The sequence below is a fragment of the Thamnophis sirtalis genome, unplaced genomic scaffold (assembly GCF_051295495.1).
Source record: "Thamnophis sirtalis isolate CommonGarterSnake01/CBP01778 unplaced genomic scaffold, rThaSir2_p1.2 scaffold_5, whole genome shotgun sequence".
NCBI classification, from domain to species: domain Eukaryota; kingdom Metazoa; phylum Chordata; class Lepidosauria; order Squamata; family Natricidae; genus Thamnophis; species Thamnophis sirtalis.
In genome coordinates this window covers 51859348-51975788 of record NW_028261385.1, presented here as the reverse complement: position 1 = coordinate 51975788, position 116441 = coordinate 51859348, and the positions used below count along the sequence as shown (strand labels likewise).

At 36.9% G+C, this 116441-nt stretch overlaps 2 protein-coding genes and 1 long non-coding RNA gene across 3 annotated transcripts; 1 reads left to right on the top strand and 2 right to left on the bottom strand.

Moving 5' to 3' along the window:
- The first annotated feature begins 5616 nt into the window (after window positions 1–5616).
- Window positions 5617–46790, top strand: LOC148045366 (uncharacterized). The gene is made up of 3 exons (XR_015696693.1): window positions 5617–5837; window positions 43792–43906; window positions 46531–46790. It is a non-coding gene; the product is annotated as an uncharacterized LOC148045366 (long non-coding RNA).
- On the bottom strand, window positions 36311–99437 carry COMMD10 (COMM domain containing 10). The gene is made up of 7 exons (XM_087715825.1): window positions 99193–99437; window positions 97077–97167; window positions 94170–94280; window positions 92778–92933; window positions 84005–84115; window positions 40566–40625; window positions 36311–39450 (listed from the first exon to the last, which is right to left on the bottom strand). The coding sequence occupies exons 1-7, from the start codon at window positions 99225–99227 to the stop codon at window positions 39412–39414; spliced, it is 603 nt and encodes a 200-aa protein (XP_087571951.1). The 5' UTR covers window positions 99228–99437; the 3' UTR covers window positions 36311–39411.
- Window positions 99438–107364: 7927 nt separating this feature from the next.
- ARL14EPL (ARF like GTPase 14 effector protein like) lies at window positions 107365–115156 on the bottom strand. Its single transcript, XM_014056986.2, has 3 exons — window positions 115043–115156; window positions 110660–110802; window positions 107365–108223 (listed from the first exon to the last, which is right to left on the bottom strand). The coding sequence occupies exons 1-3, from the start codon at window positions 115154–115156 to the stop codon at window positions 108007–108009; spliced, it is 474 nt and encodes a 157-aa protein (XP_013912461.2). The 3' UTR covers window positions 107365–108006.
- Window positions 115157–116441: the final 1285 nt, after the last annotated feature.

Sequence of the window (116441 nt, the reverse complement as noted above, 5' to 3'; positions counted from 1 at the left end):
AGGAAACCTGCTTATTTGGGATTTATACAGATATAAATACAGATTCCCTTGTAATAAAAGATGCCAACACTAATGCAGCAAAATGAAAAAAACATTCTCAACATAATGAATCTTTCTGAGCCAAACCGAGGGAGGCATTCTTTAAAAATGGTACTTAGTGATGATAAATATATGCAAATAACCATAATTGGGCACACCTTGTAATAAAATTCTACAATCCACATAAGTTATATTAATGAAAATCAATGTGGTTTTAATTTATCCTGCCACTACCAAAGAAAGGAGCACAGTTAATATTTTTTTTGTTTCCCAATTATAGCATTTTTAAAGAATCCCATTTTAGGGTATACTAGTGAGGTATAAAAAAATCCATGCAATTTTTATACTTTCCCAATAACCCTTGCAACCCATGTCATCCCATCACAATTCATTCCAAGAGCAAGATCACAGCTTAATATTGTTTCCACATATCTTGGTTTTCCTTATCAGTTAGGGTTTTATAATAATAAAAAACTGAAAGATGATTTTGTAATTGTACTTATATTTTCTGCATAGAAAATTGGAAGCTTCTCTTTCTTTTATTCAGAGAGAGTGGCGGGGGGCAGGAGCAACATAGTTAACATTTCCCAGGAATGTCTGGAACTAAAATTTAGCTACTTTTAAAGAATCAGAGAGAAGTACATATGTTTATGTATGTTTGTTTGTATGTACGTACATACATACATATATACATATATACATACACTGTATTGCATCTTTCATTTTGTCTTTACAATTGCCATATGTCAAACATTTCAGAAGATTGGACCATATATTTATATATTTGAGATTTGAAAATCTGTGGTTTCTTTTATACTTTTAAGGCATTGTATAAAATAATGAATAACTTTTAGCCCATGGAAAATAAAGAAAAACTTCTGTTCTCTTTCTCTCTTTCATACAAGATGATGAAGAATGATATTCCCCAGCAAGTATCAATAATCTTTTAGGTTTGTAATTAAAACACTATCAAGCAATTACTAATGTTTAAGTCAAATATACTGCACAAAATCAACTTTCCAGTTTCTATATAGTTTAGAAAAGAGAAAGCTGGGTAACATATTTCTTTCTGTAACTATCAAACTCTGAATATTTGGGACACATTGTCAGGGCATATCTAAAGAACTGGACAAAATGTCAAAATTATTTTCATTAAATAAATAATTTACATACTGAGATGGTAAAATTGTCAAGGCTTATAAGACAAATCAACTGAAAATTTTAATTTCTTAAATCTTCTTTAATGTCACCCAAACAATGCAAAATTTTAAATTGCTTCTAGAAATCCAGCTTCACTATAAAATCAAAATTCTTTCCTTCTGCATTCTGAAAATTAGTTGGGACATGTAATTCATTTTTTTTGCCTTATTAGTCAGGCCTCTGAGATGGACGGAGATGCCAGTTGAATGAATGAATAAGTAGATATGTAAGTAAGTAAGAGGTAAGTAAGAAAGTAAGTAAGAAAGTAATCATAACCCATTTAATTGGCAATCAAATTTAGAAAGATAGGCAAACAGATTGCCCAGGATGGAACTGGACAGAAGACTATCTGAGGTAAGAATGAGATAAAGGAATGGATGACTGCAATCATGATAAAATTGACCACCGCCACAAAAACTTGTCTCAAATATCACTAATCACTTTCCTTCTCCCATTAATAAAGAGAGTCAATTTCACACAGGACTTTTCGGAGAACAAAACTACTGAATTTCCCTTTACCTGTTTTATGATAATGTTACAAAAACCAGCTCTCCTACAGGGCAACCTTTTTCCTTTCTCTCCCCTTCCCTTCATTATTTTTATGTTCAAACCTAAAAGAAGTGTTTGCTCTTGCTAATTTATATTTTTTGCTACTTTGTTTTGTTTTATTATTTTTTATTGAGTCAAACAGAACAATCAAACAGCAATTTTAAAAATGCAGATTACAAAAGAAAAAATATGAATTTTACGTAACAATTGTTATAGAAGTCCCCTATATTTTCTTTCTTTCTTCTCACAAAATAACAGTCCTTATTCCTGAAGTGTTGCCACTGTTCTTTTTGAATTCATCCTGACAATCCACTAAACCTACCTTAACAAAAAAGCATGATGATGTATGTATCTGCTGTTTCCTATGTAGTAGATACATAACACTCAAGAAAAAATGAACAGTGTGATGCATGTCTAAAGAAAAATATAAACCATTAGATTCTTTGTGAATAAATATAAGAGTATCTTTACTATGGTATCTGAAGGCTAAGAATTGTCCAGAAATTTATTACCAGCCATGAATTAATAGTCAAGACAAGAATTAATAGACATTACACCTATGACATGTATTTGACACAATATGTTTATACGATTCTCAGTTATCCAGGTCATGGTTGTTCCAAGGTGCTTTTTCGAGAGGCAACTTAACTTTCTGATTTTTCTTTGAAGATGTTTCGCTTCTCATCCAAGAAGAAGCTGAAGCACCTTGGGATTTGACACAATACATTGTGTTAACCTCATTGACCTAGTTGTCAATATAGTTGTCCTACCTTGTTTCATTTTCAAAGTGATCAAACTACATTCTTTATGAATTCACTATTTTTGCAGTGATGGTTATGTTGAATATAATAGTGAAGATGATGGAAAAGAAAGAGAAAGACAATGTGAGAGAACCAGATTCACTGGCACTACATTGATTTGCAAAATTGCATCTAAAGTAAAACTGGATTATTTAGTTCACGCTAAGCTTGAGTTCTAGGTCCAGTTTACCTGAGGGTGCCATTTCATGCTTTAATAAAATTTACAAAACATCTCCTAACCTATTAGAAGTGCACAAGCATGAAAGCAAAGATTGGAGGCATCTTAGACACAATAGAAACCAACAAAGCTTTAGGTTATAGGACATTGTATAAAGGACAGATATAACGATGTAATGGTTAAAGTGAAGAACAAAAATTCAAACTAAAATTCAGTTACATCATATGCTTTCAGAACAAATTTAGAACAAAATTATATCTTACCCAATGTATTTCAGTTTCATTTCTTGGAGGATAGTTTGGATGTATCTGCAATAAATAAATAGGAAAAAATATATTAACCACAATATTTATAATACATATGACAATTTAACCTACAAAAATGTTTCTAATTCAAGATAATCGTATACAAGCTCAAAAGAAAGTCCTGGTTCAGAAAAGGAGAAGCATGTGATAGCATTTGGGATGACTCATGCTTGTCATAGTAGCTTGTAATAAGGTGAGAAGATGTGGATGACATAATCAAAAAGTGGATTAATGAATTCAGAACATTTTCCATTACCTTCCTTTGTAATAAGATTTTTTAATTTATTTATTACTTGCATTTCTACCATCTTTTCTAATGACAGCAGTGGTGGGTTGCAGGTGATACGCCCCGGTACAGGCATACTGGATCCTGCCTGGAGCACTGGGTACCGTTCCGGTATGGTGCTCAGGAGGGCCCGCCCACCCGCCTGCACTCCTTACCTGTGCTTTCTGCATTTGGCACTTCCGCACATGCGCATGGTGCGTACAGCACCTGTGTGACACTCTGCAGAGCAGCTGGAGCGTTGCGGAGGCCTGCAGAAGTGTCATTTGATACTAGAATGCATGTGTGCACCGCACGCATTTTCGCGCGCGCTGCACACGTGCAGGTGGGTAACTCTGGGGCGGTTCCAACTATACTCATTGAAACTGAATCCGGAAACCACCACTGTATGACAGTAACACTTTTTGCTTCAGCTGGGCTTTAATAGCAGGAATATAAACATATAAAGGGGATTTTGGTTTGAGTTTTACTTGATCGTTATGACTGCTCCCAGCTCTTATGGCAGAGTGAGTTAGAATAAATAACTAAAATAATGAATTGCCACCCTTTTTACTATTTATCTAAACATCTGTCATCACATCACACAAGATTGAAAGCAACTTTTTGCAGGAAAGCTTGCGCTTCATTGTCTTTATTTATAAAGAAGATATATAAATATTCCTTTGAGTCCATGAGTTCCATGATACAGGACAGACTTAGAGTTTCGTTAAAACAGCAATCATCTGATACATTTCCCAGGACAAGTTCCAAAGCTTTTTGGGCCAATGGGCACATTCAGAAGTTTGTATGCAGATGATGGCTTTCACAAATGGTTACCATGGTAAATGTGGCCAATCACAAAATATCCACACAACATAAGGCAAACAAAGCACTGGACTGCACTTCCTTCACCATATAAGAATGTCTCTGAAATTGCTATGGGACCCCAGTGACATTGCTGGAAAGCTAGGTTAGGTGGGAGGGGAACGTTTTAATTGCAACATTCTAACTTTCCTTTTATTTATTTTTTAATTAAAATAATCTGGAAAAAATGTTTTAGAGATTTGCATATTGCACTAATTCACAGATGTGGTTTGTTAGGTTTCGGCTGTGTAAAGTCAGCCATTGTGGACTTGGTTAAAAAAGTATGACCAAGTAAGATTTATGAAGAACATATTCCAAGGAAATTAAAGAGCTTAAACCTATATCTAGAAGTATTGATATATGTTATACTTTATGAAACTTGCAGCAACTTTGAGCAATCATTCAAGCCTTGGTCTCTTGGATAAATTTCCAATAATCTGATTGGTACACAATTATCAATTTGTCTTTTATAATTATAAGATCCCCAACTGGTCAATCAAGAGTGTCAGTGAACCCGGAGACAATTCCCTTGGCATATTCAATTCTTCTTGAGTTTCATTAATAATTTTTAAAATATTAAGAATGAGGGGAAGCAATAGAACAAAACAAAATGGCAATATTACCTTTCTTTCCATAAAAACGTATCTGCTTCCAAATGTGTCCTGCCAAGTATGACGAATGGTTTGTTGTTGTCTGAAAATGTACAAAACGGCCTTGAACAAAACCTAAAGTAATCAAAGGAATAAATCTGTAGAGAGGGATTACACTGAATTAGGCTGAGATAGCATTATGGTAAACATTGTAACTGATTCTGTCCATTATGGATAATTGCTTACCATCATCGAGAGCATACTGCTAAAATTCGCACTACGGTAATTTCTCAGATACTCTATATTCAACTGGAGAGTTAGCAATTGGTTAACGAGTTTTTAGCATGTCCCCCCCATGTGTATAAGAAAAAAATCATGGATACTCATAAAAAGAGAATTTGTGGCTTAAAACTGGTCTCTCAAATTATTTACTTCTGTAAGAACTCAATCAGCTAGCAAGTTATCAAGGACAAAATATCAGACCTAGGCTGCAAAAACAATGACTAGATGCCAAAAAGTCTGAGATCTGCAGCTTTAGTCAAAGTTATGTAATGCTCAGAAATTGAAAGTGAAGCATTCTGAGAAGCTGCTATTTATAATATGGTTGCTGCTGACTTTAAAAGCAACTGCGGTATATCTTGTCCTAAAAAGATGGCTATAATTCTTTTTCGCTACATATATATGGAGTATGTGTCCTATAACTTCAAAATATATCAAAATGTAATCATGTCATCTGAAAGCCATTATGATATTAAGTCCTAACCTATGATGAATTTATTGTGCTTCTGCAGGATACTTGTCCTCAGTGATGGCACAACAATAACTTCAAACCACCCAGGGACTTCTGATGAGGACATGGTAAAATGATATTGTCCCTGAAAATAGAGGGATGACATTATGGCTAAAATCAGCAGCCGGATACAGTATTCAGACCCATGAAATTTCTTAGGAAAAAGGATTAGGATTTCTGGGCAGCTGCCTCTTATGAGTAAACTGCAGGAGCAAAATTTTTGAAGTCGACTAATGAGTTGAGCAGCTGGAAATCTACAGGTAATTCTTGCCTTATGACCACAATTGAGCCCCAAATTTCCATTGTTAAGATATTTGTTGTGAGTTTTGTCCCATTTTATGACCTTTCTTGCCCAAGTTGTTAAGTGAATCCAGAGGTGGGTTCCTACCAGTTCGCACCAGTTCGGTAGAACCGGTTCATCAAATCTACCGAATCAGTTAGAAGAGATTCCACCAGTGGACCCGGAAAGCAGGCCACATCTACAGAAGAGGTTCCAAAAAAATTTGAAACCCACCACTGAGTGAATCACTGCAGGTGATAAATTAGTAAACCAGTTGTTAAATGGATCTGGCTTTCCCATTGATTTTGCTTGTCAAAAGGTTTCAAAAGATGATTGCATGACTGGGACACAGCAACAAGCATCTGAATTTTGATCACATGATTACAGGTTGTAAGTGTGAAAAAAGGGTCCTAAATTCCTTTTTTTCAGTGCTGTTGTAACTTTGAATGGTCACTAAATGAACTGTTTTGTAAGTCAAGGATTACCTTACATCTAAGTTCATAGCCATAGTGTAGCATTTAAGGCAGGGTGTCAAACTGGCAGCCCACAGGCCAGATACATTACATGCAGGCCACACCCACCCTAGTTCCGTGAATGGAAAAAAAACGTCATGAAATGTCACGTAATGGCAATGTGACATGGTTAGTTTGACACCCATACTTTAAGGACTCAATGTCTGTGGAGTTTCTCAGTCATCCAGGTCATAATTGTCTCAAAGTTACTTTTTCAAAAGGCAATTGGGACTGTTTTTTTCTTGAAGATGCTTCGCTTCTCATCCAAAATTTTTCATCAGTTCCAAGAGGATTAGTTCTGACAGAATGGGAAATTGTGTTGGAAGAATCATCTGATCATTATCACTCTTCCTGAAAGCTATTGAGGCCACTTGCACCTTTATCTCTGCCCTCAGAGTCACCTGAATCAAAGTGCAAATAGAGGTGGAATCTTCTACAACTGCTGCATTGCTGCTTTGTAGACAGCAGTTCCCCTTCCCCTCTGCTTAGTGTTAACATAAATCGCCTCTTTTACCCCTCTTTCAAACCAATGGTCTCCTCTATCCAGAAGTTCAGCCAATTCTCATTTCTTAATCACTTTGGAATTAATTTTAATTGCTTCCAGAATAGCATATTGTATGGAGTTCACTGGTTATGTTGCCTTCAATTCATTACAAAAGTACATATCAGGATTTATTTATGTATTTATTGGAATTAACAGCAAAGAGAGTGATTATCATTTTAATTTTTAAAAGTTATAAATGACTAAGGTTCATATAAATTTAATAAAATATGGATATTTGTTACCATGTGAAACTATTCCCACTAAATAGTATATTTGCACAAGTATATCTCCACACTACATCAAGCAATGATTAGAGGGGTTTTAATTGAAAGAGGCTTAATTATAAATAATGCTTTCATTTTCTGCTTAAAATGAACAGGGGGATAATATTGCAGTATAGTTGGCTTGTAAACTAGAATCTGATTTTCTTTAATGAAGATAAGAACACAATTCACTATTTTCAAAATAGTAGCTTGGAGCTTCTATCATATCATCTACAGAATAAACATGGAGAAGCTACTGAATGCCAACATTCTTACATTCTTAAATTTATACATACTGTACTTTGCATTCAAGTTCTATAGTACATTTAATAAACTAACAGTAAAGGTTTCCCTGTCCAGTCATGTCCGACTTTAGGGTGCAGCGCTCATCTCTATTTCTTGGCTTAGGGAGCCAGTGTTATCCGAAGACATTTTCCATGGTCATGTGGTCAGCATAACTATATGCCAAAGGTGCATGGAATACTGTTACCTTCCCACTGAAGTGGTACCTATTAATCTACATGCATTTGCATGCTTTCAAACTACTAGATGGGTAGGAGCTGGAGCCAAAATGGGAGCTCATTCACATTGCACGGTGCTTGAGTCTCGAACCTGAACTCTCAGCTTTCCAGTTGACAAGCTCAGTGTCTTTAATCGCAGAGGCATTGTGCACTTAGTAGTAACTTCTAATTTGTAAGTATACTAACTTCTAAGTATAAAAGGCTTCAGCAACTGTAACTTTCCCAAAAAATAAAATGGAGAATACAATCATCATTATTTGCTAATACCGTTGAAATTCGTACAGATGGTCCTTGACTTATGGCCACAATTGATACAATTTTTGTTGTTAAGTGAGACATTTCTTAAGTGTCTTAAGACCTTTCTTGCCACAGTTTTTAAGTTAGTAACCTAATTCTTAAGTGAATCTGGCTTCCCCAGTGACTTTGTTTGTCACAAGGTTGCAAAAGGTGATCACATGACCTTGGGGCACAGCAAAATTCATAAGTATGAACCAGTTCATGAGTATGAAGCATCTGATCACAGGATCATGGGGATGCTGCAAAGATCATAACTGTGAAAAATAGTCATGTCCCTTCTTTCAGTACCGTTGTAACTTTGAACATCACCTAATAAACTGTTGTAAGTCGAGGATTACTGTAATTAGTGAAGATGAAGTGTGAATTAAATCAGCAGATTTTGTAATGAATCTATTCAAAACTAAATATAAATGTCTAAACCCCAAACTATAGATTAATTTGATTACCTTTATAAACTATAGATTATTTTAAGGTGATACACATTATCAGCTAAATGTACAGTATATTTGCATTGTTCCTTCACATAAACCAAATTCAAAAATTTTAGCTAGGTAGATGAGGACTGAAGAAATCCTGCCTTACTTTTCCATATGAAGCTTAACCTTAAGCTTTATAATAGGTGTATGTTTTTCCTAAAGTAGAATATTTCTTCATTAAATAAATCTTAAATTAATTAGGAATCTAATTTACTCTTTAAAAAAAACTATACAGAAAGAAAAAATAGGCATCAGCCTTTTATCTCTGATAAATAAAGGCAACCTGAGAGGTTCATATGGCCAGGCACTATCACTGGTCACTCACACACAGCTTGTGGTAGGAACATAAATCTTTGTTTCTCCGAAGAAAATCCATGTTCTTGGTTTATCATTATTTTAATTCTTCACATTAATGGGCTATTGATCTCGTATATATGAATAAGATCAAGGATTTAAGAACTTCTAAATCAAGTATTGACTAAGACACCCAATTATACATTTCTGTCACAAGCAATTGAGAGTCCAAAATAAAAATGTGTGTGTTCAGTCTTGTGTTAGATATTTGTGGTGCAGATAATGTACTGAGAACCCATCCAAGCTCAATGAACTTAACAACAGCAAATATAAATTCACCACACTGTGGGCTACTTCATATAGCTTGAAGGGTTGGGGTGGGAAAAATGAAATGAGAATTCTTGATTCATCCTGATAACCTTTATGTAGCCTTTGTGCCAGCAGTGGGATTCACTTACCTTCCCTACTGGTTCACAAATGTGAGTGCACAGGCCATGTCTGTGCATGCACAGTGCTTGTGCATTACGTCGGGGCGGGAGGCGGAGTGTCCCGCAGCTGCTGCTACCAGTTCGCCCAAACCGGAGAGAACCAGCTGAATACCACCTCTGCTTTGTGCCTTTGAGTCATTGTTGACTCTTGGCAACTCCTTGGACTAGTCCCTGCAGTGATCTTGACAAGGTTTTTGAGAAGTGGTTTTGAGAAGTGGATCTGAGAGTGATTTCCCCAAGATCACCAGCTGGCAGAAGATAGTGTCACTATCTCACAGTCTCTCAGTTTCTAGCCTGGTACTTTAACCATTATACCTAGCTGGCTTAATAACCTTTTGGTGCACCTACATATATAATAAATGTACTAATTGTAGATTAAGGAACGTATATAGTCTGCAGGGTTTGGGGGGGTTACTTCTTTTATATGGGTAGTGGTATAACATTTTATTAAATAGTAGTAGGATAATGCAAAACAATAGTGACCTGGTACAGTAAGTGAAGCAGCAATTGTGAATTCCTTGGTGCTTTCTGTACTTAATTGTTTTTGTAGATGTTCACCACAAAACTAGTAAACATCATCAGGGCTAGTGAGTGTGGGGTTTGTTTCCTATTTATATACAGTAACTTGCTCTGCCAGTATTACTCAGGATATGATGGACAGATTCAAAGTATGGTAGAGTCTCTCAAAAAAATGGCAGGGAATTGGAAGTTTGGCATTGAGACAACTCAATCATCAGTAGACAGCTAGAGATAAGCTACATGTGTACAACATTAAAAAAACAATAAAAAACTAGGAGGGGGGGACAAAAAAATCAGAGCCCATTTTGTTCAGCAGCCTACACCAGATAAGCAGGAATTAATACCAGACAAACAATCAAGTAGAAAAACAATACGCTAATCAACGAATTGTTAAGGAGAAAAGTGTACCCTACCAATTCTGGGTGGGCAAGGTACTGAAGATAAACAATGAACATTCACTCACTGATACTGATGATGTTACCTAACTAGTTAATAATGTAAAAGTACCTAGGAACTATTGAATTGCATACAGACCCATAACCAAGGAATACGTTTTATTGAACTTAAATTCACAATGGAAATTAAGCAAGTTTAATTTTTTTTTAAAAAAACGTTTACACACTAATAAAATGAATCAAAAAATTGTATTCAAAGGAAAACATGAAGACACCTGTGGCCACAATGCTTGCATATATCTGATCCTTCCCATGAACCATTTTATACAGAAGCAGCCAGCAATTAAGGCATACCCAGATATCTGCAGATATTAAAAAGTGTGGCTAAATAAGCTATCAAAAATGATTAAATTGCTGACAGATAATAGTTTTGTAAGGGAAAAGCAAATTTAAAATAAAACCTGTTCTTGTCTCCATCTTTCTTTGGCCTCTAGTTCATTTTTTAAAATGTTTTATCAAACATTTTTTACATTTATTTGAATAAGATGCAATGATTGTATAATAGAAATGTGTGAGTTCATTAACTTTTCATAACCTGATACCCCCTAGATGTGTCAGTCCATAATATCCATAATCCCAGCAAGCACCATTGATAGTCTTGTATATAGGAGCCCTGATGATGCAGTGATTAGGATGTAGTATTGCAGGCTAACTCTGCCCACATCCTGGAGATTGATCCTGACTGGCTCACGGTTGACTCAGCTTTCCATCTTTCAGAGGTCAGTAAAATGAGGATCCAGATTGCTGGGGACAAAATGTTGACTCTGTAAAAAAGTGCTGTAAAGTGCTATAAGATAGTATACAAGTCTAAGTGCTATTGCTATTGTTGTATCATGAGCAGCAAACAAAATTTCTTAAGAACCACTTTTATTCTTTAAAGCAACTATCTCTACCAGTTCTAATGAATCTTTTGCAAGCTCAAATAGCAGCTTATTCAGCATGTGCCATTATTATACATCATCCCTGACCTGAAAAGAAATAAGCAGACCATTAAAAAGCACTAACTGAATCCAAAGAATATGATTAAGTGGTGGTTTCAAATGTTCTAGAAAATGCTGTGCAATAGTTTGTCCTCAGCTCATTTCTATTCACATATAACCTAGTATGGTCAGCCCGCAGATCAGACGCTTCACATGCAGGCCACACCCACCCCAGCTCCATGAAGGGGGGGGGACCATTGTGAAACATGACAGCAACGTGATAGCAATGTGACACTGCAAGTTTGACACTCATGACCTAGTACAACACAGCTTCACAGCACAAATTCCTAAGCACAATCAGTGTTCTAGATTCCCATCTCTTGGTCCATCAATTACAGGAAAAAGATGGAAGCCAGAATTCAGATAAGAATTTACAACCTGATTTCAGGTTTTGTACAAATCAAGAGTAAGGTTCTACATTTAGGCAACAAAAATGAAATGCACAGGTACAGTATAGGTGGTACCTTGCTCAACAGTAGTAACTGTAAGAGGGATCTTGGAGTCCTAGTAGACAAACATTTCAATATGAGCCAGCAGTGTGCAGCAGCTGCCAAAAAAGCCAACACAATTCTAGGCTGCATAAACAGAGGGATAGAATCAAGATCACATGAAGTGTTAATACCACTTAATAATGCCTTGGTAAGGCCACACTTGGAATACTGCATTCAGTTTTGGTCACCACGATATAGAAAATATGTGGAGACTCTAGAAAGAGTGCAGAGAAAAGCAACAAGGATGATTAGGGGACTGGAGACTAAAACATATGAAGAACGGTTGCAAGAACTGGGTATGTCTCGTTTAATAGAAAAAAGGACTAGCGGAGACATGATAGCAGTGTTCCAATATCTCAGGGGTTGCTACAAAGAAGAGGGAGTCCAACTATTTTCCAAGGTACCTGAGGGTAGAACAAGAAGCAATGGGTGGAAACTAATCAAGGAGAGAAGCAACTTAGAACTGAGGAGAAATTTCCTGACAGAACAATTAATCAGTGGAACAGCTTGTTTCCAGAAGTTGTGAATGCACCAACATTGAAAGTCTTTAAGAAGATGTTGGATAGCCATTTGTCTGGAATGGTATAGGGTTTCCTGCCTAGGCAGGGGGTTGGACTAGAAGACCTCCAAGGTCCCTTCCAACTCTGTTATTGCATTATTCTTTAAGTGGATTAGCTGAGCGGGTAATGATACAGAGTTCCTGAAGCGGAATTGCAATTATGGAGAAAAAAAAGAGAGCTTATGCAAATTGTTGAATGAACATACATGATACTTAATGGTAGGAACAATTTATAAAGACAAAGGAAATTTTTCTTTTATGACTAGATTAGTGGTCATTGGCTGGATTGCCTTGGGAAACTGGATGTTGCAAATCCTCCATATGAAACAAAGATCACAAAAGTAGATTCATGGAAGATACTTCTTAGTTATCCTTTCTTCTGATGACTGAGTGGCTGATCCAATGAATTTGGATCATTGCTAATTTGAATGCTAATTTATCACATTGAATGAGTGATCTAGTGCTAATTTATTCAAATGCCAGCTGAAAAGCTTTCTGGTCCACTAGTGATTCCTGGTTTAGGATAATGTCTTGTGCTGAAAAAAATCCCTGTGGCATAATACAACAGCTGCAGCATGGCACAAGTCCCACTGGTCTTATATCTCTTATATGCATACATACATAATAGCAGACAGGGGGCAGAAAGATGACAAAATTGTTTACTGAAGAGGAACACTGCAATCACCCAGTTTTTATTTCATTGTTTACTAATTTCCAATTAGTAACATATGTAAAGCAGGTTCCTGCCTAAAGCTTTGCATTCTCTAAGGTTTCCTCAGGAGGCTGAGACCAGGGAGGAAAAAGGAGAGAGAGAATAGGTGGAGTGATGTTCGTCTTGCTCCTATTTCCCAATTCAATTAAATTACCCTGACTCCCTGCACAAAAGCTAATGCAATGTCAGGAGCTAACTGTGATCAAGAATGACACAAACTGCACTGGCGTCACTAGGCCATAAATACGCCGGCAATGAATTAGGAGAAGTTGAACATTTATTCCCTTCAGCACACAGGCAACGTCTGGGAAACAGCAAGTTCTGAAAGTGCAACTGTTAGGAAAGTGAGGCTTTTGAAGGAGACAGAGAATTGTGGCTTAGAGGCTGCCTTTTACAGAGAAAACAGCAGCATGAAAGGCCAGGAGGCCCTGTGGCTGGGGAAGGAAGGTGAAAAGGGGATTAATGAGGAAATGTCAAGGCCGAGCCTGCCACTAGACAGACTGAGGCAACTGCCTCGGGCCATTGACTTTGAGTGTCATGAAAAGGCAACAAATTGTTGATTATGAATTTATTATAGTTAAAGTAGGCCAACTTTGGTGGCAGTTTACTTAAGCTCTGTATTTAACCAATCCAACCAACTGATTTTTTTCTGCTGGAAGGTGAGAAGAGGTGCTTATGAGAATTTATGCCTCAGGTACCAAAATACATTAGTTAGGTGTCTGTCCCAAGTACTAATGTGGGCAGAGAAGGACAGGGCAAGAAGAATGCCATTTACTGGTCTGCTTCATGCAGTAAATTGTCCTGAGATGGCCCCTGGGAAAATACGTTAAGTTGTAGTAGATGATGCAATTGATGGGCAGTCTTGCTTTAATTTTTATTCTGGAAAGAAATTATTTTTGTAGAAAAAAGTAGTATAAAACATAACAGATTTATTTTCAGATGTTTTATTTTTCATCTGTGTAAATAGGAGAAGAAAGCTGAAAGAGTTAAGTTTGAGCAGATTGATCTTTTTGGTCAGTTTGGACCAATAATATTGTAAAACAGAAGCTGAGGGTTTACGCCCACACAGAGGGACAGATGCAGTGAGGTATTTCAGGATTCTGTCTTGAGCCCAATAATCTTGAACATCTTCATAAATGACAAAGAGGAGGGAATAGAAGATGTGCAGATGACACATTTTATTTATTTATTTATTTATTTGTCAATTGTTTACAAGATAATAGGTATAAGAATAAACATGAGTATTAATGAAATCGGCACAAATAAGTGGGGATAGTAGGACAGGAACAGTAGGCACAATAGAGTGCTTAAGGCTAAAAAGAGACATGATAGCAGTCTTTCAATACATAAAAGGATGCCACAGGACAGTGTGTGGGGATTTATTCTCCATAACTCCGAGGGTAAGATCAAAAACCAATGAGAAAACCAGAGAAAGATTCAAACTTGAAATAAGGAGGAATTTTCTGACTATGAGAGTTTTTAAGAATGTAATTGTCTATCTCCCAAAATCATGTGTGCTCCATCACTGGAGGTTTTCAAGAAAAAATATTTCTATTTCTGCTGTGGACCAAGAAATCCTGGGCAGAGGAGTGGACTTGGGTACCTTGCGACCTATGACTAGATAATTCTATGAAATAAAGAAGCTGAAAGCAAAGCACTTTGTCTTGCAACCAATATAACATCTTCTGTGGATTGATACAAGTTTCAAGAATACAGTGAAGATATGGATCTTGATACATCCTGAATAACTTTTTAAAAACTTATCAATACAGTAGAACCTTTGGTCACGAACACTTCTTACCATGACCAAATTGGGTTCCGACCGAAAAATTCACTTTTTTTTTTCACGGTCGATTTCCCCCTCCACACCATTTTTTTTGTAAGTACCAAATTTCTAAAATTAGATTCAAGTCATGACCAACTCAGTTTGTGACCAAAGTTATGGAATGAATTATGGTCATGACCAGAGGTTCTACTGTACTGCAAAGTTGGGGAAATCAACATATGGACATCTTGGTTCCATTCTGTCAATGACTGAAATATTTAGACAACTCTCTGATACTTAAGATCATGGTGAAGTCCTAGCTAAGACTGACACCAGAAAATTCTTGAAGAATACTTGCCTGATTTCTATCAGACCTTTATCACAAAATGAAAATGGCATCTAGACTATCTGGGGTAAACATAATGGAGCTAATGCAAATATGGAAGTCATTGAACTGAGGCAACTTGAATCATTTCTGGTACAACTAGCTGACCAGCATTATGATCAACAACCCATGTCTATGGGGAAGACAAAGGGGGTGGCCTAGAAACTGGAAAGATATCACCCCAGGGGACTTTTAAAGTAGGAGGAAACCTGGCAGAAGTAACCAGCAAGCTCTATATAACTCCATTACCAAGGAGACACATTCTAACATAAGACAATCAAATACATGTATCAGGTCTCAAAAACCCTCCAGAAAAGTTGTTGTCAACTTCTTCCAGAAGCAGACAATATTAGAGCTAGACAAACCTCCAATGGGAAGCCATTCTAGAGGACTGACCCCATTGTCAAAAAATCAAAAACCTTCTGAGTTTTGACCTCCCAAACCTCCCAGAAATTGGGATAACCAACTGCTTTCCCTGGCATGACTGAAGTAGTTGGGTTATCTCTAGTAGTGACATGTAGTCTTCAAGTAACTTGGCATCAGCCCATAAAGAAGTATCAGCTCCTTTGCTCTTACTATTTTGACAATTTTTCTTAGCATTCAGCTGGAATCTGCCTTCCTCTAACTTAAATTCATTATTTCATGTCCTGCTTGACCTTCTTCAAGTGTTACTTCCTTTTCATGTTTTAAAAGTGTCATTATATTATCACATCGTCTCTGTCTTCTCAAAGATAAATATTCCCAACTATTTCAGTTTCTCTTCATAAGACTTTTTCTTTTCCTTTGATCATGTTGCTGCCCTGCTCTGAACTTTTCACAAGTTGTCTGAATCCTTTGTAAAGTGTGGTGCCCAGAGAAGCATTCATTTCACAACGTGGGATGAGGCCACATAATTATTTCCTATAATTTGGAAACTAGAATTCAATGGAAAGTGTTTTGATATGAACAGATATAGAAATCAGATACATTTGTCAAAATTAATGGGTAACCCAGTGCTAGACCACATTCTATAGCCTCCTGTTAATACAGCATTTATCCCTGGCAGAGATTAATGGTTCTTGGAATAGCACATCTCTTGGTGTTAAATGTTTCAGACAGTTCAACAATGTGCTCAATAAAAAGAAAAAGAAAAAACACTCTAACCCCCTTTAAAAAGAATTGTGTTTTCTTGCATGATGGCGGCAAAAGTTCGCAATTTCAGCAGAGAGGTTTAAGAAAAACTGCAGGAAAGTTTTTTTTGCAAATTGAAAATGAGCATTTATAAGTTAAGGCAAAAAAATGTAGTTTGAGCTGAACAAAGAAGAGGTCAGGGTGGGTCATACATTCTCAATTAAAGCCAATATAATTTACTGAAGGAATATGGTGTAGGCTTTCTGTTGGGCTGAATTGACAACCAATTTTTTGATGTGTTGTTGATCACCCTGGTTGGCATCTTTAGAAGTAAGATGGTCTGATATATGGACCACAAGCAACTGAGATGGATGTCTGGGCTCCTGTCTTTATAGGCAGATAGATGGTCTGGTTACTGATTGGTCTTAAACCGAATTGAGCTACAATTGGTGTAGGAACCAGCCATCACCAATCTGTACTCAGAAAGTAGGCTACCCAGCCTCTGAAGTTGCCAGGAAATCCAAAAGTTTGAAACCCAACATTGCCCAATAGGGAATCTTGTTGCCTTTTAAAAAGGCATACAGAACTAAATCAAGAGTGCAGACCAGATTAAATCCCTTCATTTCTCCCGGTGGGCCAGATGAAAGAAAGTAGAATGTAGCCAAAGTAGAGTAATACACATTTTGAGCTTTTTGAATCAGAAGGATTATAGATCATTCGTTTAAAAGACAGGCAAACTGCTTCATGTTTCTTTTCTGCAGGGATATATCACAGGCATTTGTCAATGTTAGATGTAATCAAATCACAACTAGGCAACCAGAAACCCAAGAAGAAATAGTTGATAAGGGATTTTTGCAAAGATTTACCCAGAATAAAGTATATGTAATTTGATTGTGGATATACAGGATTAAAGTTGAAGGAATTACTCATTGATGATAAAGTGCCTATTGACTTCTTCTATAATCGTGTCCACCTGTTGTCAATTGTGCAGATTTTATAATATACAAGATTTAAACAATGGCTCAAAGTTATCCATCTATGTTTTTTCCTCAACCAAAAAACAAGTATTGACAGTAACTTGGACAGTTATCAGTGTAAAAGCTGTATGTTACATCAGACTTTTAAATAGATTTTAAATTCATGCAGAATGATTGAAGAAAGTCTGTCAGAACATTTGTACACTGACTGCTTTGTGTATTTCATTAAATTTTTAAAAATTATAATACAGTATAAAATATTATACATTCTATTATTATACAGTACAAATACAATAGTCTTCCATTATTTATTTATTTGTTTGTTTGTTCAATTTCCATTGGCCATCCATTTCAGTTATGACTTGCATTATGGGATTCAAGTGGGATATTAGAACAGTTTTTAAAAAAAAAAATCAGTGCATATATATTTGAAGTGTATTGTAAGGTAAAGGTAAAGATTCCCCTCGCACATACATGCTAGTCGTTCCCAACTCTATGGGATGGTACCCATCTTTGTTTCAAAGCCAAAGAGCCAGCGCTGTCCGAAGATGTTTCCGTGGTCATGTGGCCGGCATGACTAAACGCCAAAGGTGCACAGAATGCTGTTACCTTCCCAACAAAGATGGTTGCTATTTTTCTACTTGCATTTTTTATGTGCTTTCAAACTGCTAGGTTGGGAGAAGCTGGGACAAGCAACAGGAGCCCACTCCATTATGCGGCACTAGGGATTCGAACCGCCGAACTGGTACCCTTTGAGCCAAGGTGGCGCAGTGGTTAAATGCAGCACTGCAGGCTACTGCTAGATCAGCAGGTCAGCGGTTCAAATCTCACCGGCTCAGGGTTGACTCAGCCTTCCATCCTTCCGAGGTGGGTAAAATGAGGACCCAGATTGTTGGGGGCAATATGCTGACTCTCTGTAAACCGCTTAGAGAGGCCTGAAAGGCCTATGAAGCGGTATATAAGTCCACTGCTATTGCTATTGCTATTTCTGATCGACAAGCTCAGTGTCTTAGCCACTGCATCCCCTGAAGCAGGGGTGAAATTCAGCATGTTCTGACAGGTTCTGGAGAACCGACAGTGGAAAATTTGAGTAGTTTGGATAACAGGCAAATACCACCTCTGACTGGCCCCAGAGTGGGGTGAAAATGGAGATTTTGTAGTATCCTTCCCCTACCATGCCCACCAAGTGATGCCCACAGAACCAGTAGTAAAAAACTTTGAATTTCACCACTGCCCTAAAGTGCAATGTAGTAAATTTAAAATGCTAATGGGAAGGTGACTGTATACAATGATGATACGGAATATTAATGTGCTACTACCAATGCCTAAAATTCCTAAATGTGGCTTTATGGTATCAAATCCATCTAAGAGGTTGGGTTTGCCCTGCTGCATCTATTACAGAATAAACTGAAAGGGCACATTAAGAAAATAGCCCTCTCTATTTTAATTAGATCTGCCATATGTTTCTTCTTCTCTGTCTTATTCCTATTCCTATTTATAAAGCTATATATATTTTGCAGTTCACTTAGTAAAGGTTAATCCAACATTGGAATCAATTATCTTCCATATGATCACAAATGAATATTCAGGAGCCTCACTTTCTTCCATCACTAACTTTTATATACTGGTAGCTGTTTTTCATCTGCCTTCTGAGATCCATATATTACATTATTGAGGAAGAATCATTATTTATGCATACTATTTACATTTAGTACCTTTCATGATGGAATTACAGCTTTATTTCTATCCTTATACTCCTTCAAAACAACTTAAGGGAAATGACATTTTCTAATTGCTGGTAATAATATTAGTATTCTCAAATGTAACATGCTTGCGAGCACAATACTTTCTGTGCTATCACTGGGCTAAAAATTAAGATATCCATCTCAGAATTACTTATTTTCAGTATGCTCACATTAATGGTACAGTAATCCTAAATTAATAAGAATTGGTACTTATTTCTTTCAAACAATAACTGGAGGACATGCACATAATTAGGCATATGTGCACATCAAGAAAGCAGAGTGCATATGTTCATCATATTCTTTAGGGATATTTACAGGAGAAACAGAGTAGGTGAAATGCAGCACAAGTTGAATTTCAGACACAGATTAAAACCACTAAAACACAGATTAATGAATATAATGGAGCTCAAGCTTGATCATATTTTAATTATGTTCTTTTTAAAGTGCTTTGAACGTTCTTTGGACAGAACAATATGATATGGATGAATATATGAATGGTACTTATATGATTTTATAGTATAAAGATGTGGTATGATTATCCCACATTTTCCCATGTTGCTTTGATTTTCATTTTAAACATCTGAAATAACCAAATGGAAATAGCAGCCCTCTCTAAAGCATACAATACTTTGGCTCTTAGAAACACGTGTCTAAATGCAAGTCCCATATTTTTGTTGTTGCTGTTTATATGTGATTCCATTTTTTCTATAATAGCTTCAGGAGTAATTTGCCCTTGGTCTCCCTACCCTCCCTGCTCCAGTTTCTACAAAAAGCTTGAGAAGCATAGACAGTGTCAGCCAATTGCCTGCATGAAGCTAATAGCTTTTCCTTGTAAACTCTTGAAAAATGAGTGTTCCTCATCTAATTATAAGCATAGAGGCGGCAGGAGGAGTAGGCAATTCTATAGCAACAAAATTAATTACAGCTAATGAAGGCATGTTGAGGCACATCATATGTCCTTCATTCCATAATATAATCCACAGTTCCCCACACACTAAGGTAGTTGGACCCTGCATAATAGCTGCTTATTTTTTTTAAAATGAGTTGTTTTGCTAAGCTTTATATATCCCTTATATCTCTAAGCTCCATATAGCCCTTATTTTGTCTTCTGTTGAATAATAGAAAGACAACTATTGTTGGTATTCAACAGAGCCTTTTTCAAAGACCTTCCATACCTCTTTTTTTTTAATTAATGTTGCTAAGAGGAAAAAATAATTTTCATAGAAAATAGAGGGGACCAAAGACCCTTAGCACAGACTTTTCTAGAACCAGCAGTGTCAAAGCAACAATTTTGCCTCATTGCTTTTAAAGTCTGGTTCTCGGCATGTGGAATTTAATTTAAAATGAATCTCTCTCCTGCTGTGTGGATCAGCAGCTTGAAGTTTGGAATGAAGAGATATCATGCTGCTCTGTGGTCATAAGTGGTAAATTTACCTCAGTTTCTATTTCTGGATGAAGAGCAGAGCATTGAGGATCTTAACCCAATGAACCATTATAAAGTCTGACTTTTCTGTTTAAACAGTTTAATTATATCAAAATGCAGACACATACTGTATGCAAAAAGATAAAGTACCAATTAAGCAAGATAAATCTTGTGTCTGATTATTTTTGTTGTCTTTGATGTGATAGAGCTAAAGTGTTATTTTTCAAGAACAAATGAATTTAAAGCTACATGACTGAGTATTTTCCCCATATATGTATGAAATTTCCTTATTCCAAAGGAAATAGTCCTTGAATTTATTCCCAGTTGTTCTTCAGGATTATTTCATAGATTAAAATAAAACAAAACTTCCATTTCAAAACTCTTTAATAGATTATAAGACCTCATGTGCAGAAACCAACATTTGCCAGGGAAAGAATAGAATTGTCTTTTGTACCTTAATGTCAACTATTCTAGCATGTAAAAATCGTCTGATGGATGCATGCTGGAAATCCCAATTAATGCTAAATTGTTAATCTTACTATAATTGACTGGTATTGATGTCAGATGAATGCAGACATATTTAGAGATTATATATTTCTTTGTATGGTCAACTAGTATATATTCAGGTATTTGTTTTCAGTTTCAAATGTTTAGATTATTGCATGAGGTAAGACAATCTATCCAAAAAATATTTGAGGGAGAAGCAAGTTTAATTTACTGTAATATCAAGCAATTAAGTCACGTTATACTTAAAGGTTAATTTATGATATTAACTGATAGATCTACTGTACCAAAAATGAAAATATAATGTATGCATACTTTCAAATAACTATGAAAGTTTTCTTGAGAATGAATAATTTCTTTGTCTTTCTCTTTGAATTCATGAAGTTATTACATAATTGGGTTATACTTTTTATTTTCTATTTAAGGATATAAACACTACAATGCTATTAATACAATGTGCATTCACAAATTTAAAATAAAGTTTTGCTGGCATTATTGTTACATTTACAATAATGGTATCCTAGAAGTGCTGTGGAACTGTAATTATGAGAAATTCTAACCAATGTATCCAAAGATCATCTGGAAAGCAGCAGATTAAGGAGGTCTCAAGTACATATGAGTTTTAAAATCATCCAATAGGTTTCCAATAGGTTTTCAGTAAAGCTCTAAAACAGTAAAAGCTAATGTTCATACTGGGTTAACTATTGCCTACTCTCTGTTGCATACAATCACACTATCTCTATGAATGGCCAGTAAGTCAATGGCATCACTGTGTGACTTAGAGAAGACAAGGAGTGCTAACATGCTAAGTCTTAACAAGTAAGGATATCATCTGAGCAGTCCTTATTAAGAAGCAGATTTACATCCACCCCCAAATTCCTCCCCGTCTGTTCCATACTGTAAAAATTCATTTAGAATTCTATCTCAGGTAATCTTCATAGTTCCAAAGAGCAGCTATTATAAGAGGGGGATATATAAAGATGCTGCTGTTACTGTATGTCAGGAATTAAAGCACACCTCTGCTCTAGGGAAAACAAGAGATAGCACCTCCTTATATAACAGCCTCATTTTTTTCCTTTAGTCAGAACTGCTGCTGTTACTGATTTTGGTTTTTAAATAGACTGGTACACTTACTAAACACAAATAATTAGGGACATAACACTGATTGTTCTTCCTTTTCTTTATCACCAGTTATTTAATAGGTTATTGTAAGCAGCATATACTGAGGTTTAAAATGGTACATCATTAAACCTCCAGTATCTTGAATATGACTGAAAGATATTCGCACAGAAATTGTAGCAACACAAGATATGGCTGTGCTGCCTTGGAAAATGATCTCAGATATGTTTTTGAGAGCTGATGTGCAAGAAAGCACAGGACCTCTCTGTTGTTCAGACTGTTGTTCAACAATCTGACTTTTCAAAGTCCATGTGAGCCTGGGGGGACGGGTGGTGGTGGTAAGGTCCTTCTGCTTTTTTTTAAAAAAATGGAGATTATATATATAATATTTTATATACAAAGAGCCTTCAATTCCAAGGCCTAGAAAAAACCTGAAAATTGGTTTAGACTAGGCCCTATTGATGCAGTGAAATATAATCATAGGGCTGATACAAGTCTATTCAGTAAATTTCATTCTTCTAAAATGTTGGTATTTTTTTAATCTGGATAAAGCTTTTGTCTGATAATAATTTTATTAAACTTATCAAAGTATAAAATAGGTGTGTAAATTGTGAAGAGAAAGAGTAGGAAACGAAGTTTAGGGTAAAGAGGAAAAAAGAAATAAAAGCATTGACTTCTGATTCCTTTTAGCACAATAGAATAAAATAATTACATTGCAGCCTCAACTTTTTAGTTTTACATACTTAATTTGTACTAGCCATTTCTATAATAGCAAACTTATCAGAAAAATTGAATGCCAAAGTTTCATTTTTTGTCCATCTCAAGCAGCAAAATCAAGAAGTGCATTCCAAGTAGAAACAAAGTTGGATGTATTCTTTTCTCTGCCATCTCTGCTAATTCTACCAGTTTTTCTAGAAGGTCATGCCCAGCATTCGAGCATTTTCAGGTGCTGTTGGATCGATGGGGCTATACATTTGGTAGGCTTCCAGCAGCCTACTTTAAAAGGCTTCCGGGCTCTCAGTGGCTTCCTGCATCACTAAGGAAGGTTTAGACATATTAACGGCTGGTTTTCCTGCCACCTGTACTGCCCCACTACGAGTTGCTAATAGCCCTCAATTGCTCAGAGATTATCATAAGGACTCCAAGAGGGGTCCTTTGAGGGGAAGCATTCCTCAACATAGTTTTCGAGATTTCATCCCAGAGACAATGGGACTTCACAATCTTTGACACTGCGATTCTAATCTTTTCCCTTTCTTCGGGATTAAACAAAGTCCCCATCAACTGTTGAAGATCCATCCACGTGGGTTTGTGGTCTTCACCAGGTCAGCCACTTCATCTGGCTTCTCACTAAAGGGGCCGTAATGAAATTTCCAATTAAGGAGGTCTGATGTAGTAAAAGGCACATGCTGGAATAAGGGAGCAGTAGCCGTACTGATGGGATCATCTTGATCAACAACCAGTTGGTCAATCTGTCTGAGGGGGGGGGGGGCAGTCAAAGATGTGTGTTCGGTCTTTGCCCTAGTTCGCTTCACTATTGGTCCCTCTTCTTCTCTGCTCTCTATTGATGTACACCACCACCACCCCCCATCGCTCCAAGTAAGTCGTCCTCCTGTTCCCTTTCTTCCTCTGCTTCTAATAAAGCAGTTTGCGGGGATAGACTCGCCTGGACCAACCGATCCAGGGCCTCTGGACAATCTATGACTTGACTTCAGCTCTTCCTATCTTCGGAGGTTTTCAACATGGGGAACAGCATATCTAGGTGCCACATGGCCCCTGAGGATGTTGAAGGGCTCCCCCTGTCTGTTGAAGCTCATGACAGGGGGGGCTCTTAATCTGTAGGAGGGTACATACAGCAGTGGATGAGGTAGTTCCTTCGAGTAGCTGGATAGGACTGGAAGGGCCCCTTTTCCTTTCCAGGGTGCTAAAATTCGTGATGCAAAGAGTCAGCATTGCTCTATTTTGCATTTTTGGATCCAGGGTGGAGGTATCTGAGCTAGGTTGAGCCACACATCAATATAGGGGGCTTGGTCAGGGTGCCCTAGCAGGGGTGAAACACTATCTGATGTACCCTTACAGCAATGGAGGATTTAACATTCTTTTTGCGTGCCAGCCTATTTTAAAATCTGGCCAGTCTTTCTCACAAAATGTTCTCAACGTATACCTACTCCACTTAATACCATAGTCCTGAGACACATAAGGTACCTTAAAATTCTTTAACATGCAATCCAGCAGAGTAACAGGCACACTGCCACCCCCTCCCATGATCCTCCCAGGGCACCAGGCAAGACAAACAGGGAAAAGGGTTTTGAGATGAAGGTAGAGGGCTCCTTCCTCTCGAGATAACACTAGGATTTGTACTTACTCTTGCCGAGTCAGGTGTCCTCCAGCTGACTGGAGAATTTGCCTGGTCTCCTTTCCCTTCACAGGTGGTTCTTGGAGGTGTCAACTGCCACCGCCGGAGTCCTGTGTCATTGGGAAGTCCCTTGGAATGAAACCTCCGATGGCGCATGGGAGGTTTCCATTAACTCGACAGGGCCCCGGCACCGGGGTGGCCCTCTAGAGAGCCCCAAGGCTCCTTCTGTCCTGCCACAGTCTCCAGAAATGTTGAAGCCAATCTTGTTACCAATTCAGGACACAAGACCATGAAGGGTTGGAGAACTCAGGTTTATTTGCGCAGTGGTTCAAAGCATTAACATGACAGATTCTGAACCCCGGGTTATGCCCAGGATGTTACTTTTATATATTTCGCAAACCCGGCACTGCCCAGACATAGGCTATGCCACCTTCTTTATCAGTACAAAACCCAAGAAAGAAGAAGCGCAACTAAAAAGAGGAAATTTAATAAGTGATGAATTTGCTATACTTCTATATGTGGGTGGGTTATATGGGTAGGTCTTATCTTACACTATCTGTTACTTTTGATCTACATCCCTTTGCACAAGTCCTATGGTCAGTTACAGGAATTATTTAGTACATAGGTTATTCAAGTATGGGTTACATTAAACAAGTTCTTTTTTCTGTAAGCAGGATTTAAGTAAGTTCTCCTTTTTATGAGTAAGAAGTAAATTTCCACCTGCTCAACCACTTGACCTCTGTTTTATATAGTATGGTTCTTGAAGTATTAGATACCTTTCTTTTATACTACCTTTCTCTCCTGCCTCACAGCCATTAGATGAAATAGAGTATCTTTGTATTTTTGTACATAAAGCATACTTGCTATTGTCAACAATAGCAAAGTTTCACCTTTTTCTCTAAGTTCTTTATCCATTAAAAGACTCTAAAAGAAAAGACTTACTTTTTTAAGTTTAATTTTTATATTCACTTTAAGAATCTTATAAAATATTGGTATTTTTATTTATAATATTAGAAGGTCAAGCCTGATATTAAAAGGAAAGTATATCAATAAAAATATAGCTAGCTAGATATGCTCAGGCCATCTGACCTCATTACACAAAGATCATGAGCTACAACTGGAAGTTTATCTTGGGTCTGTGATATCGTTTGAATCCCAAATGGTCGTCATTTTGTATTTCCAAAAACTGGATTTTGAAGCTTATAGCATTATTTATTTATTTGTTTGTGTTTTTTTAGAACATTTATATAGCCGCCCATCTAATATCAAACTCTGGGTGTCTTCCAATCAACAAGTAAAACAACTTCAATAATTAAAGAAAACAATACATATATCTATTTAAACCATACACATTAAAAACCTGGCACCAAAGTTAAACTTCCACATGCAGCCCTTTGTTAAATTATCTCATCCACCTCACTCTACTATCTGTCTATCTGAGGAAAAACGAGGTCATTTTAGAAGGCTAGGAGGCTAGAGCTCAACCAAATTTGAAGGAGAGGGGAATTCCATAGCAGCTGTCAATGGAAAAAGCACGCTTCCTAGATTGCACAAGATGGTGACGCTTAAGGGAAAGGACTAGGAGCATGCCCACCTTATCTGATGTGGTAGAATAGGTAGCTGTCCTTAGGGAGAAGGAGGCCCATAGATAACTTGGCCCAGTGCCATATTTTGAGCCCCAGAACCCTACGCAAAAACATTCCAAGTTCATAGTCAACCAGTTCTTTCCTGCAGTTTATTCAAGTCCTGTTTCACACCTGCATCCAGGTTTGGCTGAATATGACGTCACCCCCGAAAACTGCAGAAACCCTTCTAAGAAACATATTTTCTATTGACCTTTAAAAGGCCACAGAAGCATTTATGGCTTCAAATGGCACTTCTTTTTTCAATGTGAAAGACTTTTTGTGAAATGCTCCTACCCCAACCCCTACCCCCCCCCCCCCAATAGTAGCCTATAGCCTTTCCACCCCATGAAATTTATATGTTTCAAGTTCTGGATTCCAAAAGTTCCAAATGGCAGCTGCCCCTGATCCAGACAGCACAATAAATCTGAAGATAGCTCCAATTCTGCCCAAGAAGTCACATAGGAGAAGGAAAATATGGCAGCATCTCTAGCTTGAATAATTTGCAGGCCAGGACATACAAATTAAATAGGCAGAATAATTAATTTACAGCCGGGGAGCGGGGCTGGTATGATATTTTTTTTTTTTGAGTTGTATTACTTAGACAGGGATGCAGTGGCTCAGTGGCTAAGATGCTGAGCTTGTCAATCAGAAAGATCGGTAGTTCAGCGGTTCAAATTCCTAATGCCGCATAATGGAGTAAGCTCCCATTATTTGTCCCAGCTTCTGCCAACCTAGCAGTTTGAAAGCATGTTAAATAGAAACCACCTTTGGTGGGAAGATAACAGCGTCTCGTGTGCCTTTGGCATTTAGTCATGCGGGCCACATAACCATGGAGATGTCTTCGGACAACGCTGGCTCTTTGGCTTTGAAACAGAGATGAGCACCGCACCCTAGAGTTGGGAATGCCTAGCATATAGGCACGAGGGGAACCTTTATCTTTATCACTTAGACATATTGAATTTGATTAACTTATGCTAATGATGCATTATTCCTAGCTTTAAGGAGCCCATCCTTCCTTAGACAGAATTTCCTGCATTGAACAGCTCCTTCCGGCTCTCAGCTATCCTGAAACAGGAAAATGAAAGGCAATTTAGGAAGTCAAATTAATAAGGCTTTTTGCAGGATGAAAATATAGGCCTGTTTTTTTAAAAAAAACCACATTCATATTTTGCTACATTGTGCATTTAGTATCAAAGGAGCTATAGTATCAAAGTAAGAAACAAGGCCTTTATGTGTTGAATTGCTGTTCATATAAAGTGTGAAAAAAAAGATAACACAGACTCTCATTCTTTCTTTATATGGGTGCTTGGAAACAGAATACATTGCCAATTGTATCCTATGTGCTATACCCAGAGCTCAGCAATTTTGGGTTTGGTTTTTTTGTTTCGTTATTAACCACACAACCTTCACCTCTCAGCAACAAATTCAGCAAATGTGTATGTACAATCTGACAATTTCCCCCTTGTATCTTTCCTTTAAACAGTATTGATATTTGATTTTTAAAAAACTTATTTGAAATAACGCTGATGGATAAGACAAGGCTCTTTTCCCAGATGCATTTTACAGACTATTGAAGTGAAGTGTTAGAAAGAAAATGAAACACTTTGTCAGTTCAAGAAGTGCTAAACAAACTAGCCCACTAAAAGTGGGGGGAGAGTGGGGCTAGGGAAAATGGCAAGTCCTTTAAGCAGGGATCTCGGGAGACAAATAAGAGATTAATATGGAGCTGAATCCACTGAGCAATTTTCTCAGGCAATCGAGCAAAATTAATACTGTTCTTCTGAAAGGCCCATTCAGTTCAAGAGATGGGTGATGCAAAATGTTCACTGGATTTCATCCACTATATTATAGGCAGAGGAAATTGTTTTCAGAAATCCAGGAAAGTGGGGACATGGTCAGTTCCACTACTGAAAGATATTATTCAGCAGCTTATTATTAGAGTGGTATTATCACTCTGCCTGCTCTTTTCCCAAGAAGCTCTGTAAATGGCAATCTTGTTCGGAAGGTTTCACTCAGAAATAATATGTTTTCCCCCTTGAAACCATTAAAATTCATAGATGATTAAGGTATTTGAACCAGCACTTCACTCATGACAGCTTAGTCTTGATGACAACATTCCCAAACCTTCCTTGCTTTTTCATGTTTTACAGACTTTTAAAAACTACATGAAAGTGGAAAAATGTAATCTTGTGGTACAGTTGTTACAGGTGCATTAAAGGCAGCATCCCTTAGTGAGAGAGGTACATAAGGAGGTTGTGGTTTTGGTCACAGAACTACTGACGACAGGAGAAACATCAGTAGAAAATTTCATCTCTCTCAGGATGAGAGATTAACTCATCTCAAATGTTTAAAGCTCAACATTATTTAACTGGGTGTAATAAGGCACAGCATCTATTTTCACTTCATATCATATTTTTCCGAGTATAAGACACAGGAGTATAAGACGCACCAAGATTTTTTTTTAATTAAGTTTTTTTTTTCAAAACAAACACAACACAAAAAATCCTCTTTCTTTACATACTGTAGAAAGTGTATCAGTTGGTTACAAAAAAATTTCATGCATTTCTTTCACAGTCATCCATGATTCATATTAATTCTATTAATTTCAAATCAAATACTGTATATTTGTGCATATTACCATCATGCTACCCCCATTCTCATTTGACTATAATTGTTTAAACATCCTTCATCATAAAACATACCAAAACTCAAGACATACTGGCATCTCATTTGCTATTTCTAGTATCCCAATAACACTATTCCTTATAGCCTATTCTAGCTAAACATCAATAACATTCAGTAACAAAGGTTTCTAATCTTCATTTCCAAATCACTGTTTACAATTTACATCCAATTTCCCCATGTTTTACCCATACCTATATATACATTGTTATCATTATCTCTCCTTTATTTGACTATATCCATTATCATAATTTAGTTCTTTTTTATTAATCTTTATATGTAACCAAAGCATTTCTCATCCTCCTTTCATAGGTACCCTTCAATATTCATATTCAATTACTACTTGTTATACCAATACATATGTATACACTATTATCATTTTCAGTTGTTTATTTAACCATATCTATTGTCACTAAATTTCACTGTCCAACTAGTTTTAAATTAAACACTTTCATCTATCAGCCTGTATCTTTCCAGTAGCGAAACAGTTTCATGTCTTCTGCCGTTTGTGGCATCAGTCCTCTAATCGCCTCCTTAATCAAGTTTGTATGGACTCTTCTTTGCAACTCATTGTTTATTGATTTTCTCATGTAATTTCGATGTCCTTCTTCTTTTTCCTTAATCAGCTTGTCTTTAATTGTCAGTGTTGTTATCGATGGTGTTACTAATAAAATTTCTCCCTTTAAGTCCATAAGTTCTTTTATTTTTTCTTCTTCTTCTGTGTCTTGCTATCTAGGGTAGGGTTCCCATCCATCTAGTTCCCCTTTCCATATTCCACCTTTTCCATTTCCAGACAGAAATCATTTACCATAGATGTCAGCAGATTTGATTTCTTTGTAGTCATTTTTCTCTTTATTGCTTAGGACTCTACCCTCTATTTTTCCCATTTGATAACCCTTTATCCTTTTAATCATATTTCTCTGTTAAGTGCTCTAATTTTTTCAAACATTTTCTCAAATGTATTGCTAATATTATCTCTTGCAAGCTGACAGTTTATGTTATTGGAAATAAGCCATTGTTTCCAGCTGTTAAAACACTGCTGCTCTGACTTGGAAGATTTTTACAAGGTTAAACCTTGGTTCACCATGAGATCTCTGGTTAAGGATATACTTCAAAGAAACATTTGTATAAACAAATGGTGCTTTACTTCTTATCACTTTCTATAAAGAAACTGTGAGACTTTAAAGTTCCAGACCAAGATAATCAGTAGTGAAAGTAAAAGTATTTTATTTTCAGTACTCAAGTTTCCAGTCTTCAAGCAGCAGTTATCTCTCCCTTCATTGTTACAATTGTTGCAATTCTCTTTGTATCTTTTAATATTTCAATTTTTTAAAAAAAGGCAAATTCTTACATGAAATAGAGAAGAAAGAGTAAAAGACACATGTAGTGATGAATAAACGGTTTGCATAAATTCAATCCATGAAAATGTTTAAAAATTAAGATAACACACAGGCCAAAACCATCCAAACTTTAATTCCGTCACTTATTTCTTTTATTCTTAGATTTAAATTAGCTTTAAGTTGTTTATAGCAGACTCTTTTAAAACAGGTAAAAATTCCTCACCAGCTGTAAACACTTCCTCTTCTATTTCCTTCCATTTTGGAACCGTCCCTACTTCATCAGCCTGGGGGCTTAATTTTTAATGCCAGCTGAGAGACCTTCTCCTGCATCAATCAGGGACTTTGTGATGTACCTGTGATCAGCAGAACATAGTCTTCCTGTCCACTGTCTTTACAGGACGGTTTAGGTCCGATTGGACCACCCAGCAAAAAAAGTATTGGTGGCGATCTCGGAGCATCGAGATTGGGCGACCATTTCGTAGCGACGTAGGGTCCTCCAAGATGCATCAAGATTTTGAAGAGGCAAATTTTTTAAAAAAGGTTTTGCACTCTGCAGACCTCCTAAAATGACCCATTTTTGTCAAAAAAAAGAGCATGCATATTCTTTAGGAGGCTTGTAGAGTGCTCCTGGAGGCTGTGGGGGACAAGCAAAAAATGCCCCATTTTTCATCCAAAAAAAAAGGCATACATAGCCTTTAGGAGGTTTATAGAGTGCTCTGGGGGCCGGAGGGCCCAAAAATGAACAAAACTCAGCCCATTTTCGCTTATTTTTGCCCTCCCCAAAATGCATGGCCATTTTTGGAAAGGAGGTGGGGGTTCAGGAGGCCAAAAATGCTGTATTCAGTGTATAAGATGCACCCAGATTTTCATCCTCTTTTTTGAGGGAAAATAGTGCGTCTTATACTCCGAAAAATATAGTATCTATCTCAAAAATCATTCTGTCAATATAATGGATTCCCACCAACATTTAGGGTTGGGGGAATGGAATTGGAACCAGAGAATTGCAAGCAGCCTATAGGCCACTGTTATATATATGTGAATGTAGAATCGCAAATTAATAATTATGAAGGAATAATGTGCTTGTGTAGAAATAACTATCATCTAATATTGAAACAGACAAAACTGTGCTATATAGAGCCTGGCTCACTGGATAGTTTTCAGTACTGTTTGTGAAGAGATCAAGACATATGAACATGATATTTAATATGCATTTAATTCTCAGTATGTATATTAAAATTATTATAGTTCCAGTGTGCACACTAAAAATCATTTGTAAAAAAGCATGACCATTATGCATATTTCTGTTTCATCTACAAAATTTTTGAAACACTAATATTTTGTTCTAAAGTACTGTATGAGGAACTGAATAAACCTGTATTCCCCACAATTTTTGCACACACACACACACTCTCTGAGAGAGAGAGAGAGAGGGAGGGAGGGAGGGAGGGAGGGAGGGAGGGAGAGGGAGAGAGAGAGAGTTTTAAAACCAATAGAGGCCACAATTTTAATGCATTAGTAAAACAGTACGGATGCAAAACTTTTGTTTGTTTGTTTGATTGATTGATTTGGTCACTGGGACTTTTTTCTTCCTCCTGATTATATTTCTCAACACTCCCAATGAACTTCTCTCCATGAAGTTTTATTCCACATTAAGCAGAATTTAATAAATCACAGATCTCATCACCCAATCAGCAAAATTCTCATCCATGCTTAGTTTCAATTCCACAGGCAGCAGATCAGAGAAAAAGAACTGCAAGCAAAGTAGCCTATGAGGCCCAAGATACAATATGCCAGCATTTCATGCTTCATTATCCTAAGCTGTTTCCTCTTGGTTATCATGATCATCAGAACAGGAAATCTTATTCCAAAATGATGGGCTTCTGTTCTTTCATTACTGAATCCTCTACTGAAGCATCATATAGCTGCATGTGTTCTTTACCTGCCATTCCCATATCTTACATTTCCCCAAAGGAACTCAGTGTGACATATATGGGGACCTACTGTTTTATTCATACCACTCTCCTCTTAAATAAATTAGGCTGAAAGTGATGAAGTTTTGCTTGAGGCTTTTGTTAGTTTCTTGGTTGAGAAGAATTTAAGCACAAAAAATGTTCTTCAGATAATAAACATCTGCAGTTACGCATTATTGGAGATAACAATACAGAGAAATAAACAGAGCAAAAAGCTAAGTGCCACCAGTGGCTATAATCTAATAAAAAGATTTAAATGTTTTGCTGATGGATAAAAAGGCCTATTTAGTTGAACCTGAAAATTACAATATGCAACAACACAAACAATTGGGGGGCAGGGGAATCTCTAAAAAAGGGGGGAAACCCAATTCATTTTAAAATTGGCCCTGAAACCTATTTAAATAGAAATGGCTATTTTGAATTATTAGGTTTCTCATAGGTGAATGCACCTGGGGGAAAAACTCAATTCCTTTTGAGTTTTTTATGCATTGCTTCTTAAATTACAACTCAACTCTGAAGAAAGAGTGCTGTGTTATCAAATAACAATAAAAACACTGAAAAAGTTTCATTTTGCAAAATTAACTACAGTAACTAGTTAATTGTCTAAATAACTACACAACATATACCTGCTTTGTGCAAGCTCTGATCGTGCTGATTGCTTCTCTAATTATAGACGAACTTACAGCCAGAAAGTGCAAAGTAATAAAAATTATGTCAACCTTTTAATTGAGTTAATGCAAGATTCTGACACAATGTACATTTCCTTGTTTCATTTGGAAGATGCTGCTGGCGCGCCACCCAGATAATTGTGAATGTCAACAAATTCTAGAGATTTCACTGACAAATGGTATACTGTGGCCAAACTAGACAGAGCATTGTTTACAGAAATAGAACCCAACTGAAGCACAATAAGCAAGGGGTCCCAATTTATGTAAAATGGGGTGTGGATTGATAAGAGATTTAATTTGTGGTCTCCTTCCTTCCAATTTGATCTGCTTCAGAAGACTTTCTATATGCATGAACAGAATATCCTTTTCCAGTAGATAGCAAGTGGATATGCAGGTCAGTGAAAATGGACTAGGACTATTAAAACAATCAAAGCCTGCCTTCCCCTTTGCAGATCACACAATTAGCACTTACTTTTTGTTTTTATTTTCAAGTATTTATAGCTTGCTCCAATCCTGATGGATTCCAAGTGGATAGCAAGATGAAGCATACAATATTTTAAAAAAAGAAGGCAAAAAGAGTGAGGTTAAAAAGGCTCTAATCACAGCAAAGGATCAAAAGCAGGCTTTTAAAAAGCCATATAATAATTGCTGAGTGAATCAAGTATCCTCCAGGTTTGCCCCAGTCAAGCTGATAGTAATAAGAGCAATAATTAAGTGATCTCTGTAAAAGTGTAGATCTAGGTCTAATGTGGCCTTCCAGCAGATAGAAAATTCTTCTTTTCAGAATCCACTCATGCTAAAAACATTTATGCTTAATCATCTGGTTAAAAGTCAATTTCTTGTGCTTTTAGAGGTTTGCTTCAATAAAACTCCTTAAAAATTATTCTTTTTTTCCTCAGACTTATCACGTTAATAGTGACATAATGACAAAACACTTTTAGTGAATATCTCAGATAAATTCCAAATGCTCTTCAGTTCTCGGGTACACATACTATTTAGAATCATGAAGAATAATCCTGTAATATGTTCAATACCATTTTGATTTTGATGATCAATACAATACAATAGCAGAGTTGGAAGGGACATTGGAAGTCTTCTAGTCCAACCCCCTGCCTAGGCAGGAACCCCTATACCGTTTCAGACAAATGGCTATCCAACATCTTCTTAAAGACTTCCAGTGTTGGGGCATTCACAACTTCTGGAGGCAAGCTGTTCCACTGATTAATTGTTCTAACTGTCAGGAAATTTCTCCTCAGTTGCTTCTCTCATTAATTACTTTCCACCCATTGCTTCTTGTTCTACCCTCAGGTGCTTTGAAGAATAGTTTGACTCCCTCTTCTTTGTGGCTCAGTTATAGCTATCTAAGCTTAGCAAAAATAAAACAAAAATAAAAAGAAACAAAGTATCTAGTATCTTAAGATTTTATATTATATTGCTTAATGCAAAAATGCTCCCACTTCCCTTTTATCTTTCAGCATAAATTATCACAAATTCTGGAGATAATTCATATTTTTAAGCTAGGTAGACGTTTTGCTTTAGTCACTTCAGAAATTCTACAGAACTATAGAATACAATTATCTGTTGTATTTATTCCATTTTAGTCTTGCTTAAACAAAAGTGGCATTTAGCTCCTTAAAAATGATAGCTGTGCTTTTACCATTAGCATTTCTGTACAGAATTATGTTGTTTCATTTGGCTTGCAGTGGATGGGAACTTATGTCTTGATAAAGAACATGAACAAATTCTTGGCCAGCAAATCCAGTTTTTCTTACTCTAGCAGCAGCTCTCCAAGATTTCAGACCAACCAACAAACCAAATTTAATTTGTTAATAAGCAACATAAAGCAAAAACAACCTGGAAAATTAATAAAATGATGAAAAGCAGAAAACACCATATTTTCAGATCTTCAACATCCTCTTGTTAAGTAGATCTTGTTTGCTAGCTACTGGAAGTGAACACGATGTGTTTTGCATGAAAATCATGTCTAGTGTTTGGGGTTTTTTTACTAGTTTAATCTAGTGCAGGGTTCTCAACCTCTGGTTTGCAGACCCCTGGGGAAGGTGGCAATGTTGTCACAGTGGGTCCATGAAAGCTAGAAATGTTATGATTTAAATTTTGTATTATGTCTTGGGGGTCCATGGCCACAGTCAGTGGCCACAGAAGGTATTTAAAGGGGGGGTCCATGGTGTAGAAAAGCTTGAAAACCACTGACCTAGACGTTAAGAAACCAGGCTATAAACCAGGAGACTCTGACTTGCAGGCCTGCCTTAGGCATAAAAGCCAGCTGGGTGACCATGTACCAGTCACTCTCTCAGTCCAACTCATCTCACAAGGTTGTTATTGTATGCTGGGAAAATAGGAGGAAGGAATATTAACCATGTTCTCTTTGAGTTATTTATTAAAACATAATAAAGTCAAGAGACAATAAACAAACAAACAAGTTCAGTAAAGACAATTGTGCAGTAAAATCTTTATTGACTTGTTTTATTTTAACATTCAAGCAGTATAAATGCTGCAACATATAAGAGCCTCTGGAAATCTGAAATTGTTTTAGCCCCTTATTCCTCAGTAACGTTATAGTCATGCTAAAACATGGAATATGGAAGTACCGTATTTTCACGACCATAAGCCGCACTAAAAATCCTAAATTTTGATCCAAAATCGGCAGTGCGGCTTATAACCCGGTGCGCTTTATATGTGGAAAAAGATCTCCCAGCTGCTTTGCTCCTCGCGACTGCAATAGATGTCCAGAGGCGGCTTTTGGGGCTGGTGGGGATTGGATTTCCGGCTCGGTGGCCCCTGTCGCTTCTGGACGTCTGTTGCGGTTGTGGGGAGCCGAGGAGAGTGTGGGGGGGAGCGCGCGGCGGTTCTTGGCGCTCCGGGAGGCGGGAGAGGCGCGCGGTTTGGTTTCTCCTCCCTGGGCGTCGCGGCGGCGGCCCCGGGCGCGCCGATCCCTGTGTTTTTCGCATCGGGGTGTGCTGCAAGAGCATGCCCCGATGCGAGGGGCACAGGGATCGGTGCGCTTGGGGCTGCTGCTGCGGCGTCCAGGGAGGAGAGACCGGGCCGCGCGCCTCTCCCGCTTCCCGGAGCGCCGGGGGCCGCCGCGCGCTCTTCTCCGCACTCTCCTCGGCTCCTCACAACTGCGGTGGACGTCCAGGGGCGACAGGGGCTGTCGAGCTGGAGGTCCGGTCCCCATTGGCCCCAGGAGCCGCTTCTGGACATCTGTTGCAGTCGCGAGGAGCGGCGCGGGGGTTCTTGGCGCTCCGGGGGGCCCCGGGGGCAGTTGGGAGAGGCGCGCGGTTTGGTTTCTCCTCCCTGGATGTCGCAGTGGCGGCCCCGGGCTCACCGATCTCGGTGTTTTTCGCATCGGGGTGTGCTGCAAGAGCATGCCCCGATGCGAAAAACGCGGAGATCGGTGCGCTTGGGGCTGCTGCTGCGGCGTCCAGGGAGGGGGGGGGCGGGCCGTGCGCCTCTCCCAGCCGCCCCCGGGGCCCCCTGGAGCGCCAAGAACCCTCGCGCCGCTCCTCGCGACTGCAACAGATGTCCAGAAGCGTCGGGAAACGTGCGGCTTATAACCCGGTGCGCTTTATATGTGGAAAAAGTTTGAAAAATTAACGTTAATTGATACTGCGGCTTATAATCCGGTGCGGCTTTTGGTCGTGAAAATACGGTATTTATTTTTCCCAATCCTCACCATCTAAAATATTTACAACTTAAGTTATTTAAAGACTCCCATCCATACATCCATTGCTTTTTAAAAAAATATTAACCATGTTAACAGAATTTAGTATGTTGAGTTGCAATACTCTTAAGTATATTAGCCTAAATGTACATGAACTGAAAGACTTTAATCCTTACTGCTTGGAAATTATATATATGGATAATTTGGAAAGGTAGAGAATTGTATAGCTTTAATAATCTGATAAATTTATCAGTTTATCATAGCCTCCAAGCTAAATGAAACTAGATGAATCAACACGTTTTGTGCTTGTTTCCAACTGTGCCTCAAAATTAATTTTTGCTTACTGATTATATATATCCATACTGTCTACAAAATAGGTAGAGCAAAACTGAAGGTTAGTCCTAATTGAATTTGAAGTGAGTTTAAGAGTTTGCACAAATAATTATTTAGACTGGTTTTAATGTAAGAAAAAAAGTCCTTCTGCAATGCATGTGTGGATATTTTTCAATAAAAATAGGAAAGTTGCAGAAATATTAATGCAGTATCTTGCAGAAAGTTCCATAAGTGTTAATGTGCCAATCAATAATTGCTTGACTTGAACATTGCAAACTAATTTCTCTCTGAATCATATTTTTAAGTGACAATAATTTGATATTACTTTCCCCCTATAAATACAGCCTTTAAAAGTTTTAGAATGTAAACATATTTCAATTACCATACATTGCTTTACACTGACCTATATTGTTTATTTATAGAATAAATTTGCAAAGAAAAATAAAATTTTGGGGTTAATTCAATTGCCCTCCTATCTATTAATAGGACCAAAGGCATTTATGTCCCAAAAGCCTTTCCAGTTTTGTACAAATGGCTAAATCATCCACAGGCAATGTCAATCATGGCTATGCCATTAGGGAAGTACTGCTCACTCAAGTATCAATACAGCCACTTCTGCCCAGTTTTGTGCTGCCTCTTTTATGATCTTCCCATATCAACTGTGTATATATAAACACCTAAGACAGTGGTGGTGAAGAGGTTGCTACTTCATTCTCTTAGAGTTGAAGACATCATTTTCCTTTGGGTCCACATTGTTAGGCTCCCTCTTCAGACAAGGTTCAAGTCCATGATCCATAATTTTACATTCACCATAACAATAACAGAAAGCATGAGATTCACTTACAGAACCACTTATAATCTCCTTGCAGGGTTGAAAAAAGCTGGAAGATTTCTGTGGCAGAAATCATCCACCTTAGTCCATCAGTTACTATCTGTCTGCATGGCCCTGTCTGGAAGGCCACCTGGATGAAAGATCAGAACTGTTTCAAAACCTTGGCCTCAGACCCTTCTGAACCCTTTGTCAAGAGAAGAAGGACACCTGCCCTAAAATATAATTAAGACATCTGCTGCCTCAACTTGCCTATCCTTCACTAATATAATGATTGCAAACTTTAAAACAAAGATAGATGTGTCACTCTGAAATCTATGTAGTTTCTCTATGTTGCTACTCTCTCTCCAATGGGCTCTGCCATGTACTGTGATGGCTAAAGAAAGGACCAGAAGAAAATAGCTCACTGCACTGAAGTGAAAAAATACTTCTTAGCTTTCATGACTCCTTGTTCTTGTGCTAGAAGCCTGATCACTGCAGCTGGGAAGCTTCTCCACTGGCTTTGATTGTCTGCTTGTGTGTATGCCAAAGCTCTTTGTTCACAGGGAGAGCCTTCAATTCCTAGTACAAAGCATTCTGCTGTATTTGTTACCATCACTCTGTCACTGATCTGGAGGGAGTTTCCTCCACATGATGGCAAAACCTCTACCTTTTGTAACAAAGAGGTGAAGTTAATCCTTCTGTTGGGTCCACTTTATACTGGAATGGCATTTTGTTTCTGGCATTGTTCAATTAAGCATCTCTCCAAGTAAACTGCACAACCATAATAAACTACTTGAGTTTGTGGGTAAAAAAAATTTTTAAAAGTATTTTCCTTTTACTGGTTTAGTTAAGGGATGCATGAAAAAGTGGGTCCCCTAAATGAATACCAGAAAAGTGCTGCTGTGTTCACCTGAGGCCCAATATATTTCCATATTATTTCTGAGACTTGCTCAATCCTATTCGAAGTATGTTATCCCAGATGTACCACAGCAAAATCAATTAATTATTACACCAAGGACACTTGGCAGAGACTTTTAACCTTCTGCCAGGTTAATTGGCATTGTTAAATGCACTTATTTGTGCACCCAGCAGGTAGTTTTTGAATGAAAACGAGACCTAGGGAAAGCTAGGAAACGTAAAAGATTATCCATAGTTTTTCCAATTAGTAATGTAATGTATGCATTATAACTCATCGGCTTCTTACCATTAAGGTACCACTGGACCTTGTCCTTGCTGCTTTGGATTGACTAAAAAGGGCCTTGTTTTTTTAATTTTAATTTAATTTTAATTTCTTTCCAGCAGGGAATCTATAAAATCAAACCTTGGTGGTAAAATGTTCATCCAGTAAACAACTGAATTTGTTAAGAAATTCTCATTATTCTCTTTTTGATGCATGTGAGGGCAATTGTCCTTTAAAGTGTTTTAGCATCACTGAAGCATTCAAAAACAAGAAGACCTTGCTATTTGTCATAGTTGGAAAATCTGGCAGCAAATATAAAAGCATTAAGTAATAAACTAAAATAGTCCAAAGTTAAGAGTATTTGTAGTGTTGTTTTTATAGGTAAAATACATCAGTATTGGAGCCAATGTTTTAGCAATTTAATTATCTTTTTTACTGTTTAAGCATACTTTGGATAATGATTACATGCAGTTTATTATGCTATAGTATTACATAAACTGCCATCCACAATGCAAATGCAAAACAAAAACTGCAGACTTCATAATTCAAAAGTCTGCACAATAATATAGTACATTGCTTCACTTAAAGTTGAATACCATGGAGCCAAAACTTTCTTAACAGTTATTTCATTTACCTAATGTGAATGATCAAAGAAACTTAAATCATTTATTGAGAACCAGCCATTGAGTATTTCAGCAAATATATTCAGCCATTTTATCTTCAGTATCAAAACAGTTGGAATGTAATGGAGAAATTAGTCTTCAGATAGTATCATGTCAGCGAATCCAGCTGCATTTGTATTGTTTCTAACTATTTGATCAAAATAAAACAAAAAAGGTATTTAGGAACATAAAAATGGAAGAGAAATAATAAAAAAATATGCAAATTAAATATAGCCACACATTGATGAGATAATTCATTAATAAAGGAAAAAACCTAATTTCCACAATTATTAAAGCTAACTGTTTAAAAAATGTCAGTGACCACTTATAATATATAGATATATGTTTTCAATTTGGAAACCTATGGGTGAATTCATCACTTGCATAATGTAAATAAATGTTTTATTGATATATGTTTGCAAGTTGGAAACCTATGGATATGAGTGGATGAATTCATCACCTATATCAGTGATCCCCAACCCCCGGTCCGCGGACCGGTGCCGGGCTGTGGAGTACCTGGCACCGGGCCGCGCAGCGGCTGGGGGCCATGATTGCTGCAGCGGCCGGGGGCCATAGTTTCTTTCTGTATGCAAATTAGGGCTAACTGGCACAAGGGGTGTTACTGGACCGCTGGTGGCACTCTGACGTCACCAGCGGCCCACCGCCCCCCTGTGTCCAGCGCCGCCCTTCTCATTCCTTTTCAGCGCTTCAGCGCTGGCCGATTCCTGAAAAAAACCTAAGAGCGCCTGCGCAGCTACGTAGGGCTAGCGTAGACAGCGCTAGTAGCGTAGCCTTGCGTAGGCGCAGTTTGTGCTACGCTATCTACGCTAGCCATACTGAACTGCGCCTGCGCAAGGCTACGCTACTAGCGCTGGTCATCGACGCGCTCATCAACGGTAAAATTATCAAAGGCTGACTGGTCCGCGGCGATAAAAAGGTTGGGGACCACTGACCTATATAATGTAAATAAGTATGTTTTATAGATTTAAGCTTTTCAGAATTTCTTGTATTTTTGGTTCTTGTTAGAACTTGCTGGTTCAAGTTATAGCAAATACCACTTTGTTCAAAGCCATTTGAAACATTAAATGTAAACCCTGTATATACAAGATATAATCCAGAAGAGCTTTGCTTCGGGGGAGGAAGTCATTGTGTGTTTACAAGCAAGAACAAGTCAGAACTATCGAGTTGATTAAATAAAGTCTACCTAAAGGAAATGAAATGTTATCAAATGCTGGAAAAATCTATTAAAACACCAATACAGACCTTGTTATAGAACTCAAACAGTTCTTTATGATTGAATTCCACAAATATTTTCTCCACATTCTGTGAAAGACAAAAAGATGAGTAATAAATTAGTCCACATAATATAGTGCTGTCTGTGCCTTCAGCTTATGGCAAACCATTACTGTAATTATGTAATTCCCTTTAAGGGTTAATTTAATCTTCATAGAATATGTAAAAATAGCAACTTTTTTCCAAACACTATATATATATATATATGTGTGTGTGTGTGTGTGTGTGTGTGTGTGTGTGTGTGTGTATATATATATATATATATATATATATATATATATATATATACACACACAAAAAAAAAAGGACTGGACTTTTTACCTGTTTCTTTGTAAATTATCCTCTATGTTGTAACAAAATAAATGGCTGGAAAAAATATAACTTTATTATCTTTTTTGAGGAACATCTAAATAAAATGATACTTCCATCTCTGCCAGATGTTCTCTGGCAATCAGTAAATGTCATTATAACAAGAGGCTGTGCATGTGACTGAACTCACTGATTCATTTCGGTGGTATGCAAGCATTGACTTAACATTTCACCTTGATTTAACTGTTAGTATCTTACCATGCTGAAATCTCGGTAGACATTTGCCCAGACCTCCAAACCAAAGTTTAACACAAAAAGGTTCTTTAAAACTATTTTTAAATATTAAAGACAAAAGCAGCTCATGATGGGAAACACGGTGGATGAGGCAAATGGTAGATAATAACTTTCTACACCAATAAATCTTTCCTGATTTGCTGGCTAATGGCTACGCAAACACTGTGTTTTGCATTTCTAAATCTGTATTTATTTTATTTTCTATATCTTTTGCCTATGTCATATTTCACTTGAGATGAAGAAGAATGTTTCAAATTACTATGTTTCTATGAACACAGTAATTCTGTACTAACTATACAATACTCTTCATAACTGCTCAGGAACTTCTAAAGCACTCCTATCTTAGTATCTCAAAAACTCCATCAGTAGGTTAGACAGTAATTTACCTGAATTCGTACAGTAGCCATATGTCCTCTCACTCAGATCCAACACTCTAACTTTATATAAAGTTAGATCTTCTATTCCTAATGTATTTTTTGTTAGTCAAGTTTTCCTGGTCAAGTAACCTTTTGGACATCTGTTAATCTTAGACTTCTGATATTACTTCAACGTTTTCCATTTATTTTTCATTTTTGATTTCCTTAAATATGTTCATTTTTCATTTTAATTGTACGGTTTTATGGATTTTGATTTTACTTAGAAGTTTGGGTAAGTTAAGGGTCACTTCATTCAATCAGCCTAAAATGTCTATTCACATAACCTTTATCCCAAGGTTTGTAAAAAGATTAGGAACTTAGAACTACACATAATAGATTTTAGATTTATTTATAATCCTCAAATTATGACCAAAATTGGGAGCAGAACTTTTGTTGCTAAGCCAAGAAGGTTGTTAAGTAACTTGTACCAAATTTTACAACTTGCCAGGGTTGTTAATTAAATCTACCTACTCTCATTGACTTTGCTTTTTGGAAGCATCTGGAAAGTCACAAATGATGATCATGTGAGGGATGCTGCAACCATCATAAATACATGCTGGTTGCCAAGCTCCCAAATTATTTCAAGTGACTGCAGGAATGCTGCAACAATTGTTAATGAAGGATCAGTGAAGAGGTGGGTTGCTAATTTTTTTTAACTACCAGTTCGGGCGCGCTCCTGTGCACATGCAATGCTTCTGCACCTGCACAGAAGTGTCTGGGTGGGTGGATGGAGCCTCCCACTGCCAATACTACCAGTTCAGCCAATCTGGGCCAAACCGGCAGCAACTCACCTCTGGACCAGTGGTAAATCACTTTTTTCAGCAGCATCATAACTTTGAACAGTGAGTATATGAAAGGTCGTAAATTGAGAATACTAAAATATCAAGTCCATTGTGTAGATATGAAAGACTGAAGGACGAAACTAAAGCAATTCCTTTAGTTGGCATTTTGTTCATTGCAAGAAAATAAAATGGATTCTATGGATTCAGTTCTGCCACTAGACCAATGATTTCCAGATAATGGGATAAGCAAAAAAATATATACTTTGAAATTGATATTAAGAAGCATAAAATCACTGGGACCAGCACATTCACCTCACTGCCTTCTCCTCTCTTCTCTAGAAAAATGTCCCATTCTAGTAATTAAAGAAAACTTATGTCTATATGAAAATCTAGCCTTACTATAAAGGAAGGAAATAAAGCATTATGCTCAAAATGGGGTACAGAATAAAAAATAGAAATGCTAGAAAAGAGTTGCAGTCTTAATGGCTCCTGCTGATCCTCTATATAAAGAACATAAAATGTTTTTTGAAAAGGAAAAATGTAAAAGGTTCTGATAGCGCACAAAATGAAAATAAGTTTATGTTGGCCTACTATGACATAATAAACTGTTCGTTTATTCCCAAAATAAGTTAACAAGTGCTACTTGAAGGAAATAGCAATAGCAATAGCAGTAGACTTATATACCGCTTCATAGGCCTTTCAGGCCTCTCTAAGCGGTTTACAGAGAGTCAGCATATTGCCCCCAACAATCTGGGTCCTCATTTTACCCACCTCGGAAGGATGGAAGGCTGAGTCAACCCTGAGCCAGTGAGATTTGAACCGCTGACCTGCTGATCTAGCAGTAGCCTGCAGTGCTGCATTTAACCACTGCGCCACCTTGGCTCTTCCAAGGGGAATACATTTCTAAAAAAATACTAGTGGTGCAATGCCATAGATTGTCATCTCCATCTGAGTAAATATTTATCTAATTCAAAAAAAAAACACTTGCATCTCTATTTTGGGAAATATTGCTATTTATTCACAATAAAAGAGTAACCAGTTTGCTTAACTGTCAATTGAATTTTGGTGCTGGATTAGTATATGCTCCTAAGCTGCCAAAAGTTGAGAATTTATAAATATAAAATTTATAAAAGAAAATAACTTGAATCTATACATTTAACAAATGAAAAGAAAAATCTCAGACAAGTCATTTTTATACAACAGAAATACTATTATTTGAATGGCTAACATAAAGGTTTGCTTTATATTTCAAATTAAAAGTAGGTGGGATCCACTGACAATTAGAAATTTAAAATTTCTCATACATGCCTCTAAATCTGGCTGATCCAACAGTGAATTGGGGAGAACATTCTTGGATGAAATTGATTTTCTATATCCATTTCTATTTGGTTTCAGGAGTGCTTATGGAACAGAAACCATCCTGAAAGTTGTGTGAGGATGACCAGGGCCAGAAGAAAGATGGAGAAGTACCATCCTGTTACTCTTTGTGGATCTCTTTCTATACCATCAAGTAGGTCTCTCTAGGTTAGACTATCAGAGTTGGGATATGAGGGTACAATATACTACAATGTACTATAATGCTTCCATACTTTCTACTTGGGTGACCATTTCCAAAAGCTAGTGCTGGGAGATTATTCTTCTGCCTCAAAGTTATAGCGTTCCTCAGGGTTCCATTTTATTCCCTCTGCTGTACATCTCTATAAAGCTGCTGGAGAGGTTATCTGGAAGTTGTCTTAGGTGCTATCAATAGAAGGATGATACCTAGCTCTGTATCTCCTCCTAATCCAATACAAGTGAGATGATTGGTGTCCCAAGTCAATTCCTCAGCTGTGGAACGGTCTGGGTGAAGGGTAATAAGTGGAGAGTTAATTTAGACAAGATGGAAATACTGTTTGTAGATAGTATATCAATCCAGTTGAATGGTGCCCTGCTTGTCACAGAGAGATTTCCAATTATTTTAAAGCAGGGTTGTCAAACTGTGGCAGTCCACAGGCCAGATGTGTCACACGCAGACCACACCCACACTAGCTCTGCAAAGGAAAAACCGTCACTATGTCATGTGATGGCAACATGACATGGTGAGTTTGACACCCATGTTCTAAAGGAACAGTTGTATGTTTGAGGTTGCTGTAATAACAGAATATTAAATGTCTGATTGTGCTGCACCTCTTTACCTTTCTTATACTCCTGTGAAATAGGAAAGTATCTGTCGAAGCCTTTTCTGAATATGATCCGTCTATTGTGCATTAAGTTATACTTCATTCATCATCACCTTAATTATGGAAAAATCAAGATCATCTTCCTTATTCTCTGCATAAGAACAGTATTTTGTCATTTACAGTGGCTGACAGCCCATTTCCAGATCCAATTCAAAATGCTGGTCTGACCTTTAAAGCCCTAAACAGATAAAAAGGCTCTCTCCCTTGTAGAGTCTTAACTTGTCTCCTTTGGTGGGGACTAGAGGAGAGCCTCATTAGATGACCTTAAGGTCTAGGTTGATACATACAGGAGAAGATGCTCCTTCAGATAACCTGCCTAGCTAGGTTTCATCTAGCAATAATTAACTCGATAATTTCTCTTTTGCATATTACTCATTCATACTGCATACTCAGTTTTCTGAATGACTGATTGATTGACATTATTTTAAAAAGCACTCGGCTGGGAAGGCTGATTTTGTAGAATAGGTGCAGACTTGAAGCAGAAAAATCTCAGCTGAAATCCCAACTCAGCTATGAAGTTGACGACTTCAGCATCTCTTAGGCATCCATTTCATCATAGGAATCTGGGCAACATGTAGATCTAATTTTTTTATTTAGCATTTTGTGAAACCTTCTTATCTACACTACTTCTTCAATTAGTGCCATCTCTTTTTTCCAGTTGGTCCATAACATACTTTGAAGATAAACGATTCAAATTATTATGAGCCAGGACTTCTATCATAATCTCTACAATTACAGGAGAGAGGAGGATGGGAGGGAGGAGGGGGAAGAGAACTGGGAGGGGGAGGAGGAGGAGGAGGAGGAGAGGAGGAGGAGCTCTCTGTTTAAATTCAGAAGGAACACAGGGATCAAATAGCTATTTCAAAGCGTTCAAGAACACATTGCACTTTTCCCCAATTATTCTCCATGTGATCATAGATATCTGGGTTAAACTCCTTTGTGCATAACCAGGTTGAGGGTGAAGGTTCAGAGAACCTACACCCAAGCTACAGGTATTTGCCACTATTGCAAATCATGCAGGTGTTCCATGACTCCCCTGAATGTGTCAAATATCAAAGAAATAATAACTTGGTATGCAGATGTATAAAATTGGGATGCCTAGTAGAATGCTTTCTCTGTTATAAAGGGCATGAACATTGTGCAGAGAGGTCTTGCTATGACTGTCATAAGTTGTGAATACCATCATGCAGTCACTTACAGATGGGGTTTCCAAGTGGCGACTACTACACTTCGAAATTAAATCATTCTTTTCATCCAGGACTTTTTGTGTGAAGGGTAGAAATAAATGTTTTCCTGTTTTCTTTTAATGCAATTTCTGAAAGTAACTATTTTATTGTTTTCAAATATGATTATAAATTGCCACAAGAGATTTTATGGGAAACTGTACAAAGATTTAAGTAAATAAATACTTAAGGTTTAAGTAAATAAGTATTACTGTGTTTATAAGATTATAATACTACTAAATGGGATCTTATACTGTGAACAAAATACATGAACATTTTACAGATATTTTCAACAAAAGCAAAACAATGAGCCAATTTACTTTTTTAACCAGGCCCTTCAAATGGCATCATTTTTCTTTCTTTCTTTTCATATTCTTAGAACACAAAGAACGAATCAGGTTACTACTTACTTTATTTGAATTTGAATAAAAGACTCATTAGTAGCAAAATATAACAATATCGTTTTAAAAATCACTAGGAAAAAGCTTAGCTGTGGGTATCCTGTAAAATATATTGATTAGAACTGCTTCTGAAACTCATTAAGGCTTGTCGTTGTTCTATAATACTGATTCTTTCAACTAAGTAAAAAAAAGTGATTAAAGTATACTTGTATCAGCATTCATCTTCTCCAATGATATGTTACAGATTAAAAACTGAACTTTTTAATGGACTGTATTTTTTCTCTCTCCAAGCATCTTGAATCAACTATAAAAGCATGGAAACTTAATTGCATTACCTAGAAATCTGAGAGAGAGAAAGGAATCAAACAGCAAACTGCCTACTTCAGCAATGTTCTATTTGTCTGGAACAGTAATATTTTAATTAGAAGAATGAATTAAGGTACCACTTCATCTTTTAAAGGACATTACTGCTTAAACTCTAGAGTAATGAAGGAATTTATAGTAAAAAGGCAAGACAATGCTTTTCAACAATGTTGTCATTATATATATTAAACTAATCTCTCTCTCTCCCCCCTCCCTCTTTCCATCCATATATATACACTATACAGTTTAGTTTAGTTTAGTTTAGTTTAGTTTAGTTTAGTTTAGTTTAGTTTAGTTTAGTTTAGTTTAGTTAAGCAGCTTGGGCCACGTCTCATTTCCTTCATTTCTAACTGGCATGAAATTATAACACTGTATTTCAGAAATATTCATTTGGGAATTGTGAGTTGTAGGTTGCCCACATCAATAATATTTATCAGTTCTAATATTTCTGTCCATCATGTTGTAAATGCTCTTCAATCTTCAAGTGATATTTTGAAAACTGAATATAAATATACTGCCTCCCTAAAGTACAACTAGCGGTCCAAGGTTAGCTTACTTTGGAATAGTCATGAACATTCTATGATGATGTCAATTAGGCAAAAAAAATCAATGCATATCCTATTTCTAAAGCAGGGCATAAAATAAGTGTAGATCAAAATCAATTGAAAGTATGTGACTCAGCTTTAAAATACAGTATTTGCCAAAGCACTGACAGAAATTGATGTGAAATTTGGACTAAAATAGATCAGCTCGCCTCTTTTTGGAAACTGCCAGGAAAGGTATTGCACAATTACTAGATTATACTGGATTTGATCTGTATCCAAGTGGAATCAGAAACTTCCCATGTTATTTCATCATATTTAAGAGACATGTCTACTAGGCTCTTCACTGTTGTGTTTTTTCAGTGTGCTGGACTGATTAAGGTGCTGGACTGGGACTCTACGCTCAACCACAGAAGAACATCGGTGCTTTTGGAGCAGTCATGTTCTCTTACTTCAAGCCATCTCACAAAACTATTATCTTTCAAGGGGTTAAGAAATAAGATTATTAAAAATTCAGGGAAGGAATACAATTAAGTACATCTGTTTTCTCTCACCAGGTCCTGGCTGAATATAAAGAATAATGGATGAGGACTTTTTTTTTTTTTAGTTAAGAGAGTTATGGGGAGAAGAAAGTTTATGTTGTATTTAGAAATGGCAATAAGCTATTTAAATTGCTTTTACTTGCTGGAATGAAGAGGAACTTTCTTTTCTTTTTTTCCTTTCTTTTGTATTTTTATTTTTGTGTTTTTGGTAGTTTGGATTAGTTTTTATTCATTTGTAATTCTTTATTAAAATTATTTGAAAAGAAAACTGCTGTGGGAGCAGATTCTTTGATGAAAGGTATGTATCTAACAAATGAAACAATATAATAAATGTATCATATGGCAGCAAGCCCCCTATGAATTAAAATTCAAAATGTTATGACAACATTGTAAATTAGTTGAAAATCAGTGAAAGAAGTATTCACTCAGACAAAATATGCAGTTCTATTTATTTACTCAATTTATATTATTTCAGCTCCAGAAGAAAAGAGCAGTTTCCAGTAATCAAAACTCTTTCAAACAGCAGCAGTCAAGACTGCTAGACGCAAACAGGAATTTTAGGAAGTAGCCACTAATAATATGTCACTCAAAAAGACTGCAATAATAAAAGAAGCTAAAGTTTAATTTCCAGGAAAAACATGGGGCAAAGCAGTGCTCAAACGGGACAACAAAAATTCTATCTAAACAGCGGAGTCTCCTTGTAAACTGTGATGAAGGCAAAGCTAACCTGTGGGACCAATAAATGTCAATTTATGACCTAGAAATATCTAGAGAGCCAAAAATTAAGAAGAAATGCTCCCAAAACTTTGATTGAAGGTGGGAGTACATGACCATCAGTTATATCATTTCAAGCATTGCTGGAGAAGTGAACTGGAGAAATATCTCCCCTCTGAAGTTAAAAACAAAAAAAAGTGGTAGGCAAGCTATCATGGTTGTTTATTTTAAGGTATGCTAGTTCAATTCATGGATTCTGTTATTTTTAATGTCTCTGATCTTTGCATCATAAGTTTACTGTCTTTGTGCTAACTTCATTTTTGTATGCTTTGTTGCACCAAAGCTATTTGAACGTCAATCTTTCCCATGTGGGTCTGTGCATAATTTTTCCATAACGTTCTGTGAAGACTGATAGTCTAAGATGATGTTATGATATATAATGCTAAATATAGTATTTCATTTAACTGTATAATTTTTATACAATCTTATAATTTTTCAATTACAAGATTACCATTTCTGTTTCATCTTTTTAAAAGGACGCAAGTCTTTTGTTCACTGGCCAAATGCCTCAAGCTTATCGGACTCAGGAAGTGATAGCATGAATTATTATTATTGTTGTTGTTGTTGTTATCATCATAATGATTCACAAATGGATTCCCAATTTACTGGTGAATAATTTGGTCAGACTGTAAACAACCCAAGAGTCTGACCATGGGCAAAGGTAGTGGGAAAGTCCTATGTGACCCATCACTAGAAGTTTGGACAAGTCCAGCAGGGACCAAAGGACATGGTTGAAAGAAGCCCTTGCTAACCAGCTTTTCACAGTGCCTGGTTCTGGTTCCAGATTCTTCCTTATCTTTCTATATTGTAGCAGCTATGTCAAACACTGACCTATGCTGATTGTCAGCTCTGGCAGTGAAAAGCCTTTGAACAATCTAAATTTCCCTCTTTGAAGGAAGAAGAGGAAGCAATTCCTACAATCGCTTGCATCTGCTCCATTGTTCTACAACAGCTTTGTTAAAAAATAGATCAAATGTGGAAACAGGCATGCGATGCATATGTTATTGTATTTACCATCTTTGTTCAGTGGCTGCTATGAAGTTGGCATAAACTCATCTACTCACTGTTACAGAGTTATATACTCAAGTAACATTGCATTTATTCAAAGAAATGGAACTTCATTTACAGGTTCAGAATAACTGCATCGTTTTTTAAAGGCAGTAACCTATCTTCTCTATTGAAAGACTAATAAATGCAAATTGATGAAGTCTTAACCACTGGTTGCAGCAAGATCTATGAAGTTAAATGGGACTTGACATGAAAAAAAACAAAACAGAAAGTCCAAAGAAGAAAACATAGATGACAAACTAAACTCTGGCATCAGCAACTGTGTCTCCTGAATCATTTCTAGTAAATCATGGAGTATGACATACATCTTAGGTTAAGGAACTAATGGAATCCTTGAAAGTCTTAAGTGCAAGGCTAATGAGCAGGTGTGCCATGAAGTCTGCAAATGGAATCAGAAAGGCTATCACTGGAATGATAACTTAGCTGCAATGTTCACAACAAGAAATGGAAAAAGCTGCAAAGGCTGAATGTATCTACTAAAAATTAGAAAACCCATCTATTAAATATTATTTATGTTAAGCATTCATAAAATACATCACTGTCTACCAAGTCTTTTAAAGAACTATAGATGTAAAAGTAAAATAATATAGTACAATCAAGTAATCACAGATTAAAAGCCAAAGTAAAATATTATTTAAAAACTAGCCAGAATTATGTTTACATTCAGAAACTAAATAGCTCTGGCTAGTATTTGGATAGAATAGAGACACTGGGTAGAATTTATGGTAAATGTGATACATGGATTTTTTTTACACATTAAAAATATTTAATCTAAGCCAATATTTAACCTCAATGTAGCTTTTTATTTTTGCTATAACAATCACAATAAGGTTTATAGAAAGGAAAAAGGTATTGTAATTTTATTATAAATAAAAAGTGAACAAAGAAGTTTTCTTAATTACATTGATGACATTATTTTGACATCATACTAATGTGATACAGCTAGCCTAATGCTACAAGTGTTAATAACACCTGATACTGGAACAAATGCTATGACAGTTTGGTATGCATGTGTTATTTTGTTGCATCCTAAAATAAATAAAAAACAAAACGTTGTTAAAAAAACCAAAGAGAAAATAAGTGTTATCCCTAATCATCAAATGGCTTATGTTTTTTACAGTTCAAGTAATGATTACGTTTCAGGATAAAAATTATTAAATCTGTTTTCCTGTTTTATCAGTATGGAACACCAGGTATAAAACACATTTTTAAAAGTACATGTGACACAAAACTTAGCAATAGCAATAGCAATAGCAGTTAGACTTATATACCGCTTCATAGGGATTTCAGCCCTCTCTAAGCGGTTTACAGAGTCAGCATATTGCCCCCACAGTCTGGGTCCTCATTTCACCTACCTCGGAAGGATGGAAGGCTGAGTCAACCTTGAGCTGGTGAGATTTGAACCGCTGAACTGCAGATAACAGTCAGATGAAGTGGCCTGCAGTACTGCACCCTAACCACTGTGCCACCTCGGCTCTTTTAACTTAATGCAGATGAAGGCTAACAGAATGTTTCATACAGCAAATTCAAAATTCAAAGTATTTTTAAAGCAGAATCTACAGTCTTATTTGAATTTTTTTCTTTCCCTTTCAGAAATGGAGTCAAATCAGCAAACCCATCTGTCCATTCTAAGAAAGTTAATTTCAGTGACCAAGTATTAATTCCTCTGTATAAAAATAAGAAAACTGGCATTTCATGCAATACATTTAGCTAGTTCTTGAAAACAAGATGTTAGCTTTATTCTATAAGCTTTATTAAAATATATGTTAGGCATACATGATTTCAAATTAATTTTTTAATCAAAACACTTATGATACTTCGTAGTCAATATATATTTTAAACAAAATGGGCCAGTAGCAGACAACAGATATTAAAAATAATGTTAATATTCTCTGTAGAAGATATTGCAAACTTATAAAACAAAGGGGCTGCCAATCGTTTTCTTCAAACTGTCTGTTTGAATTTTCCTCAGATGAACTCAGCTCAAATTATTATTTCAAATTAATTGTGATTATACTACTATTATTTTATACATTGAGGCTATAATACATCAAAGGTCTTCCTAGCAATATGGGAAAATAAAAAGATACTAAAAATACTGTATTATTTTCTTGGGCATTTAAATCATATGCAGCAATTGCCATGAAATATGCAACACCACAAATATCTGATGAGTATTCTAGTCTTCAAAGAAAAGGAAGGCAAAGGAGAGAAGAAAAGACATCCCAAAAGCCAGAGGGGAAAACCTGTATTAAGCAAAATGACTTAATGGTTTCAGAGCAATCAATCTGCAGTATGCTCTTGAAAAAGGTGCCTATCTCAAATGGGTTGGACCTCATTAACATTTTTCTTTCTTCACTAGCACTTTACATTTCAACAAGTAGTAATGACATATCCTGTTAAAAAAACACAAGAAAGATTCTAGAGCCTTTTGAGTGTTTAGTGCTAAAATAACATATCTTTTAAGTCAAAGTTATTTTTCAACAACTTCACCAACCTATCTGTATAGCTTCCTTAGTAGCCATACAAAAATGGTTTGCTAATGTCTTCTCTTGGCATTTTAAAAAACTTTCTAAACTAATAATCTGAAAACTGCAGTTCCTATCCAAATGCTAACTACAGGTAGTCCTTGCTTAATGACCATACGTTCAGTGACCACTTGCAATTACAACAACACTGAATAAGTGGTATTTGCAACCAGTATTCAGAGTTGCAGCTATTGCAATGTTCCTACATCCACGTGATTGTAATTTGGATGCTAAATATGGATGCTAAATAACAAGCCGGCAATTAGAGGCTGCAGCATCTGTCACACATGTGATCACCAACTTTCTACTTGCAAAATCAATAGGGAAGCTGGAAGGGGCTCACAGGTGATGACCACATGACATCATGCTTAATGTGCGTGGTTAACTTAACAATAGCAACAAGAAGTGTTGGAACTATCATCAAGCAACATGGTCATATGTATCACACTTAACAAGCATATCATTTAGTGTCGGAACGTCCAGTTCCAATTGTTAAGTAATAATTACATGTATGTACAGCCCTGTTTGGTTTTCAAGATCAGTAAAGACTGACCAGCTGCATTTCTATTTCATTTCAAGGCATCATTCAAAGTATTAGCCGTGCTAACTATAAAATCCTAGACCAATGTTTTTCAAATTTCGCCATTTTAAAATGTGTGTACTTCAACTCCCAGAATTCCCCAGCCAACATGCTGGGAGATTCTGGGAGTTGAAAGTGCTCTAGATAGATTGATGCAAAACTTTTATGAATTGTCTTTTTCTTCACAAGAGATTACCAATACATTTTATTTTGTCGTTCAGAGACTATGTTCTGTATACTACTGCCTTCCATGCACAACTAATGGGAATGAAAAACAGAAACTAATCAGTTATGTCAGAATTGCAAAAGTTCCTCCTTTAGATCTTTTTGCCTTTGGACGAATAGTAAATATGTTTTTTCTCCAAGAATTCGGATTGTTATAACAATATTTCTTTTCTCTGCTGCCTTGATGGTTTTAATATGGAGACAATTTTAATTCTTCCTTTTTACATTGTTCAGTAAACATGTTTTTTTAAACATTCCAAACTTCCTAAAGGGCGTTCACAACCAAAGGGTAAAATGGAAATCTCTAAACCAAATAAACATAAAATACATTAAAATACATTAAAGAAACGAGGAATAGTGGAAGATCTCTGAAAAAACTATATCATGTTTAACACGATTTTGAATTTAGGAAAGACATTTTGAGCCTCCCCTTTCACGACTCAACTCAAGAGGTTAAAAAAACTTTCCTTTGAGGTTGATTTAGTGAAGGAATTTGGCTTCATGCTCCTCTTTAAAGGGCAATCTCTTATACAAATATTTATACAGACATCCAAGCATTAAATCTATGCCAATAGTCAGCTATACAAAGTGTATGCATTTATTATTCAGCCCTTACTCCTTTAACACATACAAAACAGAAAACTAGGATAAAATGAACTTCCCTTTGAATATGTGATAAATCACTTGCTGCTCAAAATACATAATTGGCTTCCACATCTGAGGAGACATACAAGTGCTTCAGATGGCCCAATAAATCATAATATATCATGACAAGAAATGAACCAGAGTATTTCATAGGCTTCTCTGCATATTCTCTTGTTTTCAGATGCAGCCCTGGGATCGCTTCTGGTTTTGATTGTTATTTGATTGAACTTTACAATATACTTAATCTTAACTAAGATTTATCTCTAATAAGGCAATTTTAGACTATAAGTCTAAACTGATACAGTAAAAATATATCCAATACAATTGTGCAATGCACTACTTCTTCCAACTGAGGCTTTTTTTTTAATGACCAAAAATTCTATGAAATGTTTGGTGGGCTGATTTCTCTAATATCTAACAGGCATTTAATGAAATTACATCTGCCTCCTTCTTCCCACTGCATTCTACTGTACTGTGAAAATAACAGCAGTTTAGTACTATAATCAAAATACTGCCACACAAGTAACTATAAAAATAATACACACTGTTTGTTGATGAAAATGGCATTTATTCTTTACTTGCCACTGTTTCATCTATTAGGATTTGTGATAAGAATAGTGATACCAAAATCCTGTACCAACAGAAATGCAAAGGCATTTTAAAAAGGTCAGGTAAAATGTGAGCAATTGCTCAAGCCATTTTTTTCTTCTAAACATCCTTGAAAGCCTTTCACAGGTCTACAATGTTAGGTTTTATAACAAGAACTTCTCCCAGAGATAACAGAAAAAAAAAGTTTTAAATGAATTTTTGGAGGAGTGCCTCCTAACAAAACACCCCCCCTAGTATAATACATAAAATCAGTATGTAGAATAATCTTTATCCACAGATAAATTATGCTTACTTTTCATAAATAAAAAGCCTGTTTGTTGCTGTATTATTAAGGAAATACTTGGAAAAAGTAACTATACATCATCAAAAAAGGAAAGGAGAGCGTTCTTTAAATTACATACTCTAATTGTAGTCTGTATGTTTTGGAGTCACTGGACATATGTGGACCCATAACAGTGATGGGTTGCAGGCGGTACGCCCCAGTACAGGCGCACCGGAGCCTACCTGGAGCACCAGATATCGTTCCAGTATGGTGCTCCGGAGGGCCCACCCACCTGAGCTCCTTATTGGTCTTTTAAGTCTTCAGCGCTTCTGCGCACAGCGCCTGCACGACACTCCGCTGACCTGTTGGAGCATTGCGAAGGCATGCGGAAGCTGTAAGACACATGCGTGCACAACACAGGGCCTGTTCCAACTGATACAGTTAGAACGGGATCCGGAACCCACCACTGACTCATAAGATCATGCCAGAGACTCTCACAAAATGGCTGCTATAAAGCTAGGCCGCAAACTTCCATTTACAAGAAAGTGAACTGATGAGGAATGTTTTCATTCTCCTCTTCTAGTCTGCAGAATGCTTCTTATCATCTCCAGCTTATCTTTGCCTCTTTTCTTAGCAGGTGAATAAACTTTCAAGACAACAACAACATTCACATCCAACCTAGGCTTTCTACTTTTATTTTCTAAGATTTCTGAAATGGTTTCAGGGAGCCATTCCTGCAAATAATAATAATGCTAGAAGCTGGAATTTTGTTTTCAATATGCCAACTCTGCATTTAAAATGAAAATAATCTAAATAAAATTAATATGTGCAGCAAAGGACCTGGCAAATGCAGATATCACATTACGGAGTTAACTACTAAAGTTATTATACTAATACTAACCACTCAAATTTTTATTTCCAATTTTGCATCTAGCTTTGTTACTTCATTACAAATATTTCTCAACTTACGATCACAATTGAACCCAAAATTTATGTTGCTAATCAGAGAGTTAAGTGAATTTTGCCCCATTTTACGACCGTTCTTGCCAGTTGTTAAATGAATCTCTGCAGTTGTTAAGTTAGTAACATGATTGTTAAGTGAATCAGGCGTTCCCACTGACTTTTCCTGTCAGAACATCGCAAAAGGTGATCATATGACCCCAGGGCACTGCATCATATATATGAGTCAATTGCCAAACATCTGAATTTTGTTCATGTGACCATGGAGATGCTGCAATGGTTGTAAGTGTGAAAAATGGTCGTAAGTCACTTTTTTCAATGCTGTTGTAACTTCAAATAGCTGTTGTACGTCAAGGACTACCTTTTGACTTTGGAAATGGCTTTGATTTAAATTTAGCATCAAGCATGACCAAAAAGGAACACTGCAAAACCTGACCTTGGCTAAACAGTGTATCATCTACCTTGTTATATTATTCTACTATCAGTTCCAGCATAATAGCCATCTCTCCCTGCAAAGTATTTCATATAAAGACTCTTTCAGTATCTTCTAGTATTTCCAGTTGCTAAAACGACTCTATACTATTAAAATTACACCCATACATTAACTTAGATTTCTAGAGGGAACCACACAGAGTTAAAAACCCTAGCCTACTGTGGGCTGGGAAGAAAAAGTGCTATAATATAAGCAATAGTGCTTTTAAGTAGGTTACCTATATCACATCTTCATGATCTCATACAGAGAACTGGACAAATGCACATTATATTTTAACACATCAGTTGAAATTAACAATATGCAGAACAGTACAGTTAAAAATCTCCTAATAATTTAAGTCTTTCTCTGTTGTACTTTTATAGCATATTGAAGGATTTTCTTTTTAAAAAATTCCCAGTTGAACAGGTGGAAAGAATGTTTAAGAAGTTTCAATAATGCTTTTAAATCATTATAATTCATGTCTTGGAATAAAAAAGATAAAGGTATAAAAGATGAACTAATTATTTAGTTTGGATACATAAGTTAATGGCACAAAGGAACATACCTAGAATTTCATTCTCACAGCAAGAGCTTACATTCACTAATATGTCTTAGGAAGGACTCCTACAGTTAATTCTTTTATTTTCCACACAGGACTCCATCATTATGAATATAGGACCACAGTTTGAAGCTGCATGAACTCTTGAACAGATTTCAAATCAGCCAAACAATAATTACCTACTGCTCTGATATTGAGGTTTCTGCTGGTAGGTTTAAAAAATGTAAAAACTGGAATTAATAACTTGGAATAGCAACTTTAAAACAAATTGGGCTAACTTTTGCCTATAAAAGCCTGAGATCAAACTCAACTATTTCTTATATATTATATTAGCATCCATGTTTGTAAATGCACATACAAAATTACACAAATGTACACACTACACTAATATTTTCAACAAACACAGGCAGTTTTGCCAGGCAGAGTAATCAATAACTTAGAGATCAAAAGTTGGTAATGCCTAAGCCAAATATGTTTTTTTGAGGAATATCATGTGGCTCCCACTTGACAAAGCAGAAGACAAAAAAAAAACGGAGTCAAATAGGGAGCAGCTTTACATACAGACAAGCTGCTTTTGGAAAACAATACTGTCTCTCATACTGTCCTTCTCCAGCCAATCTTCCATCTGCTATTGTAAAGAAATGGCCTTCAAGGGATGCAGGTGAAAGGAGGACCTTGGGGAAAATAATATACTGTTTTAAGGAATCAGGAAGCATGGGGGAAATAAAAAAAAATTCTGCTGCAGATTTTTTAACAACTACAGAGAAGCCGCCATAAACAAGGAGATTGGAGAGCTGCACATGGCCTTGTGTATGAATTGGTGCTTCAGACAGTCCACTTATATCTTCTTTCATAATCTCCTGTGCTATTTTCACAAGGCTGCTGCTGAGAAAAGGAGGCAAATAAGCTCTAATTCAGTTCATAGTTCTAAATCTCAGTTCATAGATTTTTGGGAACAATTTAAAAAAAAGGTAATATATGTTTTAAATAGTAAAAGCAAGGAGGAGAACGATTTGAAATAACTTGCTTTAGATTTAATAATTTGCCTTTAAAAATAAAGTGCAATGATGTAACTATAGTTTGTTTTACAGTATTCATGAGAAGCTTTATCACTGGGAACTGAATTCAGTAAAATGTCCATATGAACATTTTGCTTGTATGTATGTATGTATGTATGTATGTATGTATGTATGTATGTATGTATATTTCAGTTAAAGAATGGTTCTTAGTTTCTGTATGGATATGTCTCAGTAGGGGCTTTGGAGGAGGGCAAAAATCTATTGCTGGTTTTCATCTTCTTCCACAATTATATTTTTTTTTAAAAATTCCTACAGCTTTAGAAGTTATTGGTTGTCTAACAAATGGGTACTAATGAGGTCTGACCTTGTTACCTTTTTCAGATTAACCAAGGTTAGTTAGAAATCTTTGGTTTTCCTATCCACATATTTCAGAATAGCATTTTTATGTGGTGCTGCATCTTTGCACTATGCTTATTATATTTATAAACTCATAAAAATCACTGAAACCAATAAGTCTAACTTTCCTTTTCACAAGCAACAGTATTTGTAACAAAAAGAGAAAGATACTCAGTTTGGTATAACCTGGAGACTGTGATGGCTAACTTTGGGCCAGTCACTCTCTATCAGCCCAGGGAAGGAATCAATAGCCAAACACTCCTATAAAGCTTGCTGAGAAAGTTGCAGAGACTTGTCAAGGCAGTCACCAGGAGTCAACAGGGATTTAAAGGCATAAAAAATAAAATACACACACATACACACACAAAATGGGGGATGGGGGAGGGGAGAAGACAGAAAAGGAGAAAATATATATCAAATTCAGATTTCAAAAGCTTTTAGGGACTGAAAATATTGGACTTTGCTTCCTCTCAAAAGTTTCCATCTCAGAGAGTCATTGTAATTTTAAGAAGTTATGCCTAAAGCTTCTTTCCTCCTCCATTCTGGTTATCTTTTGATTTGATAATTCACATATTAAATCTTCTGGCAAGAAATACTCTAACATGAGACACTCTAAGCTGAAAAGCAGGATAAATATGTGTTCAATAAACAATTGCAGATGGCACAGAAGTCTGCTGGAAGTGTCCTTGAAAAGTTAGTTTATTTTGACCACTTTCATAGTTTTTTGGGGGAAGGAGGAGGGAATCCCATCTGCTTATGGAACTGGATGCTAACTTTTCTAACAAACAGACTACCATTGTAAGAAAGTTCCTTTGTTTGCTTGTTTTGTTTGTTTGTGAAGGAATTGCACTAATAGTTCAATACAGGTAGTCCTCGATTTACTGCCACAACTAGGACTGGAATTTCTCAAGTTGATATGGTCCTAAAGCAAGTACATCTGATTTTATGACCATTTTATGGCAAGTACATCTGATTTTATGACCATGCAATTGTTAAATGACTCCAGCTTCCCTAATTGACTTTCCTTGTGGCAATACATCTGGGAAGGTCACAAATCATCACATGATCACGAGATGCAGCAACTATCATAAATGCGACGTTATGACTCTTATCAAGGCAGGCATTGATAAGTGTCCTTTACTGCTCTGATTAAAGGATACAACAAATGGCCCTACTCTGTTTGGAGTTCTTTATGCCTTACTGACTTTTGTTTGGGGGACTGGGGGTGGCTGCCTTCAGGGTATTGTGGAGTTGAGCCTTTACCGGCCATTATAGGGCCATTTGTTGTGCCCTTTAATCAGAGCAGTAAAGGACACTTATCGATGCCTGCCTTGATAAGGGTCATAATGTCACATTTGTGATAGTTGCTGCATCTTGTGGTCATGTGATGATTTGTGACCTTCTCGGTCGATCACCTCCCCCAATGCCTGAGGAGTCTGGGACAGCATCTTCCTTAACCACTGGCCTCTCCAAACATTCCAAAGGAGACATGCAATCCCTATCGAATGGTCTTGCTTTCAATTCTTCCTCTTCCAAACTGGGTTCCAATGTGGCGTGACATACGAGCTGGTTGCCAAGTGTGCCAAGTGTGATCACAGGTAAGGTGCAATGATCATAATGAGGAGGGGTCATAAGTCACTTTTTCCAAAGCCATTGTAATTTTGAACTGTTGTTAAATAAAGTGTTGTAAGTCAAGGATTACTTGTATAATTTTTTCTGCTAACAAGCATAGTGGTGGATTGTTATCACCCTTTGTCTCAAAAGATTTTTTTTAAAAAAAAAACGTAGACATTAAACATTTAATACTCCACATATAAATCCCTTCTATCTATGCCTTCAGGAAAGTACAGAATGGAAGCAATATAATATTTGTTTTTACAAAATAATGTTGACAAGGGTTGTGACATTTCTCCTCAGCTCCTTAAGCAAATGTTATCTTTCTCTTCTATTTTTATACTATTTAGTGAGCTATTTCAAGGTACCAATATTAGTAAGTTTAGCTGATTAGATTTAATTGATTTAATTAGAACTTTAAATAAGCCATTACACACATTGAAATGTTTTATATATATACGTTTAACACAATGCCCCTTTTGAACAACCACTAACTGTAAAGGAACAGAGTGCTATCGTTTCTTCAAAAATGGTTGCATAAAATAGTATCAAACAAATGTAGCACAAAGCTAGATTCCAGACCAACTGTAATTAAATAAGCCTATGCTGTCTAACATTATTAAAAATCAAGTAATACTAGGCTCATCATGATATTATCATTGTGCTTGTCATTATTAGAATCTCAGTGTGACAGATACATTTATTTTGTATTCTGCTTTTATTACATCAAGGCAGCAAACATATTCCACACATCCTCTTCCTCCTATTTTAACAATAATCTTGTGAGGGGAGTTGGGCTGAGAGAGAGTGGCAGGAATCACTCAACTGATTCTTATGGCTAAGGCAAATCTTGAACTCACACTCTTCTGCTTCCCAGCCTTAACCCAGCCTTAACCACTAGACCACACTGGCTCTTATCAAATCAGGTCATCTTCTCTCTCTTTCTCTAGGACCTAGGAAGCACGGCCTGAAAAAAGGAGATTTAAAAATGTATGCCAAGTTGCTGTATAGCTTAAAGACATGCTTTTCCTGTTTTCATAGATTTGTCAATTAGAAGTCACCCAACCAAGAAATAAGTACAAAATATAGTAATCGCTAGCTGCTCAGCAGGATGCAGCATTCTTAAACTTTCCATTGCAGATTCCTTAATATTAAGAGATATTGAAGAATATCTGCAATAATATTTGTAAAAACATTTTTACTTAGATGTGAAACACACATGGGGGACATTTTTGCATTTATTACTGTTTTATTACAGATTTATCAGTTCCTTTCTTTGCCAGTGTGGCATAATTTCCTCTAAGGTTATAAACAGATATGTATTTTAAAAAATGAGTTTGAACTCTTTGGACCTGAGGAAATGGACATGAAACTTGTGACTGTGAGGTTGGCCACATGCTTAAATCCATTCCACTCCTAGCTGGTGAAGGTTTCCTGGGTGGTTGGGTTTTGACAATGGTAAATTATTCTTAAAGAGAGGGACGAGTTCCATTTTCCCTTAAAGAGGTGTTGGTCAGCCTTCTCTTCAAGAAGCCATTATTAGACTAACCACAAGACTCAATCATACCAGACAATTTTTGTACAGTATCCAACATTCCCATTTTAGGGATGTTTGTGGAGGAGATGATTGTACAACTGTTTCAAATGATCCTGATTGAAATAGTCCTTTTCAGGCCTGGGTATGGGACTAAAACAACATTGGTCACACTTTTAGATTATCTTTGACAGGAATAGAATGGAGGTAGAGATAGTCTTTGTTCAACAGCCACTCATTCAGCAACTGTTCAAAAGTTAGGAAGGTGCCAAACATGAGGTACTTAAGACCATTTCTCAAAGTTCTGGCCATCTCAACATCTCCATATTTATGTGATTGTGATCTGGGTCTTGGCAATCAGGTTGCACTTATAATGAATGCAGTGTCCCGTGCTTACATGATCACCATTTGAAACATGTCCTGCTAGTTTTCCACAAGCAAACTCAGTGGGGAAGTTGACAGGGGAAGTTGCAAGTCACCTTGATAAGTCACTTGCAGTCTTCTCCACATTTCAACAACCACCCCACCCCTGCTGCACTCATTTCCTCCTCGCAGGCCCCATGCAGACCCTCCTATAGCCAGTAGCAACCATCCCCAGCCCTGGCCCACTTGCAGCAAATGGAGAAATAGGAATGGATAAATCTCAAATGTCACTATCCTACAGAGATTAGCAAGATAGTATTTGATATAGCCTAGAGCTGCATCTTGTGTGTGTGTGTGTGTGTGTGTGTGTGTGTGTGTGTGTGTGTGTGTGTGTGAACGCACGTGAGCATGTGTGTGTGTGTCAGAGGTGGTATTCAGCAGGTCCTGACCAGTTCTGGAGAAACGGTAGTGGAAATTTTGAGTAGTTTGGAGAACCAGTAGATACCACCTCTGACTGGCCCCGCCTCCATCTATTCTTTGCCTCGCGAGTCCCAGCTGATCAGGAGGAAATGGGGATTTTACAATATCCTTCCCCTGCCATGCTCACCAAGCCATGCCCACAGTACCGGTAGTAAAAAAGATCGAATCCCATCAGTGGTATGTATGTGTATGTGTATATATGCATATGTTTAGTGTTTGTGTGCATATATTGTATATGTATACGATGCCGATCTAGGACATATCAGATCTATCTATCTATCTATCTATCTATCTATCTATCTATCTATCTATCTATCTATCTATCTATCTATCTATCATCTACATCTATCTATCTATCTATCTATCTATCTATCTATCTATCTATCTATCTATCTATCTATCTATCTATCTATCTATATACACACACACACGCGCGCACACAAACAAACTCAATGGTATTTTCCACCTTTGTTTCAGGAGCATAAACCACTATGCTTACATATTTTTCTTTGTAATAATTTGTATAAATCTCGGTGAGTGAACAGTAGCTAACCTAACAATAGAGAACGAATTTCCTGGTTCCTAGCCTAAGAATTTAACAGTATAGCACACAGATACAGTAAATCCATTTAGGTCCACAGTATAAAAAGAAACAACATATTTTGATTTTCCTTAAGCCTAATATTTCACTTTGAAGCTTGCGTTACAATATGTTAAGTTATAAATATTAGGGGGCTAATAATTTTGAATTATAACTTTTATTTTTATTAAGCATTTATTTAGCCTCAATGGCTTTCATTTCAGAAAAGGGCAGCACCCAGCTAATTTTGGTGGATCTATGAGTCAAGGAGAATCAGCTCAGGTTCGGAATTGAATGTGAGTGCTAAGGTAATTGGTTGAACTAGAAAACCCCAAAAAAGTCACCAAAGGGAATAACAATCATTTCTGACAGGTTATCAAAAAACTGCATTGAAGTAATCATCATGACTCAAGCTCAACTCAACAGTTTCTTTATCTTACTGCACCTTGCTTGGGCTCCTGTGTATTGCTATCCTACTGTATCTTCTTGGCTTTCATGTTTTGAAATATTATAGGCACCAGACATACCAACATAGGGCATCATGAATTTATTTCAGCTGAAACTAATCCTTTGGTTCCAAAACATTTTCCTTGTTTTCTTTAAGAAAAAGTTAGAAATGTAAATTATTTGACAGCAAAGATCAACAATTCTTTTAAGACAAAATAAACTCTATTCTTTTCTACATAATAGCAAAGATCTTACCGTGTTTCCATGAAATTATGGTATGTCCTGAAAATAAGACCATGCCATATTTTTCAGGTAGGCAAAAATATAAGCCCTAACCCAAAAATAAGCTCCTTGGACAACCCCCCCTCCGGCCAGGCAGAGTGCCACTCATCGACCTAGCGGTATCCTAAAGGTGCCAAGCCACAGGAACTAGGGGGAGGGGTAAAGTCACTTGTGTTGCTTGGCGCCTTTAGGATACCGCTAGGTTGGTGAGTGGCACTGTGCCCAGATGGAGAGGGGGGGTTGCCGGGCGGCTGCTCTCTTGCCACTGCTGGCCCACAAACATAACACAAACAAGCACTCCCAGAGCGACCACTGCCAGAAGACTCGGCAGCCGATATCCAGAGTTTGGAAGCCGGAGAAAAAGCCATGCTGGGATGGCAGCAGCGGCGGTGCCCTGGCCCTTCAGGGAGAGCAGGGCCAGGGCATGGTGACGCTGGGAGGCACACGAGCAGCGAGCAGAGCATCTCCAGGCATGCAGAACTCCATTCACTAATCTAGGGGTATTCCGAAGGCACCAAGCCGGGGGAGGGGAACAGGCGCTCCTGCGGCTTGGTGCATTCGGGAGCGTGGTCACCTCATGGCTGCTGTCGCAGCAGCGCAACACAGCTATTCACCCCTGAGGCTGTGCCCGGCTCTTCGGGAGCCCATTCACAAGACAGCAGCCACCCAACAACCCCAAAACAATAAGCCTTCCCCCAATAATAAAGCCCAAGCCATATTTTGGGGGGGTCAAAAGAAAATAAGACCTTGTCTTATTTTCGTGGAAACACGGTACCTATCCAAATACTTCCATGTGCCCAAAACTGTTTAGTAAACAGCTGTCCCACATCTCAGATTGCAAAAAAAATTGCTTGAAATGAAAACAAAAAGGACTATTTGGGGCAGGGGGAAGATCCATTTGCTTTTGAAATCCCACTGGATGAGAGTATGTACTTGTGCAAGACTAAAATGTTTCTTTGCACTGTGCCCAAAGCAGCATTAAAATAATGCTTTGTAATATACTGTTTTACAGCTATCATTATTCCAACAGCTATGTGCTTATTTTACTACATGACAGTCAATAAAATGTTTATCTGTCTATTCAGCAAAGTATAAAAAACTTGAAAATACTTAAAATACTTAGTTATCCAAAATTATAACATACACCACCATTATCTGATCTTTCGCACATGCTATTGAAAAGATAACTTTTCTAAAGTAGGAGTTTTAAAACATTAGGAGGCAAAAAAAAATTTTTTTTGGCTTAGCATGATATACTGATCCAGCCCCTGCAGTCTGTAATTTAAAGTAAATTATAGCTTAATTTTATGCAGACCATGCAACTATGACTTGTTCAGCAAACCATATTTAAAATAAATCATGGCTTGGTATAATGCGTGAACCTAGCCAAACTAATCGCTTGATAGGCACTCCATTCTAAATTATGGGTAAGTAGGGATTTTTAAAGGAGACTAATTAAAAGTGGAGACAATCCAAGAACACAGATGTAACACTTTTGCATCTCTCATGTATTTATTCCAATCAGGCATATTTAGAAAGCTGTTCTCAAGAGACTTGTTTTACATTGTAATGGCTCCTTAATATAGAAATACATTAAGCCTTCGATTGGTAATAGGTTGTTTTGCATAAACATTAACAAAATACATAGCCATATATATCTTGCGCTATACGGTACCCAATCTGTTACACAGCATCTCTGGTGGAACACGCTATTTTTGCTTGAGTTTCTGCTAAAAGAATCTTTGTCTTCATAAGCATCTAATCAAGACGTCTGGGAGCTACAAGACTCTGCTATGAATGAACAGGCCTGAATACCAAGTTAAAAGAGAAAAGGGGTAATAATCAAACTTATTCAAACGCCATTGGTCTGTGTTTTGTTATCATTTTTTTGTCCTGAATCATTTAAAAAAAGGTTTGTAATTGAGAAAATCTTACTCCCACAATCAGTAGCATAGTATCCAGGAGAATATACATTTCTTAATTATTTTGTTTCGCCACCGATAAAGAGAAGATGGTGTCAATAAAGACTTAAAGAGGCAAGGGGTCAGAAATAGGAATTGATGGCTTCCCTTAACAAACTGATGGGAGTTACAGTGGGATTCTCCTAACATTTACAATGTTTAACTTATACAATATTTTTTTAATTTAAATATAAAGTATAGCTATATAATAAATATTTATTTTATAATTTATAAAATATTTTATAAATAAAATTTTATTTCATAAAGATGCATATAAAATATAAACATAAAGTATTTAATATTTATGTTATAATTATTTATTAAAAAAATAAAATAACACTTAACTTATAAAGTAACAAAGTGGCAGGGGAAGAAGTCAAATTAAAAAAAACATGCTCTCATCGTCCAAAAACAAATGTCTTAGCCGTGATTCCTTTCCCTATCACTTTCTATACATTGAATTATTGGATCTTAATCAAAACAGGTGCTGTGCAAATATTACAAACTTCAAATCTTGGATTTCAAATTTTGTTACCTATAACTAAGGCGAAATAAGGTACAGCAATACCATGGAAAAAGGAGTAGTTTTGTTTGAACAATTCCTAGATTCTCAGTTTAGATACCTAAAAGCTGGTTAAAATGTTTATCAAAAACCTGAACAGCGCACATTTTTAATATTAGTGAATGCTAAAATACTATCTAAAATGCCAAATTATGGACCTAGTCCAAAATTCTAAATAGAAAACCATAGTCTATTCATAGAAAACTACAGATATCTATGAATTTGATGTCAGCCTTTCTCTGGTACTTTCCTCTTTTTGATCCTTACTCTTGACAACTTTCATGGATTCAATTGAAAGATCTGAAAGAGGGACCTAGGATTCATAACCAAGCAGAATTCTCTTTCAGCTCACCTCATGCAAGCTTAGTAAGTAAAGGATATATGCAAATGAAATTATTGCCAACCTGAATCATACATTTTATACTTAAAGCAATGTATTTTCTAAATAGCAACATTTTTTCTTCACTAGAAATACTTTGTTATATTTTCCAAATAAATATGTATGAAGGAGAGATGGAGTTCAAGTATCAAGTGTTTGTTTATAAAACTTATGCCCAAGATTTGATTAGATATGTGCATATTGAAATAAAGCCAAACTTTTTTACATTATGACAAGAATATGGCACAAATTCAGAGATGACAGTGTGAAACTGGTTAGACTTTATACAGAAAGAATTAAAAAACAAAAACAAAACCCCTTAAATATTGAGTTGCATTTAATAAACTAGTAAGAATTATGATAACCTACCTGGAGACCTTTGAAAATTTAGTTACCTTTTTAAAAAGACAAGACACCTCTTTTCTTCCAGTATTCATAATTATGAAATTTCTGAATACAAGCAAGTAGGCAACAAAGTAAACCTCTAGATTATTTAATGCAATCATTCATTCATCCATCATTAAAAACCAATGGAATAAAAAGATCTTTAGCCACGTTACCTATAAAAGCTTTTAGAGTACCTCACAAATTTATGCATAGATGGCTCTTTCAAGTGACATTTAACTTATTTTTCTGCCTTACTGACATTTATTGAATGACCTACTTTGGCTGAAATTATTAGAGTGAAAAACTATCTTCAGTATTATAAATAATGTTGACCAGACATAATGTCTTATTTGAACAATATGAAAGCACTGATGTCCCTGGTTGGAGAAGGTTAGTTGTTCCAACATGACTCTCAGAAATGGCAGTGATGAGCAATTCAATTAGAAAAGGTTCAGAAGGACATTTTAAAACAAAACTGAAAAGCCAAAGTTGTAAAATCTCTACCATTATAAATCAGACACTGAAATATATCCTTACATAATGACCAATATGATGCTAACATGCTAACTCATTTGATACCGAAGAAAAGCTTTAGCTTATTTATTTTTTTAAGTTCACTTTTCTTCAAAAGTTCAAGGTTATATACATGAATGGCACTCTTTCTCCTTTCATAACAGCGGTTTGAGATAGTTGAAACTGAGAAATAGAGGTCAGCTGCTTCCTGGCCCAGTTAAAATTTTTAATTTGCATCTTTCCTTTTCTATTTCAACACCCTGACTGAGCTTTTCCCATCTGCATACCCTGCAGATATGTAGACTTTGTCCAGAATGACCCAATTGTTTCTGAAGAATTCTCGAACCCATATTGCAAAAATCCACTTATCTGAATGTGGGGAAACATTTTGGAGAATTCCTCTAATCGCTGCACAAATCTAACTGTGGCTCTAATTTACAAAGAATTCCATACATCCTTATAATGATGTTTTTCACAGTGCTTGTTACCTAAATAATATACATAATGGTATGTATTGTTAATTTACATTTTTAATTTTACTTTTTTTCTTACAAACAAAGCACAATTCCTTTATTTTCGTAATCATTTCCTTCACCCTGTTGTAAAGCAATACAAATTTAATGCAACACAGTACAGGAATTCAATAAACATCATGGAGATTATCTGCATGGTTCCTAAGAGTTAACAATGATTTGTTAGCATAATCACTCAATGGAAGAGAGAATAAGGTTTTATAGGTAAAAACCAACACTTTTAATTTTTCTCCAAAGTGGCAACCAATCAAATACTCATAATATTGATGTAGCACTGCTGCAGTACTGCTTTAATAGCTCTTGCCTGCCAAAATAAGAGTTGAATTTGCACCAATTAAAGATTTTAAGTAGTTTTCAAAGACAAGCCCAGAAAAAGAGGGGAAGATTGATGTTGACCAATTTTAAAGTAAGAAGGGCTAAGTAATAGTACTAACAAGTCTAGTTTAGAAAGCTGAAGTCTTCTTTTAAAAAGAATATTTAAAAAAATATATGTATTATCGAGGTAATTAACATAAAGCCACAAACAAGCAACTTTGTTAATAAATTAGGCTGTGATTCATCTTTAAGCACATTCTTATGAAAATTGCCCTGTATCATGTCTAATACAGGGTAATTGACAAAAGCATTAAAGTTCCTATTGACATACTATAGAACTGAAAACAACTCTTTTCTTGGCTATTAACACTGAAATCTATAGGCTGAGTTTTATATTAACTGAAATAAAAAAATAATTTTTACAAATGTGTCAATTTAATAGCACAGCAACATGTATTCTCTAAAAAGCAATAGCTGTTAAGTGCTGGAGGACAGAGTTGGCATCCTGTCCTGATGGTTAATGTTTCTTGAGATTTATATAAAATCATTGCATCCCTCAAGAATCTGGTTTTCAACAAAATTGTGCATCTTAACAAATTCTTTAAATAGGAAGAAACTTAGTTTTTAATTATGGAATTGAAGTAAAAATTGATTTTTAATAGAATTGACTCATCATCATCATCATCATCATCATCATCATCATCATCATCATCATTATTATTATTATTATTATTGCTCTCATTTTATCCAGTTCAAGATTTAAAGCTGAACATGTAAATGATGTTCAGGTCATGTAAACAAGCCATCTGTTTTTTACATGAAGTCTCTCTGTCATCCTTGGTTTCTGGAAATGAGATAGCCCACAGATCCTGAAGATCAATTTACACATGATGCAACTTGCAGTACTATTAATATTAATGATTAATACTAATAAAAAATATTGATCACAACATAGTTGCTCCTAAAATAATGTGGACTGAAAAACAAGAGAATACACTTATTAAAACAAATTGTCAATGACTAATTAAATACATGGGGCTGTTCTTAAAATGTTGGCCTAGGATTGGGAAGATGCAGATTGGGTTTGAATTTCATTCATGGAAGATCACTGGATAAAATTGGCCACTCACTATCTCCTAATCTAACCTACATTTATAGGTTATTGTTGTGGAAAATACTAGAGAAACGCTATTTGAACGCTATGTAATAGAATTATGAAAACAATCCAAAAAGGTGCTTCACAAAGCTTGTTTATGAATCCAGAGACATTAAAGCAACTACCTCCTTTGGGATGCTTAGGTGACTGCTTCAAGCCTATCCCTGGCTGTCTTTGTATTAACACAGCAACATGTTGGAATTGTCAGAAATGAAATGGTTGCGTATGTGTGCACCAACTGTCAACAAAGGGCTAAGAACCAGCCACAGAAAAAAATCAAAGAATGCAGCTACTTTAATGCCTCAAGGAAAAAGATTTTACTTGTGGTAATTTATTTACATTCCTGGAAAAAAAGTTGATATACGTAACTATTGAATAATTAATAAAAGAGAACAATATTAGAAATTAAACCTGTCCTTGAATAAACAAATCAGTATTAAATTAAACATTGAAGGCAAAACAATTATTTTATGAGATTGGGATTTAGGGGAACTAAAACATCACTGGGTATAATCTTCTACTCAGAGATCAGCCACATACTCTTCAATTTGTAATCTATCTCAGATTTTTACAGATACAATTCAATCTGAAAAGTCACAGCTGATAAGACCAAGATCAATGGAGAGTTTAATTAAGAAGCCAAGTACTGATCTAATAAAAGTCTATGATTACAATATATAATGCTTTAAAAATGCTTAAAAATGCCTTCTTAAAGTTTCAAAATCATATCTCAGGGATAGCTTTTAAAAAATTCTTTTTTAATTAGAATCTGAAATCAGTTAAGAGAAGATGATAAAGAAATAGAAAGATATCTTCTTCCCTTTAAAAAAAAAGCTTGTTTAGCTTACATTCAAACCTAATTAAAACTACTCTTTACATTTTAAAAAGCCTGCTGAGAGAATTTATCCTCTTAGTACATTTTTTTACCTGGGTGGTCATTATGTCATCACTTAAATGCTTTACAAAAGGACCTTATTTACTTCAAGCAGTGCAGAACAAGTTCCCATGAATGTGAATGGACAAGGAAGTCTTTAGGGAGGAAAAACTGCTTCAAAAGAATAAACATTGTTACAATGGCCCACTATTCCAACAGGATACAAACTTCATCTGAGCACATAATTCAACATAATTCTCCTTTGTTTACATAGCAATTTTATGTCCAATACTGTAATAAATGTTGCGATCATAATGCAGTTATAATCATAGACATTTCATAGCAGGATTATCACTCGTAAATGACTTTTCAGTTGAGATTTTGTATGAATAGGCAGGCATCCAAGGTCTTCCCCCTGGATGATCATGATTTCAGACGATACTATTTTAGACACAACTGAGAAAGGACCGCTGGCCTAATTATCACAGAAAATGATTTTGAAACACTCAGAAGACTTGTCCATGTTTGCTCATTTATTTCTAATCCCATCAACAACCCCATAGAGCAAAATGATGAAACCCAATCTCTCTCAATCTCTCTCTCTCTCTCTCCCCCCCAATATATTTCAAAATACTGTACTTGTCCCCATTGTTTAGTCACAACTGAATACAGATAGTTATCAAAAACTAACCAGTTCAAAATTATGATAGACCCCAGCCTCCAAATGTTACACACAATCCTATTTCAACTTTACAGCAGCTGCAAACTGTTCATGATCATTCATCTTTATGACCAAACACAGGGACACTACAGGGCCATCCCCTCCACTCTCCCCTCAAGCCCCTCCCCAGGTCTTATTCCTGTTTACCACCCCATCTCTACCACTTTGCCCCTCAGTAGATGTGAGCTCCTGAGTTTTATCCCAGAATGGGCATCATTTTCCAAGCAGCTGCAATGCGGCTAGCAGTTAGTTTCATAAAGAAAGAAAAAGGCTGTCCCCACTTTTCTAAGATTCATCTGTGGGTGGCACTGCAAAGCCTGATAGTTTAAAAATGTTTCAGCTTGTCTTCTGTGGGTTAAAGCAGGGATGTCAAACTGCGGGCCAGATGCGTAATACGTAGGCCACACCCACCCAGGCTCCACAAAGGCAAAAAATGTTGTGATACATCATGTGACATCAACATGACGCAGTGAGTTTGACACCCATGGGTTAAAGCCATCAAGCACAATTCATAATTTTAAGGAGATCGGCTTTAATGGAAGTAGTCATTTCACTGAAAGTAGCCACGCCCAGAGAAGAATTTGCACAGAAGAATGCTAATTTTTGCTTTTCGAATTGAGGCTTCTCTGCAGTTTTGGGAGGCTGTGCAGAGGAACATATATATAACTTCACACAGTTCACCATGCTTTCTGCCCTACCATGTGCCTACAAAATGTATTTTTTTACCCATAGACATTGTTGCAAAACCTCAACCTACTTTAATAAATTATTTCCATGCCCATTTTATCCTCTGAATTAATTAGAGTGGATTGAGTTGGATTGTCCACATTCTTCTTATCCTGTAACACGTTTTTTCTCCTATTTCTACAAGAATACTATTCTTCAGAAAGTTTTAAACAAGATCAACATTAATTTTCATGCCATTCACATATGAGCTAAACTAAAAGAGAATGCCCTTATAGTGAAGTTTTCCACTCTACATTGGTATTTTATTTTCTTATTTCCCAAGTTAAACATCATGCTGTTTAGATTACCTGTCCTGCTGATGAAAAATGTAAGAACTTGCTGCTTTGGAAAATGTGGTTATGCATGAGGATATATTAGTCCATATTAATCAGTTTGAAAAAGAAAACAGAAGTTCATGTAAATGCTATCTACTTCAGATTGGAAAAAATTTATTGCTGTTGACATGAGTATAATATATTCATATACGACCTGTACACAGATTGTGAGTCTTGAAGCCAGAACATCTACCTAAAGAAAAAACTAAGTTAGTTAGTTGGTAAGTGAAATAGAAAAGTTTTGAAATGGTATAAGAAATAAGAGGGTTTCTAGAGATGTATAAATTCTAGACTACAAAAACTATATTCTTCATGTATGTGGACTTTATTCAGAATGCAAAGTGTTTCACCTAGTACTCCAGCAACCATTTTAAGGTTTGATATTTGTGTCAGAAATTCTCAAACTGCTAGAGCAACTACTGAGAAATCATTTTGTTGTTTACTTTATCACTATAAATCACAATGCAATATAAATTGTTGAGATTTGAAATTGCATTAAGAATCAGAGCTTTAAAAGAAAATACACATCATATTAAATCTACCATGAGAAGTGTCTGCAGTTTCTTTGTTCTTTGAGATTATGATAAATGGCCTGAAATGAATAAACTTTGATGCAACCAGATAGAGTGAGTGATTGTGTGTGTGTGTCTGTGTGTGTGTTTTGAAATAGTTACTGTGTTATTGATATAGCACTTTGATATCCAGATAGAATATCTGAATAATTAAAACAACAAATTGTTTTCATTAGAAACATAAGATTAATAGAACATTTTACACATATTTCTGCAGAAATCAATGCTCATTGCAGGTTTTCTTCTCATTAAGAATATCATATATTGAACCATTAAACAACTTAAAATTCTGTATATACATTTCTTTTTCTTATAACGTTCTCCTATTATACACATTTTTGTATAATATTTTTGAAAAAGTATTATTTCAAAGAAAATGCCTACGATTGCCAGTAATTATATGCTTGCTTGTAAGACGAATTCTTTTGCATGAATTATAGGATTTCATTTGAAAAGAAACCCATGCTAGATTTCTGATATTCTTAAATTTTAGTTATCAAACTAGCATGATAATGTTAATAAGAAAAATCTGTTAATTTATCTGGAATAAGACTTTCAATTGAAGAGAAAAATAAACTATTTGAAACAAAAAGAATGAAATATTCTAAACAGGGCCATAACATATTATATATGTGTTTGCACACTTTTTAAAGTTAATGTGATGTATAAATCCTGCTTCTTTCTTGGGGTGGAGCCAGATATAATTCTAAGCTAAGCATAAACAAATCATTTGGTGGCTTAGGGTTATCCATATCAAGCTCACAAAGACCATGTAACAACAATTAGAGAAAAGCAGAATGAATACATAGTTGCTGTTCTGAGTTCTGCATATTCCAGGACAAAAGACCAAATATTTTGTTTGTTCTAAATTTATAATTTTCTCCAACAAATCGAATCGCTGCTTGCTGCAATATGGGATTGGCCCATTTTATTGAACTATTTATTATACTGTTGTTCTAATTACTCTGGTCTTATACTTTAGTTTTCTTCATTAGTCAGAAATCAACTATCATGTTTTCCCCAAAATAAGACCTAGTCTTATTTTCTTTTGGGCCCTAAAATATTTGAGGGGAATGTCTTTTTTCACACATGCAGCTGCACAAAGCATCCAGCAGGCTGGTGCCATCACCACAGGATGAAGCAGGAGGCAGGGCGGGGATAGTGCTATGCCACAGTCACTGCATGCTCCATCCTCGCGGTCCTACGTCGTCTTCCAGCACTCGTCTAGCTTTGCCCATCCATGTTTATTCGCTGCTGCTGCAAGAAAGACGCAAGAAACTCATTCAAGGGTTAGGGTTAGAGTTAGGGTTAGGATTCTAAGACTCTGTCCATTGCTGTGCCAAAATGCCAACTCAACAAGAGGGGATTGATTGTTCTGCAGATGATTTCAGGAGGGTGCACCGAATCCACTTAGGGCAGTAAATATGCTGCAGTGCTGCCACCGAACAATCAGGCAAGGAATACACGCCCCTGCCCCATACCTCACCTGATTATTCAGTGGCAATGCTGCAGCAATTTGCTGCCCTGAATAAATCCCCTCTCCTTGAGTTGGCATTAACGAATAGAACCTTGAGAGTCTTGAGTGTGTTTCTTGCCTCTTTTCCACTGCAGGAGTAGCAGAGCTATCTTGGCCAGCTAGGCACTAAAGAGACACCACCACAACCACAGCAGAGTCTGTATGCATACCTGCCACCTGCTCATCCTGCGTCATCCTTGCTCTCCACTGCAACTGATCTGATGCACGAAGGCTGATGCCTCTCCTGTTGCAACCTGGTGTGGGGATGACCTGCTGGCTCCTGCCTCGCATCCTGTGCCTCTTCCCAGCTCTCCAGCCGTGGCCATGCCAGCTTTCCCTTCTAAAGATGAAGCAATCTGGCATGGGGGAAAGAAGGCTGCTGGATGTGCCACATGGCCACTTGCCTTATGATGGTTGTGGCCACAGGCAAACAAAAACATATGGTGGGTGGGCTCTTAACTAGGGCTTATTTTTTGCCTATATTAGGCATAGATTTAAAAATCAGGCTAGGGCTTATTTTGGGATAGGTTTTATTTTCAGAAAAACATGGTATAAGCTCTAATGATTGCTACTATACATTTCTGTAGCACTTGCATCTAAAGCCTTACAAATGTGTTAAAATATTTTAAGATATAAAACATAGGAAAATGTTCTTTGTATCTTTGCAAAAGTGACAAGAAACTATAATGGAAAGAAATATGAAATTATTGTACTTATTTGAAGTTAATATATTCGTTCTGATAACTCTTAATGGATTTTTGCTGAATAACACTGAATGATGAGCCTCTCTTATTTGCTAATAGATAAAAGATGAGATATAGAATGAAAAGATTTCTGGATGAAATATTAGAGGTGTTAAGTTATTGAAAATGTTTGTACTTGTCTTGATGAAAAGGGAAATCTTTTCTTTCTATATTTTTCTTTAATATATTTTCCCTCTTTCCCTTTTAATTTTTGTCTCTGTATTTTTACTTTTCCTTACTTTTATATATTTCTCATTTTTTTATTAATTTTGTGCTTTGTATTTTTAAACTTGAAATAAAAATTATTGTAAAAAATAGACCCAATAAATATTGAAATAAATAAATAAATATGGCCATCCAATCAGAACCTCAGTCTTTCCAAAGTACTGTAACTACTTTTCAAAGTAAAGCAACTAAAAATAAAATAGTATCTTTACTGTCTTACATAAGATCAATAAAAAAGATGTTGTCAGGCATTGCTTATCGTAGACCCCCTTACAGAGAAAAATTGTCTTTGGGCATATATCTCTTTTATTTCTCATTGGGACCATAAGCCTTCCCTATTGTATTCACAAGCACAAGGGAGTTGGCACTGAACCTAAGCTACACAAGGCTCTCTAGGTCAAAATTACAAAGACTCATTAAACTTCTCAGTAACTGATACAAAGACGATAAAAAGGAGTTACAAACTTAGGGAAACATAATTTTCATTTAAAATATCATTGGCATGTTTCTTATCAAATTCAGCTAGTGTTTAATCTTATAAATCATTACTACTATATTTCAAATAGTTTTTTGGCTATTTAAAATGAAATATTTATCAGTAGAGAAAATGACAATAAATTTACAGCAATCTCCCACCAAAAGGTGGGCCATATTCTCATTGATTATAAAATGTGTTTTAAAGGTAAGCTATTTATAAATTTTAATTTCTGGTAAATATGATTATTTAGATTTTATCAGGCAATAACTTAAAAAAAAAGAACTGACCAAACATACTGCTTCTTTGTATTTACACTGTAATATTATCTGATTTTATTTTATTTTATTTTAATCAAAACCATCCAGAAGACTATATAACATATTTAGCTGATCTTTAATGAGTTGTTCATTCTGCATTGCAATTCTCTGTCTAGTAACATATTGTTACTCTCTTTATCATTCAGATAAAGGAATCTTGTACCAATTCCACTGAAATAAATCAAATTACTTAGCATAATGGATTTAACCTTCTAGCACATATTATCAAGTACAAATAAAGGCAGTCAGATCAATGGGATCCATGAGATGGGGCTTGTGATGTGACTATTATTGTCTTCAGCTGCTTCTGGATATGTATTCATTATTATTTTAGTTGCTTTCTTGAGTTTTTAATTTTGACTAGCCACCCAGAGTCAGTATTGATTACAATTAACTACTATAATATCTCAGCAACAAAAGTTATGCCAACATGTTTATGATAGAGGCATTGGGAGAAAAGCAAAAGACCTTGTAATTTTTTTGGCTAATTGCTTAAAACAAAAGAAATATAGGACAATGATTCAATTATTAGAGGTGAAAAATGAAATATATAAAACTTCAATGAAATAATAAACTCTCTATTTTCAAATTTTATTCAGAATTATAAGCCAGAGAATGTATCAAATGAAGCTATATAGGACTTTGAAATTTTTGACTAAAACTTGAGTTTTTAACTTCAACTAACCATCCAGGGTCACTTAACACCCAGAGTTAAGAGATGGACAGCCGTAACTAGAGCGCATCTCTTTTGTGGCACATATTTACTACTTTTCACATTTTCTGAAGAACTGAAGTGATCCCATTAGAAGAGATTATCTATAGCTCAGGAATGAACTGTGGAGGTCTTGATGGTCTCTGAGCTTGAATGTTTGCTTGTAGACATTTTATTACCAATTAGGCACAGTAATTGCTGTATACTGACGTTACCTAGTTGAGTAATGAAACATCAACAGAACCCAACAGAAATGAAATGAGGTTAAGAGGTGAACAACATGTACTTCAATGATAAATTTAATTTGGTCATGATTTACATTTAAAAGCATGTTTTCATTGTTCAATATGGTTGAAATACAAAAATACCATAATATCAGGGCTTTGGAATCAATGAAGGAATAACATCATTGTTAGATATCCACTGTCATTGCGGCATTACAGCATGGTCCAACAATTGTGAAACAAGTTTTTCAATTATCTTGAAACTCTTTTGACCTTGAAACATTTCCAAAGTAATACGACAAACTGCCTCATTCTCCAATTTTCATTTCAAACTAAAAAAATAGTGTTCTGTAATTCAAAATGTATATAAATTGTTTGCACATGTCTATTACCAAATTATTCCAAAGTTTTCTAAAATAGAATTTCATTTCATAACATAAAAATTATATTAATAAAGTCATGTCCATTTACTTTAAATTTGACACAGAGAGATTCCAAGTAAACATATCTATAATTGAACTGGAAGTTAACAATACTTTTACATTAAAAATAAAGAAATATTTAAAAAAAACTAGAAGCTATGCAGATGAAAACAACAATCCTGAACACAGAAAACTGATTATTTATTCTTTTATTTATTTGTTCCACATCCTGGCTTTCTGTTCTGGAAAACCTTATAGTGACCAGTTTGTCTTCTGTTTAAAATTCTTCCCACAAATAAAGACTCCTGTAATATCATTATTTAATACAACTTTCAGAAAACTAAATTATATTTTGTCATTAAGATGATTTCATGGAAGCATCTTGGGGAAAGGTAGATTAAATACAAAATAGAACATTTTATCATGTTTATTTCTACCAGAAGGTATTAGATCTGAATTTAAATTGCTATTCATCATTTCATCAGTGCTAGTTTTACAGTTAATTTTTACATGGATTCTGGCCTTGTGACACAAATATAATAATACTGACAATATTAAGCTCCAGATACGTACAAACAAACTCCTGGAGAGGATCATGTTGGCAAAGAACTACAGTCCATATATATCTGATTATATTATTGTATTAGTGCTAATCAACTAAGCCAGTTCTTTCATAACTGCCGCTCAATCAGTCAATTTCTGTGTTGTTTTTTTTTAAAGATCATTATTTTCCACTAGTAGAATATATCAAAACGTAGCAAATTCCCACATCACAGTAAGGGTTATTATTTCTATTTTCAACCAATCCCATTTTAAATAAAAAGGCCAATTTTAGGAGTTTAACTATGGGTCAGTTTGGTGTAATGATGGAAGCATCAAACTAGAAGCCAAGGAAACTATGTGTTCTAGTCCTGACTTAGATACAAAGCCAGTAGGATAACCTAGGCCAATCACTCTCTCAACTCTAAGAAGCAGGAAATGGTAAAGCACTTCCAAAATCTTGCCAAGAAAACTGCAGGCAGTCACCCAGGCTCAACACTGGCCTAAAGCCCCCCCATAGTTAGTTTCTACTTTTGTGGTCATAATGTGAAGTGGAACACCAGGAGAGACAACCCACCATGGAGTTAGTTTCCTCATTTGGATCCCTATTAATAATTATTACCAATAGAGTCATGATAGATTGTCACACAACTATTCAAATTCATGTTTTCTAAACAGGAAGATTATTGACAGGGGGGCCATGAAGAGACAATGCTGGATTTTAGAATATTATTATTATTATAATTATATACTTTATTCATTAAACATGAAACTCAGCCAACTGAACATTCAAAAATGCATTACAAATACCAGTGACTGGTGCTAATGGTTGATACGGTTTGCTGCCAGCGTCCTAGGTATCAACCAAGTACCTTCTTAAAATATAAGATGTTCCGAATAACACAGTTGTTTGTTTATTCAACTTGTATGCCGCCCTATTCCCGAGGGACTGTTTTTTGCAGTTCCGCTGATGTTATTGCAGGAAGCTGCATGTTGATGTATCTTGTAAAATTCTTGGACATGGTGCCAAGTGCCCTGATGACAATGGGCATCATTGTTACATGCTTCATCCATAGCCGTGTAGTTTCGATGGCCAGGTCGCGATATTTTATTATTTTTTCTAGTTCTTTTTCTTCGACTCTGGGATCTCCAGCAACAGTGATATCAATAAACTGTACACTTCGGCCCTCTACAACCGTGATATCCGTTTGTATTCGGAAGTCCCACAAGATCTTCACCTTCTCATTTTCGATAACTTTTTCCACTTTATGTTCCCATGACTTTCTGGATACAGGTAAATCATATTTTTACATAATGACCAGTGGATTAATTTATCAACTCGGTCATGTCTAGCTTTGTAATCAGTTTGTGTAATTTTGCTGCATTTACATATTAAATGTGAAACAGTATCGACTTTGTTATTGCAAAGTCAGCAGTTTGGTTTGTCAGTGGATTTTTGTATCTTCGTTTTCATGGCATTAGTTTGTAGTGCTTGTTCTTGAGCAGCCAGTATTAAACCTTCCGTTTCCTTCTTGATAGTTCCCATCTTAAGCCATGTCCATGTCAAGTTGTCATCACATTTTCCTTCAATGTTTTTCAAGTGCTGTCCATGCAAACTTTGGTTTTCCATCTATTTAATCTGTCATCCAGCTGTTTTTCCTTATATTCTGCCTTTGTTTCTGTTGTTTTTATGCTGTTCTCCGTTTTCACAGCCTGTAGCAATTTTTCTGTACTTTGGTTCACATAATCACTCAAACTTCATTTTTCTACAGTTTGATGCATTTGCAATAGCCCCCTGCCCCGTATTTTTCTTGGCAGTTACAACCTGTCGATGTCACTTCGTGGATGTAAAGCGTGGTACATATTCAAAAGTTTGCGTGTTTTCCGGTCCAAGTTTTCCAGTTCAACCAGAGTCCAGTTGATGATTCCAGTTGAGTAGCGTATCACTGGAACTGCCCATGTATTAATGGCTTTTATTATATTTCCAGCATTCAGCTTTGATTTTAATATTTTGCGGACCCTCCTGATGTATTGTTGTGGACCCTCCTGATGTATTCCTGATGTATTATCATCATCATCATCATCATCATCATTATGTGGTTAATATTTGGTGAGATTCACAGCCTTTGGGGCTGGTTGGTAGCTCAACAGCTCGAGTCCTAACCAAGGACTTAGGAACTGTTAAGGTAACGTCAGAGGATATAAGCTGTTCCAAGTAGGGTGGCTTTTTTTATAGAACCAGAATGTTCAAGTCTGATAAATTTAAAATTTCCAAATAACGAGGTAGCTATTTATATATTGCTCCAAGGGCTCCAATTACAATCGGGACAACACACAATTTCTTTTTCCACAGTCGCTCAACTTCAATTTGCAAGTCCCAGTACTTTGTGATTTTTTCTTGCTGTTTATCTTCAATTCGTGCATCTCCAGGTATTGCAATGTCAATGAACCATACTATTATTATTATTATTATTAGTAGTAGTAGTAGTAGTAGTAGTAGTATTAGTATTACTACTATTACTATTATTATTATTAGACATCTGAGGAGAAAACTCTGAAATCAGACTATTCATTTTAGTAGCAGCCCACTAATGGAATAGAAAAGATACCAAAACAAACAATAGCAGTAGCACTTAAACTTATACATCACTTCACAGTGCTTTATAGCCCTCTCTAAGAGCTTTACAGTCAGCATATTGTCCCCAACAATCTGGGTCCTCATCAAATGAGGACCCAGACTGTGGGGGCGATATGCTGACTCTGTAAACCGCTTAGAGAGGGCTGAAAGCCCTATGAAGTGGTATATAAGTCTAACTGCTATTGCTATTGCTATTTTACTGACCTTGGAAGGCTGAATCAACCTTAAGCCTGGTGAGATTCGATCTGCCAAACTGCTGGCAGCTGGTGATTAGCAAAAGTAGCCTGAAGTACTGCATTCTAACCACTGCGTCATCACGGCTCAATCATATATAAATACTGTGAACTACAACCATCACATCCCAAAAATTCTGCTCCACTGATGTGATTTAATAAAATGTTGCTCACTAACATTTTCAAAAATGTTGATTTTCAAAAGATCGAAGTATCTTAGGATGAGAATAGCTTATCCCTCCTAACCTGGAAACACAGAGGCCAAAAGGGCACAGTACAAAGATTTAGAGTACTCACTGTCTTTGCCTGATGCACGGTCCTTCCTTTCATTCCCATCCAGCAATAATAATCTAAAATGGTTTTATTAGATTAACTATGACATTTTTTAAAAGAAGAAATCTAAGCTAATAAAAACATTTGTAAATTTGCAATCTCTTGATATTCCTTCAGTTAGAGAGTTAATTCCTTTTACAAATATAATTCACACACTAAAATGCTTTTGCCTTTCAGACATTAATTTTAAATATCTCTTGAAGTATTTATTAGATTTCAAATAGAAATAAAAATTGAACCAATATTTACTATTTCAATTTCATGTAAACTAAAGACATTAGATCTGAATAGTATCAACTGTTCTATTTTATGCAGATTACAAAAGTAAACACAGTTTCCCTCAGCTACTTAAATCCACAACTGAGTCAATATTATTGGGGGGGGAACACACCCACAACATCAAAGAAACTTTAAAGAGCTCTATCGCCCTCTAGTGAACCAATGCAATGAATTTAGGTCAAGGAGTATTGAAACAAAAGTTAGTTAGTTAACCCATGCCTTTTAGAATTCATAATATATCCTTGAGCTAGAATTAATCTTAATTAGAGAAAGGCAAGAATAAAATCAAAGAAAGAATTTATTTCCAAAGGGAATCATCTCTTTATTCCAAAAAGCAACATACTTTTGCAAAAAGCTTTCTACTGTACAATTTTGTTCCAGTTCGTCTTCTTATAATTTAAGCTGCAAATTTACATGAAGTGCTACTAACACTTGCAAACAAAATGCTTGCAGTAAGTGACACTCTTAGGGAAAGGGAAGATTTGTCAATGCTGATAAATCCACTTATTTAGGATGTTTATACTTTACTTTTCAATACAAAGTACCTCATCATTTTTAAAAAATTGGTATTTGCAGAGTTCCTTTCAAGTAGCCAATATGTGAGTTCAAAACGAAGCACTTCTATTTGCTTATCATCAGCATCTGTGTCAATAAGGCATAGATCAACTAAGCAAAGTCACAGCCTATAATATAAACACCATATTTTGATCCAAGTATGCATAATGAAGAAATCTGCTTTAGGGTTTAGACCAAAATTGCTATCACTGTCCATTTATCTTAAGATTTTGCCTGGAGATATTTCCATAGTACAAGTTAGTAAAAACAAAATATTTTTCCCTGAATACAATATCTCAATTTGCACAATTTCTCTACCACCTCAGCCTCTTGATTCTGGAAGTATAAATCAATCTCAATAAACAATCCCAAAATCAAATTATTTATTTAATCAATCAATCACAATAACAAATAAAGCTCTCCACCTTCACTATTAGACCTTCAGTCAGGAGTTTAGGATACGCACTAACAGCTTTTGCTGTGATTGATTTCTTTCTATATGTATCATTAATCTTTAGTACCTGCACGGTTGCATCATGCCATTGGTTATCAGATTCTTAGTCCACAGATGTTTTTTAATCCACAGATGTTTTATGTGTTCAAGTTACAATAGTAGCCACATATAAGTGCAATTTCTTCCAACCTATGAGGAAAAACCCTACAATATAGTAAGAAGGCACATGTGCAGCTGTTCTTTGTAATTTCCAATAAGCTCCATAACACAATTGTTCATTTCTTCAAATAGCTAAACGGTATAGGGACCATTACGCCATCGATCCACTATTGGCACAAGTTTCTGTCTGTCACAGGCATAATCTAAAATGCTTTCACTTACAAAGCTTTTAAAAATTTGGACTACATATAACACTTTGATACTGAGTCACTTCTAAATTCTTCGATTACCTTTAAGACCAACTGCAGCCATACCCTTATTATAATAGTCAGATTCTCGATTTAGCTGTGTGCCAAATTCAAATAGGTAAATATGGAGCAGGTGTTCTTACTGGTTCCTCTACATCAGCTAATTCTGCCAACTGCAAGGAGTTCAATTTTGACTAGTTCAAGGTTGACTCATCGTTCCAAGATCAGTAAAATGAGGATCCAGATTGTTGGGGAAAATATGCTGACTCTGTAAATGGCTTAGACGATTGTAAAGCACTTTGAAGTGATATGTAAATCTAAATGCCATTGCTTATTGCTACATCTGCAGATTTCTTTTTTTTTTTTTTGCATAAACTTCAAAGTTTAAATCAAATTACTTTCCTAAAGCACTGAATTCTCAACTCAACACTCAATAGGGTGGAACAGTACAAAATAATCTTCATTATGTTATATAATTTTACTAATATTCTGAACAATTGTTGCCTGCTCTTAAAAAAGAGGGGAGAAAATTGGGGGAAATTGTACAATGAAATCCATCTTTACAATGACAAGATTAATTGTGGGCACTTTTCATAAATCACTGTTTCCATCTCCAATCTGTCAAAAAATATGAAGCTGATCCACAATCATTCTCATTTCTGCTGACCTCATATCACCCAAAACACAAAAGAGAATATGATGAGCTTATCAACACTCACATGCTAATAAGTGAGTGCAAATAAATGTTACTCTACCCACAATCTTTCATCCCTACTGTACACAAAAGGCAAATCAATTCCTAGCAGTATATATGGTTTCCATTATATTTTTTTCTAATAGCTGGGGGGAGGGGGGAGTTAGCAAAAGGGAAAGGGAAGTTTTAAAATTTTCCAGTCAGAATTTCATTGTATTTAAAAACTCCAAAGGTTTATGAAAGTAAAATAAAGCATGTCAGCAATTTTATTAACAAATATAATAAAAACTTGTAACACCGTATGGTGGCATCCCAGACGGGCATGGATATAAATTTCTCAATACAGTATTGCAAGTTACTAAGGTGGCAAAACAATGGATAACAGACCAGTTTCAGGAAAAAGACACTGAATTTCAGTGTGGTGAGAAGTTAAAAGAGGGGAACAAATGAGTAGCGTAAGTCCAGGGACAAGGAGACAAAATAAGGGGAAAGTTCTACCAATGAGAAAAAAGACCACACAAAATTGTGCAAAGAAAGAAACACTTCAAAAGAAAACACCACCTTTGATATAATTTCCAATGAATCAGAAATAAATCATCTTAGCTTCCCAAAATGAACCAACATCTAAGATTAGACCAAATAGTGTAAATCTTTTGTTTAGAAGTATCCTCAGCTGTCCATCATTCAATGTCCCATTTAAATTTACATCTTGTTTCTAATACCTGAAGCATAAAGGCTGACTTAGTGTTGCCCACAACCACCTCTAGCTGAGAAACACACACTATACTGAGAAAGGGTTGATAGGTAAGCAAAGGTTGCAGATGGCCACAGACTGGCTGATGAAAACACCTCCCAAAGCCCAAATGCACGTTGTGTAGAGATGCACATCTTGCATGCTGATTGCTTGATCCAACTTCCTGTTCTGGGCTTTGCTGTTTGAGTGTTCCCTGGCCAGAATGTTAAAATTCAGAGACTCATGAATGTAACAACTAAGCAACCATCTACAAACAACAGACATGTATGTTCCCTCAGGTGCAGTGCTCGATCCTTAAATCATTCGTTATCTGCAAAGCTGCTAGAACACAACTGGGGGAAAAACGTGACAAAGAGCTCTTACCTTCGAATCTTCGCTGCTTACTCCAAGTTCTAATACAGCTTGAGGAGATTTCTGTTTTGCCTGCATGGACTGACCCATCTGAAGGTTAAGTTGCCATCCAACTGTCTCAAGCTACAAAACATATATCATATTGATTACTAATTTGGTAAATAAAGTATGGGGGTATCAACACTGCTTAGGAACAATTGTCAGCCAATATGAAGCACAGAGACTGAAAGAAAAAGAATTCTACCATCTTTCTTCATTTATCTATACCATCTGCTAGGGTACTTTTATAATTAGGTTAAAGAATAAATATTACTTATGGTTGTGATAACAACCCCAGAATTAAGTAAACTACAATTCTCGTTGTTATTAAAACCCACAAACCACAAATATTTCTTAAAATCCCAGTTACCACTGACATTAACTCCCAAGGCCATAAAATGTGAATAGAGTGAAGCTATTGCTGAATAAAGAATGATCTTATTAAATCAGAAGATTTTGTTCTTTAACAGTGCTCCTGTTCCTTGCCTATTTGTGACAGTATTAAATAAATAGAAAGGGGTGTGATTTCTTAGCCCTAAAACGGAGTTGGACCTTTGTATTATGCAGATTATATTGAAATATTTTTAGAAGTATTTTTAGAAGATAACATCTCAAAAACATTCATTACTATTGTATGATCTGAATCACTTCTTCTGATAAACTGAATTTTTAAAGCAATTACAAGAATACACAATTTATAATAAACAGGAAAGAAAGACATGTTATAAACTAAGGCTAAAATCAACAGCTGTGAAAAGGCTAGTGAAAGAAATGCATCTTGACATATCTTCGAAAGGCAGAGCAAAAGCTTTTGAAAATATTAGGAGTAATACAGAAGAAGACATTTTCCTAACCATTTTGCATTACAGAAGGGACAGTACAACTTCGTATTAGGAGAGGCAGTCCTCTTTGTCAGTTGAACCCTAAGACTTTAAAAGTTAATCTGATATTATGCCTAGAACAAGTTTCCAACAAGTCTTTCAAGATGAGCAAAACATACACTGCATTTTACATCAATTGGCATTTCCATATGTTTTTAAAGAGTATCAATACATAGAATACAACATGTAAGCATGGCATGGATAAATGTGCTGATGCATAGAATGGGCCAAAGGGTCAGACACAACTGAATGGCTGCTAATGATGAAGCAGACCAGAAAACGTTCCACAGTCAAAAAAACTTTTAGACAAATTCCACTTTTTCAGTGCTATGATATTTCTTTTAAAATGGTTATTCTAAAAACTTGAGAAGTCCAGATTTTAGGTCTCTCCCTTTTTAATATACAACCCAAATAGTTGGGCAGACTATGGCTGAGATGAATAAATCAATTGGAATCATATCCATTTGCACAGAAAAAAAATGTTCTATCTGGGTAATCTAATACCATGTTTGACAACATTGTTTACTTCCTTAACATAGGATAGCAAAAAACTATGTGTGATAAGGTTTCCAAAGACCCAGATGAGCAATTCCATCAGTTTTGCATAGCAACTGAACAGCATAATGGATAAGAGAGCACAGTTTAACATCAGAGAATATTTCATTTTACCAACTTCTGCACAAATAATCTTCATAATCAGAAAATCCAGCATCAGTTTTTTTAAAAGAAAATCTTACATTCTGTGCAATATTGAAAAGCAAGTTATTTCTATTTTTTCATATATATTTTCAACATATTTCTAATGCTGCATTTACATTTCTCAGTGAATTACTAATGCAGTCTTGTACCTGTTGATATAAAAATTTTAAATATCATTTTAATCCATAGCTAAATAGATACTGATGGCAGATAGTATATAATTTGTACAAGCTAAAATACATTAATTTGCTTATAACCATACTGGAACATCACTTTCCAAGCTATCTGCTTAATCCATGTCATGCTGAAATAGTTTGCTATTATTTCCCTCACAGCTGAATATTCTTTATGATAGATTATTTCATCATTTCTTTTAGCTGAGAACAAATAATATACAACATTTATATTTAATTCATACTGAACTGAAAAAGTACTGGAACAATTACATAACTGATTAAGCAGTCAGAGAAAAGGCTTTCAGAAATTTAATAGTCTTACTTTTTAATGCTTGCTTCCCACACATCCCAACCTCCCGCACCGGGTTCTGGAACTAAGCTATGCTTTCAGAATCTTTGATTAATGAACCCTTTGCAACCTGAGGTAGATAGAATGGGTTATCTATTTATTTTATTGAAGGGAAAATTGAATATAATAGACCAATTCAGACCACTTAAGGTTCAAGATATATGGCCACAGTAAAATTGGACAAGGGGTAGCAAAAAAAATATGCAAAGAATTAAGCCTCCCAAATAAGAAGTGTTTTCTTAGATAACAATCATAAATTGACATATGTACTAACTACTTATCAGAATCAAGTTTGAAAGATAAGTTTTTTTAGAAATGTATTATTTCTCCTTCTAAGCATAATTACAAAACATCAATTGCTTTCCAGAAATGAGTACTTGATAATATAGAATGGAAGAGTGACGTACTGTAGGCAGAGTTTAACTTTAAGAAGCATATGTTTTTCCTCCTTTAAAGAATCTGCATACTGCACCACTGGTTAAAAATAGTAGTGTGTATACACTTTATTTATTGTTTAGTTATTTGTTTTATTAAAATCTAAGTGGTGTGCTAAGGCATAAAGTATTAGGCCATAAAGTATGTATGCAGTTTGTCTGTCTGTTTATGTATCTACGAATGTATGTACTATGAACAATGCTCCACAAGAAATAAATGAGAAAGTAGCATAGAATCTTAGTATCTGAGGGATTATGAAACATATTGTCACTTATAAATAAACTTGTGGGTAGTCATAAAAATAAATGATAGCAAAACAAACATCACTTCTCCCAAGCCCTAACATTTTAATTGCTCTAGTATTTTCTTATATTTAGCAAAGAATGGCTTGTCTCTAACAAAAACAAATTAAGCAATATAAGTACAGTAGGATGAACTATGAATCAGGAAGTTCAAATCTTGTCTCTCTGAAAAATTTTCTATAAGGCTTTAAGTAAATTTGATAACTTCAGGATCATCTTATAGAACATGCAGATCATATCCAATTCCAATTTTAAAATAATAAAAATCAGCTTTAAAAATTGAATTAAAAAGTAATGATTTATTAAAGCTGTAGAATCTATGTTTTCTGACTATTTATTTTTCTGGGCCAAATGATTTAACGGATGATTAATTGGCAAGATTAGCGTCTTTGGAAATAATACATTATATTCTGCCTGTGGAACTAAATGTGTAACTAACTAAAAAAAACTGAGCAGTATATGTAGCATCATTATTGTTTATTCAATATACCATAATGGAAATAAATAATCTGCATTAGTCTAACAGCAGGTGCACTTCTCATAACAATTCATGCCTTGAAGAAAACTCAGAACTAAATCAAGACACATGCAGATAGAGAACAGAAAATATTAAAAAATAATTGTGGCAAGGATAAGGATAAAAAAATATGTAAGGCAGAGGCTCACATACAAAACAAAAAACAAAAAAAAAACCACCCCAAAAACCCAAAAGCAGAACGAACCACTGTACAAGATATGGTGCTGATAAAATTAATCAAGCAATTACTTTAAATTACTGGAGAATCAATCTTACCATTCAGGCCCTACACTCTTCTTAGATTGGCCTAAATAGTAGTCCTTTGGTTATGACCCTAATTGGAATCAGAATTTTAAGCAAGCAGTTGTTAAGCAAAACATGTGACCATACCACTTAGCGATGGCAGTCCCAGAAAATCAGATTGTACAGGGCGGGGCATAACCTTTTCCTAGGGGGTCACAGCAACACTTGTAATAACAACACAAATAATTCATACACCATTCGAAAGCCCATCAAAAACTGAGTTTATTGACACGATTTAATAGTCAGTATGACCACCATTAGCCCTTCGAACAGCATTCAAACGAGGTGGATAAGAACACAACAAATCTTCAAACAGTTCCGTTCGATTTTCCAGATTTTTCAACACAGTTTCCAAATTCATTCTCAAAGTTTCAACCGAAACAAATTTAACATTTAATAGCTCATTCAATTCAGTTTTTTATGGGCTTTAAAATGAGGTGTCGCGGAAGTTGTAAACTGCTGTCGATCTTGCTGTGACCCCCTAGGAAAAGGTTATGCCCCGCCCTGGAAAATCTGGAAAATCGAACGGAACTGTTTGAAGATTTGTTGTGTTCTTATCCACCTCGTTTGAATGCTGTTCGAAGGGCTAATGGTGGTCATACTGACTATTAAATCGTGTCAATAAACTCAGTTTTTGATGGGCTTTCGAATGGTGTATGAATTATTTGTGTTGTTATTACAAGTGTTGCTGTGATCCCCTAGGAAAAGGTTATGCCCCGCCCTGTAGTTGTTAGGCCAGGAACACATGGTCATTAAGTTAGGGACCCACGTTTTTTCTGCCCTGCATGAATTGCCTCTGCTTCAACTCTCCCCATGTGCCTATCTCGCATTTCAGTTTTGACACTATTCCACCACCTAACCCTGCTGCCACCACCAAAGCCCCCAACTGAAAGTCATCTTCTTCCTTCTTCAGGATTCAGGCAACAATCAAGGGACCATCCCTGCAATATGTGCGGCAAGTACTGCTGAACAGGCGAAGGCTTTGTAGGAGAATGGGTGGGTCAAGTGAACAGATGGCCTCTGGATAGCCTCTGTTGGCTCTATCTTTTGCTGAACCCCCTTTGCTCTGGATAGCCTTTGCTTTGGATTGCCTCTGTTGGTGCTCCACCCTTTGCTAACAGCCCCCAACCCCAAGGCCAATTCTCCAGAAGCACTTCCAAAATAAACCGCAGAGCATACATTGCACCTCCAAGAACACTTGTCCCTCCACTTTGTCCAATTCTGTGGTCAGACTCTTGGAGAACACCAGATAACATGATGAGCATATTGTACCTCAACATCCCATTGTGCTCTCCATGGCCTGTGGGCTATCGCTTCTGGCCAGGTCCGGCAAATTGCTTTTAGCAGGCAAGGTTCCCCACCCCCATCATCTCACCAAGTTCACCAAGCAGTCATTGAATTGTAACTTTAGCCAATGCCCAGAACACAGGTCCACAGGAAAGGGAAGAAGACAGCAAAATTAACTGGTGGCTGCCATGGCAGGAGGAGGTAGAGGAGAGCAGGGTGCCAGAAAGGCAGAGGTGGGGAAAAGATAGGTGGGCAAGGGGAGTTTAAGTAGAGGCAGTTTGCACAGAGCAGAAGATCATGGCTGTGGCATACTGTGACTGGTAAGGAATAATGAGGTCTGGTGAAAAAATAGCTAAATCACATGACTATGAGGATGCTGTAATGGCCAGAACATCAAAGACGCATCATGGTACTCGTTCAGCCCCATCAGTTTCAAACAGTCACTGAACATAGGACAATAATCCGAGGGATTAAATTAGAAGTACTGAAAGTCTTCAAAGCTTGAAATCATCTACAAATTGCTCCAACTCGAAGCCTCATGATTACATTTGATATCTCAAATCAGTTTAAGGGAATACTTTGATCCAATTATTCCTTTGAAGCTCCATGAAGCCCTAAGATGACATTGCCAGGGAAGAAAGGGGGGGGGGGACAAAAAGTCAGACCAGTAACGTTCTGACTCCAGTAAACATCCTGCCTTCTCAAGAAAAAGATGCCTCCCAAAAGGAATAATGTAACATTATATCTGTACAATTTCTGAAAAATGTAATATAAAATATTCAGAATGGGCCTTAAATCTTCAGTGAATATGAATAACTCTTATGTCCCTAAATTAACAAATTAATGTACTAAGCACTATTTATTGTTATACTCACTTGCACAGAATCAAACCTACTGGCATTTCCTTTTTGATGGAAGATTCGTTCTCAGATAATAAGTTCACTACTTCTCTGCTAAGTTTATTATTTATCTATGCTTTTCTTTTTTTATGTCTACGAGAGATTCTCAATAATTCTGCTCAAGGTTGTCCCAAAGGTGTTTTTCAAAAAGCAACTGGACTTTGGGGTTTTTTTCTTTGAATTACCTTTCACTTCCCATCCAAGAAGCTTCTTCAGTTCTTGTCTTTTTTATATTTCCCAGAAGAATCAAGATAGGGTTATTTATGACACAATATTTGAAACTTTTACTATGTTATGCAGAAAGCAGTTCAATAAATTCAGCCTCATATATTTGGAAGGTGAAATAATATATCAGTCATATTTTATGCTATCACTAAAAAGTTCTGCATTTTATCTAAGCAAGCACAATTATTTTTTCAGAATTGGTGGTGTCAAAAAATAAATAAATTCTCCCAGCCTTTGCACCATACAGTATATCTAGAGCTCACTTCATGACCACAGTTGGAACAGGCAATGCTATCATAAAGTGAAAACCATGTACTACGACAGACCTATATCACTTCCTATTTGGTCATTAAGTGACAGAGAACTCATGACTCTGACTTGCAATTGTACTTTGGACAAAAAGCTGGGGTGTTTAACCTTGTTACTTTGAACAGTCACTAAACAGGCACTCGGTAAGCAAGAACGAACTCCTATGTCTTAATACCTGATTGCTTATATATACATCAAGCAAGGGGGGAGGGGGGAAACATGCCCTATTAAGATTTTTAAAAATTAACAGAATTCAAAATATTACATATTTACTTTGAAGATTTTTATTCAGTGTGATGAGAAGATTCTTGCCAGTAGAAAAAAAAAAGAAATTATAAATTAAATCTATCTTTTACAACAAATAAATAATTTGCTTTAGAAAAGGGCTTCCTAATGCAGTATTTTACAACACCGAAGTGAAACAACCACTAGCAAAAGTTGTTTATGGCACAATAATAATTAAAGTATCTCATAATACATTATGAGTCAGCCCATTCTAGTCCCAGATGATGTCACTTCTGCACTTAAATAAAATGATAAAAAGAAAAAAAAACTTTACTTGTTAGATCTTGGCTCATATCAGGAGCTATTTCTAGTAGTTCTGACACTCCTGACATTAACAGTGCTCTAATTAAGGTGTCAATATGAAGATTAATGCCCTGGATTTCTTCCAATTAATTTCAAGGCACCTATTAACATGACTTCCAGAATTCTCTCTACTTGACAGAAATATTAAAAATGTTATATATTGCAGCCACAAACATTTGATGTCAATTACTAACAGAACACCGCTACCCATCCTCCCCCACCCTCTTCAAAGATACAAACTGCAAGAATGCTCAGTGCTCAGATTACCAAAGAAGAAAAAGCAAAGCTCCAAGATCCTTAATATTGTATGATGGATTCATTCACAGTATCTTCCAATCTGGAAAAAGATATTAGCAGAAGCTATGCAAGCAATTGTTCTTCCTTGCAGCAATTTTTCCACACAATTTTCTACAGCTGGGTTTCCAGCCATGACTTTGGTGGGATGCCTTTATTACTTCTTCACACTTCATGCTTCATGCCTTCACTTGCCAGTTACTGAGCATAGTTTCTTTGGATCAGAGTTTTTAAACTTGACAATTTTAAGTTGTGTGGACTTCAATAATTCCCCAGCAACTATGTGGAAGTTCATACATCTTAAAGTTGCCAAATTGAAAAACAGTGCTGTACATATTTTAAATACTTTCACTTCCAAAAACCTCAGCCAGTGTGAGCCTCATGGGAACTCTGGTCCAACAAATATAGGGAATACCAAAATACAGAAGGGTATGGTATATAAGTATGCATTACATGGAAAGACAATGATTAGGTACCTTTCATTTTGCTCCCACCTTTCCAACTCAGCTCATTTACCATCCTAATTACACTTTAACTGCAGCAGAGTTTCTTTTTTTAGAATGTAAGTTTTTTTAACTGAGTACATTCTAATTTCTGCCATCTCTTTAATGTATTCTTCTCATGTGCACACTTTTTAAATAGACATTAAAAAAACTCTAAACCTTCAAACAGTAACAACTAATTAAAATAAGATAAGGCACAATGGAGAATAAGGTCCTCAGCAATAAAAGAGAAACCATTCACCAGTTCACACTGCACAGCATGCCTCACTCTAATTGTATATCACACTTCCAGTTTTAAAGCAAATAATAGTTCATCAGGGTGCATTCAAACAGTTTACTTTTTCTCATCGAAGAAAGTTGATTTTTCATTATATATGGTCCAAACTTTGATTTAAATAAATTCTGGGAAATTTTTAAACCCAGTTTCAAGCCATAGTTTGCCTTAAGCTATGATCAAGTATGTCAGACCAACGGAAAAACTAAGCTAAATAATGATTTAGCATTATATCCAAATTATATTCTCTGTTAGATGTTCAACCAGAAACTAAGCTATTCAAAACAACGTGCAAAAACCATCCCTTTACAGAAATTGTTTCAATGTCTTGCTTGATTAATATAAGGTTATATTTATATTAGGAGAGGATTCAATAGAAAAATCTGCTATAAATAAAATAATGGGAACCTCTTCAATATCACAAATATTGTTCACAATGGTTTCTTTTAAGCATAATATGAATTTAAAATTCATAAAGCTGATTTATGGGCAATGTATGAATATCCATAGACATTTTTATGTTGTTTGGCTCTTATTAATAAAATACAGCCTTTTTTTTTTCAACAGAAATTTTGGTACATATAGTTATTGGCGGAAATGATGCTCCCTTTCTACAATTCTGCCCAATCTTGTCTGTACTTAGAAAAAACTCGTATCTATTTTCCTGATTATTTAATGTATTGCACAAATTTCAATCATAATTACCTTATGTGGTGACAAAATTCTTTGTCTAAACTTTTCCACAATTTCTGGACCTGCAACCGCCCATGTGGTAACAAATACTTCTATTTTATCATGACTCAAGTTAGAATGCTGCAGCTGCTGTTGCAAAACAGTCTGTTTCAAGTTGTGATATATGGCCTGAAAAAAAAAAGATATCCAATGTATTGTACGTACTTTTATAAATGTTATTTTAAATGACAATTATGAAGAACCCAGGGAATACTGAACAAATAGTATCTACTGTGCATATGTGATTTAGGATTTCCAGTAACAATAGAAGCATAGGATTGAAAAATGGAAATTGTTCATTAATAAAATGACCATAAAATAATATCCCTGAAACAGAAAACCTATTTTTTTTTAAAAAAAAGAAAATTGATTCTGTGAGGACAAAATGATTTGTATATCATATATAACCACAGATGGCGCAGTAGTTAGAATGCAGTACTGTAAGCTACTTCTATTGCCTGCCGATTGCCTACAATTTGGCAGTTCGAATCTCATTAGACTCAAGGTTGACTCAGCCTTCCATTCTTCTGAGGTGGGTAAAATGACGACCCAGATTGTTGGGGGCAATATGCTGACTGTAAACCACTTAGAGAGGGCTGTAAAGCACTATGAAGCTGTATATAAGTCTAAATGCTATTGCTGTATATAGCAGTCTGAAAATTATTGAAAATTATTATTACTAAAACATGACATATAAAACCAAGGATTATGTGACTTGTACATCTCTTCAAATAATTCAAAGAGATTCCAATGATTCCAAGAGATTTTTCTTTGATTTTTCTTTGCTTGAATCTCATGTACACTATATCTATGATCTATATTAAACCATGCTTTAAGACACCAGTGTTATACGTTTGCTTTATATCTTAAGCCTTAAAAAAAATAGTTGAAACAACAGTGGGTGGATTCACACATTTAATGACTTTTCTCTGCTTCTGGCTTATCATGTTGCATGAATTCAGCTAATCATGGCTAGTCTGACACATACAGAATTATGTCAGAAATCTAAGAAACAAGAAGCTTGGGTTCTTGCATAGCTATGAATTTCAACCATATATCATTTTAATATATATTTATATATTTATATGTATATATTTAATATACAGTTCAATCCAAATCATATTTTCTTAGAAGTTCAACTGTGAACAATACACTTCTTTATATAATAAAGTTTAGGACTGCAGCAATAATTCTTTAATGCATAGTGACAATCTCTACTTTTTTCCAAGGCATCAAGATATCCATTAAAAAACAACTAGCCATTTGGAGCACTATCTTTTAAAGTAAAACTTTGAAACAAAAATTATCTATGTCAAGTTAAATATTTACAAACATATCAAAATTGTAACATTAAAAAGTGAATACCTGTTCCAAAATGAATGTTATGGTTTCAAGTACAAGATGAAGGTCTTGTTTTTCTATTGAGAATGCAGCTTGAAGTTTTTCTTCCTCTTCTTCTGTGAAAGTACTCTCTGTCTGAAATTTGTAAAAACTCCCAGTTTAATTTTTTTATATAAGGAAATTGTTTAAATGATTGCACCATGCCCCATTCCCTACAATCAAATTCAAACTTAAATACAAAGGCAAAGAGTTTAGCTGAAAATATAAATAAATTTCCTTAGCTACCAATTTTTCATTCAGTCACTGGGGGAAAAGGTTTGTTCTCTAAAGTTCATAAATAAATAGACAGACCCAAGGAGAACAGAATGTTTTACACGAATTTCATTTGTGCCAATTAGATTCTTTGTAGATAAGGAAGTCTCCAAATTTATCTTCTATAATATCTAACTTCCTTGATTAAAATATTGTTGACTATATGTATTCTTTATTTATATGTGTTTTCTGCAGCCACATGATCATGATAGCTAAACACTGCTAAAAGTGCTATTCAAATATGAAAAACCAAAAACGACAGTGTCTTATTTTCTTTTTACCTACAAATATGGCTTGGGCTTTATTATGGGGGGAAGGCTTATTGTTTTGGGGTTGCCAAGCAGCTGCTCTCTTGTGAGCAGGCTCTCAAAGAGCCGGGCACTGCCTCATGCAGCAGCGCAACACAACAGCCATGAAGTGACTACGCTTACGAGCAGCCACCCGGCAAAACCCCTTTGCAGCCAGGCACAGCGCCATTCACTGACCTAGGGGTATCACCAAGCTGTGTGAGCATCTCTTCGCTGCTGCCCGGCTCCCACGGCTTGGCGCCTTCCAAATGCCAGTGAATGGTGCTCTGCATGGCTGAAGAGGGGGGTTGTACGAGCGGCTGTTCCGCTTTCGCTCACCTGCCTCCCAGCCTCCCAATGCATGGCCCAACTCTCATTACGGAGCCAGGGATGCTTTTTTTTCGATTTCCAACCCAAGTCTTTCGGCAGTGGCCACTCTGGGCGCACACTCTATGGTTGTGGGCCAGCTGCCTGCAGAGCATACAACCATAGAGCGTGCGCCCAGAGCGGCCACTGCCAAAAGACTCGGGTTGGAAGCCGTGGAAAAGGGCAGGCTGGATGGCTGTGGCAGTGGAGTTGCCCTGGCTCCGTAATGAGAGCTGGGCCATGCATTGGGAGGTGGGCGAGAGAGAGCGGAACAGCCGCTCACGCAACCCCCCCTCTCCAGCCATGCAGAGTGCCATTCACTGGCATTTGGAAGGCGCCAAGCCATGGGAGCCGGGCGGCGGCAAACAGGTGCTCACGCGGCTTGGCGATACCCCTGTGAATGGCACTGTGCCTGGCTGCAAAGGGGGTTTGCCGGGTGGCTGCTCGTAAGCGTGGTCGCTTCATGGCTGTTGTGTTGCGCCGCTGCGACAGCGCAACACAGCCATTCGCCCATGAAGCTGTGCCCGGCACTTTCAGAGCCCGCTCACAAGAGAGCAGCTGCCCGGCAACCCTCCTCTTCAGCTGGGCACAGCGCTGCTCACCAACCTAACGGCATTCCAAAGGTGCCAAGCAATGCCTTTGCCTCCCCCCAGATTCCAGCGGCTTGGCACCTTCAGGATACTGTTAGGTTGTTGAGCGGTGCTCTGCCTGGCCGGAGGTGGGGGGTTGTCCTGGGGGCTCATATGCGGGGGGGGGGTTATATTTTTTTCCACCAGAAAAATGTGGCATGGCTGTATTATGAGGACATGTATTTTGGGGGAAACACGGTATCATGTCAGAGTTTTGGCAGTGTGACTATTATTATGAGTAAAATGCAGCCCACAGAGTTTTTAGATAACTAATAGTGGTTTATATACAAAATATATAGACATAAACATGGAGCTAAATAATCCCTTACCACTCAGCTACAAACACCAGGAGAGAAATGAAACACACAATGAGAGAGAGAAAAACACCCTTTAATGACCACCTGTTTATATAGACTTATGTGGACCTCCAATCAGTCTTAGGAGAGTTATACCATAGCTGCAATGAATCATCCTCATTGCATCAGCCTTGCCTTACATTGCATCAGATTACTGATTACAGTTTACAAACTTTCATCAGCTGGCAGCTATTAAATCCTTATTACCTGATATATCATTTTTAGTTTTAGAACTATTGTACCATACTATGGAATGTATGAATCGCATGGGTTGAGGAAATACCTATCTTTTATCTCCCACAGTATATGTCCAGCCAATTCAATCTGGAAGGGTTAGTGCATTTGTGGAAACCATCAATTAAACAAAGCCACCTATCATGACCCTGGAAACATACAGTACCTTTTCTGTAGCAGCCCTTGCCCTCTAGAATGAGGTTCCTTCAAGATGCCAACAGCCTCCACCTTGCTGAGCTTTTGAATGACCTGGAAGACCTGACTCTTCACCCAGACCATAGACAAGGATGGCCAAAGGCTTCCTTTAATTCTTTTCCTTTGTTCCCATCTGATCTTGTCATTCTACCAGCTTTACCCTTCTTTTTTCTTGCTTTTAATATATTAAACAGTTTATAAACTGTCCACAGTCACTGAAAGTCAGGCAGGATATAATTAAATTATTAGTCTCCCTATTTTAATGGGAAAGAAGTTGATTTGATGTTTAAACAAGGTTATTTTCATTTTTATCCTATTTTAATGAAAAATAGATTAAAAGAATGTCAACCCTACTCTGAAATAGAATTCATGGTTATAATCATTTTACAGCCTCATTCCCTTATCAGAGAATCCTCCAGAGGTATAAACTATACCCAGAATTTATTGGCCCGCATGGCTACTTATAGGATTCTGGCAACTGAAGTTCATATATTTGAAAGCTGCCCAGATAACATTGAATGATTTGGGGTCATTTTCACTTTCTATGCCAACCTTTATGTGAAGCTTCTGAAGAATGCGGGTGAGAAGGCGGGAGAATCTGCCTGTATCCAGAGCATTGATCAAGGTCACAGCTTTTCGAACTCTTAAAAAAAAGAATGAAAAATTTAAAAGCACCATATTAAAGAACCACTTTTTTAGATAGGTAGCGATCTAAAATAACAGATTTTGAATTTATCTCCTTCTCAGCTTTTACCAAGTTGTCAAATAGCAATTTAATATTAAATTAAGTAAACTGACTGCATTTTAAGGCAATCTGAAATTCTCCAGCCAGTCTCCAGGAAACAGAAGTCAAGTGATTCCAACCTCCCTTATTGGTCTTGCAAAGAAAAAACAAGGGCAATGACTTATTTTAACTAAATTCGGGTTTAAATTCTAATTCAGGTTTGAGCAGGAGGCGGCGCTGTATATGGAGGTCTCGCACAACACCGACAATTTGGTCCAGAAGGACATCATCTAAATCTCTGAAATTGCAATGTAAAGCAGCGGCTCTTAAAGCAGCCACATACTCATTAATTGTTTCTCCCTCGCACTGGCTTCTCCTATGAAAGGCATGCTGGCAAGCTGTGCGGGATGGTGTTGGAGCGTAATGATTCCTTAGTTTCACCATTAACACATCCTATGAAACAGTGTGTACGGATTGGAGAGCCACTAGCGTCCCCGCAATATTAAACATCTCCGTACCACACAAATTTAGAAAACATGACTTTTTTCGGTTTTCAGATAGCCCGGTGTAGTCATTGGCTTCTAAAAAACATTCAAATCGGGAAATATATGAGTCCCAGGTCTCTGTAGCTCCGTTAAAAACTGCTAATGTGTTCATTGAACCCATTCTGAGGTAATTTGTTGGCTCAGTTGATAATCAGACCGCAGTCCTCGTAGGTTTTGTGACTTCACTCAACCTTTCGTTGAGTGATTCCTCTGAGGGAATTCAGTTCTCGTGACTCAGCTTTGTGATAGTGACTCTTATCAGTTCTGCCTGAGCTCCGCCTCAGCATCCCACCCTTGTTGCCAATGTTCTAGCTAGAGAGAACATGGGCGGACAAACGGAGGTGAGCCAGGACTTCAAAATGTTAACAGTTTTAATGCTAATAGGTTGCCAAACGCAGCACTTCGCAATACACGCATCTCAGCTAACTGGCAATGCTGAGCCCTGTTTGACAGCTCTTTATATAGGCCGGCTGTCAAACAGGTAACCAATCAGGAGTGAGGACAGCACCCCCTAGTCAACAGACCAGAGGGAAAACTATAAAACGTAGCACAAGTTTCTTTAGAAGTCGGATGGAACTCAGCAGAGCCAACTGCTAAGCCAGTGTTTCTCAACCTTAGTAACAGCTGGTAAAGAAACTATATCAAAATTGAACAGCCCTTTCTCAGTAAAGAGGGATGGATACAATATCATCTATCTCCAGTTTGCAATACAGTCCTTTCAACAGTTCCAAAAAGGCTCCACCCCCATTAACACTACTCAGGTAACCCTGAGGACACAGATAAACTTCCAGGTGGCCTCAACAACTCGCTAAAAGAATGCAAATGACCAGTTTCTGCAAGAAGTATAAATCCTTCCATTCTCCACCATCCAGTCAGAGCTGAAGAAGCTTCTTGGATGAGAAGCGAAAAATCTTCTAAGAAAAAACAAAGTCCAGTTGTCTCTTGGGGAAAAAAGCATCTTTGGGACAACCATGACTGAGAATCTCCATAGACATTTAAACCTTAGCAACTGTGAAGCTCTGCAGACTTCGAGTTCCACAATTCTGGGATTTAAAGTCCACATATTTCAAAGTTGCAAAAGCTGAAAAATGCTGCGCTCAGAAAATAAGGCCAGGAAACCCCTTCTTAGAAACTCAGGAATGATTTTGCATGTGTGACCCTTGGCTCCTTATTCTCCCTTTGCAGCCTCGGCTGCTGCAGCATTTTCGCTTTGCTCCTTGGTCCAAGCGTTAACATTGAAAGAGAAGCTCTCCCCCTCCACTCCCGTCTGCATTTTAGCCTGCATCACTTTTTTGCATTATTTGTAAAGGACGTCACCTTTAATATCATGCAACCGGCATGATATTAACCCGCAAGAGGGTATGTAAGAGGGAAAACACCAGAACAGTCTCGCCCTTACCTTTCGGTATCAGGAATAACCATGGGCGCCGCCATTTTGAGCGCCGTCAATCATACCATCCCCTTTCCCTGGAAAGCCAATCAGAAGCTCAAAAAGCTTGGTCCCGGAAAAGCTACTCCCAGCGGCGCGAGTCAGGCAAGTCCCGCCTTTCGGTTGCTAAGCCTTCTCCGGGTATTTATCGCCAGGGAGCACCAGGAAGGAGTGCATAGCGTGGGGCTGCTGCTACTGCCGGCGAGTAGTACACGGCGGAGCATGCGCGTAGAAGCGCTGCCTCTTTCAAACTCTTGTCTGTCGTTCCATTGGCTGAGTATCATAATCCTGGGTCGTTGCCCAAAAGATTAGTGTTTATGTATTTCTGAGGTACGCGACTGCTCACTCATATTTTAGTGCAGGGGTCTCCAACCTTGGCAACTTTTAAGATTTGTGGACTTCAACTCCCAGAATTCCTTAGCCAGCTTGCTGGCCGAGGAATTCTGGGAGTTGAAGTCCACAAGTTTTAAAGTTGCCACGATTGGAGACCCCTGCTTTAAGTGTCATACAGAACATGAGATTTTTGGCAGGAATATTCACAGCAAATCAGGACAAATTTGAACATGCCCTGCAGCGACGCCCCTGTGCAGATTCTCTTTTAAGTGCCAATCTTCAGATGCTGGAACAGGTCAGAAATTGCAAAAGATACTTTGGTTCTTGCTTCTTGCAAAAACAAAAATCAGATTTATTTATTTTTTTGTAATTACCAATTGCTAACTAACAGATTGGTTGCATTTTGTCGCTGAACTCTTTCTTTGTCAAAAAGGAATGATTAAAATGGTTTTTATTTTGTATATGTGTGTGCTGTGAACAAGGTTTCACAGTTTTGGGCTAAGGAACAACAAGCACTGTCCTAGGTGTCCATGCCCCCACCCCCACCCCCTTCAAAAGACAAACTATTCTAAAAATGAAATATTCACATTGGCAAGAAGTGATGCCATCAGATTGGCCTAGAGGCACTATAAACCTTTGAATCAGCACTGATTGTGAATCAAGTTTTATTCACTAACTTAATAATGAACTGTAGTCCAATACCCTGCACATTGGCATAAAATATGTCATCTCCATTTTTGCCCCTATCCTGCCTCTATTTCTTTTTTCCAGATTGGTCTTAAGAACAAAGCTCTCCTTGACTGAGCTAAAATGCTGAGCTATATCTTTGAGTCTATAGAAAACTATGCCAACATAACATATTTTTTGTTACCTCAGGTTTCTATGGGATTTCCAGACACGAAGTTGTAAATGATGCTTATATAAATTTGCAGAGCACTTAAGGAACTGAATTCTCAATCCTCCAGACTTCTTTTTCTCTCCCTAGTCCAAGTGTCATTAGCTGACAGGAAACATCCACTAATCACTCTCCTTAATATAGAATCCTTTGCACAATGGGGAGAAGCAGATTTAGCTACCTGTCAAACTCATGAGTTTGTACAAATGCAAGTGTTTTGTAAAGGTGTATTTAAATTGGACACAAGGCTACAGCTGTTCCAAAATATGGCTGACATCATATACATCAGCATCCTAACTATCAGCTGGTAATCAGGCTCCCTTTGAACATACCTCTGCAAAACACTTGTGCAACGAGAGCAAGTTTTGATATTCAGTTTGTATAACTGTACAATCACAAATGTTAACCATGAAAAAGTGATGGCTCAAGCCTTACAGTTTCAAAGATATGAAACTCAAGGAAAAGAGATGGGCAGGAAAAAAAGGGGGAAATAGTTCTTGTATCAATTTTTCAAAGTGCCTTTATGATTATAAACTAGGGTCAAATCTGTTCAAATTGTTTGTTCTCTTTTCTCTGCCCGTCTCTTTCTCTTGAGTTCTGTGTCTTTAATACTGAAAGCCTTGGGCAATCTCTTTTTCTTTTTTTCCTTTGCTTCCACTATTTAGCTGAACGGCAGAAATATTATACCTGCCCAAGAAAAGCATTTAACTCCAACTGCCACTCTGTTTGTGGCTATTCAGTAATAAATAATTCTAGATAAAATTTATCTGATAATTTCAGATTAATGCAGGTCACTGTGGAAGTCTTCAATCTTAAACATGTATATCTAACTGTAACCCCAATTTATCTTAATGGAGTTTATCTAAGTAAATTTGTTTAGGAGTGTAAAATTGCCCTAGATCAAAGGTAATCTGAGGTTCTCCAGATGTTGTTGACTGTAATTTCTAGCAGTTTTAGTATTTCCAGTGGTGAGGGTTTCGCTGTGGGTTATAGAGAAACAAGTGAGGAAAACAAGTCCCAATCCTGTTTTTTTTTAAGCAGAGAACACTGACCAAATTATTTTGTTCTGTGTGTGTGTTCTTATTATCTAATTACATTCCCTAGGTAAAGGATCAGCTCTCCAGCTGAACTCCACTCTGACTTGAAGCAACAACAACTAGCATGACCAGTGGTTAGGGATCCTGGGTGTTGTAGCTTGGCAACATTTGGGGGTCATTAGTTCCTGAATCCTGTCATAGAAGATAGTATTTCTTGGATCTGTTCATCTTGTGGAATTGTTTAAAGTGGTTTTTAATATCCATCTCTCAAATATGTTAAAATGGAACACACAAAGTGCAATAAAGTAACACTAGCAAGTGGCAGTAGAACTATCATAAAATAAAATTTAGTCAATAAATGAAAATGATTTTTGAGTAAATACTAGCATAGGAAAGTCCAGTTCCTCCTACAGCCATAATGGCGAACCTATAGCACGGGTGTCACAGGTGGCACGTGGAGCATTTATCAGGGCATGCGAGGGGTTGCCCTGTGAGCTGGCCAGCGCGCATGCGCGCACTGGCCAACTAACTTTGACCTTCTTTTGGGGCTGGTTTGTTGTGCTCTGGAGCACAAAAAACTGGCCCTATGGGCAAACCGGAAGTTCAGGAACAGACTTCCGGTTTTCTTTTAGGACCGTTTTTCACCCTCCGGAGCTTTCAGAAGGCTTCCCTGAAGGCTTCGGAGGTCGAAAATCAGCCCTACGGACAAACCGAAAGTCACCATTCCCAAACTTCCAGGTTCCCCGTAGGTCCATTTTTTATCCTCCAGAGGCTTTAGAGAAGCTCCTGAGGCCTCCGGGGGGCGTGGGAGGCTGTTTTCATTCTCCCCAGGCCCCTAGAAAGCCTCTGGAGCCTGGGTAGGGTGAAAAAACTGCGGCAAAAGCCAGAGGCGCTGGTCGCGTGCATGCACATGCGGGGGGGGCGCTTAGCATTATGGGTGTGACAGGCTAGCGCGTGCCACCCCCCTGTGCTCCCCCTGGTTTTGGAACAGCAGCCAAAAAAGCTTCACCATCACTGTCCTAGAGTGTTATCAACAGCCTTTAGTTATGCTGGCTTTGGGGCTTATGAAATCTTGAGTTTTTCAGGCTAAGAAAAGCTTTTTAGGATAATTGCCTTGGTGTTTTCCATTGAAAGCAAATAATCAATGTATGAGTGAGGAAACCTAAAGATGAGCATCTACCACTATGACTTTCTTGGCCATCCTTCTCATGTTAGCAGGATAGCTTTTGCAGTAATTGCTCTTTTGTTAAATAATCCCTGAATAAAGCTTTGCCTACACTATAAATCTATTATTTCTTGGGACTCTAAACTTCAGCAGGGTAACCTACTGTCCATTAATCACATGGTAAAACCTTCACATCTACTAGGTTTGTTGTGTTTATAGGGTCAATATTCTCATTTAACTTTATAATTGTGCAATCAGAGAGTGGTGAATTTAAAATATAAAGAGCTTTTCCTTCTTGATTGTTGATGGGTAAGTGTTGTAAACAGCAGGGCAGGCTAGACTTATTTCCGGTCAAATAATGAAGTGGGAACATTTGGCATTCTGCCCAAGAAAATCAGAATCTGTCACTTAAACCCAGAAGAATAGCTTACTAGTCAAAATCTGGTATACAAACTACTGTACTAGACAACTTGGAGTCATAGGCCAGTCTGCTGTAATAGCTCATCTTTCTAAAATATTGTAAATATGATATAACGCATTATGCTTTCCATAAATATGTAGGATCACATTGTGATGGTTAGGGTTATGCCACAATGATTATGTGCCAATATCACAGTATTTCTGGGCATTCTATGTATCAAAGAGCTAGACAAAGCTAGACAAACATGAAGAACCTTTTCTCCAATTCTAATGTCATAAAAATAATACAAATTTGGCTTGGATGAGCTCAGAAGTTTCCACACTGCAATGATTCCAACCATTGTTCATATAAATGCTTCTCTTAGAAAAGGTCAACCAAATGGAGTTGCTTCCAGTGAGGAATAGTGAACTGATACCCCACGAACAGCAGGAAGCATTCTGGCTAAAAGACTGCCATTTGGCCTCACACTCTTTAATACAAGTAGTCCTCAATTTATGACCACAAGTGAGCTCAAAATTTCTGTGGTAAGCAAGACAGTTGAATTTTGCCCCATTTTACAATCTTTTTTACCACAGGCGAACCAGTGGTTAGTAATGGTTGCTAAGTGAATCCAGTTTCCCCCTTGACTTTGCTTATCAGAAAGTCGCAAAAGGTCTGACCCCAGGATACTGCAACTGTCATAAATATGAGCCAGTTGCCAAGCATTCAAACTTTGATCATGGGACCATGGAGAGGTTACAATGCTTGTGTGAAAAACAGCCATAAGTCACTTATTTCAGTCTATTGTAACTTTGAAAAGAATGGTTGTAAGTTGAGAGCTACCTGTAACATAATTTTTAATGTTTTTACAATAATTTTTATATTATGCAATTCAGGGCGTTGTACAAACTAAAACAAGGGTATCAAACTCAAGGCCTGTGGGCCGGATCCAGCCCATGGGGTGCTTAGATCTGGCCTGTAGGGCCACTCTGGAAACAGTGAAGAACCTCCCCGTGGTGCCTCTGCCAACAAAAACAGAGCTCCATTTTCGTTGGCAGAGGGCTGCAGGAGGCCGTTGCAGCTGGCAGAGCACTCAGTTCACCACAGGTGCCCCCCCACCCCGAGTGACGTCGAGCTGGCCATGTCCATCTTGGCCACACCCACCCCAGGCCCCCAAGGTCAAACACAACCCTGATGCGGCCCTCAATGAAATCGAGTTTGACACCCCTGAACTAATATATAACAAAAGCCAAACCTACTTCTGTAGACAACATATTCTATAATGTGGAAGCAAAGTCAAAAAAGCCTACTTTCTGGCCACTCCTCCTTTCCCTTCCTGCTGAGGCACAACCTTGAGTAGGTCCTATGTAGTGCATTCACATAATGGAAAAAATCGTGTTCCATAAATTGCTCACTAATATGATTCACAGATGTTGCAAATTATTGTTGCTAAGTGAAACATTTGTTAAGTGAATTTTGCCCTATTTTATAGCAGTTTGTGCCACAGTTGTTAAGTGAATCACCATAGTGGTTAAGTTAGTTTCAGGGTTGTTAAGTGAATCTGGCTTCCCCATTGACTTGGCTTGTCATAAGGTCACAAAAGGGGATGACATGATCCCAAGGCATTGCATGATCCCAGGTCATAAATACATGCCAGTTGCCAAGCATCTGCATTTTGATCACATGATTATGGAAATGCTGCAGGAGTGGTGTGGTGGCCTAGAGGTGGGGCTTTCACCTCACAATCAGGAGGCTGTGAGTTCGATCCTCGGTAGAGGCAGATATTTCTCTCTCAGCACAATGAGAATGTATCTGCTGAACAAAACTCCATATTGGCGACAGGAAGGGCATCCGGCCATTAAACGCTCTCCTAGCTCCATTCAGTTGCCTAGACTCCACTCTGCAAGGAATTATGGGGTCATTAAAAGATGATGATGATGGAGTTTCTACAACAGTCCTAAGTGTGAAAAATGGTCATAAGTCACTTTTTCATGCTGTTGTAACTTTGAATGGACACTAAATGAACTGTTGTAAGTTGAGGACAGGACAGGAACGACAACCCTATGGTATCCCTCATTGGGGCACCATGTGCTCATTTGTAGAAGACTGCTTAATACTGTTATCTGGATCAATAGTGTCATATTATGCAAACAAAACCAACATGCAAAACAGTTTTAGAATTTGGAATTATATGTCAAGTATATAGCAGCACAGGGTTCTGATCTATGTCAAATATTTTTTCTAGATATCTACAACAGTTCTAACATAGAAAATGAAGCAGTTGTTCATCATTTAATAAACAGATTTTCAAGAATAATATTGGATTTATACGTTTTATCAAGCCATGGGCTCAACTGTTTGCTTGCAGACATTTCATTACCCAGCTAAGTGGCATCATCAGTGTTAGTGAGTGAAGGGTTTGTTCTCTGTTTACATATAGTAGCTTGCCCTGCCAGTGTTAGAGAAGGTATAACTTTCTCCTTGGTATTACCTTCAATAGAGTGTTGTTTTCTGCTTGATGGTTTTTCTGGTGTTAATCCCTGCTGATCTGGGTGTCATTAGCCATATCATTTGAGCTATTTTCCATCCAGCTGAACAGCATATAGAAGGTTTATGTCTGACAGTGGTGGGCAAGTTATGCTTTCATAAGCATAACTTTTTTTTCTTTTTTCTGAGCAGCACCAAGGATTGATTGTATAATGCATGCATAGACCAATTCAAGAAATAATGAGCAACTGGGGTCCCCTTTTTTTTCCAATTTACTCAGCTGGTTTTAAATTCATTATTCTTGGCTGATTCTACTGAACTAAAAGGATTTAAACCGCATGTCCCCTTCTACATGACCCTAGCGGTGGATGAATATTCAGTCAATTCCATAGAGTCTAGATAAGCCTGGAGGTACTCCAAATGTTTTACAGCTGTAACTTCCAAGATTTCCCAGTCAGCTTAGTCTCTGAAATTACAGTCTTCTCAGCGCATCTGGAAGCTACCAAAGTGAAGAAGGCTTAATGCTAACATTTTCTAACTAAAGAAACTCACAGGCTGCTACACACTACATTCCAATAACCTAAGATGAAATTCTAATACCCATTTGCTAAAGATCACGGCAGCTGTTCAAAGGAAGAGGGAGAAAAATAGTACAGGTGAAACTCAAAAAATTAGAATATCATGCAAAAGTTCATTTATTTCAATAATGCAACTGAAAAGGTGAAACTAATATATGAGATAAGACTCAGTACATGCAAAGCAAGATAGTTCAAGCCGTGATTTGTCATAATTGTGATGATTATGGCGTACAGCTCATGAAAACCCCAAATCCACCATCTCAGAAAATTACAATATTGGAATTAATAAAACAAGGATTATACATAGAACAATATTGGACCTCTGAAAAGTATAAGCATGCATATGTACTCAGTACTTGGTTTGGGCTCCTTTTGCAGCAATTGTGCCCTCAATGTGGCATGGCATGGAAGCTATCAGCCTGTAGCACTGCTGAGGTGTTATGGAAGACCAGGATGCTTCAATAGCGGCCTTCAGCTCTTTTGCATTGTTTGGTCTCCTGTCTCTCATCTTTTTCTTGGCAATGCCCCATAGATTCTCTATGGGGTTCAGGTCAGACAAATTGGCCAATCAAGCACAGTAATCCCATGGTCATGGAACCAGGTTTTGGTGCTTTTGGCAGGGTGAGCAGCTGGAAAATGGTCAGCATCCCCATAAAGCTCGTCTGCAGAAGGAAGCATGAAGTGCTCCAAAATCTCCTGCGTTGACCCTGGTCTTAATGAAGCACAGTGGTCCAAAGTCCTCTTTTCTGATGAGAGCAACTTTTGCATCTCATTTGGAAACCAAGGACCCAGAGTATGGAGGAAGAATGGAGAGGCCAATCAAGCACACTAATCCCACAGTCATTGAACCAGTTTTTGGTGCTTAGGGCAAAAGTTGCTCCCAAACTCAAAGTTGGCCCCATGGGAGTCCGACAACCAGTCAGAATACATTTCTTACACAGGAACAGGAAACAGAGAGATGGGGCCAAACAGAGAGTATAAAGCCAGGAACTTTCAGCTCTTCCAGAGCTTCTCTTCTTCTCCACCCAACCTTGAAGCATGTGATCACCTTTTCTGTTCAGGACTCAAGCCATGTGGTCCTGTCCACCAGTAAACCATCTTTCCAAGCAGCCTCCATGTCTCTAGTGTCTTTTTCCCCACTTGGAGCCTAACCCAGAAGGACATTTCTTTTAACACTACCATGCAAAACTTCTCTTAATCACGTGTTCCAAGATCTTCAAAATGAACAAACCCTCCACTTCATGCACTTCAAGTGGGCTATATAAAGCACATGGGGGAGGCACTGATTTGTAATGGAGAAACAAAGCTAGACAAACATGAAGAACCTTTTCTCCAATTCTGTCCAGATTCTCCTGATGCTTTCATTATCAAACTATCTTCTCCCTCCCCTGCAATCATGGTTCTGTTATGCTATTTTTCCCTCAAGACATACACTTTTCCAAGTTTCCTTCTGTCATTTAAGCTATTTATTTTCCTTCCATCAAATAGTATGGCAACCCTGCAGTTTCCTAAAGAAAAAGAGCCACAACTGTTCTTTGGAAGGACAGATACTGAAGCTGAAGCTCAAATACTTTGGCAGCTAATGAGACAGGGAGGGGCTTGTTGGAAAAGACCCCGATGCTAGGAAAAGTGGAGGACAAAAGGAGGAGGAAACAGCAGAGGATGAGATGGTTAGATAGTGTCGTCAACACAATGAACATGAATTTGGGCAAATTCCGGGTAACAGTAGAAGAGAGTGGCATGTTGTAGTCAATGGGGTTGCGAAGAGTCAGAAATGACTTAGTGACTAATCCACAATAACAACCCTGTCTTTATTTGTTAAATAAAATAAAATACACTGTTTTTCTTTACAAAGGGGAGAAAAATAATATCAGGAAACATAATTTGATCTAGTTGTTTCGAAATGGAAATCGGATGGTTTGGCCAGCCTCCACCTGAATTTGCTCATATACCCATTTCCGGTTGCAGCGACATTCTGCTCCACACTTGGTTGAATTACACTTAGGACAAGGGTAAAAGCAGCCCAGGCAGTTCTTCTCTAGACAATCACACAAATCTGCTTTATTGGAAATCAGATGGCCATGTTTGTCGTATTTCTTCACAGTCCTATAAAAATAGCAGGCAGAGGAACCTTGTTAGATTGTTAGAATATGAAGCCAAAAAAAAAAAAGAAAGAAAAATGCATTGTAAAGCAAAAAAAAAAAAATATCTCCAGACTTCCCCTCTGATACTATTTTAATGTACAAATAAAGAACACTTTAATCTTTGCCTCAGAATGGAATGCAGCATTACCAGAGACATATTTAAAAGAGGAGGAAGAAAATTGCTTTGACAGATGGTTCCTCAGGACTGCTTCGCATGGGAATTTTTTTAAAGTCAGGTAAACTATAAATGGCAGCCGTGGTATGCCAGATTGTGTCCTGTTAGGATATGCACTTTTTTTAAAATATATGAAAGCGATATTCCCAGTGGAAAAGAGAAATATTAGGATTCTGATCAGCTACATAAGTCTTAAAAGTAGGGCATGCAGAGCAGCAAATTAAATTCCAATTAAGTAGAGGACTGCCAAATTGCTAATGTGGAAAACAGCCAGCCACATAGACTGGATAGCGAATTTAATACTCATGCAAACTAACTAGAGATAAAATCTGACATGTGGCAATATTTTGTGGAGGCTGCAGGTAGTTCTTGACTTATGACTGGTCCTTTAACAACCATTCAAATGTATGACAGGCCCAAAATGGGTGTCACTTCTGGCCATCATAAAATGTCATTCCACCTCCTTCCTCCCACCCCACCTCACCCCCAATATCACATGACCACATTTTTAACACTGGGCAACTAGCTTGTAGCATCCTGTGATCACTTGGCCATGATTTGTATCCTTTTTTTCTGGTCTCTGGCAAAAGAGCACTCATTCAGAAGAATGGGTTCTCATTTACAAGCATGGCATTTACTTAACAAACACATTTTCATTTAACAACCACTCCAAAAAATATTGTGAATTCAGGTTCAGTCACATGGGTGTCTTGACTTATTACCATAATGATTTATACCCAAAAATCTGGTCCCAATTGCTATCATAAATCAAGGACTGTTATATATATATGTATGTATGTATGTATGTATGTATGTATGTATATGTGCGTGTGCGTGTGCGTGTATGTGTGTGTGTGTGTGTGTGTGTGTGTGTGTGTGTATGTTTTCTGAGGTTAGTATGTAGGTCTCTAGTTATTCGGGTTTTCTCCAATTTTACGTGGGAGAAAACCCGAATAAATAAATATATATTTAAAGTCACAACCCCTGGTATGCCCAAATATGGGAGGAAGGTCACACTTCCATTCTCTGCCTTCGGCTCGTCACAAGAGACCATCCAGACAGAAACCCAATATTTTTTACTGTTGCCTTTTTGTTACATTTGTTATATTTGTGCTGATAAATAAATAAAGGGAGACTAGTATAGATCTATTTCAAGCTATTTAGCTCTCATCAGCTAGCCATACCTATTCGATTCCCAGCAAGGGTATGGCTAGCTGATGAGAGCTAAATAGTTTGAAATAGATCTATACTAGTCTCCCTTTATTTATTTATCAGCACAAATATTATATATATATATATATATATATATATATATAGTATGTATATGCATGAGAGTGTGTATACACAAACACAAATGCATATGTGTATGTGAAAAAATATAGGCTATTGCTTCTCTTTGTCAAAATAATATAATTCTTATTCTGATATTTTTTTACAGTGGATTACTTCTTGTGTTTATCCACTTATTAGGGTTCTGAAACCTTTTAAGATTCCCATTTAGATGCAAAACTAAATAAAACTATCAATCAACATACTGAATATCACCCTACATTGCTGGATGTTCTTTCTGTAGTTTCTTAGAAACACTAAATAAAATGCATGAGGACTAGAAAAAAGTATTATATGTAGCACTTGAAATAACACTCCTAATTTATTCTTGCCCCTTAAATGTTCTAATGAAAGACTGAAATTTAGAAGAGACATTCTGGAATTTAGAAGAGACATTCTGAATATGAAATAACGTTTCAGCCTTGAAATTTGAAAGCCAGAAAACTTTGCACATCATGAATGTTAATTGTATTTCATTTAATATTTTGTGAATGTATATATGTATGTGTTTGCACAATACATTAAATTTAAACCAATATTTGTATTTGTCTTGGCTCCACCTACTTGTAGTATGATACACATTATTCTCAAATGAAGCCTTCAGCCCAAAATCAATTGTAACCCTTAATATTCTAAATGACTTATAATTAAATTCTGAGCAGATTTATTCTTAAATACTTAAATAAGAGAATTTTAAGGAACAATAGCCATGATTGCAGCAATCATGGTAATTATGAATAGATTACCCCACTCCCCGCTAACTGAAGTAGACCTTTCAAGAAGGCATCCATTAGTCTGGAGCCTTAAGCATCTGATGGTGATCAAACAACCCTGGACATTTCTATTTCCAAAGCTAATTTAAAATATAGAAAGAACTTGAATACATCATCTTACTTCTTTGTCGTATTAAAACAATCCTGATTTATCATTGACATACAGACTTTCTTTTGTTGTTCCCGAGTTTCTGGGTTGAAATCTGCCAGCAGAGGTCCTGGATTTTGAAATGCCAAGCATTTTAGCTGTCGTTCAATTTGTTGCTGTCAACAAACACACTAGTGGTTATGATAAAATGTTCACAGTTACATTTAGGAATTCAGTATTACCGTATTTTTTGGAGTATAAGACCCACCGGAGCATAAGACGCACCAAGATTTTGATGAGGCAAATTTTTTTTAAAAAATTGCACTCTACAGACCTCCCAAAACAGCCCATTTTTAGTGAAAACAGGCCTGGTTTTTTTTGTCAAAAAAAGGCCAGGCATAGCCTTTAGGAGGCTTGTATAGTGCAGGCTAAACACCCAATGATAGGCTAAAAAGAGAGAAAGTTCACAGCAGAAGTCAGCAGTTGAACAGAGCCCCCCCCCCCCCCCCCGACCATTTAGTTGCCAGGCTCATTTCTGAGGAACTGTAGATCAGGAGTCTCCAACTTTGGCAACTTTAAGGTTTGTGGACTTCAACTGCCAGAATTCATCAGCCAGATTTATGTTGGGAGAAAAGACAAAACATCACTTTGATAGAAGAACAACCAAAAACAACTTTAAGCTGCTCCTGTAGCAAACTGGGGATGAAGCAAGCAATGTTACAATTATATGATCCTTAGAAATGGTTATCTTTGTTGTGAAATTCCAAGATCAGCACCTGTCCTTGGAATTTATATAAGATAGACATTTCAGAAACTTCACAGAGTGTCCTAACATATATATTCTGGTTTACTAAAAACTGAGGGGGGGGGGTTGTCACAAAGTTTGGTTTTATTGTTTTGTCTCAAATTAATGTGTACAAATAAAACCAAACTTCAGGAGAAAAACATCACCGTTTCTAGCAAACCAGTGATGGGGTGTCAAACTTGCATTTGCCACAGGATCATCACGTGATGTATCGTGACTTTTTCCCCCTTCGCTAAACCGGGCGTGAGTGTGGCCAGCACGTGATGCATCCAGTCTGCAGGCTGTGAGTTTGACAGCCCTGGCACAAGGGATCTGCCATCCACTCCAGCCTAAGGCCTGTAGGAAGAACCAGATATTATTGACTCATTTAAATAAGGTCAGGGTAGGGACGGTGGGGATTTTGTTCTAGAAGGCAGACACCACAGGAGAGGAGGCCTGCTTCTCTACCTGGCATGTCTAGTTGTCCTGCTGTGGCTAAATATTTGCTATCTAATTACTTAGAGAAAACCTCCATGGTCTGAGCAGGTTTATACAGCACGTAGGAGATCAAACTGCATCACAGTTATTCAGGTCTTGGGACACATTTCCCTGTTCGTGTTTGAGACTTCAAAAACAAACCAGAAATAAAATGAAGTTGCCTCAGGCAATTTATGCACCCAGCATTGCATGATTGCAGCAATAAACCTCAAAGCATTCTGGCAGAAGTTTTTCTATGCTCACGTATTAGTCTAATATATAGCATTACTCAAACGTAGAGTGCTTATTGTCTCCTGGTAAAAATGAAGTCTGACTAGAGAAATTATTATTCTACCTACTAGGTAAGGGCTGAAAGCCCTGCCCTTGGAACTTATATAGGAAGACATTTCAGAAACTTTACAAGTAGTACTGCACATGGTGTGCTAATCCATAATTGTAACGGTATGTGGGAATGATCTTGGGAAAAGGGGTGAAGCAATGTTGCCTAGGAAATAATCAGATAACAAAGGGCGTAGCCTCCAGCTGCATAGTGGCCAGAGAAGGAAATTCGGAAAAGAACCTCCTTAACCTCTCAGGCTATAAAAGAAACAGCAGGAGATTTGTATCAGCAGGATTACAAGACTTGGTTAATGTACCTTTACAATGGAATTAGCTCATCTGCTTGTGCTTTCTGTCTGGCCTACCTGGGAAAGCTGACAATAATATGAATTGCTTGTGTGGGGCTTAATATGGTGACAGAACTCAATTATTACGATTGAGTGGCAAAGTGTTCTCTATGGAATAATGCTTAACCAACAAATTTTAAAGCTGGGGAAAAACTAGTGGGGTTTGCTATGGATTGATATGCATAATAAACAGAGGGAATTTTTCCTACCTCTGTATTTTGTTTGGAATGTTATGTTTTATCTGTGGCTCTTAAGCAACTCTTGCTCATTCTCTTTTAGCTGTATTCCAGACAAACACAGCTTGTAAACATGATCCTAGTTATCTTGTCATGTTGCCTACCTTGTTAATAAATCATTGGGATAGTGGGATCATGCAACCCATAAATAAATTGTGCATTTATTCAACATTAGATGGGATATCTTAGAAAAATAGAGGCAACTTGTCTTTGTTAAATAGTGAGATTGAGTAAATGTGTATACTACACCTTACTATGTTTTCCTCCAACCATGTTCATTTGGAGTATAAATATATTAATGCCTTCTATTAATTATTCAATTTTCAAGGTAACTTGCTTTAAAAGTTACAGTTCTTACAGATCAAGTCATTTGTGTAAATCTAAGTTACAGGAATATTATGGCTGTTTCAAGGAAATTGTGCAGGTGCCAGTAGAACATCAATCCCATTCTGTCCAGCTTTCTGAATAGGAGGTATCATTTGGAGATATTGGGGCATTGGTTGATATTTTGTGAGGAAAGAAATGCTGTCTGAATGTTTGTCGACTGTCAATGGTTTTAGAGAAATGAAAGAGAGACTCAAGAGCAGTAGATTATTTAGGTTGTCATCATAAGCATATCAGAAGCTAATAGATGCTAAAGTAGGGGTATTAATAGAGAGGGTGCCATAGAATGCTTTCACCCAGTGTTTCTCAACCATGTATCTTAGTTGCCAAAGTTGATAAACATTGCTTGAATCAGATTTTGAAAGTGGCATAGGAAAAAGTGCATGATTTGGTGGCAAGGTGGTGTCAGCCGTGACAGGTAGTATATGTGGTACCCAGGCCATTCCCTGAGTATGCAAACATCTCAATAAGTACTATTGGACCAAAGGTGGCTGTGACTTGGGCTCGCTGGGAATTTATTGGGCACATACCAATATTGATCTTTCTGTTTGTCTGCTTGCCTGTCTGTCTGTCTAGCTTGGGATTTCTACGTCATCCTGCCATTTGCTCAAATGGGTTTATGCTGCACCAGTTTAAAGTGCTGCCCAGCTAGATTTTGCCTGCAGGGGGAAAGCTAGTAAAGAGAAAGCAGAACAGAAGGCTGAGCATCAGGGAAAAGAAAAGCTAAAGCAAAAATAACCTGAACAGGATCAGCCACAAAAAACCCAGACCTGGGAGCCAGAAGCTACTTTCTTTCTGGATTTATTTGCATGCATTTGGAATGGTGCAAACAGTAGCTTCCCAGTCAAAGGTTTTCAAAATACTCCTATAAATTAAAGCTACTAAGTGCTCAGGAAATGGCACTCTCATTTTATGAATGTTATAGGCTGGACAAAATAATTACATGGGCCTTGAATGGAGAACAAGATAAGAATGAGATTATTTGGGTCATTCTATGACACTCTTTGGGGGGGGGAGGGAGTGGACAAAAGAAAAAGAAATAGTGTTTGTCTTTGTCTTGCACTATAGTCAGCCAATAGATCAGAAGGACTAAAAGAAATTTATGTCATTCCATGGATGGGGCTGAATCAAGGTGTATGCAGAGAGAAGAATTGTATTAAATTATCTCATGTCAATGTGACATATCTACAGAAAAAGGCTGCTTTTCAATACCTTTTGAAATTGGTAGTAGCTGCAAAAAAGAAAATTGTGGTGGTGCTGCTGAAGACACAGGAGCAAAAGTTAAGGATAAATAAGGAGATTGCAATGTTGAATGGTACTCTAGTTCATATTTGCATTACCATCCCCAAATAGTGTTGTGTTGTTGTTGTTGTTGTTTTGTTGCTTTTTATTTTTCTAACTGCACGAAGGAAGCTAGGATGGTCTCTGTTTTTCTGATTTTTATTTTAGATCTTTTGTGAGTTGCATATATGTTAAAAGATATTTAACAAATAGGAAAAAGCAGTATCCAACAACATGAGCTGCCCCTTTTTGGCAGAAAGGGATCCATGACAAGAACCCACAACGTTTAAGCAGATTCCTAGATTATATTCTGTGTTCTCATTTAAGTCCTCTGGCTTATCAAATAAATCCTTTGTTTGAATCGGATACATTTCTAACTTTAGGGTTACCTTAGGCATCCAATATATTTATATCAATACGAAATTCCAAGAAAAGAAATGTCTAGAGATTCATAACAGAAAAGGATAACATATGAATCAAGAGCAAGACCTATTTTTTTATCTTTAAAAGTGAATTATAAAACATTTCCTGAAAGTTATAAATACTTTGGAGAATTCTGAAGTTGTACCTGTTGTTTTTGCTCCAAGGTCATCTCCTTAGTGCATACGCTGCTTCCGCCTGCCAATTCCCCTGCTGCAGACGGGCCCCCTGAAGGACAGGGGCCTTCCAAGCAATCACCCATTTTTAAAAGTATGCAAAAACCTGCAATGAGAAATCCACAACTCATGGATATAGAACTTTGTCAGGGAAAATGCCAGGGTCTTGGACTGTTGAATTAAACACCATGATAATATCCATAGGTGAAGCACTCACCCAGTTTCAGTCCCCAAACTTCAGCTTGGTTTTAAGGCGAAGGTGTGACTCTCTGACCTTAGAGCAGTTGTTACATTCTGAAGCATATAGGTTCTGCTACAGTGTGGCCAGTAGCTGGGATGTCTGGAATTGTAGTCTAATAATAACTGGTATAGGTAGTCCTCAATTTACGACTGCAGTTGAGAGCAAAACTTCTATTGCTAAGTGAGCTATTTGTTACGTGAATTTTTCCCCATTTTCTGACCCTTCTTGCTACAGTTGTTGAGTGAATCACTGCAGCTGTTAAATTAGTAACACAGTTGATAAATGAATCTGGCTTCCCCATTGACTTTGCTTATGAGAAGCTCGCAAAAGGTGATTTACATGACCCCAGGACATTGCAACTGTCATAAAACATGAACTCAGTTGCCAAGCGTCTGAATTTTGATCTTGTGATCACAGGGATGCTGCAACAGTTGTAAGTATGAAAAACGGCCATAAGTCCCTTTTTTCATTGCTGTTGTAACTTTGAACAGTCATTAAACAAACTGTTGTCAGTTGAGGACTACCTGTATACTAACAGTTCCTCACCCCTTTCTTTAATGGAATCTGCTGTCTTTATACATTTTTAAAAGGTTCCTTGGCTTTCTATTTTAGACAGTAATGCAAAGCTGTTCACCAATACCTTTGCCCAAGAACCGCACATTATGAGATTCAGCTTTGATCGCTGGCATTTGTTAGGATTTTTTTTTTTACTGTTGTATAGCTATAGTATACTGTTGTATTTTGCTGTCATTATTCTTTATCCCATTCAGGCTCTTTGAATGTAAAACATGACTGGGAATATGCACATGTACATTGATTTGGAAAGAAAGAAACGAAAACATTATACAGTGGAATAAAATGCCCCACGATTACATTTACACACAAGTAGCTTTAAATGGATTTTAAAGTCCTGAACTCCAACACCATCCTCTGACATGTGCAACTGAGGCTTGATTTTAAAAAAGACAGGTGTCAAATTTGAAATTGAAATTTGCATATAAATTAAATGCCAAGACTATTCACAGCCAGGGGGCATGTGTCAAAAGTCAAAAGAACTGTGGCAACCATAAGATCTTGTTCAGATGCTTCATTCCGGTTACAGCCTCAATCTTTGGCCTGCTTATTTATGT

Excerpts from the sequence above, each read along its gene's own strand:
- COMMD10 (XM_087715825.1), bottom strand. The coding sequence starts at position 99,227 with ATGGCGGCGCCCATGGTTATTCCTGATACCGAAAG. Across the intron at positions 94,281-97,076 it reads TTCAGAAGCTTCACATAAAG|ACAGAGAGTACTTTCACAGA; the intron begins GTTGGCATAGAA and ends TACAAATTTCAG. Across the intron at positions 92,934-94,169 it reads TAACATTCATTTTGGAACAG|GCCATATATCACAACTTGAA; the intron begins GTATTCACTTTT and ends TTTTTTTTTCAG.
- ARL14EPL (XM_014056986.2), bottom strand. The coding sequence starts at position 115,156 with ATGGGTGATTGCTTGGAAGGCCCCTGTCCTTCAGGGGGCCCGTCTGCA. Across the intron at positions 110,803-115,042 it reads CCTTGGAGCAAAAACAACAG|CAACAAATTGAACGACAGCT; the intron begins GTACAACTTCAG and ends GTTTGTTGACAG. Across the intron at positions 108,224-110,659 it reads TGTTTTAATACGACAAAGAA|GACTGTGAAGAAATACGACA; the intron begins GTAAGATGATGT and ends CTATTTTTATAG.